Genomic DNA, 139,560 nt, shown 5'->3' with positions numbered 1-139,560 from the left:
TAGATTATGCTTTCAGGAATACCTGCTCTTTTTGGGAAAAGACTTGTTGCCTCAGTGTCTCTTGTGTTTTGCTTCGTATGAAGCTCGTGACCGCTTGGGAAGAACCATAAAAAGTCAATGTAGTGTTGACGGAGCCTGCATGGTAACATGTTGTAGTGAAATCTATTGTGCGAGTCACCTACCAGTAAGGTGTTCTACTGTTGCATGAAGGAAAGCATTCGGAGTGCTGTACGAGCAACCAGTGCTTGCACATTACTGTCTCTGTGTGAACTGGTTTTCTATAAATACTCTGGGCATGTAGCTTTGTAGTTCCACATATAGGTGGAGGCTGAATGAAGAGTCAGGTGATTTTACAGGGCAGGAAAATTCGGAGTGTAGGAAATAAGTACTTTCAATTCCCTGTAGCTCAGATGCCTTAGCCTAATTTTAGAAATCTAGTTAAAATTCTAAACTTGTGAATTGCCTTCTAACTTTGATCTCCTGCTGTCTCTTTCACAGGAATTCATAGACCAGTTTCAGGTGTTACTGCCCAAAAATGCAAAAGCCTCCAAGGAAGACATTTGTGTTCATTTGAAGAAACTAAAACTGGATGAGAACTACTATCAAATAGGAATGACCAAGGTCTGTGAAACTTTCCATAAGCCAATAAGAAATACTGATGTACACTGCAAAATGTAGTGCAGTTCACTTACAGGTGTTGCTATCTTCTAATTTAAATAAAAAAATGCAGCTATTTTAAACTCTTGCAAATGCTGACGCAGACTTCAGTAGTTGCCTCATGGTTTTTGATACCAACCTGTCTTCTTGTGATACAATACAATTCTGTGTTGTACAACGCAATCTTGCCAGTACCCAGGGTCAGCCGTGGGGCACTTGGAACACATACTCCCACCATCTGCTTCGAGGCATTTGAGTTCTCCAGGTCCTTCAGATTTTGCCCAAAGTCTCCAAGGTGCCACAACCTATTAGTTCATATCAAAGTCCACCAAGAACACCAAGTGTTTTCTGTCATCTCTAGGGCCACATCAGGGACATGTTCTTAGCATGCTGAAGTGCTACAAAAAGTTAAGGGCATAGAGGTAACCATTTGGGACAGAGTAAAATCCCTACAAAAAAACAGGGCAGTGTGAAGGCTAGCAGGAGAAATTCCCCTGAGGAAAGGAGACAGTCACAGTTTAATATGATCTCTATCATGTCTCACGCAGAACACCCAGGTTAGCTTCATAAGACAGCTCTCATCCTGCAATACAACTCTGTGTTGCACAGGTAGTACTTTTGGAAAATTGTTGCTGTTGGCATTTGTCGAACAGGTCAATGCTTTCCTTTTGGAAGGGTTCTAGGATGTGAAGGCTGTAAGTACAGTTGCACAGTCTAGAATCTAAACATGGAGATTTGGTGTAAGAGGAGGGCTTTTACTTTTGGGACGTGCTCGTTGCTGTCAGCTGATAAGGTTTGGTTCAGTAATAAGTATTACCATTCTCATTTTTTAGCTTGTGGAGATGCCTCCAGTGGGGGCTGAAAGGTGACGAACTGTTCATTGATGAACTTTTCTTTAATTGAGCAGGTCTTTATGAAAGAGGTTGGCCAGCAAATACTAAAGGATACACTACACAAAGAGGTGATCAGGAAAATAATTCTCCTTCAGAGCTGGCTCAGGATGGTTTTGGAAAGGAGACGCTTTCTCAGAACAAGGCAGGCAGCCATTGTTTTACAGGTATCTTTGAGAACTGACAGTCTTTTTTTCCTGACAAACAAACCAACCCCTTCAAGTGACACCGTCCACCTTCAGGTACCCCTCCCTTACTTTAGAAATCTCCCTTCTTAGGCTTGCTGGCGTTCCCGTTGCGTTAGGATGGCACTGCAGAGGAATAATGCTGCCGTTTATATTCAGTCAGCATGGCGAAGATACAGGGAGCAAAAATGCTACCTTCAGCAGAAGAGGAGAATTTGTCTCCTGCAGGCCATGGTCAGAGGGTATCTACAGCGTAAGAGGTAAAGGAAGAGGAGCAACAGGATATGAAAACATGCATTTTAACTACTTGGCTTCACCCACCAAGCTCAGTTTGTGTGATATGTTGACTTAGTAAACACCTTAAAGATAGTTATTATGATGTGATGCTGTAAAGGGCTAGTGGTGTGTGGAAAGTGAGTAAGTGCTTAGCACTTGAGCGTTACTCAGGTGAGCTGCACTGATGATGCATGCCAGTCCTAACAAGCAGACCTCCGTGTGGTCATACTGGGACTGTAAGTGTATTTGTATTTGGTGTCTGTACTGCTATTTAGGCTGCATTTAAACAGCTGGGTACTTTCCTTGACCCCTGTGCATTAAGTATTTGTGTTTTCACCTTACAAATTCTTAACAGATTTCAAAAAATGGCTATAGAAAAGCAGAAAGCTGAAGAAAAGCAGAGAGAAATGCAGGAAGACCAAGACAGAGAGAATGATGTGAGCAAGGATGAGCAGAGCGAACCAGCAACAGATCAGTTGCCTGTGAAACAGAAGTCAGAGCTTGATCAAGCTGTCGGGGACAGAGGTCAAACTCCAGATGAGCAAGCTGAAGACCTGAGCTCATCTGAAAAAGCCACATTACCCCAGAAGAACGTGACAGAGGGCACTGAGAAAGTAACAAACAGCCGGGAGAAACGTGAATCTCGCCGGCAGAGGGGGCTGGAACATAACGACTTACAGAATAAGCATGTCCTGTTTTCCTTCGAAGGACCATCTTTACTGTTCAATGAGGAACAAACATCATCTGAGGAGGCCCTGGAAACTGTTCCAGTGCCAAAGAAATCCACAGCACAAGATAGTGTCCTTCAAGGAAGCAGTGAGGGAGAGAAAAGTCCAAGTGAAGAAAAAGCTCTTCCAGACATACCGCCATCAAGTGAGATAAAAGAAAGCAGTTCTATTCCTGAGCAACCACCTGTATCAGAAGGGGAGAAAGTAGATGATAAGGCAGTTGATAGAATGAAAACACAAGGGAACCAAAATAACCAGATAAAAGGCAGCCAAAGCTTTAACTGCCCTGAAAGGCCGACAAATCTTGCACTGAATCTTCATAATACGCTTTCTGCTCCTGGGAGCTTACAATCTCCAGTTGAATGCTGGGCAGATAAAAGTAAACATCTTGCTCAGAAGGCAACCAAAGATCTGGATAGTCCCACTTCTTCCCAAATCCAGAGATATGTGGATGACCCAGAGAAACTAAAGTACAAGAGAGAGAAGTGGAAAGGCAAGAGACAGTCTGATGCTGGTCAGAATGATATGCTGAGTCAGTCTCTGGATGGAAGAACACGTGCGGATAAGTCTCCTCAGGATCAGCTAGAGTAAGGGTAGCTTCCTAATTATTTTCACTTTTTCGGAAAATGATAGCCTGTACATCTGGATGTGTTATGGGAGAAAATGGAGCTATGAACAACTGCTGCTTTGTCTTGGCTCCCAGTCCTGCAGTTGAATATATATGGGTAGAATGTTTTCAGAAGCTAACGAAAGATACAAAGCCTTCCTTGCTGATTTAAAATTGGAGAGCGTGGTCTTTAGTTAGTCTACGGAGTTTATTTTCACGTGTCTTTTGTCCATTGAAAACAAGATTTTAGTGACCTGCAGTTTGCAAGTATCATCCTTCTGATAGGGCAGGAAATCTGACGTACCCTTTTTTTGACTTCTCCAGTACCTTTTGCATTTAAAAGTGAGTTGTAAGAGTTTATCAGGATTCTCCCTCAGATATAACATTGACATGTAGGTCATTTAAAAGGTGGCAAATATTGCAAGGCTGTAGACATCTATAACATATGTAACCTGAAACTGATTTTGTAACATTGCAGAAAGAAGGGGAGTTCATCTTCATTAAGTGATCTTTCAACACTCGCCCAATCCATTGCCATGAATCAGGTATTGGTGCTATTATGCATATTTATACATTATTATTTATAAACAAGGATAATTAAGACTTGTGAATAATTGGCTGTACTGTGTTCTGTATGTCTGTGTTTTTCAGGTTGAGTTTTTGTTCGATGACATTTTTTTAAACTGGTATTAGCAAATATTATACAACAATTTGAAAACTTAATTTTTAATAAAAGATCCTTGATCAAAGCATTAAATATGCTAATAAGTAAGCTAATATCTATTGGGTAAAGTGTTTTGTTTTGATGAAGCAAACTTTTCACCATTCTAGTTTTTAAAACGATTTAAAGAATCTATTTCACTAAACATGTAGTTTTTTGACTCCTCTCTACTGTAGCAGTCACCAGATACGATAGAAGAAGAAAAGGGCAACAAGAAATATCCTGTGCAAAAGAAGCCCGGTGACCTCTTACCTACCTCAGATGCAGCTGTTTCCGTGCAGTCAGCAAGTCACCAAGTAGATGCCAAGTATGTATTGTGTGTGTGAGTGGCCTGCCTTTAAGAAAATGAAAAAAAAAAAAAAGAGATTTTCCACTGGTGCTTGAATTGGGCATCTTGAGACTGAGATTGTGGGGAGACACATTGACGTCAGCTACATGAGTGGCTGTGTTGCTCGTTGACTTGATCTCCAAGCTGATGTAAGCACAATATCTGACCCTGTTGAGGAGCATGTTCTCTGCTTCTTGCATAACACTTGTCTTTGAACTGGTTCTTTTTAACTCAAGAACCACCATACAGGCTCAGATCAAAGGTCCATGTAGTGTACCGTCATCCAGACTGAGAAATAAGGACACCAAGAGAAAAGCTCAAGAACCCAGCAAGCACGTAATGCTGTTTCCCTGGCCTGCTCCTCCAGATTTTGGCATTGTGCGACTCGGGGACTTCCTGAGCCAGAAATGATGCCTCAGACAGGGGAGGTGTTCTCTGTGTATGCTGAAGGTAGTGCTCTAACCTAGTAAATACCAGGGTGCAGATGTACTTTCAGACTCTCTTTCCATGTTGCTGCTGCTCAGTTTTTCTGCAGGTAGGACCTTAGGGGAAATACGCACAATAGAAGTTAATGCTATTGTGGGCATTAGCTGTGCTGTTAAAAGAGCCTTTTCCTTCAGTAGGGCCAGCTTCCATTACTGATGTGACAAACTTGTGTCTGCTTTTATGTTCAGGTCTGCTTTTAAAAGTCCTTTGCGTAGACTTTTGGGGAAAAAGCCAGACAAGAAAACTCCAAAGGAGAGTCCTGATGTGACTGATGAAGGAGAAGGCATCTCCCTTGTATCCTGTGTCCTCTTTGCAGATACAGGAGGAACCCAGAAAGCTTCAGACGGTGGGTTTGTGACTTGACCCCCAGCTTGCTAATATCTGTCTTTTCTGTAATGTTTTGCATAGAAACAAATAAAGCAGATTTTGGTCATCCTGCTTTAATATAGAAACTAATTTATTTCCCAGCTTCTGGACAGCCAAGTCGCCTCCAGGCAGGGGAGCGCCCTGTGAAAGAGGGCAGTAAAACAAAGAAGAACCGTACTATAAAAATCAGCAAGATCTCAAGTGTGTCTCAGAATTGGCGAGCTTCCATGGTCCGTGAGATTGCAAATGCCAATGAACTGAAAGATCTCGATGAGTTCCTCCTAAACAAGGTAAAAAGCACTCAACTATGATAAAATTCAGGTCTACGTTGGCTTTTTGTGTGGACTTTTAAAGACCTAGGTGCAAGTTTATGTTACGATTTAAAGTAAAGGGGCATTGATTTGATAGCTTGACTGAATTAGGTCTGTATTAAGGCCCTTCCCACTCCTTCCTTTAAGTGTCTGAACGTGTTTCATTACATTAAATCCTGGTGGCATTCGTGCTTGTTCTTCATTTGTCTGCAAACAAGTGGGCAGCAGAAGTTGTATTAATAAAAAAAAAATTAGTTCTAAGGAAATAGAGTTCTCTAGAGCCTAGTTACCTGCCCCCTATTTTTGTATTGTCACAGTGTGTTAAGAAATGTTGGTTTAAATGATTGTAATGGTTATAGATTACTAAGCCCAGTGACTGAAATGTAGCAGTGGTTGGATGTTCTTGTTCTAATGAAATTTGATGCGGATGTATTTGCCTTCTAGATCAATGACTTACCCTCCCAGAAGTCTGGTGTGGAATGTTTGTTTTTTGAAGCCACAGAGAAGTTTAGAGGAAACATCAAGACCATGTACTCTGCTCCTGTAAGTAGTAAGTCTCAAAGTGAAATGTTGGGATGTAATGGATGAATTGTGTGCAGTTTAAATGCTAGACCTAAGCTTTTTAACAAAGCAATTCAGCAATTCTTAGCATAGAATTCAAAGCTGAATGTAAGACTTGAAAAAGAACACTTTTTACAGTTCCGCTGTAATCTTAAGCAGAGCGTTTTGTTTCCCTTTCCTTATTCACCCAGCTGTAACTTATTTTTAGAAATGGATGGATTTTGCTGTCTTCAGCCTCCTCATGTTGCTGTGTTTAAACACCAGGGAGGTGCCAACAGCTTTTCCAATATTCTTCCGGCACTGCCTTGTCTCAGCCAAGTGCACTTCTCCAGTGGAGTAGGGAAGTGTGCTGACTTGTTTCCGTCATGGGCTGTTATCTATTACTTTAATCATGAGCGTGCTTTCTCACCTCTGAACTTAAACACACAAAAATATGAAACTCTTGACTGTATCCACAAAGACTGTCTTCTGAACAATATCTGTTCCTTCTCTAGAATGGGCAAATCCATGTTGGCTACAAAGATCTGGTGGAAAATTACCAGCTTCTAGTTACAAATCTGGCCAAAAAAACGGAAGAGAAAGAAGTGAAGCTGGTTTTGAATCTCTTCCAATCGCTTCTGGATGAATTCATCAGAGGATATACAAAAAAGGAGGAGTCTGAGCAGCCCAAGGTATACAGCTTACTCTTACTGGCTCATGGGATGATTACTGTCACAGGATAAGGAACATTGTGTTACCTCAGGAAGGTTTTCCACATAGCATTCTTCATTATTTGGGAAACACTTTCCATACACGAATCATGCGTATAACAATTCTGAAGGCCGATACACCTTTTTGGAACTGTTTGTTATTTAACTTGATCTTAATACACAAATGTATTAAGATTCCAAAAGTATTTTCTGTGTTGAGAACTTAGGAGTTCTCTGACAGCTTGAGAGGTGGAATTGCTTTGTCATGAGGCAGTGAGAAATACTCATTTTTAGGAAGATGACAGTGTGAGCTCAGACAGCCCCCATACCAAGCTGAAGCTGCAGGGTAGTGTCTCAAATGTCTGGAGGCGAAGTAGAATCTGGGAAACTGGATAGGAAAAAAAGGAATGGAATGTCTGAATTTCAAAGACTAATGCCAGTTCTGTACTCCACTGCAGCAAACTAAAGCCCAGAAGAAGAAACGAAAACAAGAGCGTGCAGTAAGTGCTTTTCTTTTTGCAAGAATTTAAGTTCTCAGCTGCACTTACAGAACCAGAGGAAAACACCCTTGGAAGAGCTTGATTTTTGTACTGAAGTTCTGTTTTATGTGCATGCTAAATCACTTATCTCTCTTACGAAGGTGTGACATAATACAACTGTTTTTTCCATAAATCAAAGATCTTGGTTATGCAGGGATAGGTGATACTCTGGCATTTTCTTGCTTGTCCGTAGCACCTTTTGGAACCTAATGGCTTTCCTCAATAATGGAACTGTTTAAAGGAAAACTACTTCTAGATATTAGTAAGAAACTATAGCTAACGTATTGCACTGATGCACTTCAACCACGGCAGCAAGTCAATTATGAAATGACCCAGAAAACCCAACTTTCTTAAGACAGGGTGAAATTTGGTTTTGAGGTCAAAGCCATCAGCTGTAATTGTAAAATGAAAATAGAAAAATCTAAGGTAGGGTAGATAGTTTAAATAAAACTAATAGTAATTTAAAAAGGCAAAAAAAAAGATCCATTAGTTTCTTCCTGCCTCCCACCAGATTGAAGAACACAATGGCCACGTATTCACAAACTATCAAGTGAGCATACGGCAATCGTGTGAACACTGCTCGTCCTACATCTGGCCCATGGAAAAGGCCTGTCTCTGCAGTGGTACGTAAAAACACCTCTTCCTTGCAACTTAGTTTACAATATGTGCAGATTGCTTGTACAGATGGGGCTTAGTGAACAGTACTTTATAGAGTTAGTGAATAAGACAAATCCTTGGTGTATTAATGTGATTTGGAATGCTTGTAACAATTGCTCCTTTCTCTAGTTTGCAAGTTGACTTGTCACAAGAAATGCATGTCCAAAATCCAGAGCAGCTGTACGTCCTGTGGAAAAAAGGTAAGAGCTGTAGATCTGGGATGTGGTGCTGTGATACTGAGAGTGATGCAGGCAAAATGCTGCCTTTTTTTCCTCAGCAAATGAGCAATGGGTGTCCAGGCACTGAATAAAAATTGCTTAAACAGTTCCCTTCTCTGTGTGCTTGTAGTCAGAGGCAGGCCCTGCAACTGTAGAAACAGAACGTTCTTCTAAAAGGTGATACTGGAGCTAATTTGGGAACTCTTCCTTTGGAGTATGTGTGCTGCGTTGGACAGAGTGTTAAAGAAATCCTTTGATGTGTACTATAAAGTTTCTTTATTGCTGCAGCTCAGGAAATCTGCCTTGTGATCCAAGGCTCATAGCAAGCCAGAATAAAACACTCCGCTTTTGTTTCTTGTAGGATAAGCTAATCGTAGTGTGAAACAACGACATTTTCTAGCTTGGGAACAGGTATTCATGGTGTTTGACCTGTATCAATTCCAGAATGAACAGGACGCAGAACCACGTCATTTTGGAGTCTGTGTGAGTGCCCTGACCAGCAAGGAGAATTCGGTCCCCATTGTCATGGAGAAGTTGCTAGAGTATGTGGAGATGCACGGCCTCTACACAGAAGGCATTTACAGGAAATCAGGATCAGCAAATCGTATGAAGGAGCTGAAACAGTTGCTGCAAGCAGGTCAGGCAATGTTGTTCACCCTTTAGACTTCCTTGCATGGTATCAGTTTTCCCTGCAATTCTCTTCTATCTGAAAGTATCTTGTCACTTCTTTTTAGTGTTTTTAAAAACAGCTTTGTGTTTTAAAAACAGCCATGCAGGCTGTGTGATTTTTGTTGGCTGGGAAAAGCTGCCTAGTAAATATAAGTGACTGTCAGACTTTTTTTCTTCTGAATTGCCACTTGGATTCTGTGAACAGGAGATTTAGATTTGAGTGTTTCTAGTCTTCTTTCTTCGGGGTCCCTTTGTGTACATCAAAGGAATGAACTGCTCTAAATAAAACACTTCTTTTCAGATCCAAACTCAGTGAAACTGGAGAATTACCCTATTCACACGATTACGGGGATCCTTAAGCAATGGCTACGGGAATTACCAGATCCACTGATGACATCTGCGCAGTACCATGATTTTCTCCGAGCTGTAGGTAGGTTTCAGAAATGTTTGAAGCAGTGTTTTTTCTTTAACTTACTATGTCCTTGGGAAAAGAACCTCTGAGATGCTCATGTTGGCTAAACAGCTTCTCTCCAGCAATAATTTCTGACATTGTATATAAAACACTTCTTAGGGCATTTCTCCCCTAGCTTATTTGATCTTGCTTTAGGATTCCTTTTTTTGTAGTATGTCACTATACAACTGCCCTTCCTAAAAACAGTGAGCATGTGAATAGGTTTCCCTTTGTACAGGTGTCTTTTTTTTCTTCTCAAAGTTCTGGACCAGATCTAGCTAGCCAGATACCTCAAATCTTTAGATTCATTTAACTTCAGTGGCAGTAAGGCACCCTAAATATTGTTGGAGATCTTGATGTGCCACTTGATGGTTGCTAACAACAGCAGCATCTGAAAAAGTAGGAAAATTGCAGTGTCATGAGGGGTACTTTAATATCCAGTTATAACAGTTGGTAAATGAAGTGACAGTGTGACTCCTAAGAACTTAATTTCTGTTGCAGACAGTTTGAGACAGTGTCAGAAAGTGCTTGGAGGCTTTCTACTAGCATTGCACTGCAATTATGATCTTGTGCTTTCTCCCCTTGTGCAGAACTACCAGAAAAACAGGAGCAACTCTGTGCCATTTACAGTGTCCTTGAACAGCTTCCACAAGCAAATCATAATACCTTGGAGCGACTCATCTTCCATCTGGTCAAGTAATGAGTTTAGTTACTTCAATTGAAGAGAAACTCCATGTGACTTCTTTGAGTCCCTCTTGGAAGCTTTCTGAGAACTTAAACCTCTTGAGTGTCAGTGTAGGGATTGTGCCGCTGCTTTAGAAATGAAAGAATTGCAGTTGATAGTTGTGCTTAAAAACAGACGCGTGCTTACTTCTACCATCTGATGTATTTGTATCAAATCAGGTACGAACAACTTTGAAGAAAAGGTAGGTCTGAAAGACTTGGTGAGTCGTCTGGACGCCAGGAGTTATATGGATGGGGCCATAGTGAACTGAGGACGTTAGCGTACTTGTAGGGACTGCATGAAGATTATAAATGCTGGCACATATGCTAGTCTTGGGAGCAGGCGTAAATGGTACTGCTAAAGGGCCTGCTCTTACCCAAGGAACTTGATAATTTTCTGAGTGGCCTCTGAACATAGGGAAAAGGCATTTTTAAAGAGGAGGCACTGAATCACCAGACGTACTCTGAGAGGCTGCCAAACTAGCTTAACCTGGGTGCCTTCCTGTTCCTTTTTTTAAATGCATGAAACTTTTTCTACTTAGGTGTGAAATAATTTTAAAACACTTCTTTGAACTGCTGTAAATAGAGGCCTTCTCTCATGTTGTTTGGGAACTCTGGCAAAGTTTGATCAGCTTGCTTGTATTCTTGCAAGGTTCACTAAAAAAAAAATATCTTTTTTTGTTCCTGAAAATTGAATTTCAGAGTGGCTTTGATAGAAGATGTGAACCGTATGTCACCCAACGCCTTGGCCATTGTTTTCGCTCCATGCCTCTTGCGTTGTCCTGATACCTCGGACCCTTTAACCAGCATGAAGGATGTTTCAAAAACAACCATGTAAGTTTTAAGTCTGCTGCAAAGTAGCACTTTGAAATACGATGGAAGGCCAGTACTACTACCTGCATTTGTTACAACCTTATTCATATCAAGCTGAGAAACTGAGTGTTAAGAGTTGCTAAATTCTGGCTCTGCAAGTGCTGCCAATTTACATGCCCTTCTCTGACTCCTTCCACCTGTCTCAAGTTTGTAAAGCATAAAATAGGATGACTTAAATATCAGGCTTCTATTTTACATCAAGATAGCCTGGGGGGTGGGATTGGACACTAATCATATTTTGCTGAGATACAAGTCATAATAAACAGTAGGATATAGAATTAAACTCTCTCCTCATACTTGGAAACCCCTGATAGTTTTTTCTATGGAAGAAGGTTCTGTCCGTGAGCCTCCTTGTTCTGCTCACCCTCCAGCAGCTCTGGCTCTCTGAATGCCCCTTGCCATCCCACTGCATGGCTGGCCTTGCATTTGCCTCCAATGAAAACAGAGTTTGAAAAATGACAGCTTTTTGTAACTTCTTACTCGCCCATGGGGCCATAGAGGTGGAAAAGGGCGACTGCAGGCTCATTCTATATCTACCAGTCTGTGCCAGCACAGGGAAGACGGGTAGAAGAAGCAGAAGCAGTTAGTGGCCATGGTAATACCTGTTGGCTTACCACTGTTGTGTACAGCCAGCATGAGGCGCTCAGGTTATCACAGGAAGAATGTGTGCCTTTAACAGTCTGTCCTGTTTTGCTTGCTGTGTTGGACCCTTCACCCTGTTCCTGTGACTGTTACCACTTGTCAGGGATGTGTTGGGCGACTTTGTGTGCCGTCCATGCACGTGCATGTCAAACACCCCCAAGCCAGGAGCGGCATCTCATGGTTGTCCCCAGAGCTTTTATAGTGTGAGGTTGGTCAGTAAACTCTTGCCCTTTTGTCTAGGTGTGTAGAGATGCTCATAAAGGAACAGATAAGGAAGTACAAGAAAAAAATGGATGAAATAAATCAGCTGGAAGCAGCTGAGAGCATTGCTTTCCGACGACTCTCATTGCTTCGGCAGAATACGGTAAGCGTTGAAATAAACCACAGAACCACACCATCCAGCACAAAGCATCCCACCAGCTTCTTGGGAAGGGCTGTGCTACTTATCCTGTCCATCCCATTCAGCAAGTCAAAAATCAGGTGCTAGATAAGAAAAGGGATTTGGACTTGCCTAAAGCTGTTGGTAATAGCTAAATATACAGCTGCACTGGAGCCTGTTTGATAAATGAAGGGCGCAGGGGTGGGGATCTGCTCTTGCAGTGGGCAAAATCTATTCCCATATCATTCAATCAGTAGAACTAAGAGCTGGGTCTCTTACATGGCAAAGGAGTTCCTTTGCTCCAGAGGTGGATGGTGGGCAAAAATATCCTGTGGTCTGTTAGGGCAAATATACTTTTTCTTTTCTTTTTTTTTTTGTTGTACTGAATAAAACAAACCAAACTCTGATCAGAAGCTGCATATAGTGAATTTGGTCTTCATCTCTCTATAGCTCTGGCCTGTAAAACTTGGCTTTTCTTCCCCTTATGAGGGGATGCTGGTATGTATACTGCCTGTGTTAAGAGTGCATGATTATTTTTTTTATGGTACTATTGCATGACTAAAATACTACATGTATTGTAATTTGGTTTTAAATACTTTTTTGAACAATCACGGCTGCATGTAGTGGTGCAACTTTCTCCCCAGGTTGCATGCAGTGTTTCTGAGCTGTTCTATCATGACTCTGGTATTTTAGAGACATTCTGAATGTAACTTGTGTTGGATGTAATAATATTACTTACAAGTAATGACTAAAACTCAGCTGAGGCTGGCAGATCAAACTACTATGCTTCAAAAAAGTAACAAACCCCCAGAAATCTGGGGAACAGAAAAATTTCTACTGCCTTTTGAAACACTTGTATGGATAACTAACAGCTCTTCACCAATTCCATCAGCCCTTCATTTGGCCTACTCATTTGTCTTTCACCTTGCAACAAGTAGACAGTCAAGACTTGTGTAGTTTCTCAAGACTGAGGAGCGTTACACATAAATTTGTCTTGCAGAGTAAAAGCTCACAGGTCAAAGGAAATGACAGTGGCAACTCAGAACTGGACTCGGTGCATGAAGAAGAGGAAGTTTCTGAAGCTGATAACCGGGAAAAGGAGATTCTCATTGATCGCTTACAGTCAATAAAAGAAGAAAAGTAAGTCACCCTTTATCTCTGTAGGTCATGCCCTTTGCAGTTGGAGGTAATAGAGATAGTAAAGCAGTATACTTGTCCAGAATGACCTAGTTAGTTATGTTCTGTAGGCCTTTATGAACAGGAAAATGCAAAGGACTGACTGAGAGAAAATAAGAGAATTAATATTTAATGCCTACATGCAGGAAGGTTTACCTCTAAATACGAGCTGCCTGAAGTTGCTTGTATCAGAGACATTGTCTTTCTAGAGCACTACAATCTCTGTTTTGGTGTAGGGAAGATATAACTTACCGGTTACCTGAGCTTGATCAGCGAGGCTCTGATGAGGAAAACGTAGACTCTGAGACCTCAGCAAGCACAGAGAGCCTACTTGAGGATAGGACAGGACGGATGGATACCGAAGGTCAGTATTAAGGTAGTGTGTGTTTTTTATTCTACATCTTTCACTGCATACAGCCAGGTGACCAGATGTTATCTGGTCACAGTTGCTTGTATTAAGTTACATTCTTACGTGCATGTTTTCAGTATCTAAGTATCTTGTTTCTTTAAAGCAATTACTGGATTACACTGCCGTGCTCAGAGCTGCAGCATGCCTGCCAAAGACATTTGCAAAGTGCCTTCTCTTTTGCAAACCTCTTCAAATTCTTCCTCTGCATCCCTGGCTTCAAGACAGAGATCATCTTTAACACTGCCCAAGATTAAAGTGCCCCGTCGAACTCCAGTGATGCCAACAGCAAATATAAAACTTCCTCCTGGGATTTTCAAACGGACAGAATCCCAGGTCACAATTTCAGCGAATGAAGAGTCTCAGATGATGGTGAGACGAAGGGAGCAGCCAGCAAGGCGAACTGATAAAATTCACTCTGTGTACATTGCACAAGGGTCTGCAACGGCCCACGCTCAGGAACTCTTGGATGAATACGAACCCACAGCAAAAGTAAAACGGAGGTTTTCAGACCCTTACTCTCATGTTCCCTGTATAGAGAAGTGAAATGCTTAAGCTGTCTGGACTACTTTGAAATTGACTGCAGCTTTGGCTTTTAACCCTTCGAAGGCTGTGAATTCATTCATGTTCTTTTAAGTAGCTGCTGGGAACGCAGCTTGGAAATGTATAGGACTGTAAGGGTTAAGCAAGGTTGTTTGAAACAAACACTTTTTAAATTAAAACCCTGCAAAGAAAGTTGAACATAAAACGTACGTTAAGTAAAATACGTGGGTTTGAGTGTACAGGGATAAAACAAGTCCTCCGGTTTCTTCTGTCGTGCCTTTTTCTATTTGCCTTACAATAGACTCTAAAGGGCGCAGCACTGAGTTTGGGTCAATGTGTGCTGTCTTAGTATTTTTATATTTTTAATGACAACTTTCTGTGCTGTTTACAGTTTTGTTAAAGTTAAGTAGCCTTAACCGAGACCAAAATGCATAAAGATGTTTATAAATACATTGCACTTTTAAAAAATGTGTTCATTTGTCAATGTCTCTCTTACCTAATGAATAATTTCTTTAAAAGGCTTCCTTCCAGTCTTTGTCAGTACTTCATAAAGCATTGGGAAAGCTTAGTGCTTCCTCCGTGCACAAAGGGCAAGCCCGAGGTGTCACCCCAGCTCATTCTGGTGCCCTTGGAGGAAATGTACAACCCCGCACCGAGCCACAGTGCTGGACACTTGCGCTGTGCGGAGCTGCCTCATATCTGTGTAACAAAACCCTCGAGGGTGAGGTGCAATAAAACATTTTGAAGCAGCAGGCTGGGCACCAGCCCTTCACACAACTGGTCTTGCAATCCCTGCTCTGGCCCTGCTCCAGGCTGAAGTGAAGGAAGAGTACAGCTCAGGGCCCTCTTGGTTGCTGCCTCCGGGCCTCTGGCGATGCCACAGAGCAGCAGCCACTTCTGGATGAGTGCGTGGGTTTTTAGTTGTAGTTTTGGGGTGGTGTTTTTTACATAGAACTATAGAACGGGAGAGGCTCGCCAGGCCCGCCCCTCCCTGCGCTCCGCCCTAAGATGGCGCCCGCCGCCCGGAAGCGGCTCTGAGGCAGCTTCCGGTGCCGACCGTCAGCCATGGCGGCGACGCGGCTGGAGCTGAACCTGATGCGGCTCCTGAGCCGGTGCGAGGCCCTGGCGGCGGAGCGGCGGGACCCCGAGGAGTGGCGGCTGGAGAAGGTGAGGCCTCCCGGGGATCGGGACTGGCCGGGAAAAGAGCGCGGCGCAGGAGCCTCCTGCCCCCCCCGCCCCACCCCCGGCCCCGCAGCAGCGCGGTTCGGCTCCTCAGAATAAACCGAGGCAGTGAGCGCTGTAGAGTGTTAAAACTCCAACCCCGCGCTCAGCCGTGCAGCGCTCTCTGCCAGACAGAATATTCCTCCTTAATCCTATCGCTTAAAAGCGGTTTTTTTTCTCCTCAGTATGTGGCCGCTCTTGAAGACATGCTCCGAGAGCTGAAGAAGCAGTCCGGGTGAGGCGCGCTGCGCTCCTGGGGCGGGCGGGTGTCTCTTGTGGCTTCCTTAGTCCCTTACCCGAGTCAGACATCGCCCACAAACACCGCAGTAGTGCGGACGCTTCCCAGCGGAAATACCTGTCGGTGAGGGGAAGAAAACTGTGCCTGCAAAGCAGCTACAGCACAGCTCTGTGCAACCCTGTTCTCGGACACGCTTCCCTGGGCAGCGCCCGGGAAAGGGTGGTCTGCAGGGGGTTGCAAGCATGTCCCTACCCTGAGGCTACTTCTGTTGGAATATGCTTCTTCGAAGAATCTTGTGTTGTTATTTTATTTTATTCTATTCAGAAAGTCACCTGAACAATAGAAAATACTGATAACTTCTGGTTTTCATATTATTTTTCAATTCTAATAGCAAGCCAGCCCCAGAACTGCTGAATGAATACTCTCGCAAAGTGGACTTCCTAAAGGGACTTTTAGAAGCCGAAAAATTGGTAAGATTTACTAATCCAGCTTGAAAAGACTTAAGTATTCTCTGCTTATATTCATCTTATTGCCTGGTTCCTATATTTGCTTTTCTCTTATGTCTCAAAATAACACTTGTTAAAAGCTTATCAGGCAGTCCTTGTAAAAATGTGAATAAATATATTGGATTTTCATATTATGTTAAAATTGGATGTTGTATGACATCTGAAACGTCTTCCCTCCTTTTCAAAAGCAAAACATATCTTGCCTACATCCTTCTCACTTCTTTGATGAGAGATAGAAGGGACAGGTACCATCCTTTAGGACTAATACCTCTTTTGGATAGTACCGTGTGCATCTGGAGAGCTATGAAATGCCAGTGAGCTGCACCGCAGTTAGTGCAGGTACAGTCAGTGCTGCTGTTCCAACTGACCTCACTGTTCTGCGGGGAGCAGCTGTGGAAGTGCTCCCTGCATCCTTCGTGGTCACGCATCCCAGTGGTATCACACCGCAGAGTGGGATATTCATGACTTTTCATTGCTTCTTCCTACTCACAGTCTTCATCAACCGAAAAGGCTCTGGCAAATCAGTTCTTGGCCCCTGGACGTACCCCTACAACAACCAAAGAGAGAACTCCAGCTACTAAAACAGTTCACCTGCAGACAAAGGCTCGTTGCACAGGCAAGATGAGGAGCGAGCTGCTTGGTACAGTATGTTTTGGTGCTGCTGCTTCTTTACTGCTAGTTTATGTTGTCTCTTGTTGCATTCAGCTGCCTTTGGTGGCTGTGCCTCGGATGTGTCCCAGGCTGGGCGGGGAGCCACCATTTTCTGGGTTGTAGTTTAAATACCAGGCACGGGCACCACGCTAGGCCTGGTGGACTGCCTTTTATGACTGGCCCTTTGTAATCTGTCTTGTTTCTCTTTCTGCCTCCCAGGATCCCTTGGCTATCAATGGTAAGTTTAATCTGTTGTTTTCTCTAATTTTAGTTAATGTGAGTCTTACAGGGAGAGGAGGAGGAAGGTCAGGTATTAAAGATTGGCCAAAGTGTACTTTTCATTTAGTGGCTCACTTCTTTTCAAGATAGCAGACTTAAAAAAAAACCAAAGAAAACCTAACAGATTAAAGCCTTAGTGTTGTTATCAGTATGGTGTCAGGGACTTGAAAGAACCTATTTTTCTAGAATTCATACAGAAACAGACATTCTAATTATAGAATTAGCAAGGACAATTTACCTTTATTGTTGCTCCTGTTCTCTACTCTGAGCAAATCATGTGATTTTAGGCACTTAGAGTAGGCGTTGTTCAATTCCACTTAAATACACAGCCATGTTATTCATGTAGGGAACTGGTAGGAATTAATTTGTGGTTTCCATAGCTACTGTTACAGTGGCTGGAGCTAGGCCAATCTAACGTGTCCTGAAAGAGAACACCAAGACACACGGGCTTAAACCATGCCTTCGGGGATATGATTCATCTGTTTTTTTCTCTCCACCATACGTTTGATATTATGTGTTGTCTTTTCCCTGTGGAAAGCAGGTAGGCATTTGAAATCCATATGCCCTGGGGTAGAGGACCAAATCCAAGAGGATTTGAACATCTGAAAATCCCTTACAGGAAATTTGTTTCTCCAGCCTATGACTGCATGGGAATTTGACATGCTAAAACATAAATTTAACTCTTTTTCCAGATTCTGAGGAGTTAAACATCAGGAAGCGGAAGTAAGTCAAAATTTCTCATTCTGATGCTCAGTGTTTTGGGAACTGCTCTCCCGGTGACCATTAAATCACAGATGTGCTTCCATTTGGGTGAGGTGCCTGCTGGCAGAAGCCGAAGTATGCTGACTTCAGCTGATTTAGCTGTTCCTGGTGTCTTGTCAGAGTTGCAGAGTCTGGGGAGACCTTGGGAGATCAACCCACAAGGAAATACAAATCCCAATATATTTTTTTTCCTTACCCTCTTGCAGAGGCCTTACGTCTGATGAGAAGCAGTCAGCAGTCGAGCTGGATGCTATGTTACAGCACCATCAGGATATGCAGGAGAAGTTAGCTGAAGAAATGCTAAGTTTGGCTCGCAGTCTCAAAAACAACACTCTGGCTGCGCAGAACGTGATAAAACAAGACAATCAGGTAGCGCATATTAAAGTGCTAACCTCTCAGTTTTGCAACCCGGAAGGTTAAAGCGCTAATATGTTAAATGCTAGACCTGTAACTTGATTCCAGGAGAGATTAGAGCAGGGAGACTTGGAGGCAACACCTGTCTGCTTCCGTAGCACAACTGAACCTTTTCTCTGTTGGAAGAAACAGTGGTCAGAATTTTCAAATCCGAGTTTGAAACCGTTTGTTCTCTTTGCTCCCCAGACACTATCGCATTCTCTCAGGATGGCAGACCAGAACTTCGAGAAGCTCAAGGATGAATCTGACCGCCTTGAACAGCACGCAAAGAAATCGGTCAACTGGCTGTTGTGGATAATGTTAATTGTAGTTTGTTTTATATTCATCAGCATGATTCTCTTCATCAGGATTTTCCCCAAACTAAAATGATCGGGGGTTTTTATTTAAAACCGCCAGAAGTGCAGTTGGAAAGCTCAGCTGGTGTGATAACTGTCAGCAATCAATTGCTTTGCCACCTATCACGTCCTGAAAGAGGCTGTCCAAGGCCTTGCGTCTTTCTTGTCCCATCACTGGATTCAGTGAAGGGTTTCATGGGCGAGGCTTCCTACACTTGGATACTTGGTTACTTTTTTTTGCGTAGTCAACCTGGTTACCTACTGAAGGGAGATCTGGGATAGAGATGGCAATTTACGCTGAGCTGCTAACAAGTTCCTTAGTGGATAAAGTCCTGGTTTTAATGTGGCTGTGAGAAATGTTATGACTCCTAAAAGGCATTTAGTCGATACAAATCTAAGTAACAGTTGAAGTCTTAAAATGTTTCCTGTCTTTACAGCTTTACTGTACTGAAGTAGGACCTTGCTGCCAACAGGATATTTAAATACAAAGTTATGTACATACAGAGCTGTAGGGTGTAGGAGAAGAATGCTGCCGCTGAGTTGCTTGCCTGGCTTGGATTCAGAGTGTGTCAACAGGTAAAACTATTCTCAGGCTCACCATTTTCCCAGATGGGTATTTGGGACTTGGAACTTCTCAGTCACCTTCAGTTTAGACTTGCTATAGGAGGGCTGAAGTTGCTTGCTGTTGCAGTGTTTGCTTTCCTTTGTGTATGTGCAAATGTTGTCACTTATTGTCCGTCTGTTGATGCTTTTGCATCAAGGAAACACTGTGACCCTGGTACCATAGAATTGTACACACAGGGCTCTCCCTACAGTATGGACCTCACCTGTACAAACATTTTTTCACTGTAAGGTGAGGGCAAAGGACGCTGGTGCCTTCAAGACAGAAAGAATAATAAAAACTAATCAGCCTTTACCTTTTGAGACAAGTTATTCTGTTCGAGACTGTTCCTGTCAAACTTGTATTCTTAAGAGGCCACTACAATAAAGCAGAGATGAAATAAACTCAAATGAGTATTTTTAAAACATTGCTACTGCTAGAAGAATTTAGAGCCTGCAGTAAAGCAAGGTTTGTTGTGACAACGTAAGAGCCATTTTTAAGTGCTTGTGATAAGCCAAAAGCAAACCATTCTGCATCTGTCCTGTCGTTTCTGGAGTCTTACTCTGGAAAGCGTTGGTGTTCAGGGGTGTGCAGTTTCCCGCTGAGGAAGCGAGGAGCAGCAGATGACCCCCAAGTGTTCTTTTGCCACATCTGTTTCTGTTTGGGACCACTAGATGGGGTGTTATAGGCCTCTTTGATCTCCACAGCAGCCCTGGGTGCGAGGAAGATGAGGGGGGAAGAGCTGTTTGTGACAACAGTTGGGTTCTTATGAAAATCCGACTGCTGCTTTGAACGCGTCCCAGGGCAGCAGGCTCTGTTTCAGAATTGTTCTTTGTTCTTTACAAAAACAGCTGTGTTGTTGAAGACAATTAACATTTTTTTACATAAAGTATTTTTGTTCATTTAACAGGATGTTTGCAAGTTAGTATGTCATTCACTTATGGATTATCAAATGAGTGATTGTATGATGAATTACAGCTTTTTCTCCTAGCTGCTCATCTATGTGATATGCTCATTCTGTTTGAGCAAACTTATTACTTACCTTGAACTTTATAGAAATTCATAATTGTAGCAATTCATTTATGGACATTTCTACTTTTCCCAGAAGTTTTTCCAACTGTAATGTTTGACATTTCACTGTGCTTCATTAGTGAATGCTGTGCCACCAAATTATTTTTTAATTCTAATTGTTTAGGACTTTCCCTGCAGGCGTTTCAGTGCTGAGCTCGTCTCTTAAGGCAGAGGTTTGAATGTAGTGCTGGAATGCTTTTTGTGTGTGAGATATTGGAATGATACAACATTAAGGCTTCACTGTCTATAACGTTTTTCCCTTTATTACTTGAAATAAATTTTTTTCCAGCTTGTAAAAGACTAGGTGCATCATTGCAGACAAGTTTAAAGCTGAATTTTGCTATCAGCCATGTGTTGGCTGTAACTTTTTGGCACTTAGCAATTAGAGTTCAGTTGGAAAGACCTGAAAGGGAACTGCTAGCGATTGCTTGCACCCAAGAAACTGTCCACCCGTCCAAGTCAACAGCAGTTCCTTCACAAGGAAGCCTGCTAGGAAGTCAGTTCAGAAACACATGCTATTTAACGTTTGACTGTTGACATTTTATGGCTGTTTACTATTTTGAAGGATGAACTGCCAGAACTGAGATTTGAATCCTGTAACTCCTAGCACCTTTTGTGATATCTCGCGTGACCGTGGAGCATAGTGACTCCAGCGCTGAGCTTCTGGATCCCTCTGACCCGCTGGAAGAGTGTTACCTTCTGCCCTGGCAAACCAAAGGGATTAATTGCCACGGTGGCCAGCACTCTCCCTGCGCACAATGGCTGTTTTGTCAATTGGCGGTTGCAGTCTGTGCTTTTCTTGAGTCCATTTAGTAATTATAGTCATTCAAAAACACTCGGAAGATCGGTGTCAGTAGTACTGAGAATAAACAATCGCTGAAGGCTGTGGCATTTCGTAGATGGAGCGATAGTTTTTATTTTTGACTAATGTATGGGTGGTGGTGGTTGTACGATCTGCTACTGCAGCCCTCCGCTCCATTTCATAGCACAGGGGCTCTGATGTGCTTCTCTCTACAGAATAATGTTATATATAGAAATAGCTTTCTCTGAGAGTTGCAAACACTGTGAAGTGAGAATTGCTTAACTTTCCCAAAAACTTGGGAAATCCAGATGGAGAGATGTTTATCAGGCATAGGGCTGGGCCTCGGTTGGCTTCCTGGCAGACTACCTCCTTCAGACAGCAAGTAAGGAAAAATTAAATGTTTTGGAGACTTGTGTCATGTCAGGCCAGCGAATGCAGTGTTCCCAAGCCTGGCAGCAACAGTAAATACGGGTCAGTCTGAGCTTTTCTGGCAAATGTTCCTGGTGACAGAGACTTAATGTTCAAGCTGTGTCCTCAATCACAGCTAGATGTGCTGTTTAGCAGGGTTTTTTACAGTAGATAGGCTGTCGGTGAGGACGCGTGAATGGCAGGAGCAGAACGCTGGATACAGTGGCTCCCGTGGCTGGGGAATCTCAGCTCGTTTTGGGCATGTGTTCCCCGGGCTTTACCTTACAAAGCCTCTGTGTGTCAGACTTTATAGGCTGTGAGCAGCTTTCCAGAACTGGCAGCTATTCTGCCAGAAGGGGTTATCTTGTAAAAGGGTGAAAGCGATGGAGTGGACAGAGCAGGGTTCTGGTCCTGACCGTTCGCCTTGTGATACTGGGTGAGCCCTCTCTGTTCTCGTCATCTCTGCTGTAAACCTGACATGAAACCTGAGAATCAAAGTCTTATGATTAATAGTTACAAGCATGAAAAAACTTTAACCATGATAATATAGGAGATAAGAGCAGAAAATAATAATCCAATTTCTTGGTGTACAGCAGAGGGCTGATGCCGTTCCAGAGTCCCACAGCTCAGCGTGGGGCTGGCTGGTAGCTCTTGTCCTGATCCGCCACATTGCTGGGGCTTGGTGAGCACACTCGGTGTGTTCCCACTGAGCAAGAGTGACATTAAAACCCGACTTAGCTAAATCAATACCACCTGTCACATGACACTGCCGTGACATTTCTGGCATGAGCGCTACCTCCTAATAGGAGATGGAAGTGGGAAGCAGCAGCGGTTAGTGAATAATGGATTAGATATGCCTGATTTGTAACACTTACAAAGAAAGGGCGTGTCTCCTAGCTACAGAACAAACTGGTTATCAGAATGGGAACTAGAAGTTCTGTGTCGTCCAAAATGCCAAACATGAGATAAAGCGGCGTGGAGCACGCAGTTACGCGTTGCTGAACTCCCCTGCCAGAGGGCTGTCCCTCCAAATTTGACTCTGGATCAGCAAAAACATGCATTAGTGTAAAGAAATAATAATAATAAATAAAAAGGGGAGGTTAGGGGTGGCGAGCTGTAGATTAGAACGGGTGTAGCCAGTTGGTCGCCTGGAGCATGGCATGCCCGTGCTACGTGTTAGAGTGACGCTGCTGCAACCGCTAACTCGCACGTGGCTGCTGATAGAGGACAGCAATGCCTGGCAGCAGCGGAGTAGGTCGTTGCAAACTAAACACGGGGCTGGCTTGGGTGCACTGTGAGAAGCTGTAGGAAAGCCTGGTGGATGAGGAGGCTGGAGGGGACTGACGGCCAGCTGTAAATCCGTTGGGCTGTTTTGCAGCTGAGCCCCGTGTGCGAGAGACAGGTTGGGAACGCTGACTGTCGTGGGGTTCATGTAGCAGTGAAGAAAAATCTAGAGCCTTTTGAATTGAAAAGTTTGATGCTGAATCAGAACAAAAATGTTCTCCCAGGGAATGGAAAGTAAGGCCAATATTGTATCTGCCTCTGTGACATCGAAAAATCAAACGGAACAAACCCAGAAACTGGACCAAAAGAGAGATGAAGCGAGGCAGTGCTGCAGTAGGCTGCGGAGAGCCATGATTTCCTTTGCATCCTTCATCTCCGGGTTCTTTAAACTGCATGTGGCAGAGAGATGCCCTCTGCCATTTCCACCTTCGGCAAAGGTTGTATTTGCTAATGTAACAATAGAATTCTCCAGAAGGATCTGACAATGTTTCCTGTTTCAACAGTAAAAAAACTGGGACTTCTGTCCTTAGCACGTAAAGTGACCGGATCTTCATCCTCTGAGCTTTCTCCCATCGAGAAGAGAGCAGTCACTTATCGGATTTGGTGTGGACGGAAGGAAGGGTAAGAAAGGAACTTTGTCAATCTATGACGTGAAATATTTTATATTAAGAGATTTGGCAAATGGTTCTGTGTGACTCCAAACAGGATGAGATAAATTTTCCGAGGTCAGCTCTCCTGTACTCCCAGCTTTGGGTCTGGTCACCGAGAAGTCAATTCTGTAACCTTTACAGCAACATCCTGTCAATGATGCAGAGACTTAGCTATTGTTGGCTTCAACAGCAACTCTTCTGTGTCTTCAAAGGACAGGAGGCTGAATAACGTGCGTACTGCATGGTGAGAAACTGGCGAGCAGGAAAGTATGTTTGACGAATCAATAAAAATAGAGCAACCTGACAACAGGGTAAATAGTCACCGGGGCAGTTGCAACCTGTTGTTAAGAAAAGGCTGTGCTGAACAGCGGCTGAAGCAGAAAGTGAGAATTCTGACTGTCAGCTCGGCCTTCTGGTTTGCTGTGTGGCTTTGGGTCACTGAAGTGACTTTCAGCTGTTTCGTTCTTAGAATTACTACCGATGTACCTTCTTGGTGAGTCAACTGCGCTAGAGCTTCTTTTGGACGCAAAGCTTTTGTGTTCCTTGATTATTCCTGGTCTGATTAACTAGCATGGAACTCTACTTTTGTATGGCTAAATAAAAAAAACCCAACCCAAACACAGACCTCTGCACGTGCGTTTGGTTCCAGTGTATATTTCAAGAGAAAAAGATGCATTTCAGTTTCACGACACGAAGCTTGCAGCGAGCGCAGCGCCTTGGTGCTGGGGAAACCAAGCTGCGTTGTCTCTCCACACGCAGTCGTGTCAATACCATGCTCCGAGGGCAGCGTGCAGACACGGCTTGAGTTCAGCATACGGCACTGCTGCAGACAGCAGGCCCTGGAGACGAGCTGTATTCTTGGTGCCGAAACAGCTCGTTCTGTCTTAGCTTTGTTAACTTGAGCAGGGGAAAGCTAAATGGGAATGGTAAGAAAACTGGCAGTTTCAGCCCTTTCAGAAGGTAGGGAGTAACGTCGCGCCAGTTTACAAAGTCCCGTAGTCATTCATGCAAAGGTGGTTCCTCCTCTAGGGATGTTGCTGCCAGGGATGGGCCTCCAAGGACTTCAGCTCCCACCAGTGCTGATCTGGAGGAGCTGGGAGCTGGTCGGTAAGTTGGTGCATTTAGGCTGGTTGCAAATGGAGGCATTTGCAGGGCACAAGCAGTGTGACTCCGTGCTTCCAGTCTCACAGAAAAGGAAGCTTGGGACGCAGCTCCAGGAAGACTTTTCAGCCCTTGCAGGCTACAGTAGAGCAGTGCACGCAGAATGCAAAAAATGAGCGCAAGGTTTGGGCCCCCCCTTTTTTCTTTTGGGTGACAATATATGTCAAAGTCCAGGTGTGCTGTGTAGAAGGAACATTATCCGAAGCAGCTTTGGTTGTGATAACAACATGCCCATAGCCCTAGACTATTTTAACCTTTATATTTCTGTAGACTTACATTAACAAGCGAAGGAGAAGGGCCGGCATTTATTTTTTCTCAAACAGTGGAGGCCATTGCTTGGAGGGCACTGACCCTACAGACACCGTGCACCTTTTATAAGGAGACATGAGACGTACAGCTTTAAATTGCTCTTTCTCTGGCTTTTTTGTACTCTTTTATTCTGTCCTGTGATTCTTGGCAGCTGTGAAGTGACTGTAGAGCAAAGATGAATCTGTGGGACAGCTCTTTTGGGGTTTTTGATGGGGCCTGTAAATTTACTGCATTACCTTGTGATGTTCTGCTTTCATACTGTATAGTATACAGCACTTTTCCTGTGCATTCCCTCAGCTGAAATGCCAAAGATGACAAAAACTGGAGTGTGTTTTCATGAAAACACCACAGTGGGGGAACCACCATTTGGGTTCCAGCTGTGAAAGTAGAATACAAATTTTGTCACGCTTATTTTCTCAATAGTTTAAAAAGCAAAAGATCGCTGCCTTCCGAGTGTGCTGAGGGTTCTACAGACACAGACAGTAACCTGGCTGATACTTGTTGTGCATTTCTATAAATTTTGTCCTACAAAGAATACCCTTTGCCTGCTGCGAGTGTAACTATTCAGGAATGTAATAATACATAATTTTCTGTATCAAAGAGGAAAAAAACGTTAAAGGTCAGAAAAGAGACTATTATTTCAAAGTTCCAAACCCATTTTCCTTGCCTTCCTTGGCAGTTTTTACTTCAGAGATTCGTTTTAAGTAAGGAAGTGACCAAAATTAAAAAAGATGTATTTGTGGGGTCAAATACCTTCTCTTTCAAGACTCTTTGTATTTATTTTCTTAGGAGGCCTCAGAAATGAACCCCAGAAGTTTGCACGTGTCACAGTTCAGAGCAGACACCACCGCTTAGTTACAAGTTAGTTTAAACAAACTATGAAACACCTGTGGAAGGGAGAAAGAACTGTGAATTTTGTTGGAGAAAGGAGTCATAGTTAATATATCAACCTACTGATTTGAGTAGTTTCTTGAATCAGACATTAGAGAAGAGCCTGTAGTGCAGCTATTGGAAAGAAATGAGTAAGCAGGTGCTGGCTGCATTTCTTTGTGCCCACATTGCTACTGGTGGTTTATCTGATCGCAGCCCTAGTGTACTGTAGCATGATGCGTATGTAGCAGTGAGTGTATGAAAGATGCTGGAGAGATAGCACCCTGATGTTCTTAATCAGTAATTGGAAACTAAAAATAGTATTTTAGGGAAAGATAAATCTGTAGCCTTTAATCCTCCTGTGCCAATCTGTAAGCTGATATCATTATTACATGAAAGGCAATAAGAACATAAGTGAGTAAGCAAAAGTAGGTTGCTATTACAGTCACATTACAAATTCCACATAGCCCAAGCTCTCTGGATGCTGTTTGGGTCTATCTGCTTTATGCAAAGTCCATAGTCATAAAGCAGGTTAATTTGCAAGCAGATAACACATAGTTCTGTTGTTTGTTTCCATTCCTTAACCGTCCTTACTTCCTGAAGTTTTCTGAAACGAGTTAGGCTCTGAGTCTCTTCTGCAATTGAGGGTTGTGAGTAGCAGCGTACTTGGGAGAAAACAGCAGCAGGAGCGGGTACGTGGGGGGAAATCCTTTCCCCACACCACCAGGCTGCATCAGCAGCTGAGGCGCTGTGCAGGCGCACATCCTCTCGTGCTAGAACGGGCACAGAGAAAGCATCCCCGCTTAGGCAGGGCCTTTCGCGTGAGCATTTCAATAGCCTGCAAATGCTAAGCTGAGGTTACTGTTACACAGGTGCTATCACAGCTCATACTGCTACGCTTAGGTGCGTTAGTAAAATCAGGCCCTCGACCTTACCCCACCCACTGGGAAACCTCAAAGACCGTACCACAGTCGACGTGATTCCTCCCCTTTGCAACCACGTAATACCCCGGTGACAACTGCACCCCTCCTTTGCATGGAAAAGCAGCACGAAGTATTTAAAGTAGTGCAAACTCTTAACACTGTTCAGTGCCTAGGCAAAGGAGCCGCGGCGTGGGGCTGCTCGCCCCTGGCCTGCCTACCGGCCCATTGAGCTGGAACTGCCATACACAAGTGAGATCTGATGTAGGCTGAAGATGGTGGGGGAAAGATTTTAACAAAATATATATTTACCAAGTATTTTTGAATTATAAACTGCTGGAATGAAGCATTTTTTAGCTCAGTATCTTGCAGAAAAGGGTGAAAGCAAGTGCTAGATAAAATTACTGGAAGTCGTGTCATGGCTTAGCACGACTCCACCGCAGAGATGATTTAAAAAAGGAGAAAGAGGCAACCAGAACTTTGAAATGGCTGTTTGGCGTGGGCTTTTTATACTGAAAGCGGTACCGTTCAGCAGGTGCTTACCCGCTCTGTTTAGCGAGTCCATCCTCCCCCAAAAGCTTTCCTGAGAGGAGGAGGAGGGAAAGGGGCACAGCTGGGGCAGCAGCCCCGCTCGTAGGCTGGGCTTTAGGCCACGGGGGGCAGCCGGCTGCCCCCTCCCCAGCCCCGGCAGCGGCCCTTATGGAGCACCCCAGCTTCTCCTGCCGCTCGCTCGGAGCTGCCGGGGCCCCGAGCGCTCCCTGGGGCGGCTCGACCCTCCTCCGCCTTCACCTTCCGCGGGTTTTGCAGCGGGCCGGAGCCGCCGCGGCCTCCCCCGGCGCCCTCTCCCCGCCGCCGCCTCCGCGGGGCCGCCCCCGGCAGGTGGATGCCGCCGCCGCCCCTCCCCTGCCCCGTCCCGTCCCCTGCCCGGCTCCGCGCCGCCTCTTGCCGCCGCCCCGCTCCCAGCTGACGGGGGCAGCCCCTTGTTTACCGGCCAGGGAGGCGGCAGCCGCCAGCCCGGCCTGCGCTGGAAGGGGCCGCGGGGCCGGGGCCGACGCCGCGGGGCAGGGAGGGGCCGGGCGCCCCGCTTCCTGGGCCGGCGGCCGGCCGCTATAAAGGGGGCGGCGGCGGCTCTGCGGGGCTCTTACCGACGATGCGAAGCCGGGTCCGGCCCCCGCGCCCGCCCCGCGGCCTCTGATTCGCCCCCGCCGGGACGCGCCGAGTTCTGCGGCGGCGGCGGCTCCGACGACGCGGGCATGGGACCGAGAGCGGCGGCGGCGGCGGCGCTGGCCGTGGCCGTGGTGCTGGCGGCCTGGTGCGGCCGGAGCCGCGGGGAGAGTGAGTGGGGAGCGGGGGCGCGGCCTAGGCGGGCGGCGGGGCCCGGGCGGCGGCGGCGGGCCGTGAGGGGGCGAGGCGGGCGGCCCGGCCCCGCCGCCGCCGCCGCGCTTTTTACCCTTTGTACCTGCTCGGGGGCGAGCGGCCGCCGCGCCAGGCCGCGCCGTGGGGCCGGCGGCTGGGCCGGGGCCCGCGGCGGGGGGGAGCGGGGCCCGCCGGCCTCCGGCGGGGGCGCGGCGCGGGTCACCTTCATCCCGGGGTTCGGCGTTTCCCCCCCGCCCCAAACCGCCGTGGGGCAGAGCGGGCCGGGAGGGAGGGCTCGGAGGCGGCCGAGGCTGGAGCTGGGACGGCACCGGGAGGGGCTGTAGCTCCCCCCGGTTCGCCTGAGGATTCAGCACCGGCTCTGCTTCCAGAGGGGTTTCAGCCTGGCAAGGCGGGGAGCTGGGAGGCTTTGGCTGTAACCGCAGGAGTACTCGTAGGTGGCCTTCCCAGTCCCCAGGGGCTCAAGAGGGGGGAGCTCGGAGGTGGGGATCGGTGTCCAAACAGGGTCTTGTAAAATACCAGGTAGGGGGATAAAGGTGCTGCGTCGGCGGTGGCAAGCTTGTTAAATCCGTGGCCGACACACGTTTAAGCCTTACGAGCTGTTTTGCTGGGTTATGTTAAATAAACTTGCTTAGGAAATACTTCTAGGTAGGGGTTTTTATTTTTGGATGATCTTTACAAGAGTTTTATTAATAAAATGAAAGAATTTCTTTAAAGAGAGCTAGCTGGATATGTAAATTGACTGTCTCCTAGGCAATCCCATCGTCTACCTGTTAGCTTCCCATCAGAAAAGGGAAGAGCAAAAGAATCGGTTCAAGTGCAGACAGCCCAACGATGTGCAGTTTTGCCTATTTGTACGATATTCAGGGAAAGAAGTAGGATGTACCCTGAAAACAGCCTCTTTTTTTCCCAGCAATCCGACATGTTTTAGTTTTCAGAAATACCCCAGGTTCCTCCTTGTGCATGTTTTTACATTAGAAGCCTTAAAAGATACCAGTGGTACGGTTTTAACTGGGGAGGGTAATTTCCAGCTGGCAAGCGTGTACAAACCTGCCCGTTACCAACAGAGAAATGGAAAGGTAGCCGACATATGGCACTAATAATAAATACACACAGAACTTGGGCCCGGTGCTTCCTAATTTGACAACATTATTGCTACTACTGCACTGAAGCTTCTTAGGTATTTGTTTAAATCATATTCTGCTTTCTGGGTTGCAAGTGCATTGCAAGTGGTCTGAGCTCCCTCATCTTTGCTGCGTTACTACGTGGTAGGAAAATACGCTCTACAATTCATGGATGGAGAAACGGGAGCGATGCGCGAGATGTCAAAGCAGAGTCTGGGGTAGAATATTTTTTACATCTGTCAGGCAGTGCAAATACTTTGTAAATATTTTGCAGGCAGTTTGGACGATAAGGTCCCTAATTCAAAAGGTTTTCAGCCACTTTGTCGTTTGACTCCATTTTCTGAGAACGATTAGATCACCCAGCAGTACAGTGCTGATGGAAAACAACACGCTCACGCGAAGGCCTGCATCAGCGTGGCTCGAAGGGTAGATGCACGTACAATAGTTGCATAAGCAAACAAGTTGTTCCCTGAGCAACGGAACTAATGAAGTCTGCTTTCTTGGAGATTTGCGTCCTGCATTCTCTACAAACAGGCCCCGTGATAACGCTGCTCTCCAGTGACAGCATCCCCCCGTCTCTGAGCCCAACTGTACGTAGATTTTCTTGTGCCCCGTATATTTCTCTTCCCTTTACTTCTTTTAGACAATTTCGGTTAAGAGGCTGGGGGAAGCAGCAGAGAGTATGTGTGTAGGCGGTTCAGTACAATTTGAGTCCACGCTTAAAGCATCCTTTGGATGGGGATGCTGAGTTTTTCCTCTTTAACCCATCTTCAGTTTTCATGAGTCTTTTGGGAACAAGAACTCTCTTCCTCTTTTACATGTGGCTGAAGTTAGTTGGTGAGTTCAGGAGTTACTGAGAGGAGTAGAAGCAAGGGTTAAGGAAAGGAGACTTGACCTGCACATAAAATGAAGATGCATATATCTTGTTTTGTGAAGAAAAACAGGTTTGTGTGGGGTTTTTTTATCGCTGTGTAAACATAATGCAACTTCCCAAAATAAATCTCACACATGACTCATGCACATCAATTGATTAGCTGTGGTATTTAGGGTGGGATTTACCTCACCTGGTTTTAGGCATCTATCAGCTGAGCAGCTTTGGGCTTCTTTTGTGATTAGCAGACAACTAATCAATACGGTCCCTAGAGTTTTGAGTACGCTTCCTCCCCTCCTAAACTTCTCCCCTCCTAAACTTCTCCCCTAAATTTGGGCCCCACACGTGTTCTCCATCACCCGCTGCTGATGGTGGGAGATGGAAATCTAGCTGAGATCCCCCTACCTAAATCCTCAGGTGGGACAAATTTCACTTTGTATTTCTTTAGTAATAGCCTTTTAAAATAATTTGCTGGTTAATTATTATTTCTGGCTCATACAGATTTTTTTTGTGTGTTTATAAATGCATTAAGAAACTGGTCCCTGGTTCCATCTTAACGCTGTGTTAATTTTTGATGTTGTGAGATTGTCTAGAATGAAATTTTGCTTCTGAGAGTAGAAAGAGTAAGTGCAGCAGGGCAGGGCTGTATCAAAACTAGGCAACGACTGCGTCTGTCAGCTATCCCAGCCTGCCCTCTTGCTATTTTAAAGACAGGTAGTACGCTAACTGTCTCTCTGTGTCTGTGAGACCTGTAAGCTTTCTGGAGGTCAATTTTGGGGTGACTGTCTTGCAGAATATAAATTACGTTGATACTGGCAACGTGTAAAACCTGTTCCTGCTCCCTTTGAAGTATGAGGATCTGAAAGCCTGTTAGTACTGACTTCTGCCCTTACCCTGGGTGATCTCCCCTGGGCCCGGGATGCTATCGCTTCACTGCCTTTTATCTTTGCATGGGAGACGTAGCAGTGTGAGTCGTGGGTTTCGTTGTGATTTGAACAAGGAGAGCACAGCGATACAGCAAACCCGGCTTTATAGGCCAGGCTGTGCGGTTATACATGCTTTTGGCATTAAAGAAAGTGACCTCCGTGGCAGGCTTGCCCTCGGTTCAGCAACGCTCCCTCGAGTAGTGAAAGGTAACAGGCGTCTGAGGTGTTACCTGCGGGGGCTGGAGGTTTATGGACAGGCTGGCTTTTGAGTCCGTGTCTCCATTTGCTTCGTTGCTCAGACCTAAATGGCTGAGGTGAAAAATTGAAGTTTAAAAATTGGTATTTTGCAATGAGATATTTTTATGTTTCTTGTAAGATTGCCATGGTAGGCTAGAAGCTGTCTTAGTCCCTCCTACTAACCTGTCGCTTTACAGGATGTTTTCCTGTCTTGGCTAACTACTGAGAAACTCCCGAAAGTCCTTTTTCCAGTTTCTTAATACCCCTGCTAAAAGTCTTAAGTAGAATTGCAAAGCTTTTGACTTGACCAAAGCGAGTGCAATTTTTTGTCAATAATTTGTTTAGTCAAGTAGGCAGCGAACACTATAAAAATGCAGAATTAACTGATAGTTATTTAAGTGGTTTGTGATCTTTCTGTGCAACGCTACATTATTCTGGTCTTGATGGTTGAAGAGCCAGAGCTCTGTAGCAGCAGTGAATCATTAAGGTTTGGTATCCACATAGTTTACTATAAACAAGGCTTAAGTTCCAGGACTTCCCCTGTTAGACTCTATCTTGAAAACTAACCTCTGACATCAGATCTAGTTTCTTCATTCAGTACTTTAAGGTTGTTACCAAACTAGTTTGTTCAAGAGGCTTGGCAGCTTGGGATTTTTTTTCCTTTGTTTTTTAAAGAGCGTGCCTTGCAACTTTTTTCTTGGGGGTCTGATGAAACATGTCTATAATGATGTTGGGTTTTTTTTCCAGTTACTTTGAATAACTTGCTAACCAGGGCTGGAGGAGTGTTTCCTCTCTGGCAGCGCAGTGCTGCGCTGCTGGACGTGGAGCCTGTTTCTGCTGAAATTTAGGAATTTGTGTTTAGTAGAGATTTTGCCAGTAGCTTGACCAGGAACAGCTTTGGGCCTACTGCTGGAGAATCTATTTGAGATTTATATTTTCCTGAAAGCTAATTTATGTGTGTTTTTGAAACCAGGTTGTCTGTCTTTTAGCTGACTGCTCGACATTGATCTCCTCCTCCTGGGATCAAACCTGCCCAGCCTTCATACTGAATTGTTGATTAATTCCCCAGTCCCTGCAGACGAAATGCTATCGAGAGAAGCTGTGGAAAAACACTTATTACTTTGCTTAAAACTGCTTCTTGTTGTCTTGGTAACAATAAATTTATGGGGTGACTTAAGCAGCTACTGCATGAGCAGAAGATCCAAACTGCTGAACAGAACTCAAAAGCATTAAAAGATTGAAAACCCTCCAACAAAAAAGCATGTTTTGTTTTGGATATTCTTAACTCCTTATTACTCTCCTCGATCCTTGAGGTGGTAAAAAAAGGAGCTCAGATACCGTGGTGGTATTTGTCACTTAAATGAAACTGAAGTAGGACATGAAAAATAGTTCTTAAGTGTAATTTTCTCTAAACGTGGAAAAAAAATCTGTGTAAACCCTTTTAATCTTTGAAGATTTACAACTATGTTAGCCTTTTATTCAATTGTTTATTTCAGAAACAATCCTCTAATCTGTTTTAAGTTCTTCCTAAGTGTCTATACCAGGCCAACATCAGTGTCTGGTGTTGCCTTCCATTAAAAGGACTTGTGCAGCAGCCCCCGGTGTTGGAACCCCTTGAGCAGGGCAGAGTCTGTGCCAGGTTATTACATTGCTGCTGCTCAGCTTTGAAAGCAGCACAGTTTGAATAACTTGGGTCCCATCCTGGCTTGCCAGGACGCGTGGTATCTCCGGTCTGGTCCGTGCTGGCAGCACTAATTACAAGTAACGCATTCTGTACGAGAGCTGGTGAAAAATACAACAGTATTTCTAAAATGCAAACAACTGAAGGATTGTGGACGTGTACTTCCAGCTGTGGTAGATGTAGATGATTATTTAAAACTTCAGAATGCTTTGCTGTTGACTCCCAAGCTTCACCTGTCTCTCTTTAGCTGTGCTCTTGAGCAGGGGTAGCTGTGTGGATTAAGGGTTGTCTGGAGCCCAGCTTGTGGCCAACTTCTAGTGACTTACCTAATTCTAGTCAAAATGATGAAAGACTTGGGTAATTATGCTTAGTGTATAGATGCATTTGGTGGCCTTGAGCCACAATAAAAGCCTGGAGCTTTTACTCTTGAAAGTAATCCTTAGTCTGTAGAGTTGAGCTGTATCTTTTGACCTTCCCTTCTCCTTAAGGTCAGCTGTATGCATTCAAATTACTCTAAGTAGTGCTTTGCTGGTCATGGGCACCACCTTAACTTGCTGTATTTTGCCTGTGTGCTCAGCAAGCAGCAAATTTAAGAACTGAAACATTGGGTTTTTTAATTTATCATATAGTTTTGCTGCGCTGGAGACTTGTACGTTGAATTTCAGTGTCTGCGTTTTATCTGTCCTTCTGCTGTTTCTCCTTTCGAGAAGAAACCACTGTCCCGCCCCGTCAGGCACTTGCTTCCTTGGAAATACCTATCTTAATTGTTTAAAATAAATATTTAGAGTACTTAAACTGAATCTGTTGCTCTCCCAGTTCTTTTAGCCCACGGTTGGGATGTGCAGCAAGACGGCTTTCTGGCTTACTTCCACTTTGGCTGCAGATTTTCATGGGACAAAGAGGTTGCTGCTAGTTGGTCATCAGATTTTCTTTCCCACTTCTTAAAAGTACCTCCTTGATCTTTGAGGCACTGCGTGAATTAGCTTTTTCTTCCAGAAAGCAATTTATGAAACGACTTGGATATAGTGCCAAAAAATCCCATTGGGCAATAACATTGCTCCAAATCCTAGATTAGTGTTGCCAGATTTATTTTTTTTTTAATTGTGGTGGAACAAATTTTTTAATAATCATTAAGATGTTTGCATGGAATTTATTTTTAACCCCCACAGCAGTGGTCTGTATAAAACTGTCAGGTCTGTATAAAACTGACAGTCGTAACTATTAAACATCTGTCTCTACACCGATTTTGTAAGGCCTGATTATTGCTGGGTGATTCCTCGAAGCTGTGACGTGTTAGTGTTACAGTCGGTGAGTTTTACGTACAGTGGCAAAGAGAGTAAAGATCCTGGGCTTTTAATTCTTACCGGGACGGGAGGGGGCTGTCTCAGCTATAGACAAAGGAGATAATCCCTAAAGTGGATGCAGTCTTAAAAAATAAACAAAACCGAACAAACCCCCAAAATTAAAAAAGAATCCCCCTGGACAGGACGGGGAAACAGTTGTTTTACACCGTTGTGTTGCCGGGCAGGCTTCCCTTTCCACAGGCTTCTCCCTTGAACGTTAAGGTCTGGCTGTGTATTTCTATGAAGTTTGGTTTTAAAAGGGTTATCACTGGGGCTTTTGTTGTGCTATACAGGCACGCTGCTCTAAATTTCCTTCTTGATTTTTTACCTGTGCTTCAGAGTTTAAAAAAGAATTTCCCTATTCAAACTTTTTGTTTTCTGTCTTTTCCATTTGCTGGTGCCTGGATTCATATTATTCTGTTTACCTTCTAATTTATGCTTCATGTAATTGGTCGCTTTGCCAGTTCTGTGGGTTACTGGTTCTGCTAAAATAAACTGCCCAGATAGTCAAGGCAGGGAGATTTTCAGCCTTGAGAAAATAATAACAAAAAAGCCCAAACACCTAATCCAAAAAGAATGCTTAGGGCAAAAATTACTAGTGTAGTAAATTACTCCTGTCAGCAAAGTCTGGGCAAGAGTGTGGGCTGTACTCTCGCATGTGCGTATTTCCAGGTTTTTCTGCCGTCTTCCAAAGAACTACCATTTCCTAGCCATTATTCTTTTCCTATCTTCCCCTCCCTCCGACCATGCTAAATTACTCCCTCTAATCCACTGGCATTAATTGCACAATCTGAGATGAGGTAGGTGTGTCGCTGGCAACTATCTAAAGAAAACAGACTCGGTTGCATAGACATCTCTTACTTTTGTAAACGCCAAATGACGTCTAAAGACTGGCGTTACAACTGCAGTCGTGGTAGAGGTAATAGCCAGAAACTCAAGATGGTTGAAAAAAACCCGACGAAATACTCTTCCAGTCTTATTTTGTAATCGTATACCAGGGAGCACTCCCCACAGTGTATTTCTTTACACCTGAAGCACGCTTTCCTGAAAAGGACCTCACCGTGAATTCTGAGCGTAGCTGTAATTTGTGGTGCAGTTGGACAAAAACGTGTATTTAGGGAACTAAAACAATTACCTTTTCTTAAATAAACAAACGAGGTTGTTCTTTGCCTTCCAGTTTGCAGAAGCATGGACATTCGCAACAATCTGACCCGGCTGAACATGCTTGAGAACTGCACTGTGATTGAGGGCCACTTGCAAATATTGCTGATGTTTAAAACCAAGCCTGAAGATTTCCGCGAGCTCAGCTTTCCTAAGCTGACTATGATTACAGACTACTTGCTTCTTTTTCGCGTGTATGGCCTGGAGAGTTTAAAGGGACTTTTCCCTAACCTCACTGTGATTCGAGGAACTCATCTGTTTTTTAACTACGCGCTAGTCATTTTTGAGATGGTTCACCTGAAAGAGATCGGCCTCTATAACCTGATGAACATTACGCGAGGCGCCGTGCGGATTGAGAAGAACAACGAATTATGTTACTTGTCCACGATCGACTGGTCAAGGATTTTGGATTCTGTAGAAGATAATTACATCGTGGCCAACAAGGATGACAAAGAAGAGTGTGGAGATGTGTGTCCGGGAACTGTGAAAGGGAAGAGCAACTGTCCGCCTACTGTGATAAACGGCATTTTCATTGAACGCTGCTGGACCCACGATCGCTGTCAGAGAGGTCAGTCTGCGGAGCGATGTATGTCAGCTGTGGTTTTGCTGTCAACGTTTAACCTGTCAGACCTATTGGAGGGCTAATAGGGAGCTATTAATTGCTGTCTTTAAGCACAGGTTCATAAAACCGAGGCTCAAAATTGATGTTAGACAGGTGAAGAGAGAACCTTTGGGGTGCGGCTGCTTTAGGAGTTCTTTCACTAATGTGAATAATGTATCCAAAAATGTTGTGCTTGGTTTCTCTGGAAAGTTAGGGACTGCCTAGAGCTCCCAAGTTTAATGGACTGTAACAGGTATCTTGTATACTAGTTAGTGGTATTAGTATCTCTGCTGGGGCTTGGGTAGGGGATTAGAAGTCGGGATTGACTGAAGGGCTGCAGCAGGCAGAAACAGAACGGCAAGGGAAGGTCTTTATGGGATAACCTGGCTCTAGAAAGGTGCAATTACGTTTTTACTGAAACCTTCCTGCCGTAAAAAGAAGCTGGAAGCTAAGTCAGACCTGAAGGGAAAAGGAGGAGGCGGAGAGAGGGCCTGGACAGGGGTTGCCCGAAGCAGGAGTCCTGGGGAGGGTGAAATAACTGGGCGTTGAGCCTGGGGTTTTGGTTCAGGGGAGAAGGTATGTTTGGAAAGTTGGCTGCTGTTGCAACCCCTGAACTCTGGTTCTTAAACTGTGTTAGGGTTGCTTTTGATTTCACACCGATTTAGTTTTTTCCAAACTTGGAACTGACCTTACGGTTAGTTTTAATTATATATTTACTTTGATTTATGTTAGATCTGACTTGACGGGCAGCAGAGTGAATTGAGGTAAAAGTGACATATTTAGAGTTGTCTGTCTTTCTGGAGGTGGTGCATCCAAATGAAGCAGTGTGTCCTCAGACGAAATTAGGAAACTTGCGGGCTGGAGAGAATTTCTTGCCAAGCTGTAAAGGGCAACTCTGAGTGCTAAGTGCCAAATTCAAGAAGGAATTCCTACCAGCATGCATAAACTAATGAAATTAATGTGGTTTCCCTTCTGCTACTCCTCACCCCAAAATTGTCTGGCTTCCTTTTAAAGAAAGTGGTTATTTTTTGTCACCAGAATAACAGGGTATGAGCAAGAAGATGCAAGCGTGTGTGTGCGTTCCTCTTTTAAAACGAAAAATAAGGTTATAAAGCATTTTAGTTTGTAAACTCTTTTGGCGTACAGTTACTATCAGTGCCGAAACCTGGTTTCTTATGTGTTCATGTTGTATGTTTCCTGCTATTTCATAAGGTTAAAGATCTAACTGAAACATTTTCTGTGGCTGGACTGTTCATAATGTCCCTCATTCCTGTGAATTTTCTGGGGCTGTGCTGCAGCAGACTGGAATGTATGGTTTCTTCCCTCTATATGACTGCCTATTTTGATGAGACCTGTAGGAATGTAATATTTTACCACTGGGGCAGAAATCGCAGCTCCTGAGCCTCTTGCACAAATTCAGCTAAATCTGTTGGAGGATATCCATGCAGTCTCACGCAGGATCGGCGCTTAGTTGCCTAGGGAAGCCAAGCTAGTAAGGCCATTTGGCTTGAACTGGAAATTGAAATTTGAATTTGAAAATGGTTTCAAAAGTCGTCATACACAGATGCTCCCATCTGGTTTCCTGTGTTCCTTGTAGAAGATCTAGAGAAGCAATGCTCCTACATATTTTGGCTGAAACTGGTATGCCTTTTCAAAACCACTTCACAAGCCACGCTTATCTTTGTTTTGAATGCTAAGATTTGTATTTTTATTGGTAGCTGGTGTTCTCAACAGGCTGGTATCTGTATTATATTGTGCCTTGTGACACCTGCTTCTAAAGTTATTTTAACAGCTTGAGTAGTGTTTTAGACTTTTTAGACTTTTTTGAGTAGCCTTTAGACTTTAAACACACACATGCACGCTAGTAACCGTGGTAGGGATCAAGTGACATTTATTTAGTGAACCTGTTGGTGGAATTGCTGTGCTCTCTGTTCTCGTGCCAGCCGTAACATATCCTTACCGTGTGTAATTGTTTTGTCAAGATTTTATAAGCTTGTGCGAATTGTGCTTTGGCTTTCCTTAGCCTGAAGAGCCTCGTAGCAACTCCCAGTACTGAGGGTATTAATGTCGCAGTATCCTCCCCTCTGCATTTTTGCAGCTTATCTGGGAATCTTCACCAGCTAATGCTCTGCTGAAGTCTCCCGTCTCTCTGGTTTCTCGTGGACTCTCCTCTTTTATTTTTGCTTTTTGGTCTTTTAACCAATGCTGGAGTGCAATGTAGCAATTTCATAACTTCCTTGGGGGAAGGTTGGGTTTGTGTGTTGTTTAATGCAGGTTAGTTGTAGCTCTAGTTTGTTTTATAAGTCTGGGTGTAGAATCTCCTGTTTGCTGTTTTTTGGTTTGCATCTCGGGATGGGAAGCTGTTGCTGTCTAAGCTGATAGCACTGCTGCCCTGGGACTGTGGGTCAGGGTATTTTGTTTGCTGTTTTGTCTACCGGAAAAAATCCCGAAAGAATATGTAAATATTGATTGCTTTGATGTTACAGAGTGAGGATCAATTGACGAGGCCCGAGCTGGCAAGCTTGTCCAGCCTGCTGAGCTTTTGAGTCTTGCTGGAGAAAATTAGGAGACGGGCAAGAAGTTTGAGGGCACGCAGGTGGGAAGGCTGAAAGGTGTCGCGGAAAGGTCTCGTGTGAGTGGGAAGGGAGACGGTTGGGGTGGGAGTGGGGTCCCCGCGTGTCCCCCGTCTCTTCCACCGCAGTCCTTGACCTTCCCGTGCCTGCGTCCTGCGGCAGCTTCCTTCACGTTATCCCTGCCACATCTCGTATCGATCATGCGTCTTTGGTATTTCGTTATTTTAATCAGCACAGATATTCCAGTTAACTCCAAAACTCGCTTTCAGTTGTAGCATGTAATTATCTCTGAGGCACACATCCAAGTCTGAATCATCCTTGCAGCTATAACTCCAGCCCAGAATTTTTTTTTCAGTTGGTGATAACATGTTCAAGACGACAAAGTAAAGGATCTTCTTACAGACGTTAGAGCTAAGGTTGTGGATGAAACTGGTTGGGGGGGAAATGAAAGGATTTGTGGGCAACTGCACGCTTTGAAAAACGGTTGCAATCTTGAGGAATCTGTGCGTGAGTGCAAAGGTGTGTAGGTGGCTGTACCACACATCGAGGCTGGGTGGGATGTGTTTCCGGAAAGATGTCTTTTCCTTTTTCTAAATGACTTGTGTTGGTGTGAAAAGCAAGCCGGTTCAATTAAGGCCAACTCCTGTTATATTTCGGGTAGGAAGGGAGGGAAATATGTAGTCTGTTTGGAATTCGGGTCTAGCTTTATGCTGTTTATGGCAGCCAAGTGCTGTTCTTGTCCTGGAGGTTTTGTACCTTTTCAGCCCACATTTTTATAAGATTTTTTGTTAAACATGCGTACTTACTTTTATTGCCATAAAAACATAGTTCTTGGTTCGGTGCAGCATGTTCATGCAGAGAGCGTCTCTGGTGAAGAATGCAGACAACAAAAATGCTGGAAATGCCACGTCCTAGACCTCAGTCTGGATCTGCCAAACATGATTTTCATATTTTGCATTTTTTTTTCCACATTTTTTTTTTTTAATGTAATAAAACCGCTATATGTCTGTCACTCCGCTTGCGGAAGGAACAATTCCCTCTGAAACAGGATTTCCTGCCAATTCTCTTTGCAGTCAGTCTTCTCTGTCCATACATAATTTGAAGCAGTCTGATGTTTTTGACAGTTTAATTATAAAGGTGGGTTCAGCCTTTTTACTTGCATATTGGGTCATCTGGAGGTGGAGTAAGGTAACAGGTAGGAAAAGTGGAATGGCAAAATAAAAATGAACAGGAAAACGATCGGCAGTATCAGATGTTCCCTTGGTGACTATTGGAGTGCCACATTCCTGGAATATAAGGATGAATATCTGAAATAAGGGCTTCATTCATAGAGGATATGATGAAATTCAAGTTCTCCGGTTCATCCTGAATGCAACCGTGGTAGGAGTCTGTTATCTTCTTCATCTTGGGACTTCACGCTACCAGGAAATTTGAGTTATTGAGAGTGTGTGGGCTATTTCAGGTTCGTAGACAGACTCTTTCTTCAGTCTATTGTCTTGCTTTATGTGAAAAAACCGAAGGTTGTTTCTCTCCGTAAGTGCAACCTAGAATTTGTTGTAAAATACTAACCTCAGTAAATGAAAATGGAAGGTATGTGAAACCATTTGGGCCAACTGAAGAGGATGGTAAACCAGAGCTGACAGAAGGGGCGACGGTCTGGAGTAATTGCCGTGCAAAGGAGCTGCTAAAGAAAGGTACCACATGAAAAATAACAGTGTTTGTCCAGATTTTTTTATGATGTTGGGGAAGCAGCTCTGGAGACTAGGGACACAACAGAATCTCTCTGTAATTTTCCTGTGACTTACCCAGGGAAAATTCTGGGATGGGTAGGGGACAGGTAAGGAACCGAAGGGTGGCTTTAGTGGCTTGTTATGTTTCCTGGTACAAGCAACACAACAAAGCGCTCGGGAAAAACATTGCTCAGCCTGAAATGTCTTTCAACTTCTGTGAAATAGCACCGAGTGCTTTTAAAGAGACCGGTGCCAGAAGAAATGCTGCAACTATGAACATCTTCAAGGCAGGTTTGAATAATCAAGTTCAGAGGTGTGTGTGGGAAACGTTTTGCGATGTTTACTTAGGTACAAATATTACTTAGCAACAGCTTCCTGTAATTTTTACGTGCTGGGAATTTCTGTAACTATAAGCTTAGTTTTATTACCTTTGTATGGGAAAGGGGTCTCAAAGCACTGAACAGACTCAGCCAACCTCAAGGGCAAGATATTTTTAAAGCTTCAAACACAAAAGAAACTTTTTCCAGTTGCTTCCACATGAAGTGGAAGTGCTCCTTTTATTTGGAGATCTGATAAGAACTGCCTTTTTTTTTTACCCCTAGCTCTGACAAATGCCAGATGGAAGTTGACACCCGATAATCTCACTGGGGTGTCTATTCTGAACCTTGCCAAGCGACAGCTTTATTGAGTGCAGGTAGTGCTTGTGGTTGGGCTATTGTGATGCTTGCAGACGGCTAGACATCCTCAACTAATTCACTTCAGCTTATTAAGAGTAATTAAGAGATTTATGGTGCTTGGTGGTGTGATACAGCCTGCAACGGGGGGAAAAGGGGTGGAAACAATCCCTCACACAAATGACTATTTAAGAGTATGCTACTTGCTTTAAAAACACCAAACAAAACTTGGGGCTGTGAGGAAGCATCTAGTTAGGCTTTTCTCCACCGACCTGGCGTGACACAAGACTGTAGGATTTCAATACTGAACAGTTTCCGCTTTCTGAGAAATCCCCATGCGCGCAGCCCCCGTGGGCTCACCACAATGGTGTCTCTTCGGCTTCTTCACTGCTGCGACTTTACTTCAATGTCGGGGGGGTGAAGGTTTTCTTCCCCTGCCCCAATTCCCAACCAGCACTTTAGACAGAAGCAGCTGTCAGATCCGCTCCATCTTCAGAGCATTTGAACAAGACCTAGGTCCTAGCTCATCCAACAGTTAACAAGCAGCAAATACAGAGGATTCTCCCTGAAGTTATCTTAATTTCTGGATAGAGGTCTTGTCAAGGCAAAGGTTTTTGATTAGTTAAAAAGGAGAATGAGGTATTTTGCTGCTCGAATGGGGAAAATTGGAAAAGTTTTTGTCTTGTTTGGTTTGAGTTGCCATTTTAATCCTTTCATCCTTAGCCCCTTCCCCAAAACACTTGTTATTCAGGTCAGTGGCTGGGCCACTGAGGAGGCTGAGAGGAGTTTAACACTTCACATGCTAACATTACTGGAAGATGTTTTGAGATCTCTGTTCGATCTTCAGTGGTGACGTTGACTGCTTGTGATTTCCAAGGGCAGCGTGCCAAGGGTACTTCAGGTACAATACTTATTTTTCCCATTTCAAGAACAGTTCCAGGTTACCTTGTTTGCTTAAACAAGGGAACCCGCACTACCCCTTGTTAGACAAAATACAGAAGACTGACTGCGCTTGGCAGACACGTTTGTTGGAAAATCCCGTTGTCTGGGGATGGATGTAGAATCAGGAAGCCACAGAATATAAAAATAATAATACTGAGCAATAGAGCTAGCCTGTGTTGGTAATGCCTGAATGGGAGAGCTGCAGATGGTTTGCCTGGTGTGATGTGTTTGCTCGGGGAGCAGGAGACTTGTTTGGTTCAGAGCGAATCCTGCTGCGTGTTGGGGGCGTGTTGGTGCCGTAAGTGAAGATAAGGAACTGGCCAGTACATATATATCAGGTACGTTTTCCTCCCTTCACCCCTCTTAATGAAGGCAGAACAATGATTCTGTACTGTAAATCTTAAAAATATTAATTAATTGTGAAAGTATTCTAAATCAAATGCAATTCTGATGCCTAAATCTGAGGAGCAGATGGAGCAAATTAAGGTGTGTACAGTGGTGTAGCATTTAATTTTGTGATGAAGGAACTGGAAATCCTTCTTGTTAAAGGACTGTGAACCGCTGAGTCCATACAAAGAAGTATATTCAGTGTGTGTAAGAAGACCAAGAAAAATATGTCACTTGGCAAAGCTCTCTGGGACATCTTTCTCTCTCAGGAATTGTATTTGACAGGGATTGCCTCTGTAAATAGATTTTGCATTTAAAAGAATCACACGCACACAAAGCAAAACACAAAAAAGGTCAAAGAACCCCAGGTGTGCTCAGAGCAAAGATTGTTTCTTGCTGAAAGGTTGAGGATTTCAGGACCTTTTGATTAATTACAGAGCTGGTGAATAACCCACCGTGTCCTGGAGGAAGCAACACTAACCCTTCTCTCAGTTTGTAACAATAGCTGGTTAAAAGTTCAATGATCATGCTTCCCAATTATATCCTATAATTGTGTGCAAGTTCCTATTGGAGGGATGTGAATGAACTTGCTGGGATGTTTATGCTTCTTAATTAGGGCTGTTGGTTAGCTCAGAAAAAACACCCCAACGCTGGGTAGCGGGAAGTTGTGGGGGCACCGGCTGGGATCGCCTGGCAGCGGGCTGAGCTGCTCGGTACGTGCCTGGAGTTATTTCAGTTGCTGCTTTGATCCAAAGTCTGCGGCTGGCGTTGCGTAAGCGCACCGAGCAGCGCGCCGCGGCTTGGTCACTGAAATGCTGTAGATTACAACTGTGTGCGTTCATCGTCTTTATCTAGATTTTTTTGAGATGAGGGTACTGCGCTGGCTGGGCTGACATTGTTTGAGAGTCCTCAGTGTTGCTTTTATTTTGGCTTGTGACATTTAAAACAAACAGAGAATTAACTTTGGCTCTGTGTAGTGCCTGAATGTTGGCTAAGTGAGTGTGGTGTTTTCACTGGAGTCTGGCTTCCATGTCAATCTGTATTTAAATGAACTGAAAAAACGGGGCAGGGTGCTTGGCACCTGTTCACGTGCAAAAAGTTTTCTAAATGTGGAATTTCTTCCCTTCTTCAAAATCGGGTCAGAATTTCTGTTGAGGGGATGGACACAGGCAGGGCAAGAGGATGCTCTGTGCAGCGAGGAGCTCAGCACCCTTGGTATGAATCCTTTAATTTGAAAACATGCTTTTTTATCTACCTGGCCAGAGGCTGCCTCTCCAGCACCTTGAGAGGTTGTAGGCTCTGAGGAAGAAGATGTGTTGAAGGAAATCCCACAAGAGTTGGAAAGAAAGTCTGGTTAGAATAGCTTTCAACAGAATGCTGGGATTAATTTTCTTCTACATATTTTTAAAGAACTCGGGGTGTATGTGGTTTTGCTGACATCACTTCAGCACGCTCCAGAAAAATAAATGTGATTTTAATCTTGTGTATCAGGTTAGAAGTGCCCCTTTTCAAGGATGTTGGGAAATACTGCTCTATTTCCATTGTAAATCAGGCAGTTTCAGCTTTTGCAGACAACACCTCCCGCACTGTAGCCGCTGAAGCACTGGCAGGTGCCGGACAGTTGAGCTGTGATTATTATGACCCTTGCTCATATACCAGCATAGTGAGGGTGGCAGGTATTTAGCAAGATCGGTCCAATGAAGACTGTAAAATTTGCAAGGTCTTTTTATTTGGGGAAGGGGAATTTTATTAATCTGTTTGTAGAACTGTTCCAATCTTTTGTTTTCTGTGCAATTTGAAGGCTTCTGGAGATGTACACATCTTCGAGCTGGTCGCTTGGGACTCCTGCAGAATCGCTGCTGCTGCTGGTATGTGGCCACGCTGGAATTTCAGGGCCCTGACATGATGAGCTGAGCCTGAGCTCAAGTTACAGGGAAAGAGTGATGTTTTTTAAGTCAATGCACAGAGTTAAGGCAACTTAGGTAGCAAGCTTGTCAGGGATCGGAGGAAATACCTGCAGACCGAGAGCAGTAATGTCTAAGGTTGCTGGCTTTCTGGTTCTTTGTGCTCCTTTAAGTTCACTTTAGCCTGACCCCTAAGCACGATTCCTCATTTAGTGTTTTTTTAAAAAGTGAATTGTCTGGGCAGGGAAGGAGGAGATTGGTCTCAATTTGTTAATCAAAAGAAAGCCTGCATGACTCTAGGACTGCAAGCAAGGGAAGGTTTACAGGGCAAGGGACCAGGCACGGCTTGGGGTTGTGTAGCCATAATTTCCAACTCAATTTTTGATATCTTCTCTGGTTTTGTAGCTGTGGGGGTTTAATTACATCACCAGCACACGGCATTAGAGCAATGCAGGGCTTTAATACCTGTGGGCAGGGGCAGCAGTCGCAGTGAAGGAGCTCGCATACGGTGAGGTTGGGCTCTGTGCGGCGTTTTCAGAGGTGCAGGAACAGACGGGCCTTTCCTGCCAAGAGGAAGGAGCTCGGTGCCGGGATGTAACGCTCCTGCATGGCAAAAGTGCACGGCACTTTACATGACATGAAATGGGGCTGCCCGTATGCGGGCTGATTTTTCCCCTATTGACGTGAAGAGGGCCAAATCCGCTCGAAATGGGTGTTCGAGGGAAGGATTATTTGGTGTCTGGGAGAGCTTCTGAACTTGGTAGCTTTGCTTTTGATAATGCGAGTGAGATGCCATTAGCTTCCAGGTTGTTTGCTCTGAGACATCTGAAATAGTAACTGAGATTTTACTAAGCGACCTGTGGCAAAAAAAGATCGAGTTCCAGCTATTGCACTGAACTCGGCATCTGGAAATCCCTCACACAGAAACTTCAGACATTACGCTAAAACTCATATCGGCAACTGTTAATGAGTGAGAAAGTACGTAAAGAACGCTTGCGCTTGAAGGTGAGCTTGAACCCTGCTGCACTGCTAAAGACATGATTAGAAAATCTTAGGAATGATGCAGGAAGCTCTCCCAGTGTATTGGGTTTCCTAGGAATAAGGCACGTGCAAGTCAGCAGACATCACGGGATAACTACGCATTTTTCTGTTACCATTTTAAACTTCATTAGGCATCCGTGTTGCATTACGGCACTGCAAGGATTTTAATACTTCACAAGTAATATTCACTAACATTTGAGTGTCAGGCAAATATTTCTCGTCTTTTCTGCAAAGACAAACCAATTCTATTCTATGGGTAGTGAAAGCGTAACAGCAGTGATTTAATAAAGCAAACAGGACTTGTTTTTTCTGGTCTTCAGTCTTTTCTGAATGTCATCTTTCTGAAGGAAGGCCGATCGCACTGGGTATGTTTACACAGCTTCAGTTCAGGATGAATGAGTCCAAGAGTTCCCTTGTAAGTACCCCTCAAAAGCTCCCAAAAGCCAGAGAGGAAATGGAGCTCCTCAGTGTGATGTCTGACCGTCTGAAAGTCTCGTCCAGTGGAGCCTTAACACGGCTTAAAGGAATAAGGCTTTTGTTTTAAAACTGTATGTGAAGGGAAGCCTTTAAAGCTCAATAAACTGTTTCTCTGTTCATTCGATTCTGTGGGTTTTAGGCACAGGGAATCTCCGCACGCTCTCTGTTTCTGGCAGACCGGAGAGCGTAACGTGCCGTCTTACCTGGAGACTTAATAAAAAATCAGTTATGTGGAAACTGGTGCTTTATCTGAAACTACCTCTCACCTCGTCAGCAGGTTTCTACAACTATTTAAAATAGCAAAAGAAATGTGATGTGTAGATTACCTTTTCCACACTCCAGTAACCTTATCTGCAGGGCTGCTTAAATAGTTTGTATAGTGTTTGGCTGCTCTTTCAGTGCTTAGACATAAAGTTTCTAGTCCACAAAACTGGTCTTCAAGTCTGCCAGAACTAACGATCTGCATCAAGCGTCACTTTTTGTTCTGGGGAATATAAAATGTTCACTTGGAGCCTGTACGTTGCATGAATTTGGTGGGTGCGACAAGAAAAACGTCCTCGTGTTTTGCATGGCTCTGTTGGCGAAAGGAGGAGTTGCTGCATGACGGTTCTTGTTGATCAGCACCGGGGAAGAGCATGTTGTTTTTCCACATGCTCTAATCTGTGATAACAAAAAGAACTCCAGATTGTGTTCTTCAAACACGCTCTAGGACTCTCGGTGCTCAGATTTGCCAGTGACTGTCCATTGCAGTAATACATTCATCCACCCAAAGCCTAATTTGAAGCGGCACGGTTTCAAATACGAGCCTTGTTTTGACACTGAAGGAGCCTGAGCAGGGCTCGGCAATAAACTGTCAAGGGTTTCACTTCGTACTCAGCATTTTGCAGAGGATCGTGTGCTGGATGTGGACTTCGACGCCACCGATCTCTTCTCGGTGCTGCCATTGGCCTCGTGGGTGGTTCTGTGCCCCTCTCTGCGCCTCGGTGGTTGTCTGTAACGCGGAGCTGATCAGAGCGACCTGCTGAGGAGCTAGACTTCAATAAACTTCAGGTGGCGAATGCAGGAAGTGCCTTGAGGCAGAATTTAAGACGGGTTTAGACAAACAACTGTCAGAAATGTCGTAGGTAAAGTATTTGATCTGGCCTTGGACAGGTGGATGGACTGGGTGGCATCTCGGAAACGTCTGCAGCTCCCTTCCAGTTGAAGATTGATCTCGGTAACGGCAGCTCTGGGCTGAGATTTGAAACGCCCGTAGTTTGCTTAAAAAAAAGGCTCTCTGTTCCTGGGGAAACTGATACGGCTTCAGGTTTCTGGTAGAGGAGAGTCCCATCTCTTTTTCTGTCTAGATAATGCTAGTTTGTGTAATATTTTTTTTTCAGAGAACTCTGTCCCTTGTAAGATTATTTCCACAGGTTCCCCCTGCCCTCGCCTCCACCCCCAACCCCCCAGTAATTACCCCATTTAGGGATCGGCAGGTGTCACGCCTCACGCTACCGTATCAATTAGACCAGCTCTGAATAGTCTTAATTGCTCTGAAATGGACAATGCTGATGGTAACTGGTGATTAGACTGTATCTTGAATCCCGTGCTGATAAACATCCACGAAGCTGAAGCTTTTTAGCAACTGTGGCGCACGCCTGCACAGCTCGCCTTATGTAGGCAGGTCCTGTTTCTCTTCGTAGTTTAACGGGCAGATAACGAGACTGTTGCTGCTACTGTTCTTCCTTATTATTGAACAAAGTGACTTCAGGGACAGTCAGTTTTATTTTAAGAGCTTACCACGTCAGAGGCATGAAATAAAACAGAATTTTCACGATTCTGACAATTGACAATTGGAGCCATTAACTGTTGTGGAAGAAAGATCAAGAATCCAAGCTCTCCTGTGAGTTTAACTTCAGAAGATTCAGTTCCCTCCTTGTCGGGGTCTCCTCGTTGGGATGGCACAGCTGTCTTGGGATGAGGTTCCTTCAGATTACACCTGCATAATTTACAAGGAGAAACAGTTTAACAGCCGCTAAGTGTGGCTTGTTAATTAGTGGCTTACTAATCTATAGCCATTTGTTTTTCCTTAGGGTTGTATTTGTGTGGCTTTTGGTCATTTTTGTCGGTTCTCATTTGGCACTTTGATTAGAGGAGCAGAGTGATGTGGCCCAGCACCCATCCTATAGATGAGAACTATAGGGATCAGGATGTTTGTGATGAGAAGCCATTAAGCAGACCTGTATCTGGGTAGTTTTGTGTGGGTCCACGTGTTATTATACATTGAATTACTTGAAAATGGGCCTCACTGGTATGCTGAAGATGACAAGAGCAAGTAGTAAATAAAAATACATTCCATAAAGAGGTCTCAACTGCTTGTCTCTGGGACTGCAAGCAAACAGTATCTATTTCAGTACTGCTAAGTAAATTCTTATACCTAGAAATAAACCGTGGAGAGCATACTTACTGCTTTAGGGCAAAGAGAGAAGGGTGTATAAATTAATGGGCATGAGCTGATGAGGCCAAAATGACTAGAGTAGTTGAGAGAATATTATATGGGTGCATCTAATCTATGTATTTGATACTAGTATGCGTAGTAATGAGATACTGCATACATTTCCCCTTCCCACAGTTCAAATATGATTTTGAAAAAAAAATTATTGTCAGTTCAGGGAAAACCATGACACCTATTAAATTACTGGAAGACGTGCTTTACAATATTTAGTTTTGGATGTATCTATGAGGGAAATAGATCTGGTAACAGAAGGATGTATGCCCTGCGGTGAATCCTTTCGTGCGTTGGCTGCTCGCACGGGGTATAACCGCTCTGTTTTGATTCCTGCCAGGTTGCCGGCTGCCAGCCTCGGGTTACGTTGGGGAGCCGGCAGCTGCCCAGCAGCACTTCTTCCAAGAGCGCTGCCTGCGTCGAGAGGCTGCTCGAGACCCGGAGTCGCCTTCCCTCTGCTGCTGTCTCCGGTAGTCAGCCTTTCTTGGCACAGAAAGAAACCCTTTACCCTTGGAGTGGCTGCAGTGGGACAGAGACTGGCATTGTGATCGGATTCCCACCGCAGCCGTTCCATGTCTAGCATGGATTTGGGCAGCATGCTAAATGTCCGTGCACTAAAACAGTTCATGCATCCTGGTAACTTAAGAAAAAAAAAATCTGGTTGGTAGAGCTACTTCGCTTTGCTTCACGGGAGGATTCGCCCTCTAAATATTTCTTTGCACAACAGGCCTTTAGGTGATACTTTATCTTCCTCTCTCCTCATCCTCTCTGGCCCTGTGGGGGGTGAGGCGAGGAAGGGGGGATCTGGAATAAGTTGTGTTCCTTCTTTCCGTGTCTTCTTTTTCAGTACCTTCATCCACAAACGCTGCAGTATCTGTATTTACAATTCACGACTATGCCGTGAAATCTGTCTGGATTAAGATCTTAACCTCTGTCTGACATTTCTGTGTAGATCATTAGTTATCAGCTTAATCTCCTTGTGGTTAATCTTATACTTCCGTCTATTTCATTACCTTTCTCAGTTATGGACAGCTCCACTTTACTATTTGCTGTAAACTCTATGTCCTTTTTGGTACAGTTTGCTCTTATTTCGTGTGTCCAGGTTACATTTTACACCTCTCTTCACAGAATCTATCTAAAATGCAATCCTCCTTATCCCCACGTAGCTGAATGTGTCAGCTTAGCTTTCATTCTTTCATGCCTTGTTTACTACAACATCCTTGTCTGTGGCCTTGAGAAAAGCAATCTTATCCCTCTCTTATCTTTGCAGAAAGCAAAGGTTACACGTTTCGCCTCGTGCTTTGATCGTATCGCTCCTCCTTTTCAGGACAGGGTTTATAGGTGTGTTCGACCTACATTGGAAAAATTCGATGACACCTTGTTTTTAGACCATCGCTGTACTTCGAAGCACTTCTGCCTATCTTCATTGGCCTCTGTTTCTCATAGGGCAGATACAAACTTCTCCTTTATGGCTTGTCCTGATGTGGCATCTTCTCTCATTCAGCACTAAGCTGCTGCCTTCTCATCCCGGTCAGTCCATGCTGCTGGTCACCAAGAAATAAATTGGTCTGATGACTAGCTTGCCCTCAGCACTGTCCTGAGTTCACCTGGCTGGTTCAGAGAGCTGAATTCAGAATAAAGTACGGAGAGAGGCTTTACACACAGCTACACTTATTTTTAGGACATCTTCGCTGCGATTCTCTTGGGTCTTCTGAGATTGCAGTGTGAGTGAGCAGGTTTGACGGGAGTAGGTTAAAGTGGACAGGGATGTTTGCAAGATGCTGTATGTCGGAAAGAGTAATATATAGTTAAATATTAACGTGAAGCTTTCATGAGGCTACCAGGTGGCGTGTCAACTGTTGAATGATAAAAACAAATCCTTAGGTTGTAATAAGGATTAAAATTTAACAAACCATAACAATAAAAAGCACCCTCATAGCTGTAAGTAAAACAATGAGCAAAGCCTTACAGAAGAATTCCCCAAATTAACTTTAAAGATTCTGGTCTTGGTCTAAATTACAAATCCTCTGTTCTGATGTACAGACTCAAGAACAATATGAGGTGGCTGATGTCCAAATACTTTAAAATTATCTACTCCTTACAAATCTCCATGTTCGCCAGAGGTCAGGTGTGCTGAACATTTCTGCCCCTGTTTATAGGGAGACAGATTTCTCTTAGTGGCTCTTTAGCAAATTACTGTCAGAAGGGCTGAAGCTCGGAAACTTCTGGCCTCCCAGTCCTCACGTACCAGAGGGGCAGGAGTGGGTGTCGTGGCTTCTTAATCTTCTTCAATTATAAGCCATCAGAGGGACTGGCAGTAGCAAAGCCTGGAGTTAGTACTGATTTGCATGGGGGCATTATATTTAGTGATAACTGGCTGGGGACTCCAGGTTTTGCCTGAAGACGTAGTGTCATTCTTGGGGCTTGCATATTAAAGAAAAACAAGCAAGCAAGCAGAGGCTGGCGGTTATTCCCGATCCCTTATGCTGCCCTAAGCTCCCAAGTAATTTCGAACACAAAGTACAAGGAGCAGGCTTGATCTGCTTGCCAGAAAATGGCACAACAGCAGTGTTGTGGACACTAGGTAAAGTATTTACAACTTCTCGTTGCTATCCTTGCGTGCACTTTGTGACACTTGTTCTGCCTTGAACGGTGCTGCTGTGTTTCCAAATCAAACTCCCTGTTTTGATGTTTCGAGTTTGATTGCCAACAGTTTAGCCAGGTTTCTGCAAGTTGTTTTGTACCTGCTTGGGCAATCAGCTTGATTGAAGGGTACTAGGAGAATGAAAACAGGCATAGTCTTGAGTTTTAATTTTTTATTTTTTATCAGCTTTGTCCCCTAGCTCTCATCAGAGAGGTGCTTTGCTCTGTAACTTCAGTTCGTAAGGGGCTTGCTGCACTGCCTAAAATGCATGAAAGGAAAATGTTTCTTTGATCTTTATTCTATCTGGGCAATATTAGACGTACCTGAGTGGGAGGCATCCACTTCTCTGTGTAAATAGTTGAGGTGACAAATGAGAAGAGGAGCTAAAACCTTCAAGGGAGGTGAAACAGAAAGGTCTAGAAGATCTGTGAGCCTGTCTTGAAGGTTTATTGGGAAGAGGGACTTTCATAACTGGGGTTTGTAGCCCAAGTAGGTCCCCTTCCCAAAAATAAGAGGTGATAGTTGGACTGTCTGACTAACTCCAGCCACTGGAGCTGGGCCACTGGAGCTGAAGTTACGCAGGGCTTCGTACGCGTGGGCGCAGGCGCTGCCGTGTGGTAGCTTGGTGTGGTAGCACAAGGAGCTTGTTTGCAACGGCTGTAACTTCTTAAGATAGAGAGCGAGTGACCAAAGGCATTGTGGATCTATTGCGGTTGATGACTTCCTCCAGGCTTCATCATATTAAGATGTCTTATAGAAAAATATATATATTATATAAATAAAAGCCTGTGTATATACTTGTGTATACGTATGAGTTCCTCTTAATAAGTTTTCTGTATTCCTTGGCATAAAGTGCGTATGAGTAAATTTCTCTATTTTCAGAGCAAAACTCCACCGGTACTTGTAGCACAGAAGATAAGTGATTACTCCGTGGTCTAAACAGCAGAAGGTTAAAACGGAAGAGGCTGCGTTTCTTAGAGATCTCCCTTTATCCGCTCTGTTCCTCTATCAACAACAGAGCTCAAGCTTTTCCCCCTATCGCCCTTCAACAACTTCTTTCACAGACCTCCGTATCCTCCGTTATCGCCACTGGACAAGGTGGCACACAACTCCAGAACCTTTTATCTTTCCCAAACTCACGTTCGCTGATCCCGACAGGTCCACGCAGGAGCACCAGCATCTCCGTTGGTCGTAGCCGTGGCGGCTGTCCTGGGCTGGGAGGACGCCTTGCAGGAAGCAGACAAACACACGGGGTTTGTAAATGGCACCGGTCCCATTCCGGAATATTTGAGACATTCCCCGTAGCTCCAAATGAGCACGTAATTTGTGAAAGGGTTGGGAGGTGAAACAAGATTTTTTTTCTTATCCTTACTGATAGACGAGATAAGAGTTGTAACATTGTCCCGAGAAATGTCAATGGGAAGAGTTTCCTTTACGTTTTAGTAAGCGTGTTGTTTTTGGAAGTCACTGTCTATGGGAAGGGAGGCACCTGCAGTTAATTTTATCCGTGTAAATACAGACCTCCTAATGTTCCCAACTTGTGGCTCCATGGGGTCGTGGCATTATGTACTGTAATATCTTATTTTATAAATAACACTTTAATTTTAGTGCTGATTGTAAAACCTTGCATTTATTTGGCACTTGCTCCTTCCCGAGTTGGTGCTAAGAACTGAAATCCTGTGTGTGGATAATGGCATTGGAGTCGATGCGGTTTTGCAGGGTTGTTCCTTGGACGTCTCTGGTGTTGGGGAAAAGGGAGGGATAAGAGTTGTTAGAGCAGTTGAGCACCGTGAATAAGTGACGTTCAGTTTCCTTGAACGTATTGTGATGTTTCCTGAATTTTGCGTGGTAACTGCAGCCGGTGCCAGGCGTTGCTGGCAGTCTTGTAGAAGCATGTTGAACTCTTATTTTCTGTTCTATTCTAGTTTCTCTGCTTAGTTTGTAGGTTGGGGGGGATCTGGGAGTGGTACTGCTGTTAGTCACCAAGGCAACCAAAAGTCCTTGTGCTCTTTCCACTCCGGTGGACCTCTATAACCACGATCTTCCCAGGCACGCTGCTGCCATCGTAATGCCCCGGGAGCAGTTTGCCCTGTGCAGCCTGCGGACTGCCGCCGGTGGGGTTTAGGTTTCTGCCTCTCTGCTCTTGGTGACATGAAGAACTAATTGAAGGACGTAAGCCACAGTGCTTTTTCTTGCAGCAGCTCTCCATCAACCCATTCTGCTGTGGAGCTTTAGATTATACCAGGTCTCTACTGGACGTGGTTTTATTTAATTTTTAATAGCTGTTATGGTACACTAATGCACTCGGATTAGGTGTTGTCTTGACGTGTTTAGAGCAAATAAATGCCCATGAGCAAACAGACGATCACGAGTAAAAATTAAAAACTGTTCTACAGATAAAAATGAGTTACAGAGCTCTGCAGCAAACACTACTGAGCGACTTACTGAATTTGGAATCTTCTTGACAGGCGGAGAATGAGCTGATCTTGAGGAGGAGTGATCAAGTACGAAATGCTATGTATGTACAACATGATTTAATGTATAATTTCATAAGGAGGTGAGGTTCGTATGGATTTCAATGGAAGCCATGCCGCTCAGCACTTGCAGAAATTCAGGAAACAAGCACAAACTCTGTAGTGCTAAATTAAGATCACATGCTTGCAACACACACTCGGAGGAGTTACTGCTGTGGGCGATTAGTCCTTGGGTTTCCTTTTTTTTTTCCTCCTTGGTTTTGTTTTTGTTTAGAACCACAAGAACCTATTTCTACGGAGGTCATTATCACGACTATACAGTTAGGAAATGAAATTACAGTTCCCACTGCAATTGTAATTCAAGTATGATTATGCGTGTGTGTGTGTGTGAGACCGTTCATGGATAAATTTCTATGACAGATACTGCAGCCATTTACAGTAAGAGAAGAAAAAACACAGGGAAACGCAGAGCTCGCCGATACTGTTTCTGTGGGACTCTGGCGTTGAGTTATACGCATGTGCGTGTCATATAGCATTACACTAACCTAAGCTCTGGCATTGAGTGATACATAGCGCGGCCAAAACAAGCCATTTTAAGCTGTCTCAATGCCGGGTTCATACTGGCTTCCTCCTACGTTTTTCTCCTGGTTATAAATATGCCTCACGAGTTAAACGCTTGCCGTGAGAAAAAACCCTGTAATAGCCGGCTAAATTGCGTTAGCCTAATGAGTTTTGCGGCTTCATGGGCAGAGACTGGCGTGGACTCCCGTGCAAGCGGTGGGAGGCGAGGGCTTGCTTGGGGAGCCCCGTTTTGGGTGGCTGGCAAGGGGTTAAGGCGTGTTTGCCTTGTGCAGATAGCGGAGTGGTTGGATGCCTCCCTGCGCAGCCAGCAAATGCATTGGCTGAGGTTGAGGGCGGTTCTCCTGCCGCAGTTGTTTTCTGTCCTGGACTTCGTTGGATCTGGAGCCTCCTAATTGCCTTGTCTGTAATCAAAATACAGCTTGTGTAATTCATGAAAAAGGGCCTGACGGTGCAAGGCGAGTTTGCTCCTTGCCGCTGGCTCATCACGGGACACAGCTGGCGGCCCCGGCTGGCCGAGGGGACCCGCGGTGGCCGGGCTGCCCCTGCTGCCCCGCGTTCACAGGGACGGGGCTTGTTATTGCATGGTAGAAAGATCATGTTGATTCATGACAAATCGGCCCCAGAACCGTGTGGGAACATCTGTCCCTGTACAGCGCATATGCAGCATCTTGACGTTCATACATGCGGTTTAGAATTTCTTCTTAATGAACTGTGTAACTCTTATCATACCCAAACCACCAGCCGTTTGCATACTCAGCTCACCCAGGACGTTGCTATTTAAACCCATCCAGTGGCGGAGGATCCCAAAGGAGCAGCAAAACTTCCCCTGAGTGCTTTTTTTTTTTTTCTTTTTCCTTTTTCTGACAATTCGCTGCTATTGTTTTGTTAACAAAAAGCAAGAAACAAGACCTAACACAAATGTATTTAACCATACTTCAGACAAACTGTGTTTATTAGCTGAACAGCTCAATGCATAATTAACTTGCCTGTTAAATACGGATCTCCTGGTTACCTGTGTTGGCTCGGGAATATGTTTACAGTATCAGGCTGTTTTGTTTCCACCTGAAGCACAGGGAAGTGGTGAAACGACGGGAGCGATCCACAGAGGTAGAAATTCCTTTGCGCTGACTCTGCTGCCTTTTGTCCCCCCCAGCTGGGCCTCAGCAGCATAAAGAAATGCCAGTTTGAATCTATAATCAGAAAGGTTTGTAAAATGCATTGTTTCCTAAGCCTTTGGAGCCACTCTTGCTAGCTAGTTAAATATTTATTCACCCCTGGAACAACAGGTTTGAAACTCTGTGTCTGCTCCGTTTCTCCCCCATCCCGGGCAGATCAGTTAAGCATTACACTGTTTGTCATCTTTGGGACAGGGATTTTTAAAGTCCTGTTCTTAAAGACCTGATGGAGAGGTTTCATGGCTGTGATGAACAGCTTCGCTCTGGTGCCACTGCTGAAGCACTTTTCCTGCAGCAGCTTTTATGGCACGGTGTGGTGGCTTCTGCCCCCGCGCCAAAATAGCTGTTCCCTCGTCTCTAACTAGGGTTTATGAAGTTCCCTTTTGACTTTCTCATCCTCTGTGAGGAATGAAGAGAGCTGGCTTCCTTCCCTGTGCTGGGGGGGAGGCACCGCATTGTCCCAGAGTCCCGCAGCACTAACCAGGGGCTGGGTAGATGCTCCGTGTAAGCATAGCCTGTGCCTCCCCGGTGTGTCCCGGATCGTGCCGCAGCTCCCCAAAGCGCGACCTCATCGCAAAGAGGCAAATCTACGTGGGCTAATGACAGTTATTGGAGTCTGCAAACCTCGATGACGAAGGGGTAATGAGGTGCACTCGGTCAGCGCAAACCTATTCGCTGGTGGCCTGCAGTGAAAGTGTAACGTGGCAGCAAAGAAAAAACCAAACAGAAAAACGCATCTGACCCTTCCGGAGTCCTATAACCGGGATGCTGCGGTAATAGTTATAAGAAGGGGTGACGAAGATATGCTGCAGAGGTTTCTACGTGACTTTCAGGTGCTTTCTAGCGTGCATGCTTTGATAATGTCAAGACGACACCTAATAGGGGTCTTGTGTAATAAGGATTTGCGCAAAATAGTGATTGACGATTTCTGGTCTTGAGCGGCTAATGGAAAAAAAGATGTTGCCTTGGCTGCTTTGCTTGCTTCAAGCTGTCTTAGACATCAAAAGCTTGTAGAACAGGAAAAAGAGAAACGTTAAGAACGGTTTAAAAATAGTTTAATTGTATCTTCTAAAAACCTTTAGAGTTGAGAAATCAAACAGTTTCTGCTCTGTGAATATTTGCAGCTGAGTTCAAAATGTGTAAATAAGCACAAGACTTTGAAGGTTAGTTTCCATAACAAATTGAAAAAAAAAAAACCAAACTGTGTGGCACAATGTTAAATAGGTGCCATGTGTCACTGGGTGTTTTGCATGGGGGCCAACTCTTCCAAACTACCCGTCTGCTCCGCTGACTCCTTGAGAAACAAACGCGGTCTTTGGAGTATTTTAAACTTTGTACTTCTTAAGCGTGAAACAGACCTGGGTAAATACCCTTTCGCAGCAAGCGCTGCGATGAATGCTGTGACTTGCGCTGCCGGCGCTCGCCCTCCAGCTTGCACAAGTCCTTCCTGCACGCGTTCCCCGTGGCGGTTTACGTCCCAGCTGGATGCTAACGCCATTTCGAGGAGGTGTGTGCTGCAGCGCGCTGGCGCTAGCAAGGGCACGAGTCCTCGCAAGACATCGGCGTGCCGATGGACAGTGGGGGGGTGTGTGAAAGATAGCCCAGACTTTGTTCCCCCCCCATAACCCTTGATATTTTAGACTGGAATTAGTAAATTTGATCGTGTTTTGAACTAAATTCTGGAATTTTCTGTGTTTCTGTTGCCAATATTTCTAATAAACCGACATCTGTTGCTAGACTGTGCTTCATCCGTGGCCGGGTTTTAAAACAAGGTTCTCATTTTATAGTTAGTCTAATACAAGGTATCATCTGCAACTTGCTTCTATTTGGTTGCTGCATTTCGATCAGTTACGGTTTGGGACAGGTTCACAAAATAAGATCTACTGCTAGAAAAGGGCAAAAAGCTGGTCAGCGTAAAAGAAAATTAATTTGAAATGCGCTCCTGCGTTTCTTGGGGGATGCACAGAGAAAATACCTGCAGTGAATGACTGACATGGAAGCAGTAAGATAGTTGAGATTAAATTGACTTGTGATAGAATCTCAGCCTTACCCATATTTCATATTTCTTCAAAGGATTTACGGGGCTGGAAGAAACCAGAGGTTGCTCATCTTTGCTATCCCGCCTACTGCAGCTACTGCTGCTTATTCCAAGAATGGCATTAACCGCTTTAACACACTTAATTCTGCAATCCTTTAACATGGGGCGGAGCGTGGTGAAGGGGGATTTTCTTCCTACCCACAGCTGGGGATTTGATCTCAAAACATCAGCAGCACGCCGTACTGTGGATCCTACGTGCTGCTCATTTAGTTGAACAAGACCAGACCGTGTCCCACTGTTGGGTTTGCTCACGCACGTTAGCCAGAAATTAAGAATAATATTTTAGCCCCTGGGCATCGGTGTGGCTGGGAACTTGCCAGATAAAGCCCTTCCTGCTTCAGCACTGAATATTGGACAGAAAGCTGGGGAAATTTTGAGGCAGATGGTGTTAATTCAGTGTGAATTGACTTGGTCTGGCCAGCGCAGATCACAGGAGGACTTATCTCTGTCTTCCTTCGCCGAGGGCGCTTGGGCAGGACATCAGAAGCCATTCAGATGTGCCCTCAGACAAAACTCTCCTGCTTGGTGAGAAGGTGGCGATGTCTTAATCTGCATCTTGGCAGCGCACAGCTGCGGCCCAAAGGCTGTACATCACCATGCAGATAAATCCAGGCCCGTGTCCCCCATCCTTCGTCTCAGGTTCTTCCTCCTGCTGTTTAAATGGCTGCATCAAAGCCGTACTTGGCTTTGGGGCGTGCTCTTGTAGTGGTGATTTCAGCTTTGTTACATCTTTTCTGACTTGAAGTTCTGTGGCGTGGTCCAGATTAAGCAGTCGGATTTACAATTAAATCAGCCTCGTTTGAATGACTACGACTGAGCGTGAAGGTGCTGAGCAGCAGAGGGGCAGGACTGTCCTTCCCTTCAAAGCTGCTCTGGTTTTGCCCAGCCTCCCCTCCAGCTCCTTGCTCAGTGTTAGTCATGGTGTTTGCTCTGAGCTATGCTGCTGCTTGGTTTTTATTTCAAAGCCCAAACCGCTCATTAAAAGTGTTGTGAGGCGCTAAGTAGTGGGTAATTAAAAAGTAAACCATAAAAACCTCAAGCAATAACACCCGTGGGTGCCCATCTTCTTGGAATTACTGGGAGAGTCACCAAAGAGCTCAGCTGGGGTGCCAGGGCAGCAGGCTTCCTCCAGGGAAACCGGTGACAGGTTGATAGGCAGATTGGAAGTAAATCCTTATAAAACCAAAGGATTATGTAAAAGTATTGTTGAACATGCATTATTTGCAGCGTTACTGTGGGAATCTTCGTTTCTTAAACTAAGAAACTAGAATCTTCTGGCTGAAACTGGCTGTCCCAGGCTGGGAAGCTCTCGCTGTAGGCTCATCACTTGTGGGCTTCATAAATGATGTCGGAGTCACTAAAGCACTCCAGGGAGCCCTGTCCTACTGGACCAAGAGAAGAGGAAAACTTGGTTTTCTCTCTTTGAAGACGAGCATTAGTGAATTGTGAGGGTGAACGATGACACTTTTCAAAAATGTTATTAAACTTTGGAATTTACGTTGAGAAGTGGAGAAGAGGCAGACGTCTGCGCTGCACGGATGCCTCTTTGAAAAGAGAGTTGCCAGGCCAAGCAGGATGAAGCGCCATTGCTCGTAAGGCTTTCGTGGTCGCCCGTCATCGAGTTGTCCTGCGATACTCAGTTGTCTTTTCTCTCTTCACAGTTTGTCCACCTGCCTGCAAGTCCCAAGGCTGCACCTCTGACGGTCAGTGCTGCCACAGCGAATGTCTCGGGGACTGCACGGAGCCGAACAACCCTGAAAAATGTGTGGCTTGCCGCAACTTCTACCTTGAAGGCAAATGCGTGGACACCTGCCCACCCGGTTACTATCGCTTTGAGGGGTGGCGTTGTGTGACCTTCAGCTTCTGCCAGGAACTGCACAACAAATGCAAAAACGCCAGGGAGTCGGGGTGTCACGTTATCCACAATAATGAGTGTGTTCACGAATGCCCGTCAGGGTACATCATGAATTCCAGCAAGTAAGTACAAGCGTCTGCAGGTAAAGAAACCGTGCTGTAGTTTATGTACCATGCTTTTCTCTCGCTTGGGCAGAGGGTTTGTGTTCTGTGTTAAGACTGAGAAAACTTTCTGGCTTTGGAGTGTCTGTGATGATTACCTGGTCTATTTTAACATGATTTGCAAACTAATACCTCGCTAATTCAAGCCGTTAAAAGCAGACGGGTCTACCGACCATGTGCCAGTGGTTTGTTCTTCCCTCAGCTTCCCTTCTTTTAAGTTTGGAAACACTAGGAAGGGGAGATTGAAGGAGGGGACAAGGAGGAGGAGCATCCTCAAGCTGGAAGGGTCTTTCTGTAATCGAATGGGACGAGGGAGATGGGCGATGGAGAGGCTTTAGTAGCCCTGCTTCCCTCCACCTCCAAAGCAGACCTCGGACTAGAAAGCCGTGCTATTAAACAGAATAGGGGAAAGTCATGTCTAATGAAAAGAGCGTAGCATATTCTGAGTGGATCATTCTCAGAATATCTGTCCCTCGTCCCTGTAATTACTTTCATTGAGCAAGTTCAAGCTGTGCCAGACATAAACGGACAATGTAACAAACAAGTGTAGCATGAGTCAAAGCAGGGAACAGCCATTCTGGTTGTTCCCAGGGTTTTTCAACAAAGGAGTTAAATAATTTATGTTGCGGAGCTGTTTATCACTGAAAACTTTGTTTTTTGTCCCACAATAACATTATATTTTGTGATGAGTCAGATTTCCTATGAATATTGGTAGCTTTGTGCCCGCATGTATTTGCTCCTGCCACTATAATTTCAGGGACTTTACTCTGACAGGACTTTTTATTCCATTTCCTGTTTTGCTTTTCAAAAGAATGAACCAGCAGCCCCCAAAGTAGATACGCCGCTTGTGTAACAGCATCCATCGCCTCTCTCCTGTGCTTGTTCCAGGCCGCTGTCAGTAGGACCTCGCAACACTGCTCCGTGCTTTTCCTAGAGCATTTATTTCTCTGAACTACTTGGGAACACATTCTTGTGGTGCTATGACCAGGGCAAGCAATCGTCTTGCTGCCATTTAAGAAGTGTTTCCCCAGAGCATAAAGCACGTGCTCGCTTGCCTTTTTTTAAAGGGACTTTATGTGCAGTCTTTAGAGGATTCCTGCTCTCCGCTCATCAGTTACATGTTTGGTTAATGATCTTGGGGCGGAGACTGGGCCCGGGTTTCTTGATCTTGCAGCCCCTGGTATGTATAGTGCTGAGCAGCGTCGTGGTGGGTGGGCTACGCAGAATAGTCACAGTCACTTCATTCGGGATTCTGTTGCGTAGGAAGGGACGGAGCGATGAGCATTCCCAAGGTGGAGATGAGAGTTTAAACAATCATCAGCAGTTATTTGGAGTTCCTAAGAGCCATGTGCTGCGCGCTGCAAGTGAATCCCGTGACATACCGTCAGGACGCTGTCGCTTTGAATTGATTACTCTGCTTTTGAGAACTGCTGGGGATGCCCCAGACGGCGTTCTGCAGGAGCATCACGTCTGCATTCCTGACTCTTGTTTTTCAGCTTGCACTGTACGCCCTGCGCAGGGCCCTGCCCAAAGGTCTGCTACTACGGGAAGGAGAAGACGATCGATTCAGTGACATCGGCACAGGAGCTCCGTGGCTGCACGGTTGTTAATGGAAGCTTAGTTATAAATATCCGTGGAGGAAGTAAGTTCTGCATGAGTAAGGGGGTAGGGAGCACTGCATGGCAGATCAGTGACTATGACACCATCCGTGAGCTACGGCGTTTCTCTTTTGCTTCGACCACTCTGAATCTTAGCGTGATTCAGAAAAATAACCACATAGCAGAGGCTCTTGTGATGAGTTCATTTGGGGTCTTTTGCTAACTGATTTTTGTAAGGCCTTATGAATTAATGTAAAGCGGTTCTGTTTAATATGTTTGGGCTCCAATATCAGTATTTTTCTCTGTGATATCAGAAAACTAAACCTGATGTTTTCCCCTCCATAGATAACATAGCAGCTGAGCTAGAAGCGAATCTTGGCTTGATAGAAGAAATCTCAGGTTACCTGAAAATTCGCCGGTCTTATGCCTTGGTTTCTCTTTCTTTTTTCCGTAAACTACATCTGATTAGAGGAGAAACGCTAGAAGCTGGGTGAGTTCTTTCAAAAGGTCCTTTATGTTAATGCCTAGAAGCATAAGGAGCGCTAGTGCTGTCAGGGTGATCCGTATTGGTAAACAATTCCTAAGTTACTTTTAAATGTTCCTCTGCCCATGGCTTGTGGCCTACCAGGGAAGGTAGTTTGTGTTCGTTTTTCTTTGGTGTCTGGGTTAGTGCATGAGGAAGGAAGAGTTTTTAGTGGATCCCCTCCCAATCTACTTTTTCATCCTCTGCTTTCAGGAATTATTCATTTTATGCCTTGGACAACCAGAACCTTCGCCAGCTCTGGGACTGGAGTAAACACAACCTCACTATTGCACGAGGCAAACTCTTCTTCCATTATAATCCCAAACTGTGTTTGTCGGAAATCCACAAGATGGAGGAGATCTCTGGGACTAAGGGGCGTCAGGAAAGGAATGACATAGCCCTGAAGACGAATGGTGATCAAGCCTCATGTAAGAAATTCTCAGAATGCAGCGAGGATTGCATCATTTTCCTTCCCCTCTGCCTTGCAAACCTCATACTCTTACTTCTCCCAGCGTAGCCTATGATGCTTTTCCAGGGACTGTCCTTGTCCTCTTGGTAAAGCACCCAGCATGTGACTTGCCGCCTGCTTGTGCACTGCAGCGACACTGTCAATATGCCATGAGTAAAAGCACTTAGGGGTTCTGCGTCTGGCCAGGAGCCTGCCTTGCCACCTTTGGTCTTCAGAAGCTTGTTCTTTGTGAGCTCAGCTGTGAGGTTTTCAGGGTTGAGTGCATTGTTGTGTCTTTCTGAAAAGTTTAGCGCGACATAACCTCAGTCCAGACTGGGACTTTGTGTTACTGCCGAGTACCTGATTAATAGTCATAACCTTCTTTTCCCATGTCATGAGGCGACAGTACGCACACAGAACAAACACCGCAGAGAAACAGGATTTCCACCCATCTTGAGAGCCGTATGAGGGAGTTGCTATGACAACAGTCAGAGAAATTTTTGCAACGATTTTTGTTACGCTTCTCCGAGGTTTTTAAGCTAACGGCTTTCTTCAAGAACAACGATAAGACGATGCCTGTGTCAGCATGACTAAGGAGCAACACACAGGGTAGCTCTATGCTCTTAACTAAAGTCGTGCTACTGAAGATGTAGTTTTGCAAACACCTCTTCTGGCAGCAATACTGCCATAAGCGCATTCCTTCTGCGCCCCAGCCCCGCTGTTTGCTCCCATTCTGCGCCACACACAATCCCCCTTCCCTGTTTGTGCCCGTAAAACTCTTACAGGGCTGCGTGGAGAGCGAGACTGTAGTAGTAATCTGGGGTAAAAAATGGCAAGCTTTGTTGTGCTTAGCTTGTGTCATCCCTCTGCTCTGATTTATTGCCTAGCTTTACACGCAGAGGAGCAAGAGCACGCACAGTTTGACACAAGATGCTTAAGCAGGTATTGTCACCAAAAAACCCAGTATTAATTAAACTATGATTTCAGTTCCTTGCTCTTGTCACAGCTTGCAGTGCAGCTGAGATCATCCTCTGGCTGTGCTGTTACTCTGCGTTTGGTGACCGGACTGCTTAAACAGCCCCTTCCCCGGTTCTGCCCTCGTTGCTACACTGCCGTAGCTATTTGTGAGCAGACTTAAAAAGTGAAGATTTTTCAGCCAAATCGGCTTCCTGATCTGGTTTGCCACGTATCAACACATGCAGCCATGCCAGCACAGGGGGGAGAAGGGAACGTAATGATTGCCTGCCTAAAAACTGGCAGAACCCATGAAAAACCCTACGAAGGGCCACACCCTCAGGGGTGTCACAGCTCTCGCTTGGGCAGAGCGAAGGAGGGACAAGGAATTCACTGCCTATAAAGGTCATCTCCTCCCATGAGACGCTAACAAGCTCTTCCCACATCTGGGGATGAAACTCAGTTTGGGGGTTCAAATCCAGCTTGGTCGTGTGCAGCTCCCGGGCTGGCTGGGTGGTTTGTTGAAGGGCAGCTCGGGGAGGTGGTTGCACTTCTCTTCGCCAGCTTTAACGCCACTCTGCCGAGCTGTTCCCTGTGCCACCGTCCAATTCAAACCACACGTTGCCAGTGTGCTTGGCTTTTTGTTTGTTTTTACATTTCAAGTCTAGTTTTCACATTGGCAGCATCCTGTTTACAAAAGAAGAAAAGAATTAAAAAAAAAAAAAAAAAAAAGCCCTTGTTTGTTCTGGATGTGGTGCCAGTGAAATGAATGTTCTTCCTCCCGTGTGCAGCTACTTCAGGAATGGCAAAGCCAGTCAGAGCTACACAGTTTGTCCTTCTTGGGCTGCTTGGACATACCATATCCTAACGTGTCCCTTGAGTCTCAAAACTCCACCCGCCTGCCACTGTTTGTTGTCCTTCCCTCCTGTTTGCAACGGGACCGTGCTATTCCCAGGCGGGGCTGGGAATTCACGCGCTTTGAAGGCAGAGCTCTGCAAACCGTGTTATTGCATTCAGCTATATAGATCATGATTTGTAATGATTTTTAAAATATGTTGCCTTTAGATTTCCCACTTTCTAGAATTTAGTTCAACTTTTCTACAGGGTCATTTTCATAAAATCAAAGAAAAATTTAAGCTGGCAGGAACCAGGTCATCTATTCCAACCCCTGGGTTAAGGCAGGAGCAGCGTCGAAGTAAGATACGGTTTTAATAAGCAGCTCTTCTCAATGCGAACGTTCTCATATTGATCTGAGGAGAAAAGAAACGTCTAAGGTAGTTAAAGATAGAAACCTGTATTTTTTAACATTAACAAAATTATTGTTGCTTCTCTTTTCTTACAGGTGAAAATGAATTGCTGAAATTTTCTTCCATTAGAACATCTCACGACAAGATCCTGTTGAAGTGGGAGCCGTACTGGCCTCCCGATTTCCGTGATCTCCTGGGATTTATGCTTTTTTACAAAGAAGCGTAAGTGATCCACCGTTAAGTTACAAAATAATGGCCGTGCTGGGCTTCCACTAACGGCAGTTGGCATTGATGAGTAGATACTAAACCTGCTGTAGGCGTAGCTTTTAGTCTCTGTGATTGCCTGGCTCCTACACTTAATGTTTCAATGTTACCCTTATATAAACATGTTCATTAAGATCCCTGACATACCTGCGTTGTGTACAGTCAATATTCCTCATTTAAGAGCAATCCAAGCATCAGTTGTTCCAACTATTCAAGACATACAGACTCTGTCCATGGAGTTTATCATCCACCCACTATGTCTGTGGGATGTTGAGGTTGTTATTCCCTTTGAGGTGGAAAACATTATTTTAGAATCAAGGTTACCAAGCTGATTTTCATAAAGCTGAAAATAAATAGCCTGGATTTAGTTGTTGGGATCATCTGTGGAACGGTACCCAACCTGCAATGCTGTTAGGAGACTGGGTTGCAAAGCTCCCCAGGCTTCCTTTTCGGAATACATACCGTGAGATAGTTATACTCTCTCCAAAGGGTAAAGGATTATACCTTTCAGTGACATGTTTAGAAATTTTGGTTTTAAAAACTTGCATCAGGAGTCTGTTAATTTGAGGCTTTTCTTTTTTTTTTCCAAAGTCCATACCAAAATGTGACGGAGTTTGATGGCCAAGATGCTTGCGGGTCAAATAGCTGGACGGTTGTGGATGTTGACCCACCCCCACGGTCAAATGAGCCCAAAGCCCAAGCCCAGCCAGGCTGGCTCCTGAGGGGCTTGAAGCCATGGACACAGTATGCTGTGTTTGTTAAGACTCTGGTCACCTTCTCAGATGAACGAAGAACGTATGGTGCAAAGAGTGAAATCATCTACGTCCAGACCAACGCCACTGGTCAGTATCATTAAATTAATGTTGCCTTGCAAATGAAAAATAGACCTAAATAGTCCTCTGCCTGGTAGCCACGATAGTCCAGTACCCACGAAACCTTCCACGGCCATTGCTTCTCTGCTCTGGTAGGAAGGTACTCCTAAAGAAGGGGAAGAATGTCTGCTTCCCTGCACGGGGAGACGGTGCCAACGTGCGCTTCTCCCCTCAGGCCCGCGTGGCCGCCCGTAAGAGCTTGCGTGCGTGCTGGCGTATGCTGCTGCAGGACTGTCGGGCGTCGGTGGACCTGCTGTGGAGAGCTCTGCTTATTCCCGTGGCAAGGGAACCTTGCCTGTGCACACCCTGGTCTGTCAAGCTCTCGCAGAGCAGTGGAAGTGACCTCTGTCTCTTTTCCCACCCACGCAGTTCCGTCAGTCCCATTAGATCCGATATCTGTTTCCAACTCTTCATCCCAAATCATTCTGAAGTGGAAGCCACCCTCAGAGCCCAACGGAAACATCACGCACTACCTGGTGTTCTGGCAGCAGCAGGCAGAAGATAGCGAGCTTTACGAACTCGATTACTGCTTGAAAGGTGAGCGTGTGGTTCTCTCACGGTGCCTTCCTTTCAAGCTTTTTCAGAATTGCCTGGAGAGCTTTCACAGGCTCCGGAGGGGCTCTGGATGCCTAATTTTGCTCTTTTCAAGACTGTTGTTCAAGAAACAGGCTGAGATGCAGCTGTGTTCTCCCACTGCTCAGTTACATATACATTAGGTGCTGCTGCCAAGTTATGTGCTAAAGCTCTCCAAACACATTTTTTTACAAAGTAATCAGATGCTTTTTCCTTTGGGGATCTCCCTTCTGCACTCGTTCCTTTTAAACTGAGTAACAAGTTTAATAACAGCTACGGAGGTAGTAAGGGAAAATACCTGTGCTTCTGGAGATCAGTGGCCAAGTTAATTTTTGAAGGCATCTTGTGCCAGTTTGGGAATCCTTTCAGGATACGGAGTTTCACTGAGGACTCCCAGAATCTCACCTCCTGCCCCGTGTTACCTAAACTGAGATGAACTGGGGTGGGATTCTGTTTGACTACAGCAGCACCTGAGCTCCATTTCAAAAATAGCACAGTTTTGAATCAAAGCCCCGTCATAAGAGAGGGAAAGCTGCCCAGCCCTGGATATGAAAGCTCAGGATGCCCAAACGTGCTCTGAATCTTCCGTACGCCAGCGTTCGGTTTTTGTGGGGTCAGACATCTGCTTCCGCCCTGCCAAGCACGAGTGATACTAAAACTGTTTTGTCCACAGGATTAAAACTGCCCTCAAGGACGTGGTCTCCTCCTTTCGAATCCGAAGACCCTCAGAAGTATAACCAAAGTGAAAACGAGGATGTCAGTGGAGAATGTTGTTCCTGTCCTAAAACAGACTCTCAGATACAAAAGGAGCTGGAAGAGTCTGCGTTCCGCAAGACGTTTGAGAACTATCTTCACAATGAGGTTTTCGTCCCCAGGTACAAATATCTGGCAACGTTGCCTGGGTGGTTTGGGGTAGGGAAACGTAACTGGTTACAAAACAGAAGTCTTGGGCTGGACGTGGCCGTATTGCCAATTTCTCTGGGCTTCCACGAGGCTGTCTAGACCAGCTGAATTTGTGTGTCGGAGGCTGGTGAGAGCTGAGCACCTACAACTGATGTTGTTACGGATTTGGAAGATCCTGCTCTAATTTCCTGCCTCTGAATTCTCCTCAGCTTGAGAATGAAGTGAGAACCCTTAACAAATAGCTAAATGCCCACAGCTCATTTAAACTCCTACGACGCCAAAAATAGCTATTTTTTTCTGTCCTAAAATTTTGTGGCCTAGCTTTTCATCCAGATGAAAAGAAAGGGAAAGAAAAAGGGAAGTTTACCATGTCACAGCCTTGTCCTTTAGCGCGGTATTTGCGGTCTTCCTCGCACTTAGTCTGGGAAATACCTCCAATACCATGAGGAATGCGACTGCTGTGGGTGGTGAAGGTCCTGTTTGGAATGGCACACACAGTGTCACATTAAGTGGTATTGAATGTCTTCACACTTCATATGCAACTTACAGAGGAAGCACTGGGAGTCAGGTTAGAGTCTGTAATGATTTACCCTCCTTGCTGTCATGTATTTGTGCTCTAAATTTATTCTCTGCTTACTGCCCTCAGCTAACAAACATTTATTTGCAGCTGCTTGACAAAAGCTACTTTATTGCACCGAACATTTTCTATTACTGAGTGCGTTACTGGGCAGTGCCTCTCCTCTGCGAGCCTGCAGTTGTCACATGGAAGCTTGTGCAGGGTCCCTCCTTTTGCTCTTTCTTTGCTGTTAGTCAGGTCGCAAGGACAAGTTTCGGCGTGCAAACGGATACCAGGACACAGCGTTTAAAAGCAGAGGAGAACCAAGCCGTGTACAAAAGACAAACTCCTCTTGATGTAGGCGGACAATCCTGACAATCTGATTTCTTTTTTCTTGTTGTTTTTTTTTTTTTTCCAATTTAAATGTGCAGCCAGCTCAGGGTGCTTCTCAGGCTAGTTTCTGGGGTATGTATTTTAGGAAGAAACCAGTCACCAGGATGCGCCACCTTGTCAGCCTGCTAAGGAAGAAATCACTTCCCCTAGGCTAACTAGTCCTTCTAATACAAGCCCTTTTTGCCGTTACAAGTCAGCAGTGAAGATACATTCCTGCTGCCAGGCATCCTGTTGCCTCTTCTGACAGGCTCCAGGCTGCGGCAACGTAAATTAGAATTGGTTGCCCTGTGAACGCGGTGCCTGTTGCCTGCTCACGGGGCGGCCTGTCTAGAGCCTGGCAGCTGAACGCGGAGTGTGTTTTATTTCAGGTGCTTTTTCTGTGGCTCCTGATGGTTCGCTGACCTCTCTGCAGGCGCTGCGTGGACTCCCCTTGAGATTAGAAGCCTTCTGCCGTTCATGGGGAGGAGTCTCGCGGGCCAGAATGAGGGAATAGGAGGTGGCAGGGGTGCAGAAGGCAGAGCAGTTGAGAAGTTACCCCCGCTACGGCTTGTCTCCTTGTTTTCCATGTACCATTTTCCTCCTGCTGTCCTGTTCCCAGCCCTCTGATCCCTGTGCAGTATCCGGCCCGTACAGGGCTCTGCCGCAGGTCTGCCGTGCTCTGCCTTAGCCCAGGTCTGAGCTCACCTGACCTGCTGAGAACCCCTCTGGAAATCATAGCAGCTGTTCCTCCCCCATGTGCATGGTTGATTACTCTAGGAGATACTATCACAAGTCTCGTGGGTTGATTTGCTCTGGCACTGGCAAGGCAAACTAGAAGTTTCTAAATGCTCCTTGCCATACCCACCTTCCCAGTCAGAGCTAACGGGTGTCTTTACACCACATGCTTTGTAACCTCCCTTTGTAGCTGCACAAAGTGGCCATCGGGATCTGATGCTTCGTTTCTTCTTTCCTGTGTTATTTGCTCTTATATTGGAACGAGTTTTGCCCGGGGATGTTGTGGAGTCTCTGTCCTTGGAGATATTCAGAACCTGACCAGACATGGTCCTGAGCAACCTGCTCTAGCTGCCCCTGCTTTGAGCAGGGTTAGGCCATCTCCAGAGGTGCCTTCCACCCTCGACCACTCCGTGATTCTGTGGAAAGCATGGGAAGGTTTCCAAAGTAATGAAGGTCCTGAGAGGCCGAGGGGAACTAAATGGCTGCCGTTCAGGGTGTGATTTCATGTACACTCTCCACCATCACTTCTGCAGGAAAAGCAGTCTCACGCTTCTCTCTGTCCCTGTCCTCTCTCTCTGTCACACACTTGTGCTGTTACAAATATTAGTGGGTTACAGAATGAACAAGATCTGGGAAATGACTCACGTTAAAAGTTACTTTTATTTCTTCCCTTGGTTTCCCAGTTCAATCCAATTAATTGTACAGGCAAATGTATAAATGCTTTTGCCAGCACGGGGGGGAAGGCAGGCCGGCTGTTCCTCTGCTAGTTTCAGGTGTGTGGAAAAACTTGGCTCAAGGTAGCTACGGCATTTTTAAAATCCCCAAGCAGAGGCCATGTTGCGTGTGATGAGTGGTCCCTTCCTTCCTTCCAACTGAGAGCCTTCGCGCACGCTGACGGTCTCTGGCGGCGGGAGGAGAAGGAACCTGAATCTGAGTATTTCACAGGGAAGGTCATTGGAGCTACCGAAATGGCCAGAAGGAAAATTGCACTGGAACAATGATGGGAAGACATCAGATGTTTGAAAAGACAGAGAATTTGGCAAGAAAATGGCTGCAAATCTAAGATAATAAATACGTGAAGATCGGGGTTTACAGCTTCAAAAGTTTTCTTGTTTTCTGTTACTTGAGAAGGGAGAAATTCTTGCATTTTACTCTGCGTTGCATCAGTGGTCAAATTACTGTTTTACTTGTGAAAGACAAAATTCTTTTAAACATGAGGAAAAGCTGAATCCACAGTTTGTAAACAGTGGCGTGTAGCTTTGCTTTTAAGTCCAAACAAGGTTCTGGTTGACCGTAAAGAATCCTTCCAAAGGAGGGAGGTGGCACGACCCAGACCTGGGTCTCTGAACTCTGCCCCATTGTTAGGGGACACTGTTCAGAACAATGCACAAGCTGAGATAACAGCAGCTCCAAATGAGTTAATTAGTAATTAGAGGAGAAAACTAAAAACCGGCGTGTGCTCTGCTGAGCCTGCCGTTTGGCATCCCGTTTTTTCATCAGCTGGCTGAATATGCTTACATTGCTGTGTGCAACCCGACGTTTAGTTGGAGGAAATCTTAAAATCTGCTTTCCAGCTGGTTGCATTTGCTGTCGGAGGAGAAATAACAGCAGGGAATGGAGCTTGGGGGTTGCAGACAAAGACGCGATCTGCAGAACCCCCCGTTGTAGCTGGGGTTGGCCAATCATTTGCCTGGTAGTCAGAGGGTGGTGGTGGAAAGTTCAGCTCAGCAGCAAAGGTTTGCTTCAACAGCCTGTTACATTTTTAGAGACTAGAGATGCCTCAAGTGTGGGTTCAGTTCAGGTCACTCTTTGTACCCTTTAATAGCTGCACACACATGCACACACAAAAAAAGATCATCGTCCGCTTAGAATACACGGTCCCGTTTTCAGATGGCTTTAATTCCTTTTGTGTAACTAAGTACTATTACTGATTCACCACGTTGGTTAGTTCCCAACCTGGAATTCCTCGTGGCAAACGCGTGGCAGGACACGAAGTGTTAGAACAAGGTGTTTTGGTTTGGTACTTGTTCCTTTTTATTTCCCCCAAGAAAACGAAATTTGTGAATGATTCTTAATTCTGTTAAATTTCTTCCCTTTATTTACTGACAAAATCTGACGTTAAGATTGGCCGGTAGCGCTCGCTGGCAAACGGGCGTTGACAGGATCACGCTGTCGGTTCTGGTTTTACAACCGCAAAAAATTCATCTTCAGACTGAAGTGCAATAATTTGAGAGGCAGGTTTTGGTTAACAAAACCGCACAGCTAATACGTAATCGGAATCTGTGAGTTTTAAATGTCTCTGTTGAAAAGAATGAATTGATTTGGTCTTTCAGGAAAGGGTTAACACAGCCTATCTAGATTCAGCCTTAGGGTTCAGAGAGGCAGGTGTATTCCAGTGAGCTGTGAAACTGGTCTTACGCTGTATAAGTGCAAGTTTATGACACTTGGAATATGTGGAACATCTAAGGTCGTCAGAGTTGGGTGCTGTGATATGACCTCGTTTGCTAGAACGTGTAGGAGATGAACTCCAAAGCATTGCAACACTGTACAAGGCATCCGTGAGGCAACCCAGTAAAGCTGTGTTCAGCTGAGAGGATCTAGAAGAACTTGAATTCTCAAGTAAATACTTTAGACTTGGATTTTTTCCCCCTCCCTGTATGAAGTTGCGCAGGGAAGGAGGCTGAGGGCTACCTAATTTTAAAAAGCTGTGCGCGTTTCGGGGGGTGAGGCAGATTGCTTGTTTTAAAAAAAAAAGAAAAACCCTGAATTTCTATGTTGCTTTGCAAATATGAGGCTTGAATGTGAGTTTTCAGTCGCGGGCTGAGCCCTCCCGTTATAACTCTTCCTTGCCAGATGAACGCGTCTACATTGAATGTAACAAATAACACCGTAACCCGTATTATTTAATAGGCCATCAAGAAAACGAAGAGACCTCGGCTCCGTGGCAAACGCCACTGTGGTGATACCCACCGTCGCGTCCTCTCCAAACAATTCTGCAGCAGCGCCTGAGAATGCGGAGGAGCAGAAACCTTTCGAAAAAGTGATGTCGAAGGAGTCTTTGGTCATCTCGGGCCTGCGGCATTTCACCGGGTATCGCATTGAGCTCCACGCCTGTAACCACGATGCTCAGGAATCCCGATGCAGCGTTGCAGCTTACGTCAGTGCCAGGACCATGCCAGAAGGTAATTACCTTCCTGAGCTTTGCTTTGGGTTGACGGCGGCTTTCAAAATACTGCTTTTCCTGTGGGAGCCAGCTGCGATACAGAAACGTTGCGTAGCACGGGGGCTCTCTTTATGTCCTGGTAAGGAAGGATGATAGATGAAGTATTGGCCGTTTTGAATTTTGCAAAAGATGTGAAATAAAACTATAATTAATTGTGACCTCGGTTCTAGCTAAGGCTGATGACATCGTCGGTCCCGTTACCCACGAACTGGTTGAAAAAAATGCCGTGCATTTGAAGTGGCAGGAACCAAAGGAGCCAAATGGCCTTATTGTGCTGTATGAAGTGAATTACGGACGTCTTGGGGAGACAGAGGTGAGAATTCCTGCTTGTCCCTTAGCACAGCATGTGTAGAGAAGTAGCTCCACCTGGGAGTCCGGGACAGCTTAGTCTTTAATAGTCCTCGTGCATGCGGCGTTCTGTCCTGCCTGGTTTCCCTGAGCACGAACCGATGGGACGTAAAGCCGTACTAGTGAATCTGTGTCCTCTGGAAGTCTGTGGCAGCACTGAGAAATAAACATCTCCGTGGTGCCTCTTTGCCAAATAAGCTTCTCTAATTTGCCAGTTTTCTGCATGGAGTTTTTTTAGGAATTTTATTTCATGGGAGGACAGAAAACATACATCTACCTTTAAGGCGCTTAGAGCAATTAAGAGAGCGTTGAGCAGCCAGGGAGCCGTGGGCAGCCCTGCTGCCTGTGCAGAGTGCCAGTGCCGTGGGGGTAGGAGGGCTTGCCAGGCCAGGTCAGATTTCAGGGCTGAGGTCTCGTACATCAAATGGCATGTGCTCCCTGTAATCGGAGCTGCTCAACTGTAAAATGCAAATCCAGGACAAACCACTATATTGGAAAAGACCTGAGCATGTGAAAGCCCTATCTGAGCGCGTTTGCCAGGCAAGGAGGCGAGGTAGAAATCCTAGTATGCTGTTACAGAGCCCTGGGTTGGTGCAGAGGGAGCGTAATGCAGCCTTCCTCTTCCCTCCTCCCGCAGGAAGCACATTACTGCGTTTCCCGTAAGCATTTTGCCAGCGAGCAGGGCTGCAAACTCCGCGGACTGCAGCCTGGAAACTACAGTGTCCGTATACGAGCTACATCGCTGGCTGGAAATGGCTCATGGACAGAACCTACCTATTTTTATGTGGCTGATTATTGTGAGTTCTTTTGAGTTCTTTCCGCCCCCCCCCCAGCATTTAATTCCTGATAGAAACCCAGGTTGTTTTTGGAAGATGGGGGTTTAGCAAGCAGAGCACAGGGAACTCTAGGGGTCATGAAATATTACCAATACATCCACCTTCAAGTAACTGAAATTACTTAGAAATGTGTGACTTTTCTTCATGTAGCTGTTGAACAGAAGGCTGAGTTCTTGTTCTGACCAGCCCCGCATTCTGTATCTAAAATAGCCTCTAGTTCCATATTTGTTCCCATTTCTTCAAGGGAGAGATTTTACTGAGGAAAAGACTTGGATTTTGGACCTGTGTAATACCTCCAGCTCTCTCTTTCTCTCCTAGTGACTGCTCAGCCTAATATTGCTGTTATAATTGTTCCGATTATTTTTGCCATAATAATTGCGGGAATTATTGGAGCTGCTTACGTGCTTGTGAAAAAGAGGTGAGTGCAATTTTAATGTTGTTTCTATCAGAACAAGCAAAACCTAGATCCAAAGATTTTGTTTATTTGTTGGAAGTAACTCTGTGTTTATTTTCTAATATAGATAACGATTGCAACACTAATTTAGTTTAGGAAATATCTTGGGGCAGTTAGTGTTTCATAGAACCATAGAATCGTTAAGGTTGGAAAAGACCCTTAAGATCATCGAGTCCAACCGCTAACCTATCACTGCCAAGCCCACCACTAAGCCATATCCTCAAGCACCACGTCTACCCTTCTTTTAAATACCCCCAGGGATGGAGGCTCCACCACCTCCCTGGGAAGTGGTTGCTGCATGCTTTGGGAATTAACCAAACTGCCTTCAGTTCTAACGTGTGAAAGGCTGCAAATGTGCTGAAGGATTTGCGTCTCTCTTGCAGACAAACCGAAGGACCAACTGGACCACTCTACGCATCCTCTAACCCTGAATATCTCAGCGCCAGTGAGGGTGAGAGCAGTGAGGGCTTTCTTCGGTGCCTTGTCTGGTTGTTCAGGCAGTGCAGCACTATGGGACTGGCATTGTCTTTATGAAGTTTTTTTGGTTTTTCTTTTACATTTACACCCGTAGCACCCTGTAGCAGCGCTACACAAGGCTGCTACAGAAATGTCTTTTGAAAGACACTTGCTCAACTCAGAAACGTTTCCCTCTGCCCAACAGTCTATGTCCCCGACGAATGGGAGGTTCCACGAGACAAGATCACTCTTCTCCGAGAGCTGGGGCAGGGCTCCTTCGGCATGGTGTACGAAGGAATCGCCAAGGACATAGTGAAGGGAGAGCCGGAGACTCGCGTGGCTGTGAAAACTGTTAACGAATCAGCCAGCCTCCGCGAGCGCATCGAGTTCTTAAATGAGGCTTCCGTGATGAAAGGGTTCAGCTGCCATCATGTGGTAAGTGTCACTGGGTGCCTCGGACGATTAGCAAGCCCCATCACATAACTAATAGCTCTTCGGTGCCTTCAAAGCTTGAGTTCAGCTTACAAAAGCAGCCCTTTCACAGAGGGGGTTGATCTAAAAGAGCTGGGATCTTTCCAGGTCATGTTTTATAAAATGCGTCTTTCAAAACTCATCGTGACAGGTGTGGCGCTGTTCTGAGCTCTTGTGCGGGGGGTGCTGGCTTTGCTCTGTCCCCCTCTCTTCATAGCTGGGCTCTGCCCGCCCTGTTTGGACACAACCCTGAGGGAATTTCTCCCTTATTTTCCAGGTTCGCCTCCTCGGGGTGGTCTCAAAAGGGCAACCTACTCTGGTGGTCATGGAGTTAATGGCACATGGAGATTTGAAAAGTTACCTTCGCTCTTTGAGACCCGATGCTGAGGTAAAGACAGGAGAGAGGGAGTCTGTTGTGCAACAGACTAACTTGATTAGGTTTTTAACACTTCTTTATTTACTGTAGAATAACCCTGGTCGTCCGCCACCAACGCTGAGAGAAATGATCCAGATGGCCGCAGAGATCGCTGATGGCATGGCCTATCTGAACGCCAAGAAATTTGTTCACAGAGACCTTGCGGCTCGTAACTGTATGGTTGCAGAAGACTTCACTGTAAAAATTGGAGGTATGTAGTGTGTGATCAGAAGATAATTCTGTGGGTCGTGTTTATTGTAAAGGCAAATAGATGAATCCCAAGACCAATGTGGCAAACACAGGTGATTTTTACTGGCTCCCTTTGGAAATGCAGCAAACTTTCCTCTTTTTCTTCGTTGTGAAAGAATTGTGTGGACTTCAGTAAGAAAATAATCTCCTGTAGAGTTAGAGCAGCTTTTCTCACCTTTCCTATTCTCAAACCTCTATCCAAAAAGTTTGTTGCCTTTCCAGCCTGAGCTGCCTCAGGTTATCTCACTGCTCTTTGCTTTCGTGAGAATTACGACAAAGAAGGTGTTGGGTACAACAAACCAAGTGTTGATAATCCTATCATTAGGTCAGGTGCCTTTTAAAAGTCATTTATCTTCCACAAGAACCAATTTTTAACCCAAACCCTCTTAGAAAGAAGTAAATATAACATTTTAAAAATTAAACCCAAACTCCACAGCATGGTGGTTTTCCAGAACCCTTTGGACTTAAAGCCAAGGCAGCGGGATTCCAAGGCAAAGACAGCTCTGTTTTACTCAAAGGGGATGAATAAAAATAATGTTTAGAAGAGAAGCTGTCACTAAAAATTTTAACTCTGGAGTCTCTATCACGGCTCTGTAGAAGAAATGCAGGGAAAAGGAGAATGCTCTGAACGTTAATCACAAGGTGACAAATGACTGCGAGTTGGGCCATAGGAGGCTTACGGGGCGGGTGAAAATAGCCTGGCGTCAGAGGAAGAAAACATTCCTCTGGAGATGTTGCACCGTGAAGGTAGCAGGGGAGGAGAGACATTTAACACATCCCAATTGCTTTTCTCAGACTTTGGCATGACCAGAGATATCTATGAGACGGATTATTACCGTAAAGGAGGCAAAGGACTGCTGCCTGTGCGGTGGATGGCACCCGAATCATTAAAGGATGGTGTTTTCACTGCTTATTCTGACGTGTGGTAAGTTGTACCCTGCAATCCCAGACGGAGTCTAGCTCAAGAGCTCGCTATTTTAACACACATTGTTTAAATTGTGAGTTGTTGACTTCCTCGGAGTACAGACAAAACAAAAACCCTTTTCTTAAAAATAAGACTTGTTCTTTTGAAGTAGTTGTTTCTCAAGTATGAGACTATTGCTTGTAGATCTCCAGGAATTTATTCTCACCAGGCGTCTTCTCTCTTTCTTAGGTCATTCGGTGTTGTCCTCTGGGAGATAAGCAGCTTAGCAGAGCAGCCGTACCAGGGACTCTCCAACGAACAGGTGCTAAAGTTTGTGATGGACGGAGGATACCTGGATCAGCCGGACAACTGCCCGGAGAGGCTGTAAGTAGCGCAGCAGGGGACAATCGACCAAGCTGCTCTCTTTAGCTAAAGTGTGGCCCGTTGGCCCGACATGTGGCACCTCTTGACCCCTTCTCCGTTGGGGAGGAACCAAACAGACTTTAGTGAGCCACCTCTCACAGAAATTCAACCAACGCATCCTGAGTAAGCCAGGAATTAAAGACCTGGGCCAGCCTGTTTCACTAGAAGGGAAATTAAACCACCAGGACCTTACATCGTGAGTACAGGTTCAAAAGAAGGAAGCACAAAGCACAGGAAAAGCTTAAGATACAAATAAGCACTGTCTCAGTTGCCCAAACAAAATGTTATTCCTCCAGGCCAGACTAGGGGATGGCAGTTGGCTTCTGTCACGTGGCGAAGCCTGGCCGCGGTCTGCATCGGCGTGGCTGGAGAGCAGCTTGTTAATCCCAGGCCTGCCGAGGTTTTCTGTAATTCATCTCTCTATACTACATAAATAGTCTCGAGTATTACAACAACTTTTTTTTTACTTCTGATTTTTCAGAAATCCAATTTATGCCTAATGAGGAGGGAGAGGCAGGGGAATGCTGAGCTGAGCCAAGAGCTGTTTGTCATGGCCGAGGCCTTTTCATTTCTGTTGCAGGCTCATTGCCCCACTTACAAGGCTAGGCTGCCTGCAGGGTTAGGGAGAAAAGAGGGCACTGCGTGAAGTCAGTCAAAAACACCTCGCAGAGATTGCAAACTGAAGCCAGACGTTCTCCTGCGCCGAGGTTAAGGGTTATTCCCTGCAGCTGCTCGTGACATTTACTGTCTGGAGGTTCCTGCGTCCCCGGGTCTGCCAGCACGGCCGCATACCCAGATGCTCCCTAAGCTGCTTCTCTCAGCGTAATTAAGAAAATCCCATTACTAAGCGTTGAACCTGAGCTAGGGCGTTCTGACAGAAGGGTGTAAGGAGCCGCTGCTTAAGCACCATACAGCGGTGAGGGGCAACCCGGTAACCTCTTACCCCAGCCCGCTTCTGGCCAAAACAGCACCTCCAGAGTCAAAAAATAAACATGTTTTGTGAGTATCCTTATGGAGAAAGCCTGCTGTCCTGGTCATTTGTCTCCTGTGGCCAGCTACAAACTCCAGTTTGAAACTCTATTTGTCCTTGTAAATTCTTTCTCTGTGGTGTCTGATAACATATGACCTCTTGCTGCAGCCTTTCTTTTGGGTGGGATGTTTACAGGACCTCTGTCCTCTGCACAGCCTCCTATTTTCCTTGAAGTTCGAGGGGCTTTTTTATCTTTCAGGCTGAGTTAAAATTAAAATTGAATGAATTAAAAAATTATTCCCTGGCTATAAGCGCGAGTGCGCATACACAGAGTCTGTGAACCGCAGCCCTGTTTCCTTTGGAAGCCGAGTAAAGAACAATTGAAGGAATTGGAAGGAATTTTTGATCTAGACAGAAATAGAGAAGGAGTGCCAGGATCTACAGGCAAATAGGGGGACTGGAAAGAGCACAAAGAGCTCAGAGCGTCGGAGGAGTAGCGTGGGTGGCGGGTGGTCCGACAGGGATACCGGTCTCGCTCTGCGCCAGCCCTGCCTACGTGAAGTTGTTTCTTCCTGCCCCTGACTGTGGTTTGTCCCGCTGTAGGCACAGCCTGATGCAGATGTGCTGGCAGTACAACCCTAAGATGCGCCCCACCTTCATCGAGATCATCGAGATGCTGAAGGAGGACTTGCACCCCAGCTTCCACGAGGTCTCGTTTTTCTACAGTGAGGAGAACAAACCTCTGGAAACGGAGGAGTACGAGATGGACTTTGAGAACATGGAGAGCATTCCCCTCGATCCCTCCTCGTACTCGCAGAGGGACAAAGTCCTGGGGCGGGACAATGGACCCTCCATGGCCCTCAAGGGCAACTACGAAGAGCACATACCTTACACTCACATGAACGGTGGCAAGAAAAACGGGCGGATTCTCTCCATGCCCAGGTCAAGTCCTTCCTAACGCTTCCTGTTTGGCCCAAGGGTTGTGTCTGCTTTTTTCCCCTCCACAAATCTCAGGACTCTTGTTATTGCTGCCACAGTGTATGACACACATCTACAAACTCTTCAGATTTCTAATCATCTTATGATTAATACTTTTTTTTTTTTTTTTTTGCCAAGTTGACTGGTTGTCAGTGGACTTATCTGTGAACATAAATGGAAGAGGTTTCCATGGCTGCTGTCCCTTCTGTAACCATGGTTTCAAAACAGGAAGCGACCGTGTAAGTTAAACTGAAGGAGGAGCATCCACGTTTGCCAACAAAAGACGTGAAATTTGCTGGTATCTGAGCTACAGCATTAACGGTGCGGAACAAAACTTCTGCAGGACAAAAGCATTTCCAGTAGAATTCCAGGCTTTCAGGCGTACTCTTCCCTACAGCTGAAGGATTCAACACATCGGTCGGACGCGCCAGATCCTCAGATTGACCAATAGCTGCTGCTTTCATACCTTTTAAATGGGTTAAATCCCAGGGGTGCGTGCGTGTGCGTGTGTGCGTGCGTGTGTGCAGTATATATATGTGGGGTGTATACGTATAGCAAAATATACACTTCTTTTTTTGTACATAAGTTTTGTATGTTCTCACGGAAGCTTTCCTCCTCTTGGAAGTGTGTATCTTTTTTTTCCCATTTCCCTGGGGTGACTGAATCCTAAACAGATTATTTTTGTACTAAGGACTCTTGGGAGTAGGTTTTCTCTCATTAACAAATGAGGAAAATGTGCTGGGAGCCAAAGGAGCAGAAATCTGAGATTTGTGGGTACTTTCAAGACCAAACGAAGTAGGAGCCCCCTGACCTGAGATACGGAGTTTTCTGTCCTTACAGCATTGAGTATATATATGGTTTGTTGTAACATATTTAAAAATGTCTTTAGTTTAAATTTTAACTTCATATAAATTATTGACTGTTTATGATCCTTTCGGGGAGGGGAGAATTTGGGGGATTGTTTGGTCTTAAAGTGGTCCAAAGATTTCAGAATGAACTAATTTTAGCCGATTACCCTTTTAGGAGCTATGAAGCACATGTTAAGTTTATACTTGACAAGGCTTTCTAATACCCTTTCGTGATTTATACAACGCAGTCAGCTGGCTCCAGTCGAAGCCCTGAGATAAAGTAGTTGGGACTTCACTTGGTTGTCGGGGCTGAAGGACACCAGAACATCCCGGTCCCGAGCCCCGCTACTCCTTCGCCCCCGCGTCCCCTGCTTTGCCGTCTGTGCCGTGGAAGCAGCCGGCAGGAGAGGACGAGTGAGAACTCTAACCGAAGAAAGAGACGCTGAAGCCAGTCTCGAGGGGGGAGAGCGCAAGGCTCTTGGCTCTGCCCGTGAAACAGAGGCTGAACGTGACTGTGGTTAGCTACCTGCTGCCTGTCTGCTGCTGCTCAGGCGTCTGGCCTCGTGCTGCCTGCAGGCCTTCGATGTTTTCCTGAGATACCCGCGCTGCGTCCTGCACGCTTGCCGGGATGCGCGCGTTAGCCACTGCTTTCAGCTCTTCAGGATGTCAACTTCTGTCTTCTGGACTGTGCTTTGTTTTGCTGCTGTTTGTGTAAAAGACCGAGCCGATTAGCGTAAGATGTTAGGAAACAATTGTGAAACTAAACGTGTCTCGTAGCGATGAGGGAGCGTGCTGGCAGGGAGGACTGCTAAAGCAAGAAATGGGGTTATCGATGTTGCAGGCCTGTGTCATGCAGGAGGTGGTTTTAAAAGGGGAGAGAGATGCTCAGTCCTCCACTTCTCCTGGAGAAGTCCAAGAGGCAGTTTGTGCTCTCTGCCAGGAGAAAACCAGGTTTTCCTGACCCGGCGAGAGCGGGGACGCCAAGCTGGTGCGTGACGTCTATTCCAGCCCGGGTGGTGCTGCTGATTTCTCCCTGTAACCAGCTGCACGGGGCTGGGGTTCGTAGGGACGCGCCTCTCCGAGCCCGCTCCGCTCCGCCACGCTGTAGCTAAACCCTGCCACAGCAGGGGCGGGTGACGGACTCTGTGCACCGCCGCGAGCTGTCGGCCCTTTGCGCTGGTTGGATCTGGTCGGGTCGGACGAAGGCGGAGGGTCCGGGTTGCTCACAAAGTTAGGTGGAAAACAGACAGTCCAGACCTGGGTAAGAACCTGCGATTTCAAAAGGCCTCGTTTACATTTCTTGTGCTTTACAAAGTAGTAACTGTTTAGCAGCTCTACATATACTACACTGCAGGAAAGAAGACATTCTCACACTTTTCTAAGGAAGAGAAGTTTTTCTTATTAGAATTTTTTTATTTATTTTAATATATAAAACACTGTAAAAAAAAAAAAACAACAAACAATTTGTTTTCTTAAACACACAGAACATGCAAATTTGTATCCGTAAAATCTTGGCAGGCGGATGTGGTGGGATTATTTTTGTCCTGTTCTGGTGCAGTCTACCTCAGTGTTTCTTAAGGATATTTTTAATACTACGCACCTCTAAACCTGTTTAACTATTCTGGTCTGGACCTATTGTGGATCAGGGAAAATCAATATCAGCTGATTCCAATACTAGGGACCATTCACCGAAGGGAATGGGTAGGAGAGCGGCTCGTCACTGTTTATCGCTCACCCGAGCAGTAGTGACCAAAGGAACCGATTTACAAATTCGGATCTGATATTCTGGTGTCATCCTCATAGTTGTGCTGTGATTAAAGAAAAGAAAGAACAAAAGAGCAATTAAAATGTTTGGACTTCAATGAACTAATGACCTAAAAGGAGTTAGGTCGCTTCCTTGTGGAGCAGTATTTGCCAGCATGGAGCAGGGACCGTGACCAGCCCTTGTTGGATTTGGACTGGGGTGTGTTGGTCAGTGCCCTTCTCGCTGCACGCAGGTAATCCAGAGCCCTGCTGGGAGGATGCCACCTCCTGAGATAAACCTTTCCCAGCGTGGCCCTGTTTTGATAACATTTTAAATTGCGGTGATGGTAACTGTGGGAATAGATCTTTTGTATAAACAAACATTGGAACCTTGTATTGGGTCTGGCTTTGAAGTTGAGTTGATATTGGTTGGCCCCCTGAGCACACATGATTTGCAACACTCAGATCACTGAACAAGGGAATGCGTGTTTTGCTTTGTGGACAGGCAGTCCATCCCCGTGGCTCATTGTCATCGTCACTCTGCACCACACGGAGCAGTCGTTTGTACCCGATACCGTGCGTAAAGGTTATTCCAGTCATCCTTTCTACATCGTGCCGAGGGTGGGGAAAGGCGTATGGTACTAGTGGCGAGGCTATCGTTTTTCCCCTTTTTAAAAACAAAAGAATAACGCTAGCGGTTGCCACTAGCGGCTGTTAAAGATTGCACTTGCTTAACTATAGAATTCGGAAGGAGAAATGAACGTAATTTGTAAAGCCCAGCTCACTTCTGGAAAACCCTTTACTCTCAGCCCGCAGCCGACACTTTGGTCTCTATTGCTGGAAGATCCTTGCCCTGAGGATGCCGAAGTCCCTCGCTCGGATCTCGCCGATACCTGTTCAGAGACACCGGGGGTTACGTACAACTTGTGACTGCACGTGCTAGACGAAACCTCCTCCGTGCGGGGTGTTGCAAAGGGCTCCTGCCCACGAAGGTGTGCTGAGCAAGCAGGTGCTGTGCCCGGGGCGGGGGAGCTGCCGCGCTTTGCTCCGGCAAGATCCCCGTTGGGGTGAGAATCGCATGGCTGCAGAGAAGGCACCGGCGCCCGCTGCTGCTGAGTGATGAGGGCCGAGCGATAGCGCACCTAGCGTGGCTGGAGGAGGGCAGCGGTGACCAGCGGGTGGGAAGCTCCTTTATTTCTTGAGGTAGCATTTTTTGGAGGGTTGGAGCCTGCCCTTTGCGGGCAGAGAGCTTCCCGCTCGCAGCACAGGGCAGCAGACAGACTCCGCGACCTGTTCGGGAGCAGCTGCAGCCTCCTGTGCGCGGTCTGGGGACAGGGAGGGCCCCAACGAGTAGCCAGAACGTCATTCTCTCTAAAGCTGGTGAAGCAGGAGGTAGAAGAAACAGCTTTCTGTGCTCTGCTCTGTTTTCACTGAGCAGATGTTTGAAGTGTGAGACTGGAGAGGTTTCTCAGAAATGTTTGCACGTTAAAATTCAATTGCCACTTCCTGAACGCCTCTTGCAAATCTGGTACTTCTCTTGCAGTACAGCGCAGCACTGCAAAGCTTGGCTGCTAGGTTAGAAGCGTGTCTTTCTTGGCTGCTTGTAAATACTCTATTGTGTTGTAAAATAGAAGAGCTAATAACATAAACTCTGTGCCAGCACTGGGTTGGGAAAGGTGATGGGAACTAGACCACGCTGCAACAAGGGTATTTTCTGTTGGTCATAAAGCAGCTGTGTTGGTGTGGAAGAGGCTGCTTTTAGGTTGCTAAAGGGTACTCTTAATTTATGGATAGTACCTCTCTTTCCTCCTAAATTTGTATTATAGCGATGGGACACTTTGCTTAATTTTAGTACGTCGCATCTAATGTTGGTATCTCTTTGGAAAAATCTCAGAGTTGCTTTCTGTGTTGTTGACTTAACTATGATGAAGGCAAATAGGAAAAGACAGGAGCAAGAAGGGTGCTGTGTCGGTTATTCTTGAGCCTCCGTTCTAGGGGAGGGAGAGAGGCAATCGAGTGCCCTCTTAACGTCACTGTGATACGAAGACGGACCCCGAGGTACTCTGGGCCCTTCCCTGCGAGCAGTGATTCCTGATACCAAGACTGGAACCTTCTTTTACAAGTCAGAAAGTAAAATATCTTCGTGCCATACAAACCTTACTCCCAAGGCTGTGCTAGGTGCTCCCGTGATCCCTGTGAGATCGGTTCCGAGCCTGGAGTGAGCAAGAAACTGCAGATAAACCCTCTGATCCTCTCGCTGTGTCCCAGCCTCCCTCGAAGCTGCCCGTGGGGAGACTCGCAGGCGTGGCCGCGGCAGGAACCTGCTCCCCTCTGCGAAGCAGCCGCTGCCCCTCGCCGTTTCCTGTGCACGTGGCCCAGGGAAAGGAGCTGTTGAATGGATTGGAATCAAGAAATAGTTACTTCGGAAATACATGAAATTCAAAATAAGATTAGTTTGGTATTTGTATGAACTTAATTGAATTTGGCCTTTTTATTACCTTCTGCTTGGCTCTGTGTTAACTCCGCTTGGATTCTGTATGTGAATGTTGGTGTAAGAGCATTAACATGTTCAACCCGTTCTGTTCCGGCTTGCCTTGTTACGAGCATCACAGGAGTGAAGCCAGTCGTACAGTTGACTTTTGGAGGAACCTGACTGTTCAAAAGCAATCCTAAAGCTACCATTTTTAGCAAATCTGCTGTCATTAAATGTGTATTTCTTTTTAAAATGAAATTGCTTGTCCTTCTCGAAAGTAAGCACTTACCCTTGCAGTTTCAGCAAATTAACTGCAGCACAATGCAAGCTGTAAGGGGACAGGTAGAGAAATGACTCTTTAAATATTGTATAATAAAGTTAGTATTAACTCCTACAGCGTTGTTATTTTTTTGCCAACAGATTTGCAGCCGGCAAGAAATCATGTTTCTGGTAGTTGTTTTGTTCCGAGTCCAGTGTTCCCACAGTCCAGAAAGTCCCCGTGGGAGCAGGGTCCAGCCGGCTGGGAGGACCAGGATAGTTCTGGCCGCTAAAGAGGAACCATCAGCAGAGTTTAAACATGGGCACAGACGCTCTCGCTTAGCTGTCCCAGCCCCTGTTAAGTCCCAGCGTCACCAGTAAAACTTGAGCTCGGGACTAATTACCCGAGATACCTGAGCTGGACTCGATACCAAAGCTCTTCTGTTAATCCAGATTCTCCCGGCACCACCCAGCAATGTTTCCACCATCTGAGTTTCCAAATACGTCTCCCATAACGGAGTCCCATGAAAACTGCCTGATGGAGAACTTTAGAAAGGCCACTTGTAACCCTGCAGAGATAGAATGTTATTTAAAATAAGGAAAAGCATTTCCTTTTGCTTCAGTTTAGGCAATGATTTTATTCGTGGAGTAGCAAAGCAGTGGTTTGTGTTTGAGGGCCTGCATGGAGGGGGGTACGGGGCATCGGCTCCGTCAAACACAGCCAAAAGCAAATGCTTTCTGTTCGCAATTAAATAAACTAACGACAGTTTCAGTTACGTGTTAAGTGATGTTCTCTGAAGTTTGGGGGGGGGGGCGGGTTGTTCGTGTTTAATCTTGCTGCTCCCACCTTTCTCTCTGCATATCTAAGGTTCCAGAATACAAATAGCATTGCAGATACCTCTGGTTTGAAATAAAGGATCAAATGTGCCATGATTTTTTTTTAAAAAGGAAGAAACAACAAAAAAAAGACCTTCCCCCTTATTTTTTCAATGTTTTCATATATGAGCCAAGCAGTGACATGTACAGAAAATATCTTTGAATATTAAGGAAAAAAATCTTGCTGTGTGTCAGAATATTGAACAATTAACTGTTTATATTAAAATTCTGAATAAATTATCCAAGAATAACTGTTCATTTTGTGTCTGCTGTCTGTGCAGCACTGAATGCTGCTTCACCACAGAGAAAGCGCTAAATTTGTGTCTTGGAATAAGCAATACTTTCAGTTGCAAAATGAATGGCGTTAAGAAAGAAAAAAACCAACCCAGATCTGCCAATTACAGGCTTGTGGTCTGAAGCCGGTTTAACTCCTCTGCCTGACAGCTTGGGCCGTCCCTGCCGGGCTGCGTCCTCACCCTGGGGTGCTCAGCAGCCCGATGCCATCGGGTAAACACCGGTAAAGGGATTCCTTCTGCCTGAAGCAGCGGGAGCTGCTTCTCTCTAATGTAATTCTGTTATTTCCATGTGCACGGACCCAGGCTGCCCTCCCTGTAGCGGGACAAGCTCCTCCACAGGCAGTTTTAAAAAATAGAAGTCAGAGGATCTGCTTCGTCCCTGTCCTGTGGCTGAGCGGCTGCTGCCGGCTTTGCACCACGACTCGTCTCACCTTCTGTTCTGCAGCAGGCCGCTCTGGAAGTGTGAAATCTTTCTAACTTAAGTCTTGTTTCACCAGAGGCGAGATTTCCTTCCTGATCAGCTGCGCCTATGAGGTGGGGACTTGCTGTTGCTATTTTTCGTGTCGCTGTATTTAGCCGCTCGGTTAGGATATCCTGCTTTCCTTCCATTCAGCAAAATCCTTCAGTGTTGCGCTGCTCCTCATAGCCTTGGGATTGCCACCGCCTGCGTCTGCAGGAGCTGCAGGCTCCTCGCGGGGGCTGATGGCCGGGCAGGGTGGTGCAGCAACGCCGCTGGTGGAATTAATAGTTTTGGCTTAATATTTCCTTTCCCCATGGCTTTGTCCAGCCACGGCGTGACTTGCCCAGCTCCCTGGCTGACCTCCGGTGCTGTAGCCCTGGCTCTTCACGCCTCCGCCCTGGCGATGGTCTTTCCCTGCCCGACCTGAATGTGCTACCGTACGGTTTGGGGCTGCTCTGGACGCGCATGGAGCTCTGCTCTCCACTGCGCCCGACCTGCCCCTTGCGAGGACCCGGGGTTATCGTTTGACACTTGTGCAGTGAATTGTTATAAACAGGAGTAGCGTGATTTTCGTTTGGCAAAACGTGCTGCTTTTTCGGAGGGGTGGAGGTGAATCCTTGCTGCCCTTGTCCCTGACAAGTCCCAGTAACTGCTGCCTCAGTCCAGGGCTGGGATGGGCTGGGAGGGAGATGAAGTTGATGGCTGAACAGAAAGCGTGCGGTGCTGATGCCACCTAGTGCCTCTGAACGTGGGACTGGACCAGGCAGCCAGAGCTGGCCTTGCTCTGCCCACCACCCCGTGCCTGTTTCAGCACACCGAGGAGCTCAGCTGGCCTGCAGCTCTCTTCTAAGCCCATCTGAGTTCTCTTACCGTGAGAGTGATGAGAAACAAAGCGGTATTTTAAGATGTTTTGGAGTTGCTGCTTCTGGCACAGGCTTGTTCTCTGGGAATCCTAAAATGCAAAATTAAGCAAAGCCACAAAACTTGAACTTGCTGTCACGGGAGCTTTGCTGCCTGCTGGGCAGCTGTGGAGAGGCTGCCACGGCTCAGCCAGCCCTCGTGCCATTACCCCTTGTCGCTCTTCCAAGCTGCTTCCATGGCTCCACTTCGGTAACCCCAAACCACGTCAGACACGGGGCAGGAGGAGATGATCTCGTCCTCATTTGAGCTGAGGACAACTCAGCATCCCCTCGGCTGGGGCAACTGCCTGGTATTTAGGAGCACCCCTGATCTCCGATATTAAGTGAGCTCTTGTGGACTTCAGAAAAATTAAACCTTAATTCCTCTTTGCTCTTGTGGTTTCCTGGAGCACGGGGTAATTGCTATTCCAAGTGCTGCCAAAGCTGCGGTCTCTGAGTAATTGGAGTGTGAGCGGATCTTGTTCTGATTAGGGCTTGGCTGGGGCTGGCGTGTGCTCGGGGCAGTGGGATGAGGCGCGTGCGCTCCTCAGCCCACGGGGCTTCTTGGGAAGGAGCGAGTGGCTGTGCCGGGGGCTCTGCCGGCCGCACCGCACACGGCGAGGGCGGGGGACCACTGCCTCCTCCTTCACCCCGCTCGCTTTGGGAGCTGAAGTGCCTGCCTCTCACCTGCACCCGTGACTACGGCCAGCACAGGCGTTTCTGTGGTTTGCTATCGCTTCATCCCACATAAGACTGAGACCTGCCAGGCTTCGGGGTCTCTGTTGCTGCCCAAGGTCAACCCATGACAGCAAAGACAGAGGAGTCATTAACAGGAGCCTTGTGCGAGGCCTCGCTGCCCCTGGCAGGAGGCTAACAAGCGATGGTGCAACAAGCCCACAGGCGCAGCCCGTGTGTGCCAGGCTCTCACAGCACACACAAATTGGTTTTTCTCTGAACGGAACAGGAAACAGTTTGCGGCAATTGCTGTCCTCGCAGCCATCACTGGTTCAGCGGCTCTCCAGGCCCCCGCGTCGGGTGCTTCGGGGTCCACAACCCCCCAGGTGATTCTGCCAGACCCTCCTGGAGCCCCGACCCCCATGAGGGTGGGAGCGAGCGTCGGGGCAGCACTGGGGCCGCCGTTGAAGGAACTGCAGCATGGGATAGGCGGGTTTGTTTGTGTCATCGGAAAGGGGAAGCGGTGAGATGGTTGAGCCAGAGGCCCCCGTGAGCAAACCAGCTGCACGGTTGTTGCTTCCCCGATGAGTCTCCGCTTCTCCGCTCCTCTATTTGCTTTGGCAGCTGGAGACGAAGCCGGGCCTGTCAGGAGCAAGTGCACACGGGGAACCCGCCAGAGTGATGCCTCCATCCCTCAGGGTAAGTTGTTCTCTGCACAGGCTCTATCCCTCAACAACGGCATTGCCACTCATCTTCCTCAAGGCCTTGCGAGGAAGCAGCTTGTCTTGAAGCCAAAAGTCCAAGTGCTTGGTTTCACCCAGCCTCCCCCCTGCACGTGTTTGAAGGCAAAACGTGGGCTGGGGAGCATCAGCCTACAAGGAGCTTCGCTCTCCTGCCAGTGAAGAGGAGGAGATGTGGGTTTAACCCACAGTGCATCCCCATGGCTGCCTTTGGGTAAGAGCCACCCTGCAGGTGCTGCTCTCAGCTCCTGCTGCTGCTGGGCCGCAGCTGAGGGTTTGCAAGGACACCTTGGCACTGCCCACAGCTGGGTTTGGGCTGGGAACAAGACGGCTCCACACCTGCGTCCCCCAAATCCCCCTCCAAACTGCCCACTCCAGGGCTGGGCACACGTGTTATCAGGGAGATCAAAGCAGGGGGGATGTGGGGAGGGTTGTGCTGGGCAGATGATGCGTTGGGGTTTGTGGCCAGGCTAGGGAAATGCTTTTTGTCACCTGCCTTTGCATAACATCAGCCCAGCATGGGCTCCATGCCATGGAGGTGCCTGTGGCCGTTCCCAAACTGGCTGGGCTCTGCTCAGCGAGGCCACAAGCGTGAGCTGAACAGAAGGTTCTGTCTGGCCCAGGAGCCTCGCAGCCACATGGGTAAAAGTCAGCTTCTTCAGCCTAACGGAGAGCTTGGGAGCAAAGTTTGGAGCCGGTCTGGGATGTGGGGCTGGTGCCAGTCGTCAGCTTGGAGACCTCAGGGTGGGGAGTTTGGTCTCTTGGGGCAGTTTGAAGATAGCTGAGATAGCTCCCACCTGCCTCCCTGCATGGGGGAGCTGAGAAGGGCTTGAGGAGAGGTCCTTGCCAGGGAAGGGGACTGGCTGTGAGCTGCAAGATGTCACTAATGTTGCACAGACAGGGTCTTGCACCTTCCCATGCAGAGGCTCTGCCATGCCACTTGAAAAAAATGCCAAAGGTGCAAATATCAAGCCGGTGGTCTTCACTCTTACCCTGCATTTCCCAGGTGAAGGTTCCGCCCCTGCAGAAGTGCCTTAAAGGTGATGGTTTATCAGGCTGACAGCTGATTGTCATGAATGGAACAGGGAGGCTTTGGCAGAGAGGGGAAGGGGGTTATGGTGCGTTAACAGCTTGTTTTCGGTTTCCATCTGCAAGCCTCAAGCAGTGTTCAGGGGCTGCGTGTGCTCCGGGGCCACTAATCTCTGGGGCCACTAATCCCTGGGGCCCCACTCTAGGAAGTCACTGACCCATCACACAGGTGGGAACGCCAGAGACCAGGAATTACTCTCTGGCTACAGCTTCCATCAGCTGATACTTCTGACAAAACACTTGGCTTCTCCACTCCCCCCTTGGCAGCCCCTGGGTTGCAGCCTGCAGTGCTGCCTTAGACCGCGCTGAGCTCTGCCGTGCTCTGTGCTGTCGTCTCCTGCTTGGGGTTATACCTTGCAGAGGGCTCGGAGGGCTCCCAAATGTCAGACTCGCTGCTCAACCACTCCTGGCCATCGTTCTCGAAGCGCTGGAAGAAGAGATGGTCTTTTAAGCGAGGTAACGGCCTGTGCACGGGGAGAGTGGTCTGAGCCGTGTGTCGGGAGCTGGGCTGCTGCAGGGTGGTCGGGAGAGCCTGTCCCGGACAAGCAGGTAGCAAAGAGCGCTGGGGTCTCCAGGCAGAGCTCAGTGTTGGGTGCACCCCGCTCCTCTCTGCAGGGGACACTGCATAAGTGTTGGTTAATGCTTTTCCTTCCGTTTCATCTTCTTGAAAAGCACATTAATGCTTTTCAGAGCTGGGTAACGGGTTAAATATCAGCCTTCTGGTTTTGTAATAAATTTGTTTCGTTGCTGCCAGTGAGCTGGAGGTCCTGGTGTTTGCAGACAGCTGTCTCTGCACAGCTGCCTGGCGAGGGCTGAGACCTATGTCGAGAGTTTGGTGTTTCAGCAGTTGCTGGGGAAAAAGATTCCTCCAGTCTTTCAGAGAGGGCTGATGAGCGGAGCCCCCGTGTTCGGAGCACAGTCTGAGCCATGGTGGTTTGTGTGGCACCAGCTGGGCTTCACAGTGTCTGACGGCAGGGATGGGAAATGCCAGCAATGGTGTGAACTGGCCTCATTCCTGCATGCAGTGCCGTGACTTGGAAAGAGGGAAGTGAGAGCCCTGGGAAGTGGGACATTTGCAGTCCTGGAGGAGCTGGACACCACTGTCCTTGCCTGCAAACACTGCCTTCGGGCTGATGCTTTTGAGTACCTTTATCTGTGGCATTAGAGCCCTTGATACTCCTTCTCCCTCATTATTTCCCTCCTCCCTGCCCCCACCCCAGTTCTCTTCCAACGTGGATGTGCAGGAGACCAAGATCCAAACTGAACAGTCAAAGGAAGGTTAATTCAGAGCAGGAGGCAGGGTCACACCAGCTCTGATCCGTGGTGAGCCCCGAGCAGCTCCTCTGAGCCCCAGCTAGGACACCCCACTCCAGCCATACCAGTAGTGCTGTGCCTGCAGTTATGGACTCAGTGAGAAGGCTCGGGTGGGCTAATTTCTGTAATAAATCAGCCTTGCAGTGCTTGCAAGCACTGACTGCTCTGGAGAGTGTATCGGTAGAGCCCTCTCCCCCAGCACACGCTCGCAGAGCGGTTTGCCCCACTGGGGCTTGTGCTGTGGGCACAAAACATTTGGGTCTTGCTCAGCTCCTCTCCTGGTGCTGGGTTTCTGCACCGTGGCACTCGCCAGCCCGCGTGGGACCTTCCCCCAGTGCCCGGCAGACACCGGAGGGAGCTGCACGGTGACTTTTTCTTGTGACTTGGAGAGTATCAGAGGGGCTGCAAACCCGTCTCAGCCCTGCCGAGACCTCTCAGCTGAGAGTGAGCTGAGGACTGTGCTGGCTCCCCGCTCCCCTGGCCCTTTGTGCCCAAAAACTGGGCCCCAAAGGCAGTGATAAGACAGCAGTTCACTGTACAGTATGTTACAGTGTTGGACGGCTTATCTTCTCCCCTCCTCCATCCTGGGCCACATGAGCCAATCCCCACTGCTGCCAACGGCCGATGATGTGGGGCCCAGACCAGGCAAAGGACTGCACTTCATCTGATTTTGGCACGGTGAGTTTAGCACTTGCTTTACAGAGGTTTTTACCCTATAGCTCTGGACATCCTGCAGGGTGGTACCTAAAGGGCAGCTGGTGGGGGGCCAGCAGGGCAGGAGCCAGGAGGAGACTGAATAATTTTTGTTCCTTGTCCGTGATGCTCTCCGTCGTTTCCCAACAGTCTCTACCCCAGATTGCTGGGAAGCGCCCAGACTCTCTGGTCTTTCCTTCCTCCTGGGATTGTTTCTCATAGCAGAACTGACAAGTGCCTTTGTCCTGACGCATTTGGTGTGGCCTTTCCCCAGTGGAAATGCAGTGTTTGATGCTTGGAGGATGTGATCTGTGTGGCGAGAGCTCGCGTCCGTGTTTCCTCTGATGTTTCCCCTGCCAGCGCCAGCCTGGCTCTAGGGTCACTCGGGGACCTGCAGCATCCTGTGCCGAGCAGCAGAGCAGGCAGGTGAGGACGGGCTACTGCTGGCAGAGCTTGCTCCAGCGCTGGCTGCTCTGGTGCAGTCTCCCGCTGTGACACTTGCGGGTGCATCTCCAGTGACTGGCCTGTGCAAGAGAAATCAGCAGAGGCAGTTGCAGGAGGGAGGTTTCAACTGTAGGTCTGAAATGGAAATATTTCAATCTTTGTTGGGCTCCCAGTGGCCCTGCGTGCAGTTACAGCAGCACGGAGTTTTTTTCCTTGAAACAGTGGCTGATCCCGCTGTCCCCATGGTATCAAAACCCCCAAGACTGTCCCAGATTGTCACATGCAGTTGACGCCTGACACTACTTCCTCCCTCCCCACGCAGGAACCCAGAGTCGTCATGTTTCGCCTGCTGGGAAGCTCTGGCAAAGTGCAGCAGAGCCTGGTCGTGTGCAGGGGCCTGCCCAGCCCAGGCAGCGACACTTCCTCCCCAGCTCTGCTCTGGGAATTCCTCTGATGAGGCTGCTCCCTGCAGCCATAACCTTTTATGGTTCCCAGCCAGAGGCGAATTTAGCAACTGCAATACCTAATCTGCTTAATGTTCCCCTAAAGCGAACAGCGTGTGTTCTTGAAAGTGTGATTTTTGTCATCCCATCTCCAGCGTCAGCTAAGTAAAGGTGAATACTGCTGTCTGCCAGTGCCTGGGGAGCTAAGGTGTCCTGTCCCCTCACCACCACGCCGCAGCCAGACAGAGCTTGGGTCCTTCCAAACAGGCTCGAGCGCAGAGTCCAGGAGGCTCAACAGGCTCCAGGGTTTGCCGCGCTTGCCGATATATGGGTGACCAACTCGACTGTGGATATTCACAGCCCCTCAGACCCGCCTCCCTCCTGTGCATGCTCCACACTGGTCTCTCCAGTCTCTCCAACCTGATGCCTGAAAGCGTTTTTTCCCCATGAGCCCCTCCGGCAGCCCCCCCGCCCAAGCATCCGCACAGCTCAGCTCTATACATGGTGCCAGCTCAGCATCAACCAACTGAGGCGTTAGATGCGGGGAGCCCTGAATTGTCATGTCTGCTGCTCACACATTGCCTAAAATGGTCTCCCCATCGCTGTAGCCCCATGCACACCGCGTGCTGCTCCCTAACGGCCACTGCTGCTGAGTTCACCAGAGGCTGGCTGCAAAACTGATTTATCGTGTGTTGAACGGGAGTGTCTGAAGTCTCTCAGGAGGATATAAGTCGTTCGGTGGGCCTGGAGGGGGTCTGTTGACTGCAGCCTATGTCTTGGCCAATTCTTGAACCCTATGTGGCACAGGCAGAGCAGGGGGAATATTTTCCAGGCCTCCAAGGAGCTGACTCTGTTCCAGGGATCCGCTTCAGAGCTGCAGCCTGGTGCAGGCCCAGCGTAGCCTTGGCAGGACAGCTGGACCCTGCCCGGGAGGAAAATACCTCTTTGTTTTAGCTAAACCTGCAGGCCAGGGCTCTGGCCTCTGTCAGGCTACAGCGCTTGTCAGCTCCTGCAGCTACATCTCTGCCGCCTCTTGGGGCTTTGCCGCTTTCTCTGAGGGTAGTTTGCTGCTCCAAGGGATGGCAAGGGCAGGGAGATCTTTCCTTCCTTCCTTGGACTTGTATGAGGGGAAGCACTGTTTGTCTTCATCTGCCTGGGACCCTCCACACCATCTTGTTTCTCCCCTTGGGTCCGTTCTACCTTAGCCTTCATCCCAGCCTGTTTGGGGGGGGTTCAGGCTTTTACTGCCTGCTGACATCTTTGCTCAGTTTCCTACAAGCTCATGGCAAAACCTGTGCTGGTTCAAATGTGTATTCATTTCAAAATGCTGATTTTTGATTGCAAGCTGAATAGAGGTAATCCGGGTGCATCCGAGGAAAGCAAAAGGTGATGCTCAATAGCTCACTAAACCTCTGCCAGTTTTACAGAGAGACCATTATAGATGTGGCTCGAGGACATCCTGGGCAGGGATTTGTCTACTAATTAAAAACGTCTAGTGAAGTAAATTCTACAGCCTTGCTAGAAAGCCTGTTTCAAATTTTCCCCTGCTCTTATAGTTAGAAAAACCTTGATTAAAATAGTGCCTTCACACAGTGTTTGCTCTCTGTATTATTTATAGACCCTCACTTGAAATTACCGCACACATTTAAACACACCAAACATTCCTTAAAACAGAAAATCTGGCATCTGCAGTGTGCAGCAGGATCCAAGGAACAAACCTCCAAACTCTCCCTCATGTTTGCTGCCTTTTTCTAGTGGGGACCACGCAATTTCTGGCTGCGTGGCGTAGCACTAAAACCCACAGCAGGATGCAAGGTTTCCAAGAGTGTGTTTTTTAACAACATCTTCCTCGTATTAATTTGTTTTATACTTGGCTTTCCTGGAGTATGATGGGTTTCTAGCAGTTTCTGGCTGTTTTTTCCCATTGGCGAGATATGGCTGCTTACAGTCTCTTGCTGTTGTTCTCTGCATCTTCAGAGATCCACCACAGTGCTTCGGCCAACAGCCTGGCTGTTTTCCATTCGCCTCAGCTGAATGTATCTCGAAGGAATAAAAGGCCTCCGTGAGTCATGCGATGGTTTAGAGATCACAGCTAACGTTTACAGTGTGTCTCGTTACATAGGAATGTGCTTCAGTCAGCTGGACGATCTATTGTACCACGAAGCACATCCAGACCTTGTTTTTGTTTCTCAATGAGTTATCGGGTGGTGTACACACACTCAGGTTCACACTTGCTTAGCGCTCCCTGCGTGGGGAAAATCCACGAGTGAGCCAGCACCGGGAGAATTATGCACTCCCACTATTGCTCTGCATATTCAGTGTTGCCTGGAGTCACTAATGGGCCTCCAGTTTGGCCGCCCAATGGCATGCTTTATTCCTTATGGATGAAAATAAAATCACTGTCAGTATTTTTATTCATAGTTTTCTGCTTTAAAGGTCCATAACGTCAATAACAGCCATCAAAATGTACTTAACTCTTCTGTTTTACTGTGGAAACAGCCTCTGCAGCACAGGAGAGCCTATGGGTGCCTGGCTGGGACGGCGCAAGGCTGGTCTCTGGCCTCATGTGTGGAATGCCTCGAGGGATGAAGTTTCTGCTGTTGGAGGACCCTCTATGGCAGGTTCCCACAGGATCAAGGCTGCCAAGGTCCTGAGATTGCCTGGCAGTGCCCATCTTCAAGAGGCGAGGGAACAGAGGGCTATGTGGAGCATTTCAGCGCTGCCTAATGTTGCCTTTCTGTGCATGGCTGATTTTACGTCCCTCCTGGCCATCTGCTCACGTGCTGCGACCTTCTTTGTCTTGCAGGGTCCGACTGCAAGCCATGCTTACAGGAATTCACCGACCGCAGCACCCCTGCTTTGGAGTATCACAACCCCAAAAGCTTCCTCCCATCCCTGATTGCTGAGGATGACACCTTCTGCTCCAGCATGGCTGAAGATAAGGCAAGTGTCCTCTTTCCTTCCACTACTACCATCCGATGCAGGAGCCAGTGTCAGCAAACTGGGTGGTCAAACAGAGGGGCTGTGGTGGAATAAGGATGGGGGAAAGGGGTACCAATCCAGACTATCAAGGATTACAAGGTTATATTGCTTCTGCTGCTGGGGAAAATCCTACCTCTGTGTTTTGCATTGGCGTTAGGGGAATAAGGCACAGAGAGCTCTCAGGGACTGGAGGAAGCTGAGCTGCTGGGGCTGATGTGGGTCTGGCTGCAAGGTGCAATAGAAGAATGCTACTATTAGAAAGTCTGGTTTGAGAAGCCCCGCTGCAGGCCTGGCCCCGCTAGCTGCAGGTGGGCGCTTTGCCATGAGAAAGGAAAGAAAAGCAGCTCCAGCTCTGCACGGGAGGTGTCCCCTTTGCAGGATGCATGCAAGGCTCTCAGACGGGATTTGTGTGCTCAGTCTAAGCTGTCGCTGCCTTTGCAGGAGGACTCATCTTCCACAGAGCTGGATGTCCCAGCAGCAGACTCACACAGCAGTATGGACGATCTCCTCTCAGACTCTGCTCTCCATGGCACAGAGTATTACAGAGATCTGGGACTCCTGAGCCCACCGATTGCCAAAAGAGTGCCAGAAGTGGCAGTGCAGCCAGAACAAGCAACCCAGGCTGTGTCTGCCATTCACTTATTGGAAGAGAGACCAGGGGCTCTGAGCAAAATTTCTGTGGATGTTGCTTTCTCCAATCCCATTTCCTGCTCGGTACGTTACAACGAGGCCGACTGCCGCTTTCTGAACAAAGGCCACCTTTGCTCCTGTGCAGCAGTGCAGGAAGATGGTACCAGCTCTTCTGAGTGTCCTGCAGAGGCAGACAAAGAGCTGGACCTGCAGGAGGCCACGGAGTCCTTCCCCACGCTGGTGAGATCTATGTCTACCTCTCGGAGGCACAGCTGGGAGAGCCCTTTATCACCCATGGACTGCAAGCGCAGGTAAAGAGGGACCATGAGGAATATTTGATATACACAGTACAATGATGCTGCATGAGGCTGGTGCGATCACACTGCCCTGAGCTCTAGCTGCTGCTGGGTGGTCTCCCTCCCTCGTCAGCATCTGCCAAAGCAGCTGGACGCCTACTGCTCATGTTGGGTGGGATGTGGAGGAACAGATGCTAGGACAGCAAGAGGCTTTAATATCTCCTTGGCAGTAGGAAGACCCTCTTTTCCTGGTCTTGGGGCCGGGAAGAGGATCTCATCTGGGAAGAGCTTGTTTCTGCCTGGAGGGAACCTTGAACAGCATCAGCTGCCCTGACGGCTTCCATCCTCTAGCTCAAAGGGAACTTTGCCCACTCCAGAGGGATTATGAGAGCTCTGTCAAATCCTTTTTATTCTTGTCTATGAGCCGGCTTGGTGGGGCCTGTGCCCACAATTGCCGCAGCATCCTCCAGCCCCTTGTCCTCCACGTGGCTCCAGTGGAGAATGTATTCTGCGGCGCAATGCTGAGCTCTGGGTGGGAGTGGTTTCCAGGCCTGGTGTTACTGCCGTGCTGTGCTCCTGCCACATGAATGCCTTGGGCTCCTGGTTCCTTACATGCATGCTTTCCCTGCTGACAAACATATTGATCTCCCGGATGACTGGGAGTTAGGTGCAAGCCAGTGAGGACTATTTTTATCTCTCCTCCTTATAAGGTACCCTAAAATTATCTCAGCCTGAAATCTTGGCAGTTCTTTATCAAGCTCAGACTTTGGTTCTCAGACCTATTGTTGTTCCATGTGCCGTGGATCATTCACAGTTTATGCTGTGTAACAGCATAACGTGAGCAACGGCGGCACAGAGCGGCTGTAGCGTCAGGGACTTGTTCGGTCCCCTCCGAATGATGATTAAGCATGTGTGAGCGTGGGGCCAGGGAAGGGGAATACGCCCCGCTGTCCCCTAAGCAAATGTTTCCTGAAGCCTGTCTGGCAGCAGGAATGAAGTGACAGTGATCTGCAGACAGAACCCATGCAGAGAGTAAGATTTTCCACTGAGCCCTATCCATCATTTTGCTCCTATGTTGTCAGCACTGCAACAGCACTTGGTGTTCAGGAAGCCATGGGGCACTGGGGTAGCTGGTCCACCCCTCATTTCCCAGAACAGGATTTCTTTTTCCTTCCTCGAAGTTGGGCCCCAGTGGGAGCAGGAGTTGTGACATGACGCCGCAGTGATGATTTGCTAAACAACATCTACGCTTTCTAAATGCCCAGAGGGACTTTCCTGGCAATGCAGCTAACAGGGCAGCAGCAATCAGGCAGGCGAGGCAGGCTGCTGTCTGGGTGGCTGCTCAGTCTCAGGGGTTGCTAAGACATCAGCGAGAGCCAGAAGGCACTAAACATCCCAGGTGACCAAGGAGCTCGTGGACTCACTGATGGCAGCCAGAGAAGCTGTTTTTAACAGACTCCGGACCTGGTGTCCAGGCTGATGCTTCCTGGCATTTCCTTTTCCGTGTGCCTGCCATGGTGACCCTCCTTGTTGCAGTTGCATGAGCCCTTTAGGACTGTCCACCCAAGGCTAGGACATTGCAGGGACTGTGCCATGCCTGGCACAATGAGATGGGCCTGCTAAACTCGCTTGTTCCTCTTCTTTGAATTAGGTTCAGCCTAGATGCCACAGAGATAGGCAGCGACGCAGAGCAGGAGGATGTGGAGAAGCGGAGCCGGTCCTGCCCGCAGCCTGGCGTGTCCCTTCAGCCAGGGGAGCTGGAAACCTGGAGCAGCAGTGCAGGTGGCATGGTGATCAAAGTGGAGATAGAGCCGTTGCACCCAAACCTCGCGGTCAGCCCTGGCTTGGAGGAGGGGGTGAGTGTATGAGGGCTGTGTGCATGTTGGCAGCAGGGCGAGCTGGTGTGCAGAAGGTGACACGCACACATGCTGGCTGCAGGCTGGGGGTGCAGAAGGCGACACATGCCTGTTGCCTCTTGCCCTGTCACTGTGCGCCTTTATGAAGAGTCTGGCTCCATCTTCTCTATAATCCTCTGCTCGGTAGTCGAGGACAGCAGTGTGACGCACACCCCCCTTTCACACTACTTTCACACTACTTCCTCTGAGGAAGCTATTTTGATTCAATTAATACTAAAGGGACAATTGTATCACAGTGCTACATGTCCTATAAAAGTGAGAAGTGCCTAAGAAGGTTTCAGCCAAGTGCCACTTGCTTCAGCCTCCCTGGAGCCAACACCTGAAGCCAACAATCAGCTGGGCTTTATGGTGCCCTGTCATCACAACCCTGACAAAACAAGAGAGGGAAGGGGTGAGGAGTCAGCCTGTTCCCTGTGATATCTTGGGTCTTGATCTAATCCTGTGCTCTGATATACCATAGGTATCAAACCACGCAGCAAGGGAACCTGCCCTGGGGCTCCCAGGGTGGGCACACAGGGTAGGAGGCTGTGGGGATGCAGGGATGATTGCTGGCACTGCAGTCAAGATTCTCTGCCTTGCACCTTGCCAGCCATGCTGTGCTCCGATGGGCGCTCCCTCGTTGCACACAGGACCAAAGATGTCCATGAATTTTTACTACTCCAGGAACGTGGCAGCAACGGGAAGAGACTGAGGTCGAAGTCTGTCCCATCAGCCTGCGAGATGGTTGCCTCCCCTCAGATACCTTGCAGTCTGGACACTTCTCTTCCAGCTGTGGAAGGTTGGTATAGACTATATATGTGGCATTAAATGAGTTCAAGGTGTTTGTGATAAAGATTAAAAACTGGAGGTGCAGCCTCTGCAAGCCTAGGTATCCTCTGCCCTTCCCTTCATGGTGCCCGGAGCTCCTGAATTAAAAAGTCAAGCTGACTTTGAGTCTGGTCCTGGCTAACAGTGTAGTCTAAGCACAGACATGCCCATCTCCAGTGACACATTGCTGTAAAACCTCTCTGCAGCTGATGTGTTGGACACTCCCTACTCACACAAGGCAAGGACGGTATCCGAGGAACAAAAGGCACTGCTTCATCTGCCTGAGTTTAAATGTGCCCTTTCTCCTGCACCCCAAAGGATTAGGCAAACATGGTCTGTGTGCAGGCCCCTTCTGATGGCAGTGTCCTTAACTAACCCCCCCGTGCACAGCTGGCAGGGGAGCAGGCTTTGGGACAAGGCTGTCAGGTTCTGATTTCTGCACTGGAAGCTAAAGAGTATTAGAAAAACAGAGGCACTCAAGCTACTGTAAACTTAATTTTGGCCTTCTCTGTGTTCCTGGAATCCATTAACCTCTCCCACCTGTGAGGACTGCCCTGGAGCAAAATCTAGAGACTTGTTAAGAGCACAGCCTAGGAAGTGGAGTGGAAGCTGGCTGTCATGGGGAGGGTCTCGGGGGTGGTATCATCTCCTGTCCCCTAGCTGCAAGCAGGATTCTCACAAGTTAATGCAATACAGACTGGAAAAGGGAGGGGTAACACAGAAATGTGATGTAGCCTTCCCATCCCTCACAGAAATGCAGCGCAGTCTTTTCCTCCCTAACTGTTCCTGGCACCTCTCCCTCCCCATTAAGGGCAGAGTGGGATCCCAGCAAGATTAATGGGGTCCAATTGCAGAGCTTGCAACATGCTGCTCTGTAAAGGCAAACCAGGATCCCTGCTGAGAGTGTTTTGTGTTGCAGGTGTTGAACCCCCTGCTCTGGAGAGGCTGGAGAAGGACCACGTGTCCCCAGACCATGTGTAGGTATTGTCAGTCCTGGCTGTTTTGAGACGGCTGAGATTCTTGAGTATATCTGAGCTACTGGAGATGCAGTGGCAAAGGATATCCCACTTCATGCTGGGGCACAGCTGAGTAGCTGGTCATAAACCAGCATCTGATGCTTTGTGGGGTGCAGAATGCCTTTGCAAGGATATTTTCTAATCTCTCGCTTTTCTTTTGCCCCATCCCTGGTAGGTTAATTGTCCAGCAGGTACTTCAGGAGCTGAAACAATATCATGGGTAAGTGTGTCTGTGAGAGGGATGTGGGTGGGGAGGTCACGGGTCTGCCTAGGACCCACCTGGCAAACCCCCAGGGTACAAGAATCACTGTATTCTTCCAGTGAAACTAGGGTAGAATTGCAAGAAGTAGCATTTCACATGCCTTTTTTTATAACTCTAAACACGTTCCTGCCCCGTCTCCAAAGATGAGCCTTTCCCCTGACCCAAAAGTTCTGCTCTTGTATTCTTTGCTGTGCATCTGATGTCTTCTCCCTGCACAGGGCGAAGCAGAGAGTTTGTGTGCAAGGCAGCAGCGATTCTTCCCAGCAGAACCTCACCTGGTTTGAGTTCCTGTCTAATGAGTAAGTGAGACAGAGGGAAACCCACGTGCTTTGTGTTCCCAGAGAAGGCTGATTTCAAGCCCCCCTTCATCTGAGTTCTGCTGCCCTGCTAATACTGGGTGCAGGACACTGCACCGGTATCTGCACTGGTTCAGCCAGGATCGGGGCCTCACTGTGCATGGCCCTGAACAAAAACACAGCGGCAACCAGAACTCACACAAATAATGTGACAGCTCAGGTCCTTATTTGCAAGTGTCCCTATTAACGACGTGACTGGTGCCAAACCAGATCCTCCAGGAGACGGAAAGCTCAGAGATGGGGGTTTAAAGTAATGCTTCAGATAAACTTCATCAGTGATGTCCCTGAACTATGCTTGGCAGGTTAAGCTCCCATTAATTAAGATATTTTTGGTCTTGTTTTAGAAATGAGGAGAGTGGAAAGAGCGATAAAGCAGAGAAAGGCACGAAGGTGATGCGACGCCTGAGTTCCCTGCGGAGCCGAGTCACCGGGTCCTGGCAGAAGGATAAGGTGAGGGAGAGGTGCTGAATTTGAGGAAGGAATTGTTGAATTCTTCACCTGGAAGAGGGGATCTGACCCCAGGGACCAGTTAGTTGGATTGCTTTTGGATGGCTGAGGCCACCGTACTGGTCAGCAGGTGCCCTGTGACCCCTAACATAATGCGCTGGACAGGGTGATCCCTGACTTTCAGCCCACCTTGCTCCAGGGCACATTCTGGCTGCTCTCATGCCATCTTAGCGTGAGCTATGCAGACCAGGAGAGAGTGCTTTGGCTGGGTGACGGCCTGGATCACCCAACTGTGGCAAGGAGGAGAGCCTGCAGAGGCACAGACACGGGCTGCGGTGCTGTGTCCTGCCCTTCATCACACACGATCCTAGCCTAGGGGGACTGGCCCAAGCCTTAGGAAGGCATCTGGGAGAAGGACTACCATCCCAAAGGTTTGGGCACAAAGGTGCCCGCTGCACTTGCTGTGCACCAGCTTTCTGCGTGCTCCTTTTTACCAGCAGCGAAAGGAATGCGTGGGCTGGTAACGGAGCTGTGTTTTTCTCTCCTTTCAGGGTAAGAACAAAGAGCAGCCAAAAGAGAAAGAGAAGGAGAAAGAGACCAAGGAGCCAAAAGAGAGGTGGAAAGAGATCAATAGGCACCAGCTTGTGCCCGGGGTTTTCTCCAGCTGCACCAGCTGCTCACTGTGTGCCAAACCTCTTGTGAATAAAAGTGGTCTGCAGTGCCTGAGTGAGTATGGCTGTCACTGCCTGGCTCTGCCACTGCCTGGCTCTGTCCCAGCCTGGCTGTAACCCGCGCCCCCAGCCTCCCCTCCGGCCCAGCCCGGCTGTTCCCCTGCTTAAATCAGCCTCATGGATTGCTTCACTTTCCTGCCTGGCTTGACTGTACCCCACCACCCCGCTTGGCCTGGCTTGGTTGTTTCTCCAGATAGTCTAAATGATCTCTAAATCCCGCCTGGCAATAGTTTATCCTCGTTTTCTTTGGCCACTTGACGATTTCCTGCCCCTTTCCCCTAAGGAAGGTTCTAGGTCAACTTTTCCTTCAATAATTTTTTTTGCAAAACTCTGCTTTGCCCAAGCAAATATCCGTGCTTCCTGAGCAAAGCTGGATCACTTAAGCTTTTTCGCAGACATGGTGATGTCTCAGCTCAGCATCTGCCCTGTGATCGGGCACGGGGATTTCTAGAGCATCCAAAAATATATTAACTAACACAACAGCCAAATGGTGCCTCCCAGAACCTGCATGGGTGAGACTGTTGCTTTTCAGGTGTAAGCAGTGCACAGGAATGGCAGCTGCTCCCTCACCGGCGTGCATGGGACTCTGCCCTCCCCCTGCTTTCACTGTGGCATTGCTGCATGGCTTTGGCTGATGGACAAACCCTGTCCCTCCTCTTTGGGGCAGGTACTCAGGGCACTGGAGAACATTTTAATTCCCAAGGAATTGTCTGTGGGCAGAGAAAATCTGGAAATGAGAGAATTGCTCTCTTTCTCTACCTTGTATCCTCAAGCAATGCTCGCTCTCCAGTAAGGGTCTCTCAGAGGCTCTTTAAGGTCAGTAAAACCTTTCTAGGGCATAAACGAACTGGCTGCCCTCGAACATGCACTGTGAGAAGCTTATTTTCCCTTCAGGGTAGCTGGAGGGAAATTGAAAAGGACCACAGGCTGGGCTGTTAGTGAATATTTTTGAGGCGTCACAGCAAAAAAGTAGGAAGCAGGGAGCTGAATAAGAGCAAGTGCTTTGTGGATATTTAGAGAGAGCCCAAATATTATGAGAGAAGGCAGAGTTATGCCTTGTTATTCCTCTCTGAGGAACCTCCTAGCAGAGGCTCTGTTTGCAGTCCTGCATGCTGCTGTACAAAAAACATCTGAACCCATGAGGACACAGACAGTCCTTGATCCCCAGTGCACCAAAAGCTTGGAGACAAGCTCTGTATGGTCTGGGGAACCCTGAGGTCATTGCTGGTGTGAGCGGCTGAGCAGCCACGCTGGAGATGTGTGATCTGGAGCACAAGAGGTTGGAGTCAGCTGTCGAAATGGGAGTATGGCTCAACACATCGTTGTCCGTCATAAATGCATGGGGGTTGGACATAAGTTGTAGTAACTTTTACCTTGTTTCTCAGCCCTTCCGCGAGGAATCTGTGTTCTTGAGTCTTGTTAAAATTCAGGAGAAAAAATCCCAGGTGGCTGAGGAACTGGTATGTGTTTGGGACCCTGTGACTCTCTGTGGCTTTCGGGGCTGCTCTGGGCAGCAGAGCTCGGCTTTGCGTGTTCCCTTTGCAGTGGCTTGAACTGAGGCTGAACGATTGGGCAGGGTTCTGAGATGTTGATTAAAATGAATGGCCTGTCTGTGGTCAGATCTGGATTGCGACTTGCTGTGTGACAGCTGTTAGCCCGAGAGTGCCTATATTTGGATTACGCTGAGCTGAAACCTTTGCAAGCTGCTTCTGGGCAGCAGAGTTGATAGCTGATGTCACTAGCTCCTGTTATTGCAACTAGGAGCAGTGCGTGGCCTCCTCACAAGTCACTGACAGGGCTCTTGAAAAGCAAGCTTCAGGGCCACCGTGTAGCCAGAGTGGCATGCCCACTTTTCAGAAGTGTGAGCTGCTCTGTCAGGGCTCAGCCTGAGCTGTAGTTGCTGCCAGGATCTGAGGATATTTGGCTGTTCCTCTTGTTTTCTCATAATGAACTCGCACTTCGCCGTCTATACGCTCTGGCCCTGGGCCGGCTCCCGGTCCATCTCACGGTCAGGTGCGGTTGGATGCGTTATCTCCATGGTATTTTTAACTGCAGCACCACCACGTGGTAGAAAACAAAACAGGCTCATCGACAGAAAAGGCAAGAAAAGATGGTGTTTAAAGGAAGGGATAAGCTGAAGCCGGGAGGAGGAAGGATGGAGAAACGATTAGGAAGTCTGAGGTCTTCTCACTGTTCTGTAGACACAAAAAAGTCCAGTGGCTACCACGACAGTGATGAAATAGAGGAGTGAGAGCTCTTCTCATTAGAGAAAGTAACAACAGGAGGAATTCTGCTTTTTAATTCAGGACAAGGAATCATGGTTCTGCTAGAAACACACACATGAGCTGTGAAGAAGGTAGGCAGCCCCGGCAGTCCTGGACATGGCAACTGGTTTCCCTCTCCCCCGTGATTCCTCCTGTCTATCCTGATGCCGTGCAGTGCAAAGTCTCCCAGGGAAGGAGGCTGTGGTGTGTGTCAAAGAGTTTCAGGAGAGTTTCTGCAGCTCCAGTTTCAGAATCTCACAGATGGGATGTTAGGAGTCTGACAGGGATGAAAAACAGGGAGGAATGTTTGCAGTCCCTGGGATCTCGACAACAGTGGCCACCCAAACTGCTCGCTGTTACATAAACCGCGAGCTGTGAGTCTCTAGCTTTATTGTTCACCTGGAAATGGAGAAAGCTCCTTTTGAGCCTTTGCTGTCAAGGGTGGAGAAGGTTCTGTGCCTAAATTAATCCTCTCTTGTAAACATGCTTCCAGAGTTTATGCAACAGGAGTTAGATGAGTCCCAGGAAAGCCCTGACAGGAGGAGAGCTCTCCAAGTAGGCTGTGCCATGGAGGCGAGCCAAGGATATGCCGTAGAATATGGATGGCAGGAGGATTGCCTCCCTCCTTGCCACTTGAGCACTGGGGTAGAGGTGGGTCTTCTACATCTTCTTCAGTTGAGAGTTACATGTCTATTACTTGTGGGAAGGATAGAGCCCTAGACCCCGTAGGGAGGTCAGATCAACCATCCTCTTCAAGAGGAAACCTATAGCTGCAAACAAAGCCTTTGGTAGACTTCAAATTCCTCTTCTTTAGGAGAAGTTGCTTGGTTTAGTGAATCTTCCTGAATAATACAGGCTGTGCTGGACATCAGACTGTCCACCTGGCCTAGCCTGACCCTTGCTGGCCCCTTCGGTATACAGGCGGTTTTATAATGCGTTGCTGTAACAACTAGTCCCCAGGAATTATTTAAGGCACATTATGAAAGAGATGTGGAGAGCTGTTTCCTTTCTCGCAATGGTTCTGCATGTAAATGGGTCCCTGCAGTTTGTCCGGCAAACATCCTCCGCCCACGCTCTTCTGTCTGTAAGGAGGAGAGGCCAGAATGGCTCTTGGTTTGGACTCGAAATTCAGCATGTGAAATTGACCTCTCGCTTGGCACTTCTGCCTACCCTCTTCTGCTTTTAGGATTCCTGGTGCAGCACCAATAAACTAATATGGGAAGGTTAGTTTTGGCTTATAATAAGAAGGAATTACTTGATTTTCCTGTCCTGAAATTTCTGCCCATAGCCCACACAGAGTCCTGAGAAATCTGAAAAGCAGCAGGTGACCTGAAACTTTGCAATTCTGGAGAGGGACGCAGCCGCCAAAAAGCTTCTGTTTGGGGGGGAAAAAGGAGGTTTGGCTGCTGTAACATGATGACAGTGATAAATGGTCTGGGAGTCCCACTGGAATAAATTATTACTGATAGGAGTCCAAATAAAGCAGGTGAAACCAGAGTGACTGCAATAGGCTGTGGGTTAATGTGGCAATAAGCTAATGAAGCAGGATCTAAAGCAAATGTGAAAGTGGTCTGCGGCACTGGTTTCAGAGGGAACGCTGACCGAGCTATGAGTCTGCTGACATAGAGCTGCCTCCACCAAGCTCTAGAGGTTTTAGAAAAGGAAGCTGAATAATATAGTATCCTCAGTGCTTCTCCTTTTCTGCTTTTCACTTTCTTTTTATATCTGGGCAGAACAGCCTTCATCTGGAACACCTCCAAGGTGCTGCTCCTTGCATTCCCTGATAAAACCTCAGGATCTTGCACGCTCAGCCTGACAAATGCATCAGGCCACGTAACAGTAATCTACCTGCAACTTGTTCCGTAAGAAATATTTTGTTATTATAGAATTAGACAGGATTAGAAAATCGGTGCTAGTCCTTTCTTCGCAATCCAAATCTTAGCTCTAAGCTACAGAGTCTTTCAGCTGGCTGCTGTGCCAGATTTTGCGCTGATTTTGTGGAGATGCCCTGAGGCCAGCCGCACAAGCACAGCACGTTCTCTCCACGACAGCTGTAGTTGGGCAATCTGCAATGTTTTACTTTTATGTTATAGCAAAGCGCAAAGTTTGAAGTGTCTAAGGATTAATCTGTCACAAAGTGACAGCCAGCTGTTTACCCCCAAACTGCTTTATTTAATGATTATTTCTCTGTAGTGCTGAGAGGCCCCGATAAACGACTGGGGCCTTATTGGACTTAGTCCTGTATAGAAGTAGCACAAAAGGGAGTATTTCTGAAAAGCTTGCAACTGTAAGATAAAGAGAAAAAATAAAATTAACAGGTCACAGCATAGAAACAAGAGATAATATTAGTCCTGTGGCAGTCTAGGGTTTCAGCACATTTCCAGCCCAAATGGTGGCAGGTTCTTTCCAAGCAGCGTGGGAAAGCTGTAGGGTGGATTTTGAGGGGGAAGTTTGTTTTGTAATCGCATATGTTGCATTTTCAAGCTCACCAGGCAACTTGGATGTGTGTGATTTAAAATATGACAAACTTGCAGTGGAGATCAGAGTGCACCATATATCAGGAGGTAAGGTTAGGTCGTGAGCTCTTCTCATTTTTCCCCCTTCCATGGGGTACTTGAGCAGCCTGATGCTATGCTAGGTTAAACCTTATTGATGTCAGGGAAGAGGTGGTGTTTCCAGCAAGCAATTCAGTTATACAAGTCAGCTCACGTATCTGCTGACAGTGAAGAAAATTCCCCTTTGCTTTCACCATTTGTCTGCACAGGGGTCATTTGCAATGGCCCAGGGTGGATAAGGAAGGTGGGGCTGGGCACCTCAACGTCGCCTTGGCAGGAGTGGCTTTAAACACTTCAGCGTGTTTTGAATGGCAAATCCCACCAGGCTTTTAATAACGAATTAGGTATTTAGAGTAAGTTCCAGGCGCTGCATGTTAAAGCTGTCACTCGGGATGCAACATCCCCCCCGTTACAGGGCCTGTTTAGTCTTTGTTCCCGCCACATCCAGGCGCCGATGGAAGGCAGGTCCCCGGAGATTCCCCGCGGGGCTGGATGTTTACCCCCGCGGGGCTGGGGCAGGGGAGAGGCAGGAGCGGTTCTGAGGCTCGGGACGGGTGGCCCGGGACCCTCGCCAGGGAGAGGCATGGTAGCTCTCAACTCCGGCCGCCTCCCCGGTCCGGGGAGCAGGCTGAGGGGAGAACGGGGGCCGGTTTATGGCCGTGCCCTCCCTGAGGGGAGAACGGGACCCGGTTTATGGCCGTGCCCTCCCTGAGGGGAGAGCGGGGGCCGGTTTATGGCCGTGCCCTCCCTGAGGGGAGAGCGGGGGCCGGGGGAGGCATGGCCGTGCCTCCCTGAGGGGAGAGCGGGGCCCGGTTTACGGCCGCGCCCTCCCTGAGGAGAAAGCGCGGGCTGCGGGCTGCCGCGCGGCCCCTGAGGAGAGGGGGACCCTCCCCTCGGCCGGGCCGTGGCGCGCACGCGCGCACCCTCGTCACCCTTTTGCTTCCGGGACACGGGGGCGTTTCCTGTTGCTGTGGAGGCGGCTCCCGGGACCGAGAGTGCAACCGGTGGCTCCCCGGGGAGTCCGGTAAGAAACCGGGGTGTCAGCGCTCTCGCTGGCGCCCCGAGCCTCGGCCCCCGGCTCCCCGCTGCGCCGCCCCCTCCCTGCCTTAGCGAGCCCTCCCGGCGCCCACCGGGAGCCACCAGCCCCAGGGCAACGGGAGGCCGCGGCCCGGTAGCCACCCCACCACCACCACCACCCCCCCCCCCGGCCTGGCTCGGCCCGGTCCCGGGGCTTCGCTGTGCCCGCCTTCAGGGGGGGTCGAGCGGGGGGAGCCTGCCCTCCGGCCGCTGCCGCCTAGCAACGTCCCGCAGCGGGCAGTTACACAACGCCGGCCTCCCCCGGCGGCGCGGGCGGGACCCGGGGTTCGGGCAGGACAGGGGGTTTACCGGCCCTTCCGTGACAAATCCTGCGGGGTTTGCAGCCCTCCTGGTGTGAGCAGCTCAGGGTTTAATCGGGGGGACAGGACGTAGCTTGTGAAGGTCCAGCCTTTATCTTTTAGGGGGGAAAAGAAGGTAAAATATTACTGCGTGCGTGAAGGAGGCGAGCTGCTGTAGGCTAATGTGAAACTGGTTCACGTTATGCCACAGCTTGAGTCTGAGCATCCTTATCCTTGTGATAATGCGATCCTGCGTCTTGTCTTCTCATTTTCTTGGTTGCTTACACACGTAGTAACTAGCGCTGGGGCTGCAGCTGTGAGAAAAGTCCGGGATGTACTTAAAAAGACTTTAAACTTTTTAGGAAAAACTCGAAAACTTCTTGTTACCCACAATTGTGATGCCTGACCTATTTTAAATATTCCACAGCTCTGGCATATTAAGGGGAGGAGCAGAAGATAATATCAGATCGTAGGCTCAGCTTAAACCCTGGTCAGAGCGGTGACAGATTGGGGGGCAGGGGGAAACAGGGAGTGATTCAAACAGAAATACGTTTCTGAATGTTTCTGGTGCTGTATTTGGTTTTGCTGCTCTGATAAATACGCAAAACTTCTGAATGCTGTTTGAAGATCTTGTGCTGTGGTTTTGTTACTGTAGTGTCTGTGTGTCTTCTGTGTCAAACCAAGAGAAGAAATGGCTCCTTCTCAGTTCCTTCTCTCTCCTCTCTTAAGGGAGGGGTTTGTAGGTGGTAGGTGGCTTTTTCATTTGCCCCCTTTTTAAATTTTTTTTTAAAGTCATAAGGTAATAGTTTCTCTTTCGTATGGTAAAAAAATAAACCCATGAAATATGGCTCTCAAACAGGAGCCATCAGACATTGTGTGTTGTAGTTCCACCTAATGTTTACCTATGAAATATTTTAAATACCTTTTATGATTGTCATAGTTGCTGCTTCAGTCCTGTAGTGTTCCTGTAGAATGGGGGAAGGGCTCAGCCTGAGAACTGAAATGGTACTCGTATTTCTTTTAGGACAATATGCATTTTACTTTGCATTGTTTAAAAAAGAAACATCAGTTGTTGATTTGTTCTGGTTTGAGTTTCTGTGTTTAAAGAAAGTCCCAAGCCCACCAGAACTTGCAGTGTTGGGAATGACACAACCCCACGTCCCATCTGTCTGTCTGATATTTTGACATTAAAACCAGATACAGTGAGGAAGTAATTATAGGTTGGTTTTGGAGACGAAGAGGAATGCTTTAACAGGGAAGCCAAAACTTGATAATTTAGTGTTGTTGCTCTTTCGCGTGGACTGTCTCTATTTCAGAATGTGAAGTGTCTCATCACCCTGCACGCTTCCAGTTTTTGGTTTCTGTCTCTACACAGTTAGGCGCGTTAGCAAAACAAGTAAACGCTGCTCACCAAAGCCACTAGGACGACGTTAAATCTGTTCTGAGTTCCTGAAGATAACCTGACCTGGATTTACCGAACCCAGAAGCTGCTTCATGTTCCAGTGAAACTCCTCCTCTTTCATGAGATTTATCACAAAGTCACTCTGCTTTTTCTGGAACACTGTAGTAATTTGAAATGTTTCTCGGTCATTGTGTTGTTTATCTTCATGTATAAATTCAGATTTTATGTCCTATATTAGTTGTTTATATGCAAGTCGTTCAGAACCAAAAGTTTTGATCATCAGTTCGAGAGGAGTTACCTAAATGTAAGGTGAGAAAGAGGGAAGAGATTCTCCTTGATCCCTGAAGCTCTCTTCTGCTGGTTGGATTTAATAGGTGGTGGATATATCCTTAGTGTTAACATAGTGCTTGAACTCCTCCTATCATCAGAATCACTGTTAAAAGGTGTCCCTGTCTGAACTTAGCTGTTTTAAAGTTGTTTTGTTTATTTTTTTAATCTGCCATTTAAAAAACGTCAGAAAGCAGCACGCTTGATTAATCACAGCATATCTGACTGTTAGTTGTAGTTGTTTGCAGATGACCTTTTAAGAGTTATTTTATTGGGCAGTACCGTTCCAGACCAAAGGTCAGGGTCATAATACTCATAATATCTGGTGAGTCACAGATTTGTCCTGGAATCCAATTCTGGAAGACATTTATAGGACATTGCCAGTGTCTGATCCACTGGAAGGTATTACAGCTGGGGGAGAAAATGTATTCACCTGCCCTTTTTCAGCTAGGTTCGGTGCCCTCTTGCACACTGAATCAGGGTTATGCTTTTGGGCATTGTAATGTGTTGTCCTATAAAATGCTCTTAAGTTGTAAATTGGTTTCTGTGAGCCTTTGGGAAAGCATCTCATTAATAAGGGAAGGGGTTTTGTTACACCAGATACTAATTTCATTATCCTCAATTGTGAACAGGATCTTTTACGATGTTTATGAGCCTCTTGGTCTCAAATATTTCCTTGCTGGATGAGGCCCCTGTTTCATTTAGTCTGCCAACGAGCAATAGGTCCTCGCTGGCACTAGCCCATGCAAAATGCTTCAGAGGCAGTGACAGTCCCTGCAGTAAGCAGATGTGGGATAATGTGATGGTCTCAAAATTCTCAGTCTTAATTCCAAAACTGTTGATTGAAGCCCAGAAACAACCGTGGTGGGTTTGCTAAGTTTCCATGCTGTGTGTGGTTTGGCTTGCCGCTGCACCTTTAGCTCTAGTAGTGGTAGTTCTGTCCCCATCCAGTCGAGGTAACCCAAATCCTTGCACCTTCTAGGTGTGTAGGCAGTTTAACTGATGTTCTCAGCACTAGTCAGAGCTACAGCCCTTCTGCATAGTCTGTGTAGAAATAAAATCCATTGGGGGATCTGTTTTTCCCCTGCCAAATTAATCTTGCAGTTCCAGTGAGTGATTGAGCGAGAAGATGGGCAGGAGGAAGGGAAGAGCCTGGTGGCAGTCCTCTGAGTTTTTAGCTCTGTCTTTCTCAGGCATACCTTCTGTGTCTCTCCAGTTTGAGAAGAGCTTGCCAACATAACCATCAATTTCATTGTTGTACCTTCCCAAATTCTGAGCTGAATAAGACCGAATGCCACCAGTTATTGATGGTACATGCAAAAATATTTTTCTGAGATTTGAATTTACCAATGCTTCTTTTCTTTGGCTGGTCTCTGGTGGTTTGGCACTTTTTTCCCCCTCTTATGATAAAGGGGAAAAAAACCCTCCCATCTGTGTTTTCTGAGGTTAGATTTCTGTTACTTCTATACATTTATAATGATATTTTATATTTATCTCTGCTCTTAAATATCAGTCTCAGTTTGTGCAGGTTCCTGTCACTTCTTCACCGTCCTCTGTTCCTCATTCTTGCTGCTTCCTTGACCCCTGCAGTTCCCTAGTAGCCTGTTCAGAGAGGCTGTCCAGAAGAATAAAGAACGCAAAGAGATCTTACATGTGGAAAAAGGAAATCAAATTCACTAGTATTTGAATGCTTGTTCTCATCCTTAGTTGAAGTGTACTTGGTTCAGCACTGTCTGCCAAAGTGTGCTGAATAGAGAAAGCTGGAACGTATTTTGTAGAATTAAGGATGTTTATAAAATAGTCTCATTCTTCTGTCAGTTTTCAAAATTCTCTTCTGTTATGTGGGCAAAAATAATGCCACTTGGAAATCATTAAGGTAACTGCATCTCAAATAGTCTCTTAAAGCATCAAGTCCTTGGATTCACCTGCAGTTTTCTGAGGCTTTTCTGTAGCATTTTCCTGTTTTCTAGTATATTCTCTGCTGTTGTGTAAAGAATGTTTCAGCAGTATAGGAAACCAAGACCCAGCACTATTAGAGATGTTAACTGATTAAGGGAAAAATATCTGCCAAGAGTGATATAAGCTGTTATCTTTAACAGAGCAAGTGCATGATTTTAAAATTGAAACATATTTTTAAGTTGATATCCCTTTTATGGTTAGCTTAACCAGGTACCCAAGCTTTTGAAGTAGAATTGGTCCTACTAATCATTAATAGGAAAAGAATTATCGAATGTAATCAGTGAAAATATGTAAATGTCAGGGAATATGAATGTCCAGTTAAAGTTTAATGAAATGTTTATAGATGACTATATTACACAATTCTAGATGGATGAAGTGGATTTCAAGAGAAGAGGTGATGTTGCAGGGCAGTGGCTGCGTGAACACTTCCCTCCGTCGGTGTGCTTGTTCTGCCCTGAAGGAAACCCGGCTGTAAGCTAGACTCAGATCCAACCCAGCCTGACGTCATGGAGAACTTTTTTTCTGTTTCCTTTTGTGTGGTGGTTTTTGTCCTACAGTTTGCTCCTTTGTCTTGGGAGGAAAGGGGTTTCCATTGTCAACTGGTTGTTTGTTGTTGTGGCACGTCTCTTACCAAGCTTTTAATTTTCTGGTGGTGGGTGGAGGCCTTATCGATGCTGAAATAGCTAATACATTTGTTATCCTCTACATAGTTTTAGCAAGTGAATAATTTTGGTTTGTTTTTATCACACATTTGCAGAGGCACGTACGTTTGAAATTAGATATAGTGCCTTTTGTTTTGTTGTGTGGGATACGGTGTTGGTAGAAATATCACAAATAAGAGAGAAGTTACGGGTGGTGATTGTTTTTGTGGAAATTTTTTGCGTGGCAGGCACTCAGAAGTGCCCTTCTGCTCTTATTTCCCATGCTTGTGGAAGTTGCATAACATGTAAACATCTTTCAGGTCTGTGCACTCAGTCTTTGTCTCAGTCTTTGTTTTTATATCTTTATTAATTTATTTGTGTTTAAGACCAAGTAATCATATTGCTCCTATTCTCAGACTTTTACTGTAATTATGGAAAACACTTAAAAGTGAGTATTCTACAGTAGCCAGGAGCCTTAAAGCAGATGACTAGTCTTGGCGCCAGGCGCGGGTGATACTTCTGTTTGGGTGAAGAAGCCTTAAATAGTTTTTACTCTGTGCTTTAAACATAAACAGAATTTTCTCTAGCAGATATGGTGTTCATCTTCCCAGTTTTGTTCTACTTCTCCTCTAACAGGCATGCCTGAAATATATGGTAGGAAACAAAAGCTGGTTTCCTTTACTGTCTGAGTAGCTGATGTCCTGCTTCTGCTTTTGATGAAGGCTCTTATTTTATAGATGGGCAGAAAGACTGCAGAAAATATTTGATGTTACCAGTTGTCACCCTTTTTTTTCAAGCAGTAGTTATTATAAGGGAAGAAAAAAAGAGATTGGGTTTTATTCTGCTATTAATGGTTTTATGCCTTTTGGGTGAGAGAGGGCTGCTTTGGTTCCTTTATCTGGAAACTGTTCCTTTGTGAAGCTAGAAAAGTGGTAATGCTCTGATTGTGGTAATACTCTGATCATTGTGTGCTGCATTTTGAACTTCAATGTAGTTACTTCAGCTCCTAGTAATACCCTCTGCAGAAAGGCAGCTATTCATATGGAGCCCGATAAATTGCTGCCTTCTCGCATGGTATCAATTTTGAGTTGTGAGACATAGAAATAATCTTTGCAAATACGAGGAAAGCAGTGCTGTGATTGGGTGGAGATTAGGCAGAATACTGTTAGTGCCTTCAGTAGTGTCTCTTCGTGCTTGCATGTGTGAATAGCATTATCAGTGATTCCAAGTTTATTGAAAAAGCTTGAGTATTTGGTATAAAACGAAGAACAGAACGTGCACAACAAGGGTGCTCACTGAAACACCTGAGCTTGCTCTGCATCTCTTCCAAAATTTAAAGCGTTTATGTCTCGCTCTTCCTTTCCCTGGGTGGGAATGACAAGAATAATTTAATGCTTTTTCTGTCCGTGTGTTTCAGATTGTGCAGTGAATGTCCATAAGAACTGCAAGAGCTTACTGGCTGAATGCAGCAGCGTCAGACCCAAGGTGGGTTTTAAAATTTGTTCTTCTTTTATAATCGCAGCACTTGACATAGTGAGTTTAATGTAGTGCAAGTGTTTTAATTTACACCAGTACAGAATCTTGTCCTACATCTTCAAGACATCGAATAGTTATTAACTTGACATTATAGTAATTTATGATAATGTCTGTAGGGAAAATCAAGTGAAACGTTTTATTGCTGTACCGAAAATTACTTACCATTACTTGGGTCTGTCGGAACTGTGACTAACCCTCGTAAGAATGCTCAAGCCCATCACTTTTTTGGGGAACGTAATGGAATTATATGGTACATCTGAATTTTATGCCGCTGTATTTTAATAGGTTGTGCCATCTCAAAGCTGATGGAAGTGTGTGGGAGGTGGAGGGGAATTTGGTTATAACAGTTGCGTATTATTTATAAGCTGAGCAATGCAGAATAAGTGGTTGATTTCTTGAACTGTGATGAACTTTGTCTTGCTAAGCTGTTCATTTTTTATCTGAGTCACCATGGTGCCTGTGATTGCATGTAAGATCACAGGTTGGTTCCAGATAGCTGTCTATCTGTTGGGTTTTTTATTCTGTTGAAAATCATTTCCCCCTCTTATAGCTAATTATACTTAAGGGAGTTTTAGTTTGTTTTAACCTGCAAGCGTTGATGATTTCAGAGACTGATAGCAGATTAGGGAGTACTGTGAGGGGGGAAAGGAAGAGCAGAACAGCTCCAACCTGGGCAATTAGAGGTTAGAGGAAGTGCTTTCAGCCATTGGTGATTTAGAATGTAACTCGTTCTGAGGGCAGAAATGTTCTTGTGGGGTTTTTGATATATACTTTTAAACTTCTCAAGGCATTGTGCATTTTCCTTTTAAACCTAAAAATTCACTTGCTCTGATGCTTTCATTTCCACTCTTTACCATCTCCCAAACTTTCATGGTTGAATCAGCCTTTACAAAACATTCCTGAAGAGGGCAAAGAGGGAGCAGTAGCCCAAAATGATGTGGGGGATGAAGTCAGAAATGAGATCCTCAAAGTGAAGAAAGACTGCCCAAAAAAGTGAAACTTCCCCCCCCAAAAAAAGTGAGACTCCCAAAAAGCCATTTGTTACAGACTGTATTACTTAATTTCTTTGCATCTTAGATAAATTGTATCTCAATGAATTGTCCTATCCTAGTGGTAATCTGTACAACTGTCTCGTTCTTACAACAGAGATGCAATTTTAAATGGACAGTCTAAATTTGGGTTGAAACTGGCTGGGTTAGTAGTTAATATTAGTTACTGAGTTAATAGTTAGTATTGCCATAAACTAAACAGCAAAGTGTAGGTGAAGGCTGTCTACATAAAGGGTTTGCTTTTGTTTCATAAATTATTTATGATCATAGCTTTAATTCTGCTGTAACTTCATTTTTTGTTCTATTTCAGTCTGGTTTATACTTGATGGGATTTTTACACAAAGTGTTCATGTCTATATGCCATTTTTTTGGGATGTGAAGAAAGCTGTGACTGCGTCAAATCTTTTGTACTTTCAGTATACAGCTTCGCTTACAGTCAGTGCTGTATGATAGGAAAAATATGGTTCATTTTGGATGGAAGTTTGGTCTGTATGTGTAAGAATATTGTATTTTTTCCTATAGCAGAAAGATTTGCAGCACAGACCTTCTGGATCTCCACAAAGTTCGCCCCAGTGCATTTCCCCAGGTTTGTACTAAAGAATGATTTCTGTGCTCAAGGCTTATCTGTTCGATTGTATTTTTTTTCTTTAATATGTTTTAAAGGCTATACACAGTGTGTTATTGAAGTATAGAAAAGGTCTCTTTTAATAAGATGGCTTCATTTTTTTTTCTATTGGGAATGGCTTAGAGGCTCCTAGCAATCTCCTGTGTGTTTTTATCTTTTTATCTTTTTATTTTTCTTTATACCTTCTTGCTGTGTAACCTCAAAATATCATGGTGAAAAGGGATCAATAAGCTAGTTTTTCATTGATTGTCTATTCTCTGGCCTCTGAAAAGACTAGAACTGTGAACTTTGTTTTACATCAGATTTTCATAATTGTCTATTTAAAACTTGCCTGCAGCTAGTGGTTGCTAGAAATCTCTGAGACAAGCTAGCGCTAATGGTCTGAACATAAATCTTTGTTGAAACACAGTGGGAAAAGGGATCTGGGAAAAAAAAAAAACAAGAACAGCTCTATTGCAGCATAAGCTTTGAAATAGCTTTTTGCTACTAGAAAAGACCATGTGGCCACAGATGTATGATTTAAATGGCATTTTAATTTGTAGACATTACGAGGTCTGTATTAACAGAACAGGCTTCTTGGCTCTCAGATGATTGACCGTGACTAGAGCAGAATTATTTTCCGCCTTGCGGTTGGTCCATTGGGTTGCTTTGATGGCTGTAAGAAACACAGTTGACATGAATGTCTGAGTATGATACTACGTGTGTTTCATATGTTTTTGCTGGGTGTCATTTGACTTGCATTGCAAGGTGTGCTTCTTTATGAAACGATCCTTACCAAGAGGCAGCACGAAGGGAATAATTGTTACAAGAAGATAAGTGGCCGTTTGCGTTACCAAGAACGGTTTTGTGCATTTAGGGGAAAGTGCAGAGGCTAAAATAGGAAACAGTAAGGAATAATGAAAATAGGAAAAGTTGGCTGTAGGGCTTGTCGTTGAAACAGCTCTGTGGTATACAGTCTGGTCTGGTGTGATAGGTTAACAACGATCGATACGGACTCTCAGCAGTGTGCAGACAGTGCTAATTGAACTCAGAAGATGGTTTTGTGTCGGTGCAGGCTCTGCTAGGCAGCCAGTACTTATTTTCCATAGTCCAAAGCAGAAGCTGGAAGTTAAAGGAACAGCTAATAGCATGGGTGCTGTATGTCTTTACCCACAGCCTAACACTGCAGACTGCTGTGCCCAGGGAAAAAAAAGCCAAAGGTATTGTATCAACATAAAAGAGAAATATGCTTTGAGAAAGGTACAAACTGTGTTGGTTGTGTCCCTCCATCCCTCCCCTATGTTTTGCCTCTGGAGATTTTTAGGCTTGGCCTACTATTGTGAAACAGAACTTTATGTTCCTGGCCGGTGGAGCACAGAAAGGGAACGTGATGGCTGACAATTTCAATACTTCCCCAAACAGAAACAAGAGGGCATTTATTATTAAGCCTTTGTTTAAGAAATCCATCTTAACAAATCTTGCTAATATCTACTTAGTCTCCTCTTTCGGAACAGTGGGCTTGGTGCTCATCACTTGGAGATGATAAAGATGACTCAGTTTACCCAGTTTGCTGTAGACTGAGAATGTGCTCTGTGTGTAGCCAAGAGATTTCAAACCCAAACAGGTATTGGGAAAGGTATCTCCAGCAGGAAAAGATGCGGTGATATAATTTCTATTACATGACACTGATGAAACCTCCCCTGCAGCCCTAATACAGTTCTAGTCAACTGTTTCAAGGAAGATGAAATGAGAGACAAGCACATGTAGAGTATGGGATATCAAGAAATGTGGAAAAACCTGTTTTATGAGAAGAAACATGAATACCTTTGTTTAGCTGTGTTTGGCTGAGCAAGGCAGAAGTGGAGGGAGAGGTGATTGTCAGTGGAGGTACATGGAGGAGCGTAGACTGAGAAAGGGGAACTTTTGGGGATGGGTAGAAGCCAGTGTTTTTACAAGACAAGTTGTAAACTGGCGATGCATAAACCTTGGCTGGGAACTGGAGACCCTCTCGAACCGCTACAACAGTGTGGCCCTGAAGCAGCCTCCCAGACGCGGTACTGGAGGGGTAGTTCGCTCCGGGTGTAAGACAAAGGTTCCTTGCAGTGGCAGAGTCCTGGGTTCAAGGATCCATGACATCTCTTCCACTCCCATGTCCTTAAAAGCACTTTGAAAAAAGGGTAGCTGCAGACCTTGTCAGTGATAAGTTTTAAAGATTGCCTGGCTGATTCTTCATCTTTGACTTCCCTGAAGTTCCTTTTTTAAAAGGCTGTATTTTGTCTCTTGTTCCTTATCATTCGTTACAGACATTAGTGCTAAATAATTGTATCCATTTTTCATAAGTCTATTACAGGCTTCCATGTATTGTGTAATAGTGATTAAAGTTTTAAATATCTTTCCAGTTCACAGTCTGTCTAGATTTAAAAAGCATTAAAGAGCTGCAGTATTAAAATTAAATTTAGCTCTGGTATCTATTACGTTCAGTGTGTGTGCATGCAGATATAAATCATTGTGTAGCAATAAGCATTGCAAAGAACTTGTGGTTTTTATGTGATCTCAGATTTTTCTTGTTTGCCATGAAATGTTCTGTGCCCTTATACGGTAGGGTGTGAATAATTGTGTGTAGGTTCTGGTGTTTTACTAAAGGAGAAGATACTTTGCAATTTCCACACTAAATGGGCACAGTAGGGACCAATTTCCTGCACTTCAGACCTGCTGATTTAGCCAATACAGTAAGTTAAGTGGCAGCTTTACATTTCTAGAAGGATCACAGGTAGTATAAAAACAGTGCATCTCTGGGGCCACTTTACTGTGCCAAGTCTGAGGGCAGCCAGTAGTGAGCATGGGGAATACAAATTCAAAAAGCAGCGGCAGAAGCAATACAATTCCAGCTCATCCTGAGCTGTCTTTTTGTGGTTCCTTTTCAAGAAAATGGAATGAGAATGTTTTTTTGGACAATGAGCTTTTGACATCCAAGATCCTGTCTGTTCTCCGTCCGCATTCGGAGAGAGGTTTGAGAGCAGGCGATCTGCAGTGTACGCCTCATTTTCTGAGTACCAATTCGATTTTTGCCTCTCTAGCCGCTTCTTTGAAGGAGCAGCCCCGAAGTCTTCTCCTGGGACCGGATGGCACCCCAGTACTGTCACGGAATCTCGGTATGACTATCGCCCAGAGAGGAAATTCTCAGTCGTCGTTGAACACTGCTGGAGCTGTTAATAAATTTGGGTAAGTAAACTGCTTCTCGTCTAACCCACTAGCTTCTGTGCCCCCTCTCCCCCCCAGTGTGAAAAGGAAAATAATTACAGAACTAAAGCAAGAACTCACATTGGCTTTCAAGCTCAAAAGAGATTTATGGAGCTTTTAATGCTGAAATTCATTTCCCTGAACAGTAAGGTTTGTTGTTTGTTTAAATCACCTTGTCTTTAGTACCTCTGTACTGTGTCACAAAAGATGCCTTATAAAATAGGGCAGTATTTGAGTATCTCTGTCTAGGTTATGGTTTTCATGGGTGTATTTGTCTTCGGACTTGTTGAAAATCAGTAATCTCTTCTGAGTTCAGTTACTCTAGGTTGTGCTAGTTCTGACAGCAGTGTTTTAAATTGCAGGATACCTTGATTAAAACAGACAAATTCAAAGCTATCCACTTGTTTTAAGTAGTTGTTTGCTTTGTGTGTGCCACAGTTACACTCCCTTCCCAGTGAAAGTGCCCTTTGTACTCTGAACTGGCTGTGGCTTGTCACCAGGTGATGTCTTTTAAAATGTCATACCAGAAGTTACCTGCTTTCTCATGCTGCTCTAATGAAAACTGTAATGTTTCAGCAATGAGTTGCTAAATTCATTTGGCTGCTTAAAGTTGGCGTTCCACATAGTTTTTATATATCTGTTTTAAGTTAATTGCACTATAGTTTAGGAAAGATGCTTGTTAAAGTAGTTGGATTTTTTGTTTGTTTGTTTTTGCAAGCAACTTAAAAAAAAGTTAATGTTCTGTTTTGGTCCCTTGGTCTAATTTCTTTGGCCATTTAGACTAATTTCAGGAGACATGGATGAAGGGGATTCAGGCTTTATAAAATTTAAGCAGACTTCAGATGATGTTGTTTCCCTTGCACCTTCAACAGCAGACTCCATTTTTCTGGAAGGTATGGAATTTCTGTGCTTTTCAGGATTTTTTCTTTTGCAATTTCTTACACAGTCTTAAAGCAGCACTGAGATGTTTTTACTCTTGTTGCTGTTGTTAATGATAGTAGTGAGGGATACGGTGGGAAACGATTTAATAATAATTTAATGTGCTTTTGGTCTAGATGCATATTCTGTCTGCCTCCGAAGTGAAATAGAAACAGATGCTCATGAGTTTGAGGCAGAGTCTTGGAGTGTTGCAGTGGAACAGTCTTATGCAAAAAGGCAAAAGAAAGATGTTGTAAAAAGGCAAGATGTCATTTATGGTAAGACTTTTGTTATTCTTACAACTTCTTCTATTTCATGGTGCCACTGTTTTGAAACAAAGCAGAAATCATTCTTATTGGCTCCCATTTTGACTTGTGCTTGAAAACTAAAATTGAGTGAAGATTTGCAAGTCTGTTACCTGTCTTAGTAGGAGGACTTATGCACACTAATGATTTTAAGCAACCCATGGTTTTTGATATGCCTGTGTAAGCAGCAAAGCCCAGCTATATGATTAGGGAATAGCTCAGCTGCAACTGAGAGATGTCGTTAAATAAGTAGGGTCGGTCACTGTTTGGGAGATTAAACAGGGCAAATTTAGGAGCTTCACATCAGTGATGCAAAGATTGTGGTGAAGAAGGTGGTGCAAAAGATGGTGGCTTTCGGAGCCTGCTCTCTTATATCTCACTAGTCACTGCACAGCATGTAAATGACTTCTGGTTTGTTTGTTGTTTTTTTTTATTTCCCCTTGCCCAGAACTAATGCAGACTGAAATGCACCATGTTAGGACACTGAAAATAATGCTGAAGGTATACTCCAGAGCCATGAGAGAGGAACTGCAGTTCCCAAACGCAGTCATCAACAAGCTCTTCCCCTGTGTGGATGAGCTGCTGGAGATGCATGGGCAATTTCTGCTCCAGTTAAAGGAGAGACGAAAGGAATCCTTGGAAGAAGGCAGCGACCGAAATTACATAATCCATAACATTGGAGACCTCTTGGTAAAACAGGTGTGAATTAAATTCTACCAATGTTGTTGGCACTATTAAATTTCTAAAAAGCTAACTGTAAGGTTAAAGTTATGTTATGTAAACACTGATTTAATACTGGGTTTAAGATTATATTCCCAGTGTAATTTGTGAGCGTGACTCCCAGGAAGGTATCTGGTCACAAATAGTGGGAAATGTTCATTAAATATTCTTTGGGCATGTTGTGGGATATGCGACTGCAGATGGTTTGGTTCTGTGTTTCATCTGTTCCAAAAGTAAAGCAACATATTCCTGGTGTCCATCCCAAACGTGGCTCTCCTGCATTTAATGCCGAGCTTCTTGGGTCTGACCTTCTAAAAATGCAGTAAGGATCCTTTGAACTCATTACAGCTTTAGCACCCATTCTGGTATGGAGCGGATGCAACTATTTCTTTCATGTATCGTAACCATTTTTTGCCCGTCACCTTTCACAGTCCTTAGTCTGTTTACGTGCAGGGGCCCAGAAATCCGTTTTTAAAAGTTTCATAATGACAACTATCATTTAATATTTGGTTATCTTGTGGTATTCCAAGCTCTCAGATGTCACGCATAAATCTCTCATTTCTGGTACTGAAGAAATTGAAATATTGCAGAAATGTCTCAGAAATCAGTTACCATAAAACCATGTAAAACCTAGGCTTGCAGTGGAGGAAGGTTTACTCTTAACGATTCATGTCTTTCGTTCTTGTATTTCCAATTAGTTTTCAGGTGAAAGTGGGGAGAGAATGAAAGAAAAATACGGTGTGTTCTGTTGTGGACATAATGAAGCTGTTAGTCACTATAAAGACCTGCTCCAAAGCAATAAGAAGTTCCAAAGCTTAATAAAGGTAAATAACAACCAGAAGTCTCCCATTCTGACTGTGCAAAATATACCTGATCACTTTAGGTTTGGTTTTGTACTCGAAGATCCCTTAAATTTGAATGAGCAGGGTTAGAGGCACATTTTCATTATTTGATAGGTTGTTAGCTTCTTGTATTTTAGGTCTTCTGAGCTGTTTGGACACAAGGCTACAATGAGCAGGTGTTAAATCTGAGGCAGGCTCTTGAGAGCACATAGGACTTGGGGCATGGAGTATTTGTTGTACTCATGGCTCTATCACTGACTGCCCTGCTCTGTGGCCATCTTTGTAAATAGGATTGAAAACAAATTAAATCAATGATAAATGCTGTTGATGAACTACTGTAGAAAAAGCAGGTCCTTTTTAGTCAAGTTTTGCCCACTACGTCTTCTTTCCAAACCCAGAAGACTGGCTCTAGGGTGGTTTGTTTATCTGCTGTACACTGTAATGTGCAATTAATAGGAAGGGCTGAAGAGACACGGCCAAAATGGAAGCCCGTAACCTGAATCTCAGATGGCGTTGCACAGTCCAAGTATTCTCGTTTTCCAGTAATCAGTAAGTGATACTGTGTGAACTTTCCAACATAGCTCTATACTTAGAGCTGCTCTTAACTAGGTGTCTTCAAAAACGAGAACCCCTTACTTTCAAGGAACTAAATAAGTGATCAGAGCGTTAAAATATATCGCCTCAGTCCTCGTAAGGAAAGATCTTGGTAATGTGTTCTGCCATCAGGATTGTCCTGTACCTGCAGTCAGACTAACTAGTGGGATTCTGATGCTTTACACTATTCCTTTTCTAACCAGAAATGTGTTTCTGTAGATCAGCCTGCTGGCGAACATACAGTGGTAAAATAAACACTTAGTTTAGTCATTATTGACCTAATTTGGCTGTTAGGTCGTTGGGTCTGCCTTTAAAAATACAGTCCTTTTCTATGTATTTAAGGACTGAGCCTATTATAAAAAGCAGTCAGTTAGCAAACAGACAGTCAGACAGTTCAGATTTGGAACTTTCTCTGCCTGGCTCCAGATTTAGTTAACAGTAGTTGAAAATAATACCTAAAATATTTTCCAGTAATAAAAGCTTTTTTTTTAATGTTGTCAGGAGTTTTGGTTCAGTAAAAGAGTGCAGCTAATTTTGTGGCACTATGCCTAATTCTTCAAAAATGTTATGAGACAGAAAATGTGTGAATGGAGAGGCGAGGGAATTAGAAGAGCAATACAAACAATGGATGTGATGAGTCTGCCTTGTTTTCTAGAAAATCGGCAACAGTTCCATTGTGAGGAGACTTGGTGTTCAGGAGTGTATCCTTCTGGTTACACAGCGCATCACCAAATATCCAGTCTTGGTGGAACGTATTATTCAGAATACAGAAGGTACGTTGTTTAATCTTTCCTAGAAGCCTCACAGTTGTCTGCTGATCCTTCTCCTGTGTTCTGCACGTTCTTTCCTCAGACAAGGAGGGACAGGCTGGTACCGCCTTATACCTGCTTTCTCACTTCTTTGTTAGCTGAAGATGCCATTCTAGATGCAGATCCAGATCAGTCTCGCCTCATCAGAGGGTCAAGAGCAGCGTTCAGTTTCAAGTCCGCAACCACAGAACCATAGTAGTCAAGCCTGTCAGTTCATTAAAGATTTAGAGCTTTAGGATATTTTATTTTATTTTTAAACTTAAGCTCATAGGAAACGCTGTTAGATGTTCAGTATGGAACCTTCATGTTAAAATATGTTCGGGTGGCTCATATCTTGCATTCCAGAGTTGAAAATGTGACTGACTGCTACTTTTTTTTTCTCTTAGCTGGAACTCGAGATTATGAAGAGCTGACCCAGGCCCTTAGTTTAATTAAGGACACAATCACTCACGTAGATGCCATGGTAAATGAGTGCGAGAAGGGGCAGCGCCTTAAAGAGATTATGCATAAAATGGAGCTAAAGTCATCTGGGAAATGCAAGAATGGGCTTTTCTTCCGGAAGGATGACATGGGACAGAGGCGGCTTCTGCTGGATGGGATGCTGTACTGGAAAGCTGCATCAGGGCGACTCAGAGGTAAACGACCAGGAAGGGGAGAAGTACAACTAGGAAACAAGACCCTTTTTTTATTATTATTTTTAAAAATTTTTTTTAGTAACTGTTTATTACTGATCGATGGAGTATAAAGTAAGATGAAAATAACCTGCTTGTTTAATAGGATATTGGAGGAAATAGCACTTGTTCTATTCTTGGCTTGTCCAATAAGCATCTCTATAATGGTGCATGATAAGTTCCTTATGCTGTTTGCTTATTATCTGTCTGATCTGCTTTCCGATTCAGGAGGGAGGTCTTTAGATAGATGACAAAGCTTTGAGTCATACTGACTTAGTCTCCCGTGGAAAGGCATTATCTTGTGTGAGCTCTGGTTCACACTTCAAAAAATTGTGTCGTGTCAACCCCATGACACCTTCGTTCTGCATAATGTCTGGTTTGCCAGAAAACCAGAACAGTGCCCATCAGTGAATATTCTAACAGCTTCATTGCTCAAGTGTTCACCGAGAAGCTTCAACGTCACATAAAACGCAGCCAAAAGTAGGTGGTACTGTGAAGGTCTGCAGTTCCAGAAGAATCTGCTCTTGAGGGAGACGTGTTTCCTCGTGAGTGTTTGAGTCGAGGTGTAGGATGCCTATGGAGGTGTTCTCAAGCTTTAAGTCAGCTCTAGTTGTGTTGTGCTGGTTCTGCACGACTGCACGCTGCCTGCGGACAAGCCAAGTGAAAGGCAGTGGCAGACCCAATATTGCAAATGTTGACCCACGGGAAATTTAAGTCAAGTGATTTTTGAGTCTGGACTAGTCTTCCTGCTTTAAAATCTGCCTTTTTTTTTTCTTTCTTTTTCTCTGTTGTTACTGTAGATATTCTGGCAGTCCTGTTAAATGATGTACTGTTGTTCTTACAAGAAAAGGACCAAAAATATACATTTGCATCAGTGGTAGGTATTGTTCTCCTTATTTAATACATTCACTTAGAGTATTTATGAAAGTGACAGTAACTAGAGAAGAAATACGGTTAGAGATGTTAGACACTTGTTTTGGTAGGTTCAGAAGGAAAATTAAGTTAGTAAACCAGCCTGCTATTATAGAATCACTTTTTCTGAAGCAGTTCTGGTACTTGTTGAATCCCTCCCGCTGTCTCTTAGCGCAAAACAGTGTTCCCTTGCCTCAGCCGGTTCTAGCTGCCACATCTCTGGTGGTTTTCTGATGCCCTGAGCGTGTTCTGAGGTTTATTGCTTCTTTTCTTACGCTGTGACTTTCACTGAACTCTGTTAGGTGGATATTTTATACAAGTCATGTATTTTAAACATGCTAGAACTGTGCTTTGAAAGGCACTTGCAGGTAAGGTCTGCTTGTGTTTGTGAAGGGAAAGAATCTTTCATTTCAGTTAGAGACGTGGTAACTGTGGTCATAGCAGCCTAAGATTTACTGGGGGCAGAGAACTTTCCTGAAGTGAATGTAATAAGCACTAAAATGCAAATGTAATTACTGCAGCACGCAAAAACTCAAGTGGATTCGCTTGCTTTTCTAGGGTATTTCCACAGGTATCCTCAGAGCAGTTAATTGTGTACATTTTGTCCTGATCTAGTTCAGTTATGGCTGTGATAGAACCAGTAACAGAGAAACTCTTTCATGTAATTGTTTTCTTGGGTGTATTTTTTTTTTCAAGACATTAATATTACAGAGCTGAATTCTAATGGCAAAAGCTATTTTGGTGATCTCAGGGCTGTAAAAACAACCACTTTCCAAATTAGCTGTCTTCTAATGCACAATATGGGGATACTTTCACAAACCAGGATGGGTGGAAGTTGTTTCCTCTTGAACAGCATTCAGAGTATCTTTGAACAATAGTTCATTTCATGACACTGACTCTGATAGACTGATTCCGCCCTGTTCTCCAAAGTGCGTCTGAGCTATGAGCAGAAGACCAACTTCATAAGGGGGAAAAACATACTTGTACAGTGTCTCAACAGTTGTGGCGGTTTTCCATATGACTGCCGTTGCTTTGAGAGAGGGGTGAGCAGCTTACATCGAGGCTAAAGCATTGTTCCCAAGAAATAAGAGCATGCATCCACGTTCTTAGTCAGTATAGCTGTTGCACTGCAAGGTCATGCCCTGGTTTATACGTCCCCCAGTAACTTTACGTTTCTGTAAGCACATATCACGCAGTTGCTTACGACAGTCCCCAGAAGCTGATCTCTGCTACATAGTGGGGTTTTTTCCCTCCAGTAACATGCTCTACAGTTACAGACTGATCAATTTTTTTCATCTTCCTAAGTGTACAGTTCATTAGAAATTTAGATATCACTTCACCATAGATAAATCCAGCAAGCGGGAGAAGCAAACGGATCTGCTCAGTGATTCTGCTTTTCCAGTGACCTCTGTTCCTGGCTTGAATTGCAGTACAGCTGCTCAGAGAAGCTGGCAAAACCTAGTGCTCCCGATGTCTGTTTCACAGTTCAGTTTTCCTTGTCATCGCTCTAGATTATGCTGTGAAGGTTCAGCAGTTAAAGAGCTGTTTTCTTCTGGGAAGGATCTTTCTAGGCTACATATATTGGACCTGTGCTGTGTGAAGCACAGACAGGTTTGTAGTAAGTAATATCCCTCCTGTAAAATTGTTTTCAGATTTGTTGCAAAGACTGACAGCTAATCCAGTTAATCCTTAGTTATACAATATACTATCTGTCACCTTGTTTTATGATTCACGGGGCCTGATGGCATGCCATAACACCTCTGTGTTATGTTTTTATTTCCTTTGTAGCTAACTGGCCAACTTAGAGCTTCTAATACTTCCTTTTTTTTCTTCTTTCTTGTTTCATTTCACATGTGTCATTAAGGTTTTTGTTTTCTTTTCCAAATTTTGTTTTTGCCTCTTTGAGTAAAGCTTTTGTGCCTGTTCATGACTTCTGGGACCCAGTGGGAATCCTCAGGTGTTTAAATTGAGACATGCTTTAATATTCAATTAGGTACCAAGCCCTCTTGTTTTTGAAATGTACATTCTTCCTTCCATGTTTTGATCTATGGAGTAAAAAATGACAATGTCAAAAGTGTCACATGAAGAGGCCATAGCGATAAAGGTGTAGTGTTGCGATGTTATGCCTCATGGTGGCCCTGTATAAGTAGCAAGATAGGGGGAGCTAGGAAGCACAAACCCTAAAGGATGTATATAATGTTGTGCAATAAATGGTATTTTTTTTACAGGACTCTAAACCACCAGTTATCTCATTGCAAAAGTTGATTGTAAGAGAGGTAGCTAATGAGGAGAAGGCAATGTTCTTAATTAGTGCTTCCTTAAAAGGACCAGAAATGTATGAAATTCACACAAGCTCGAAAGAGGAGAGGAATTCCTGGATGGCACACATCCGCAGAGCTGTGGAAAGGTAAATTATAAGTGAAAGCTGGCGGGCTTGATTTCTTGCTCACTAGTCGTCTCTTCACAGGACTCGTGGGTGTACATTTATGGTAAAACTACATTTGACTATCCATAAACTTTCTTCGTAAGACTGAAACACGTGATTCTGTTCGTATTAATTGGGTAGAAGCCACTCATAAAGATGCAATAAAAACCAGCCAAAGACTTTATTCTGCATTCTTTCAAAAATAAACAAAACATTTGGTTCACTGATGTCAAATGCAACAGGGCTTTGGATGAGGGACAAAGATTGACACACAGGATAATCCACGTCCTAGGCAAAAGCTTCAGGTTGAATCCTGAGGTGGTTTTAAGTTCTCTAATGTGCAAATCAGACAGATATCTGTCTCCTCCTTTGTACAGCTGTCCTGATGAAGAAGAAACATTTAATGAACCTGAAGCAGAGAGGAGGCTGGCTGAAGCAAGAGCTGCCAAGTTAAAAGATTTTCAAGGTAATGACTTAGTTATATATTCCACAAACTGCTTCTCGGCATCACTTGTGAGTTTTGACTCTTATCACATGATGTGATCAAGGTTCTCCTTCATAAGTCTTTCAGCGTATTGCAAGATTATGTAGACCTAGTTAAGTTAAATAAGAAGCTTGGTATGCTCCACGAGTTTTCCCCTTAACTGTTAATTATATCTCTGTGTTTGATGCTCTGACCATAAAATGAACAATAATCTCCTAAATTGAACATTTGTACTCTGATGGCGATTAGGAAGGCAGAACTGGGTTTGTTTCTTCCTTTAGAGCGTTTGAACATGAAAGATGACCTGATTATTCAAAGCCTAACGGAGAAGCAGCAGATTTATCTAGAAATGTCTGAAATGAATGGGTTTGAAGACCATTCCCAAGGATCCCGATCTAGGCAACTTCTTCGGGGGGATATCTCAGAAAATCTGCAAGGAGAGGCTATTTTGAAGTCCGCAGTGACAGAAGGTAAACGCAATGTGGGAGTGTGTACACGTTCACTCAGATGCAGGGGTGGGGATAAGCACATAGGATCTGAGTACAGATCCTGAAAATCATCCTGTAATAACATAATACTTTTATGTAACACTGTTCAGACTTCATTATTCTCAGAACCAATCTGCAAGATAGGTAAACTGCACCTGTGTTTTTAGGTGGAGGACCTTCTCACAGCTTGGATGTGTTTTTTTATTTGTAAGGATCAGCCAGCGGAGTCTTAGGATGAGTTTATTCAGATGGGTAACCGAGTGCTCTAATAATACGCAGATCCTGAAATATAATACTCTGAGGCTTATAGATTAAAATAGTCTCTCTGAAGATAGAATATTTAGAAAGAAAATAAGCACAAACATAATTTTTATTTTGGGAAAAAAAAACACCAAACAAAAAAACCACTCAAGGCTTGATAATCTTACTTGCAATCAAGGAAGAGGTCATCTTTATAGGTGCAATATGAAAAGCCTGTCGTAAAGAGCGCATCACGAAGGAAAATTCATCTCTCCTGCCAGAAATCTCTCAAACTGCCCGATCTTTTAATGTACTTGATGATTGAATTATTTTTTTTTAACTTGTTAGCATGATGCATTTGTCTCGTTGCATAGATGTGGCTGTTTACATGACATGTTCTCCTCTTTCCTAGCTGAAAATCTCCAGAACCTTATCTTCACTCACTTAAGCAATGGATCCTGTCAGCCTGACGATGGCTCTGGGTCAGGATTCCCCAGGAGAGCGGAGACCTTTGGAGAATGTGACAATAGTCCTCCAGTTTCAAATAAAAGTAAGAAAGGGGCCGTTTGGCGTTCTTCTGAGCTCTTTAGTGTGTTTTTCTGTACAGAGGATGATAACAACAATGAATTAAGTGAGGCTCTTCTATAAGGAAGCTTCACCAGGCTCTAAGAAGAGGACAGAAGCAGATTTCTAGCATGTGGTATTAGCACGTTGTATCTTTTGCTTCTGATACCAACACTAGAGAGCAGAGCAGGGATCTCGGCTGGTGTTATGCTAACGGCATTACCTTAACCCACACTTTCTAATCACCACAAGTCCACGTAGAAGTTTGATTTTGTTGAAAAAAAGCTTGACCTAAAAACCTAGGAAACTTGAATTCAGCTGCCTACTTTTATAATTGAATCATTAAAACTTTTTTCCTCTTTCTTTTGTATCTGCACAGTAACTAAAGGGTTGCTGAACCCTTAGATAATACAAATTGTCCCTTTGGCACAGATGCTTTATTAGTTAATTAAGGAAATTCATGGAAGTACCAGATAAATATTTATCTCCGTTTTTGCTTCATGCATTTCTTGAAAAACAAAACGGTCTTTATTTCACTAGTTGTTAATCTCTAGAATTCTTTCTGTTGTCTCTGAAAGGCTATATGTGTCTGTCATGCTATAGGTACTTTTATGGTATGGTTTTCCCTCTTCCCCTACCTCCTTCCACGCTTAAGTGGTGCTGCTTTGAATAGCATTTTTCTACTAACAAGTATTCCACAACATGAGCTTGCAATTCTGGTAGCCGCAGACGATCACTTTCATGCATACGTTGTGGTTGCTTCACTTAAAATAGTATAATGTAATTTGAACTTACTCTCCCTGTTTAAAAACCTGAGGAGAGTGGGTTAAGATACACTATTTTGAGCAGTCCCACTCGTCACTGTTGTGTGCTCTTCCACTGGGAATCAGCATGGATGAGCCATGCAAATGCATATTGATTCTAACTTCAGAGTTGTGATTTTTTTCTGCTTGCTGTGTTGTGCAGTGAGTTTTCACAGGCCCTTTGCTGTGCGAGCTACTCATACTCCATTCTTCTTTCAGGTGGTAGCTTTAGGAAGAACAGTGGTGGTGACCAGAGACAGTGGGACTTGAGAGGCCCTGTTGTAAGTTCAGATGTGCAACTCCATGACCTCCCTTCTGATGCAGAAGAAGGATCTCAAACAGTATGTTGGTTAAATACATTTCCTCGTGTTCCTTTTCATAATAGTGGTGCAGAACAAATCTCGCAAAGTTAGGAGTTGAAATAGCTGGTAGGACTAGACTGTAACAGAGGTCTGTCTATCAAATTACTAGACTCTATTAAGGATGCTTTGTGGGGCGACTTGACAGCTTAGCACTTGAGAGGCATGACAATTTGGTTTTATATTTGTTCATTTGATGCTATACCATTTATGCTAGCTTTAATGACGATGCATCTCTTTCAGCCTGGCCTCTGATTTAAGTGCATGGGAACAACCTCTGCACCAGCGGTACACGCTGTTTCCTAATGAGATGAACCCTTCCAGCTTGTTCTGGCAGCGCTACCAATGCCCAACAAGTCTCTAACGCAGGTGTTGGTTTTGTCTTTTTTACAGAGTGAGGTAACGAGGCTGGATGACAGCAGTGGTTCTCAGCCCACCATAGAGTCTCAGGTATGTTACGTCTGCTGCTAGGAAATCTAATGGCAAATACCCATATTATAATAATAGCATGCAAAATCAAAACAAACTAACTAAAAAAAAAACACGCCAAAAAACTCAATATTTTTAATGTCTGTGGCACCACAAACACATTAACAGCCTGTACCTTATGCCTCTAATGCATTATGAATGCAGAGAGAAAAAGTCCCATTAGAAAACAAAGATGGGTTCTGGGTATGTAGGCACATGTTTCAAAGAGCTGGCTAACTACTTCTCCTGCTTCGTTGGAGGATTGCATGTTCTCAGCTCACTGACAAAACCTGCCTCTGAATCTCTTGTGAGTGCTGTATCTGTGTAGTGATTCAGTGCTGGAACATGGGAGGAAGTGATCATAAAATAGCTCATGTGAAGAAGACCGAGGAATATTGCTCCCTGGAATCCCAGTGAGACTTGATGAGCACGGATTTACATCTGTGCAAGGACTAATACACCGAAATAATGGCCTCAAGCTGCGTCAGGGGAGGTTTAGATTGGATATTAGGAAAAATGTCTTCACTGCAAGAGCGGTCAGGCCCTGGCACAGGCTGCCCAGAGAGGTGGGGGAGTCACCGTCCCTGGGGGGGTTCAAACACTGTGTAGCCATGGCACTTTGGACATGGTTTAGGTGGCCTTGGGGGTGTTGGGTTGGCGGTTGGACTTGATGATCCTAGAGCTCTTTTCCAACCTTAATGATTCTGTGGTTCTATGAAATTCATCATGCCTGCATATTATTCTATTGGCTGTTACTGTGTTGGAATACTCTTGTAGCCGGGCTTTCATTGCGTGTGTTTTTGTAGATACCCTTGATTGTGTTCACTCTTTAAAAAAAAGTGATTCTGTGTGATTTTTAAAAAAAAAAGTCTAACACATCAAAACAGAGCTCTGTTCGAGTGTCTAATGCCTTTTTTTCTCCCCCTGCCTCCCCTCCTTTTCAGCTTGTCCAAAGGATACAAACACTGTTACAGCTGCTCTTCAGTCTTCAGGTAAACCACTATTTACTATCCAAGAGGTTTGTTAGGCATTAAATGTAATAAAATTTATGCAGGTGTGGAGAGGAGCTACCTTGAAAATATCCCCTAAAGCTAGAGCAAAGTGTAGAATTTAAGACCTGAGACTCAAGGAAACAAACACTCTGTCTGGTATTTTGAAGGAAGTGTTAGGTCTGTTCTCCTAATTAATTATTTCCTTTTTCCTACCCATTAAATGCAATTCTTTTGCTCATTTAAGATCATTCTGCTCTCTGTGCTCATTTCTTTAATCTGTTGCTGATATATGTGTGTGTTTTAGTTGTTTTTACTGTATCCTTGTAATCAGCAATATTTTGATTGGATTCACAGTAATAATTCCAGGTGCAAGAAATGTTAAGTTTGACATACATAAGCATAACTTATTTGCTTAGCCATCTTCAGTATCGTGTCAGTCACAATGGGCTGTACAAGCTGGAAGTTAGAGCTGCTCTTGAAGAAAAAAAGTCTCTGTGATCTAATCTGGTAGATGCCGTTGCCTTTGGTTTAGCTGTGCATGTTTCCTGAACCCACGTGCCTTATGCTGAACTCCGTATTTCCCCTCCAGGCAGTGATATCTCAGCAGGACAGCTACATTGAGATGCAACGAGCCACCATGGTAGACCGGGAGAAGCAATACCGGCTGCAGTCTACGCGAGGCAATCTGCTGCTGGAGCAGGAGAAACAGCGGAACTTTGAAAAGCAGAGAGAAGAACTGATGAATGTACAGAAACTCCAGAGCCAGCTGAAGCTGGACCAGCAACGCCTGGAACGGGAAAAGAGTCGGCAGCAGAGGGAATTTGAACGCACGGAAGCCCGGCTGCAGGAGCGTGAAGAGGAGACTCGGCAGCTGAGAGAGAAGTTGAATCAGGAGAGGGAGGAACTCGAGAGGCAGCGAGAGGCCTATCAGCATGACCTAGAGAGGCTGCGGGAAGCCCAGAGAGCAGTCGAGAAAGAGAAGGAGCGTCTGGATCAGCTAAGGAAGCTGAAGAAGCAGAACACGGTGTCGGGCACGTTCTCCCCAGAAATGGGACAGGTGAGGAAGTAGTTTTCTTGGATTTTTATTTCCGTTAACCTGCTTGCCTCTGAATGAAGCCCTTTCTGCAGCACTAACCCATGTTCGCTTTTTACTGGGCTCCTTGAACCATCGTCTAAAACAGCTGGTGATGGCTACTGTTGGAGAGATCAGAGCTTGGTAGTTCCCCAGCATCTGTGAAATTCCACCCAGATGTTTGGTAATGAGAATATTTTTTTAAAAAGATAGAAACACACCATAGTTTATTTTTAAATGTGGCTGAATTAAGATTTTTTTTGTTTTGTTTTGTTTTTTTTAGTACGGGAACCGTCCTGTTGTGGGCAGGTGGTTGCAGAAGGTGTGCTATATTGGTAGCATTTTGTACAGTTGATTCCTAAAAATGTTCCTTAACTTTCAAAATGTGAATTTTGAGGTCTGATTAAATTGGCTCATTTGTTACTGCCTGAAAGTCCTGCTTTCTCTCCATCCTATCACCTAGCACAGTTTGCTCTTGCATTCCTTCATCAGGTGCAATATTAAACAGTCTGGAGCTGCTGAGGTTCTTTTCAGTGTTCAAGGACTTACAATCTTCCTCTTCCTTCTGTTTGCCAGCATGATTTAGGCTTCATCAAACCTGTTATATTTTTCACTAGAAAGTTCTTTATGCTCTCAGGGCTGAGGGTGGTCTCTCCTCGTTGTATCCGAGAGGGTGAAAATACCCGTTTGACTTAGAATGGCTTTTTCCTCCCGTAGAACCAGGTGCTGAGTCATTCTGTTAACTTCAATGGAGAAGGGGTGGAACCATCTCCACCGGTCCTGAAAACCTCTGTGAGAGTGAGCGTCGCCGGGATGGATTACCTGGAACGGCCAGACTTGGTTCGCAGGGACAGCACCACCCTGGAGAATCGTCCCGTTCTTGCACTGAAGAACGAAGTGCCAATACATCTCCTGAGTGCAACTAATCAGATACAGAAACCAGCCGCAGTCCAGCAGCAGATTCCGACTAAGCTGGCCACTTTTACAAAAGGAAGCAAAGAGAAAGGTGGGAAGAACAAAGCATCTCATAGGACAGACAGTTCAGGTAATTGTATTTAAATGCATTTCTGATCTCTGCCAGCATCACAGGGAGACAGAACACTGTAGTTTAAACCTCTGGCTACCCATGTGGATCCCAGAAATTAATACGTTACAAATTGTTACTGTGCTACTGCAGTTAGTAGGCTCTTAAAATCCTTAAGTTAGGAGTTACGTGTGTATACTACTTAAATTGGAAATACAGCCTGAAGGGGGATAATGTTGAAAACAGAGTTCTCTAATCCAACAGGACAGAATGCTGGTGAGAGTTTGTAAACAGGGATGTAAAATCTTCTTGCCTACCTGTAGCATTAAAGGGAAATAGCAAATGTTTTGCTTGTTCTGCACAAGTGAAATGTTTGGAGGCCGGTTTAACCTTTTCTCACTGTCTGTCCAGAGTTGTAGTGACATGGAACGCAATACCTTTCTTAGCACCAGGCAGTCATTAAATACAGATTTCCAGGCCAGAATTGAGATGCTCTGTGTGTTGTAGAGTTGAAAGGGGCTGATTTTGGCAGAAATAGAAGCAAGTAAAAATACAGTCACCCTGTCACAGTGTAATTTCTGCTGCTAACTGCTAGGTACTAAAGTAAGTGATCTTTGCCAATGACAGACGCAGTAAAAACCACTTTTTCTCTACTGCTTAAAATAGCCTTACTGCCAGCTTAGGAGAATGGCCTATAATTTTAAGTTACAAAATTATCTTTTTCGCTTTGTATAGGGTTCAGACTTGGCCAGATTAACTGTCACGTGGCCCTACACTACTAGAGCGGACTTGGGGCCAAAGCTGTCTAGGGAGGGGAGGGGGCAAGTCTTTTGCATGTTGTCCACACATCTGTCTCTGTGCCTATCATTTAGTACAATTACAGACTCACTCATGTTTTTGCACATAAATGAAGGCTAATATCCTCTTACCCTGAATACTAAATGCTGGTAAATGGGAAAATAAAGCTCTAATACCACATTTCCTCAACTTCATTTTTTAATAGCTCTTACATAATGACCTCTGCAGTGGAAATGTACTTAATGGTATTTTTCTGGAATTTATATGAAAGGTATAAAACACAAATATATTGGTCTCTATTCTCTTATGAGCATTAGTGGGGGTGCATGCTTGTTATCCCCATATGTAGATCTTAGAACAAAATGGAACAAGACTTTCTGTACCAGAGGCAAAATACTGTGTATTGAATTTGGTTTTGGTGATGTGTAAGGAATGTGCACTGAGAGGAGCTCTTGGGAACCAGAGTAACCGTTTCGTGAATTGCTTTTATTGTTGAAATTAAGAAACTGGCAGGCCCTAACACCAGAATCAATGTACTCTGCTGCTGAGTAGCTGTGAGACAGACAGAGAGCAGAGACAAAAGTTCATCACAGTTCTGTGTGTTAAAAGGAGCACAAATAGCCATTGCTACTTGAATGCTAAGGACAAAGATTTTTTTTTTTTTCTCTATGTGCTTTATAATACTAGGTTTTAAATCTGTGGTTGTCAGGGGCTGCTAGTAACCAAATTAGAAGTCCTCGAGGAAGAGGAGAGAGAAAGTATTTATGGTCTAAACAGCTGAAGAGAAATTTTAAGTACCTTGCACCAGAAGCGCCAGCTCTTTGTGGTATAGCAGCTTCCTTGGATATGCAAAGGTGTCAGTACGTCGGGCCCCAGCATGAAACAGTGAAATTTGTGAAGTACTGCTAACCTCAAATACTGATTTGTAAAATATTTTCTTTAGCATCTTTTGATCAGAAGCAGCTGCTTCCCCCCAGGCTTGTTGGACGAGAGGAGGGTGTCCTGAGAGGCAGGCGATCAGCAAGTCCAGTCCTCCCAAGCAGCCAGACCGCTGCATTCCAGCCAGGTATGTCCTGACCAACTTGCGTGTCCGTGGAAATGCATCAGGCTCTCTGTGCAGTGTCATGAATATGCCTTCTTCCACTTTTTTCCTATAGAATTGTATGGCCCTACAGATGCTCAGCCGGAAGCACTTTCATCTGCCTCAGCGAACCTATTCAAGCCCAGTAATGTTCCCGTTCAGACCCTGGTGACCTCTCAGCCGAGTCTGTTAAATGTGCAAGATGATACCAGCAAAGAAGATGTGATTTTCTTCTAATTGTTTCCATTTAAAGTTGAATCTTCTGACATACTGTTTCAAGAACTCAGGCCCCAGTGTGCAACGTGACAGACGCCTGACGCGGATGTCTTTTCGTCCCTGCCCCGTTACTACTAGCAAGGACCAGACCAGGATTACTGCCCTACCTTGGCTTCTCTGCCAGCAGCTCAGAATGAGGGCACAGTAGTAACAATTTGCTTTTAAATTCTCCAAACATGGAAATGTTTTGACACATGGCATGGGTATATAAAGTCAGAGCACATTAAAGTGCTGCCATTTATTGTAACTTCCTCTTTTCGGAGAATGTACGCTCTTTGTGGGCACCATCTTGTAAATTGTTATAGTTGATGTTGAACCGCCCAGATCTTTACGTAAAAAGTTTTAGTAGTAGGCCCCAAAATGGCTGCGAATTTTTAACTCCATTTTCACAGGTACATGGTCAGTAACAGGTTATGCTAACAGTGTGTCGATAACTAGCTGAGTAGCCAGCCAGTCTCCTTGCAGCTGGGCGTGACACACTGTGATGCCCGCTCAGGGGAGCCAGGCTAGCATCTCTCTTTCTTTAGTGAATTCAGTGGAAGAGAGAAGGTAAGCTTCTTAACAAGTCTTCAGGGTCAGGAGCTCCACCTGCTTGTGGATGAGAAGGGTTGGACGTGTGAGAATGTACAACGGTAACGAAGAGTTGGAGTAAATGCACATTTCATTGGCCATCAGCTTGCGCCGGGATACCTGCCTCCTTGGAGGCACTGGGTACCTCTCTATGTTAGTGAGAGCGGTACAGGTTCCCAAGCAAAACTCATGAGCTGGTTCAGAATGAACTTAGAGACTCAGATTTTGTTCTTTGCTGAAGACGTGTGTAAGAAGCGTTTGAACGCAGTAATTTATTGTCTTGTTTAGTCCTACGTTTTCTGCATCTCTTGTTTGTCTGTTAACTTGTCGGGACTTTACTCCAAGTACCAGAAGATATCAAAGCTGCTGTTACTGCAGAGACTTCTCTGCAGCACTGTGTTAGGAATGAAGGGAATAAGAACTGTTTGGTTTTAAAATTTAAAAAAAAAAAAAAAAGTACTCTTAGCTAAACCTGTGTTGGTTTCGCTGCTCACAGCTAAACCAGCTTTGATACCTCTTGTTAAATGGGTCAGTTCTTAATCATGGAATGGTGATGACGTTAAGTGTTCTGCTCAGAAGGCATTATTTCCCTTTGTAGTAATTTGCACAGTCATTTTGTTGTATTCTATTACTTCACTCTGTATCTCAGTTCTTTACTACGCACATCGCCTGAGGATGTGTATTCCAATATATGTTAAATGTGACCGGTCAGATGTGTTGTGTGCAGGAGAGATTGTTCAGAGGGTGTTACTACAGAATTAAAGAAATCAGTATCTCAGAGCTTAAAAACTTGGGTTAATACCTTTCAAAACATGACTGATAATAGTCTTTTCCCTATCTTTAACCCTGGTTTAAACTTTTTCACCCCGATGGATGGAATGCCTGGTCAGTTCTCCATCCAGTCGCGTGGTAATGGCAACTGGTCAGTCAAATCTTTGATGCTATCTCAGTGGTCAGGCCCTCTGTGACATTAGTAATGTTGTTTAAGGCCGTAACTTCACTGTTCTTGAAAGTTTTAAAATTATTTCTGTAGTTACAGTGCAAGAAACATTATAAATTATCAGCAGAAAATACAGAGTTTGTTTTCAAGTGGTGATAATTTGGGTGGTTGCCTTCAGACAAGAAATGGAAAAATCCAGATTTACTTGTCAGCGTGAGCGGGAAGAGATAAGCTACAAAATAGCGAGTTGGTGTTAGGGAGCGAGCGCTCCTTGCTGGAACACTTCTTGGATTTAAGGGCCTTTTTTCTTTGCTGAGCGATACTGGTATAAGCCTGAAGCAATGGCACTGAGTTCAGTGAGAGGAGACTCCAAACCATCTGGCTTGTTGCCAGACTGCTGATGCTCCCCCACCCCCCAACAAATTATTGCTGTGAAATTGGACACGTTTCATTATAATACCAAAGGGCTGTTTGGTAAATGATCGGCACTGCAGAACTTACACAGATTATCAGCGGTTAGATCTACAGAAAACAGTATGGGGAGCACAGCGATTTTTGCCTTGTTGTGATACGATGTTGATGGTTAGAACACGGTTCTACCCTATATTCATTTTTTACATTCCTAAAAGTGAGGTTGGAATGGAGGGGAATTCTTAAAATTAACGTAGCTTCTGATCAAGCCAGCGCGTGAGATCCGGCAGCTCTGAAGGACCCGTTTTTCAATCGGTTGATGTAGAGACTCCAGCCATCTCCAATACCCGTGTCATTTCTCCTGTAAACCTTCAGTGAAGCAGCAAGAATGCACAGTATGTCCTCTCCTTCGTGCTGCGGTTTGGGCCGCTCCTAGCTGAAAGCTCTATGCCCCGGTTGCCTTAAATTACCAGGTTTTTAGGAGTTTTAGCCTAAAGCGAAGTTGCATCAGTGGAATAAACCACCTCAACCAAAGAGGGATGTCTCTGGGTATTATAAAACAATTTTTAGAAACATTTATTTAGTTTAATTTTGTGCCTGTTCTAAAGTACGGGGGAGAGTGTTCTCTGGAATGGAGGGGTTTATTTGTCTACTTGCATCTGTGCAATGAATGGACTTGGATATAGAACAGTGTCATCTGGAAAATAAAGCCTGCAGTGAGGTCTCCTTTCTTTTAATGTTTTAACTTAAACATAACTGTTCTAATAACTCCTCAGCAGTGCTTCAAATAAGTTCTGGCTGTTAGCAAATGGACATAGGACTGTTACAGGCTGGGCTGCTGGTTCAACACCTTAGAAGCTCCTTGGAATATGGGTCTTCAATCTGTAACTGAGAAATTACCTTAAAAGTCATTATCTGTCCTCAGTACATACGTCCGGCTGCAGCTAGCTTTGTGAAAACTGTTTTCACCATGAATAGAGCCTGCATCTCCTTTCGCTCGGGTCAAAATCATTTAAGTGCCATACTCGGTATCCACGCGGCTTCCTGTTCAGCACCATACCCAGCGCGAGAAGGCTTGGGGATCGGCAAATGCCGCGATACCTCACCGCTAGCGCGGGGCTTACCATGCCAGTGTGTGGTAACCTTACTTGTGGAAGGCTGAGGGAAGCGAGTGAAAGATTTTTCCGAAATGAGTAACGGGTCATCTCTCCACTTCTGCAAAACAATCCGTGGAATTGTTATCGCTGCAGTTGAGTGAGCTCATTTTGGACACTGTCCTCAAATCTCGTTCCTAGAAAAATAACTGTTCTAGGCAAATTAGATTGTAAAACAGTGCTGTGGCCTGGGCTAAGTAACCTGCTACTGATTCTGAGTAATACCCCTTCCGCTGACTTTTTGATTACTTCAGATAAAAGTTTCCTTCTAAGTGATACCTGAGGATTAGGCAGTTCCAAATTCGGTGCCTCCCAGGTGCCTTCTGGCTTCTTGCTGAGCTGGGGCGTGGGGGAGCTTTGAACTGCCGCCGCCTTTGCTTTGTGTCACAGCCTTAAAACTATCGTCACGTTCGTCCTTTAGCGTTGTGGTGTCGCGATGTAGAGGCTGTTTCTGTGGTTCTGATTTAACTCTGCTGTAAAGGATGCTTCCCCCTCCCCATTCGGACTGTGGCCACCTTGTATTTCAGACGGGGGGTGGGGGGGGTCCCTCTGCATTCGCTAGCACTGAGCACATCTGCCCTGGGTGTATTGTAAATGCTTTCCTAGTTTTTACCTGTGCTCCCTGCGGATCGTAGCTGCGGAATGTCCCACCAGTTGAGATTGCTAATCATTTCCCAGTGTGAGGCAGAACTGGCACGTGTAGAGGTGCTTGCTCATCGAGGTAATAGCATTCCTGCAAAGGTAGGAGCAGTTCTAAATAATCTGCGGACAGTTTTGTCTCTCTGAGTAATAGTCAGATGATCCTGCATACGCAGAACTTGGCGTTTGTCGTTTGCATTTACAACGACGGTTGAAACTTAAACTAGGAAACGGTAAAAAATACGTATTTTGTTTCACTTCTTTCAGTTCTGCAGAATGGGAGCGAAGGCTCCCCGGTGCTGCTCAGTGGAGTCCCCGTGTGTTGTGCCCCTGCGCAAGGGAATTTTGTTGTCTTCCCCAGCAGTTCTCGCATTTACAAGAACCAAATCTTCCTGACGGCAGGTTACGCGTGTGCGCTCTCTCCTTGCCTGACCTTCTTGCTGAATAGGTCAAAGAAAAGCCTTTTCCCCTGCTCTCTTTTTCGAGGCCAGACCCAGCGTCTTCGTAACCACCGGCGGCTCTTTATCATTTACCATCAGCACGTTATTCATCAAATACCCTTTGTGTGAGCTCTGGTTCGTACCATTTGTGCCATGTTTATAAATCCGTTTTTTATATTTTTGTACTGAAAGAAATCGGAGCACTTTAGAAAAGTTTCTTTCAAATTCCATTTCTGTTTGTACCTGGAAGGAAGTCTCTCGTGAAAGTAGGTCCTGTTGGCATAACCGTGCATCTCGCTCGGAGCCGTGAACTCTCTTGATGCTCTTTAGTCTTAGGTCTGGTTTCTAGGCCCACCTTGCACTGTAAAGATTTAATAAATAATCATGGTTAAATTGGCCGTTTTGTTGGGGTAGTGTTTGGTTTTTGTTAGGGTGTAAACATTGTACATAATTCCTTTACTGTTGATACCGCAGTAGTCCTTATTTTATTTGTAAAGTCGCTGGTTAAATGTTAATGTTCTGTTGAATTGTGCACTCTTGATTAATTGTAAACTTGATCTTAGCACACCAAATAATGATTTTTACGACGAATGCAATGTTTCTCCACTGAAGGATTTCAGAGCTGCAATAGGACTGAAACCAACTAGCAATAAAAAAAAAAAAAATTAAAAACCGACTGTCTGAATATATATATAAAATTATTATTTTCTATTTGAACCAAAGATCAAAGCAGCAGCCGCTTCTCACGTGCTTCTCATTTCCCAGCCTGCATGGAAATAACGTGCCATGTGAACAAAATGATGGTTTTCCAAGGGAGAGGACGGGGCGTGGGAGGCGTTAAGCGGAGGCCAGCAGTAGCTGCAGGCCTTGCCAGCGAGGTGAGCGCCCCAGGAGAAAATCAGCTGCTCTCGAAATGTCTCAACTCAGCGTGCCAGGGAGAGAGCGAACTTAGAAGTCGCTTATATTAGCGTGTAGGTACTTTAGCATGGTGCCAGTCTGAGACATGCCTGGCTCTGTCCCAGCCGGTATCGCTTCCCTTTTGGAACAAGTATAACAAAA

General features: G+C 45.6%; 4 protein-coding genes across 13 annotated transcripts in view; all 4 read left to right on the top strand.

Annotated features, from left to right (window-relative positions):
* The window catches only part of MYO9B (myosin IXB), a 45,036-nt gene extending 30,435 nt beyond the window's left edge, over positions 1-14,601 (top strand). For 4 of the 7 annotated variants that reach the window (XM_064469859.1, XM_064469854.1, XM_064469857.1 and 1 more), the window contains 22 exons: positions 499-621; positions 1,565-1,714; positions 1,826-1,992; positions 2,364-3,323; positions 3,822-3,888; positions 4,241-4,371; positions 5,067-5,224; positions 5,347-5,534; positions 6,000-6,098; positions 6,611-6,787; positions 7,264-7,305; positions 7,856-7,967; positions 8,131-8,201; positions 8,664-8,856; positions 9,190-9,318; positions 9,930-10,035; positions 10,765-10,896; positions 11,818-11,941; positions 12,407-12,454; positions 12,957-13,096; positions 13,369-13,496; positions 13,645-14,601. In XM_064469859.1, the coding sequence (XP_064325929.1) occupies positions 499-621; positions 1,565-1,714; positions 1,826-1,992; positions 2,364-3,323; positions 3,822-3,888; positions 4,241-4,371; positions 5,067-5,224; positions 5,347-5,534; positions 6,000-6,098; positions 6,611-6,787; positions 7,264-7,305; positions 7,856-7,967; positions 8,131-8,201; positions 8,664-8,856; positions 9,190-9,318; positions 9,930-10,035; positions 10,765-10,896; positions 11,818-11,941; positions 12,407-12,454; positions 12,957-13,096; positions 13,369-13,496; positions 13,645-14,084 (3,885 nt within the window). In that variant the 3' untranslated portion in view covers positions 14,085-14,601. Of the gene's footprint in view, positions 1-498; positions 622-1,564; positions 1,715-1,825; positions 1,993-2,363; positions 3,324-3,821; positions 3,889-4,240; positions 4,372-5,066; positions 5,225-5,346; positions 5,535-5,999; positions 6,099-6,610; positions 6,788-7,263; positions 7,306-7,855; positions 7,968-8,130; positions 8,202-8,663; positions 8,857-9,189; positions 9,319-9,929; positions 10,036-10,764; positions 10,897-11,817; positions 11,942-12,406; positions 12,455-12,956; positions 13,097-13,368; positions 13,509-13,644 lie in introns of all 7 variants that reach the window. The other 3 variants (XM_064469856.1, XM_064469860.1, XM_064469858.1) reach the window with 3 other exon arrangements.
* Positions 14,602-15,090: 489 nt separating this feature from the next.
* USE1 (unconventional SNARE in the ER 1) lies at positions 15,091-20,457 on the top strand. The gene is made up of 8 exons (XM_064469862.1): positions 15,091-15,248; positions 15,488-15,537; positions 15,932-16,010; positions 16,539-16,691; positions 16,917-16,935; positions 17,669-17,699; positions 17,945-18,107; positions 18,339-20,457. The coding sequence occupies exons 1-8, from the start codon at positions 15,147-15,149 to the stop codon at positions 18,519-18,521; spliced, it is 780 nt and encodes a 259-aa protein (XP_064325932.1). The 5' UTR covers positions 15,091-15,146; the 3' UTR covers positions 18,522-20,457.
* A 7,308-nt stretch (positions 20,458-27,765) lies between these two features.
* On the top strand, positions 27,766-84,309 carry INSR (insulin receptor). Its single transcript, XM_064469861.1, has 21 exons — positions 27,766-27,898; positions 35,297-35,848; positions 58,729-59,044; positions 60,580-60,725; positions 61,027-61,171; positions 61,418-61,632; positions 63,949-64,075; positions 64,709-64,959; positions 65,359-65,526; positions 66,236-66,437; positions 71,039-71,310; positions 71,522-71,664; positions 72,337-72,496; positions 72,854-72,953; positions 73,373-73,440; positions 73,651-73,880; positions 74,194-74,304; positions 74,383-74,542; positions 75,376-75,505; positions 75,734-75,868; positions 77,481-84,309. Exons 1-21 carry the CDS (start codon positions 27,817-27,819, stop codon positions 77,833-77,835), a joined length of 4,068 nt encoding a protein of 1,355 aa, XP_064325931.1. The 5' UTR covers positions 27,766-27,816; the 3' UTR covers positions 77,836-84,309.
* Positions 84,310-86,751: 2,442 nt separating this feature from the next.
* Positions 86,752-136,802, top strand: ARHGEF18 (Rho/Rac guanine nucleotide exchange factor 18). 4 transcript variants are annotated; one of them, XM_064469875.1, is made up of 31 exons: positions 86,752-87,082; positions 93,913-94,049; positions 94,530-95,029; positions 96,666-96,870; positions 97,594-97,708; positions 98,657-98,714; positions 98,929-98,973; positions 99,234-99,314; positions 99,716-99,821; positions 100,370-100,544; positions 112,491-112,558; positions 114,184-114,244; positions 117,340-117,484; positions 118,283-118,395; positions 118,558-118,698; positions 119,174-119,424; positions 120,144-120,269; positions 121,537-121,654; positions 122,077-122,325; positions 123,162-123,238; positions 125,502-125,680; positions 126,076-126,164; positions 126,464-126,652; positions 127,323-127,460; positions 128,497-128,618; positions 129,030-129,086; positions 130,049-130,096; positions 130,686-131,153; positions 131,886-132,213; positions 133,934-134,056; positions 134,148-136,802. In XM_064469875.1, the coding sequence occupies exons 1-31, from the start codon at positions 86,968-86,970 to the stop codon at positions 134,306-134,308; spliced, it is 4,788 nt and encodes a 1,595-aa protein (XP_064325945.1). In that variant the 5' UTR covers positions 86,752-86,967; the 3' UTR covers positions 134,309-136,802. The 4 variants fall into 4 exon arrangements, with proteins under 4 accessions (XP_064325945.1, XP_064325944.1, XP_064325946.1 ...); XM_064469874.1 differs by having other exon boundaries at positions 86,753-87,082; positions 114,181-114,244; XM_064469876.1 differs by lacking the exon at positions 86,752-87,082 and adding an exon at positions 88,578-88,668 and having other exon boundaries at positions 114,181-114,244.
* Positions 136,803-139,560: the final 2,758 nt, after the last annotated feature.

This window comes from Phalacrocorax carbo, chromosome 19, assembly GCF_963921805.1.
Source record: "Phalacrocorax carbo chromosome 19, bPhaCar2.1, whole genome shotgun sequence".
NCBI classification, from domain to species: domain Eukaryota; kingdom Metazoa; phylum Chordata; class Aves; order Suliformes; family Phalacrocoracidae; genus Phalacrocorax; species Phalacrocorax carbo.
The sequence above is the reverse complement of the archived record's forward strand: the minus strand, read 5'-3'. Positions and strand labels throughout refer to the sequence as shown.

Coding starts and splice junctions, on each gene's coding strand:
- ARHGEF18 (XM_064469874.1), top strand. CDS start 86,968: ATGAGTCTCCGCTTCTCCGCTCCTCTATTTGCTTTGGCAGCTGGAGAC. Junction 94,050..94,529: donor CCAGCATGGCTGAAGATAAG/GCAAGTGTCCTC, acceptor CTGCCTTTGCAG/GAGGACTCATCTTCCACAGA. Junction 129,087..130,048: donor AGCCCACCATAGAGTCTCAG/GTATGTTACGTC, acceptor CCTCCTTTTCAG/CTTGTCCAAAGGATACAAAC.
- USE1 (XM_064469862.1), top strand. CDS start 15,147: ATGGCGGCGACGCGGCTGGAGCTGAACCTGATGCGGCTCCTGAGCCGG. Junction 17,700..17,944: donor TTAAACATCAGGAAGCGGAA/GTAAGTCAAAAT, acceptor ACCCTCTTGCAG/AGGCCTTACGTCTGATGAGA. Junction 18,108..18,338: donor TGATAAAACAAGACAATCAG/GTAGCGCATATT, acceptor TTTGCTCCCCAG/ACACTATCGCATTCTCTCAG.
- INSR (XM_064469861.1), top strand. CDS start 27,817: ATGGGACCGAGAGCGGCGGCGGCGGCGGCGCTGGCCGTGGCCGTGGTG. Junction 35,849..58,728: donor CCACGATCGCTGTCAGAGAG/GTCAGTCTGCGG, acceptor CTCTCTTCACAG/TTTGTCCACCTGCCTGCAAG. Junction 71,311..71,521: donor TGCCAGGACCATGCCAGAAG/GTAATTACCTTC, acceptor CCTCGGTTCTAG/CTAAGGCTGATGACATCGTC.